The sequence below is a fragment of the Sminthopsis crassicaudata genome, chromosome 6, assembly GCF_048593235.1.
Source record: "Sminthopsis crassicaudata isolate SCR6 chromosome 6, ASM4859323v1, whole genome shotgun sequence".
Lineage (NCBI taxonomy): Eukaryota > Metazoa > Chordata > Mammalia > Dasyuromorphia > Dasyuridae > Sminthopsis > Sminthopsis crassicaudata.
Window position 1 is genome coordinate 146,950,433 of NC_133622.1, and position 144,179 is coordinate 147,094,611.

Consider the following 144,179-nt stretch of genomic DNA (forward strand, 5'->3'; position numbering starts at 1 on the left):
GGAACATGTGACTCAACATTGAGAACCACTTCATCCAATTAGTCCCATTCACTAAGTGATTAGATACTGGGAGAGACTGAATTTAGAGTGGTACTTATAGGTTAGAAATGAGGAGATAGATATGAAACATTTTAAAGGCCTTATAACTACAAGCAATTTTTAAAATGGGTTTTTAATGGGCCAGATATTAAGAAAACAAAGTTTTTGTATTGTTGATGACAAATGTGGATAGTGGATAGCTAGCCTGGCAACCAGGAACATATGTCTTCAAGTCCTGCCTTTGACATGCTGGCTGTATGATCTTGGGTATCTTGTGACTCGGTTATCTGAGTGACTACTCACCTGTTGTGCCTGATAAATCTTTAAGCCTATTAGACTAAAAAACATTCAGGACAGACAATTTCCTCAGCAGCAGGACTTAGAATAACACCTGGAACATAGTAGGTGCTTAATAAATGCTTATCAAAGAATAAAAAGACCAAGTGGGAAATGATAGATCCAACACAAAAAAACAAATATGATTGGTCTCCTTGTTGCTCCCTCTCTTCCAATTCTGGGCATTTTCTCTGACTAGAACCCTCTTCATTAGTCTCCCAGCTTTCAAGTCATGTCTAAAATACCACTTTCTACAAGATGTCTTTCCCAGTCCTAATCTTAGTGATTTCCCTCTAAAACGACTCCAAATTTGACTCCAAACTTGCTTACAGTTTTCTCCACTTGGGAGTGGCTTCTTTTAGACTCAAGGACTCTCTCCCCTAGCTTTCGCTATATCCCCAGGACTAGGATTTCTGCCTAAACAGAGAAGGTGCTTAAAGTTGTCTTCCCCCATTAGATTGTGAGCTTCACTTGAGCTGGGATTTTTTTTTCCCTTTGGCTTTTCTTAATATCACCAGCGCTTGGCACACAGTAGCAGCTTAATTAATGTGCATGCTCTCTCATTAGTGAGAGGTCCTGGAGAACGGGCCTTCTTTGTCCTTTGTCTTTTTCGGGATCCCCCGGCGCTGGGCATAGAGTAAGCGCTTGAAGACGCTAGGAGACCAGCCAGGTTGCTGCCCTTCTTCCCTCTCTCTCCCCCTCCCCCCAACATTTCCAAGAAAGAACCACACAAACACGTGCTTACGTGAGCCCGGCTGCTGGTGGGCAGCTCTTCCGGGGCGGGACAGATCCCTAGGCAGGTAGCCGAGGGCGGCCCGGGGTTCGCTGAGAAGGGGAGGGGGATACACGCAAGCCTGGTATGGGCGGGGCCTATAGGAGCTCGGACTCCTCCTCTTTCTCCGCTTCTACCCCTTGGGCCGCCAGAGCCTCCGACTCGGGCTCCATCCGCCGCTCACCGGCTTCTCCTCCCTCCTTCGATTCGAGCTCCTCCTTGTTCGCTATCCCTTTCCTACTTCCTCCGTCTCAGGCTCGGCTCCGCCCCTCCCCTCCCCTCCCCTTGCCGGTTTTTTTCTTCCCCTCCCTTCTCTGCTCGCCAGAAACTGCGGCTCGAGCTCCGCCCAGTCCCTCCCTGCTGGGCTCCTCCTTCTTTCTCCACCCCCTTCTACATTCTCCGCTCAGACAGAGGCTCCGGCTCCGCCCCACCCCTCGCCGGGCTCCTCCTCCGGCTCGACTGAGGCTCCAGCTCTGGCTCCACCTCGCCCCGCCCCGCCCCCCCCGCCGACCCCTCCTCCTCCTCCCTCCTCGAGCTCGGTAGAGGCTCGGCTCCGCGGCGGCCGGGGCGGCAGCGCGGAGCTCGTGTAGCCCTAGTGGGAGCAGCATGGCGGCCGTGGAAAGCCGGGTGTGCGAGACGGCGGGCTGCAGCAGCGAGGCTAAGCTGCAGTGCCCCACCTGTATCAAGCTGGGCATCCAGGGCTCCTACTTCTGTTCTCAGGTCAGCTCCGCGCGCGCCGGCCCCGGCCTCGCAGCCCCGCGCGCGAGCTCCCGGGTTCCGGCCCCAGAGAGGGCGGGCGGGCGGGCGGCCCAGGACCCTGGCCCGAGGAGGCGAGGGCAGGGAAGAGAGGGGCGTGTGGTAGGGAGCGCGCGCGTGTCACGGACGAGGGGGGCGTGCGCGCGCCGCAGCCTCAGACCATGTGGAATGGGGCCTTCTTTCCCCCCACTCCGCTGGGAAGGGGTTCGCGGAGCCGGGTCCTCTGGCGCCCCCGCCACCGCTTCGAGTCACGTGGCCGCCGGCTCCTGGGCAGGCGAGGGGCTGGAGCTTGAGCAGACGGGCCTGCTTGGGGTTCCTGGAGGGAGGGAAGGAGGAAGAAAGGGAAGCGAAGCAACCTTTCGCTATGGTAGCGGGGCTAACCTGACCGCTTGGGTCGAACGGGCGGGGGCGGGGCGGCACTCGGTCCCTGCTCCGGTTAAAGTTAGCGACGGGCCGCAGGCCGGGCGACCGGGAAGTGCGAATAGAAATTCCTGCCCCAGCTTTCTCCTCCAAGGCGAGAGCTCCAGACTCACCTTTCCCTCCCTTCCCCGACCCTCCGCGCACAGACCCACATACCACCGCTCGTACTTAGACACACACACATTTTACTGACAGGCATACTGAGTCGGCCAGGGGCTGGCAGATCCTGACAAAAAACCCAGCACTCTTTTCTTTTAAGGATTTGAACCTGGATCAACTTTTTAAAAAATGAGGTGGGGAGCACGGTGTGTAGCCTTGTCTTTAATGCAAAAGCTATGAATTTCAATGCAAGATCAATGTAAGAAAGAAGTGATTGAGTCACCTTGCTTTGTCATGAGTTTCCTGTAGCTTCTCTGACCGAGCATGGGCTGGTCAGGGGTTATATAATGGGTGCTGGTATATTTTAGTAAGTTGTGCCTCTGTGGAGATTCCAACACCCAGGGGTGTCATTCTGCCCGACTCCTTGCACTCGTGCGCCTGTTTTTTTCTGTCTAAGAATTCTGCACACTTTTTTTGAACTGGTCGAGTGATTTCACGAGCTCGGGGAATGCCTTGTGAGGAAATGCCGTCTACCTAATGCAGATAGAATACTGTTCAAGCTGGGAGGCTCGTGGTTAAATGTCCTTTGTTATACAATTAATGTCAGAGGAAAGACTTGAACCTAGCGCTTTTTGACTTCGAGGTTGGTTCTCAGCTGCCACACTATTTTTTTATTCTTGTGACCCAAAATCTTGACAGAATTTCTAACTTCCAATTTTGATTACAATTGAAGTTTAGCCAGGAGATAAGCTTCTGTCCTTATCAGCAATTAAACTGTAGAGTTGTGCCACTTAGGGTTCCCAAGATAGACATGCATAGTAATAGTAGAAAGTTCTGACAAAAAGTGATCCACTGGAGAAGGAAATGGCAAACCAGACACAGTATATTTGCCAGGAAAACCCCAGGTAGTCTCAGGGCCTGCTATGCTATGGTCCATGGGATCACCAGGAGTCAGACAGCTGAGCCACCAGGAAGCTCTAAAGGATTGGATCTGGAGCTTGGCAAATCTCGGTTTAATGCCAGAGCCTGACACTTGGCAGCTAGGACCATGAGCAACTCACTCATCCCCTTTGGGATTTCTTTTTCATATTTGTGAAATGACAGGATTTCATGATCCTTTCCAACTCTGAACCTATAAGACTCATCCACACAAACACACAACCTGGCACACTTTAAAAACATGGACGACCCCCCCCCCCCCCCAAGCTCTCTCAGGTTATATATACACGTGTGAATATATTACACAAACACACATGAATGTGGTGTACATATGTGAATAATCATAGTATAGATACTATGCATGTTGCCTGACATTCCTCAGAGCAGAATTGCCAAGGTGTATTTTCTAAGGTTCTTTCTAGCAGAATTTCCTAAACTTTTTCTACTCATGTCCTCTTTTTTGCCTGAGAAATTTTTATGTGGCTGTGGGTATGCGGGTACACAAAATATATACATACATATATATACATATATATATATATGTATATGTAAATCAAACATTTACTTTTAATAAGTCATAATTTTTTTATTCTCCACATTGAGTTATAACACCTCATGTGGATCATAAACCACAGTTTAGGTTAGGAAGCTGGGCCTTCCAGCTCTATGTTAGTGATTCTATGATATGAATATAACTAAGCAGTTAATAATTGAGGATTATGGAAATATATTTAAAGTGTTTGGGAAATTATTTAAATTTTTTTCTAAGATTGATTTGAAATTGGGGGGACTTTCACATTTGATTCTTTTAGTGCTTCTTTGATTCTGGTGTTGATACCAACTTCTAAATCATTTAGAGTCCACTGGTTAATAAGCGTTTATTGAATTAAGTTGAAACTATCCTTGTTTTCTGGTTTTTCTTCTCTCTGGTGGTCTGCACACAGCAACCAATTGAATCATCTTAAAGCTTAGAGAGCTCAGGAGTATCACTGCCCTCTTAAGTCTTTTGGTGTTTCCCTACTGCCACTGGATTAAAAAGTCTAAACATGTCTGTTATGCTTTTATTTATTCTCTTCCCTAAGACCCTCTTCCTCTCATAAAATCAGAACCCATTTATTTAGGTGTGATCATAGCTCTTGAATTGAAAGGGACTTTAGAGATCATTTAGTGCAGTTCTCAAAAGTGTAGTATGGGATGTTTGATGTTTTCTGGTTTTTTTTTTTTTTTTGTTTTGTTTTGTTTTGTTTTTTTGGTTTGTTTCATTAAAGCTTTTGATTTTTAAAATACATACATAGATAATTTTCAACATTTGCCCTTGCAAAATCTTGTGTTCCAAAATTTTTTCCCTACCTTACCCCACCCCTTTCCCTAAATGGCAAATATTTCAATATATATTAAATATGTGCACTTCTTCTATACATATTTACACAATTATCATACTGCACAAGAAAAATCAAATCAAAAAGGGGGGAAAATGAGAAAGAAAACAAAATGTAAGCAAACAATAAAAAAGTGAAAATACTATTGTGATCCACACTCAGTCCCCACAGTCCTCTCTCTGGGTGCAGATAACTTTCTCCATCACAAGTCTATTGGAACTTCCCTGAATCACCTTGCTGTTGAAAAGAGCGATATCCATAAGAATTGATCATCTTATAATCTTACTGTTAATGTGTACAATGTTTTCCTGATTGTACTCATTTCACTTAGCATAAATTCATGTAAGTCTCTCCAGTTCTCTCTGAAATCATCCTGCTGAACGTTTCTTATAGAACAATAATATTCTAAAACATTCATATACTATAGCTTATTCAGCCATTCTCTAATCGATGGGCATCCGTTCAGTTTCCAGTTCTTTGCCACTACAAAAAGGGCTGCTACAAACATTTTTGCACACAAAAATCTTTTTTCCTTTTTGATGATCTTTTTTAGGATACAGGCCCAGTAAAGACACTGCTGGATTACAGTTTGATACCCTTTTGGATATAGATCCAAATTGCTGAACGGAATGATTGGATTATTCACAACTCCATCAACAATGTATTCATGTCCCAGTTTTCCCACATATCCTCCAACATTCAGCATTATCTTTTCCTGTCATTTTAGCCAGTCTGAGAAGTGTGTAGTGAAACCTCAGTTGTCTTAATTTGCATTTCTTTGATGAATAATAATTTAGAGTATTTTTTCATATGACTAGAAATGGTTTTAATTTCTTCATCTGAAAATTGCCTCTTCATATCCTTTGACCATTTATCAATTGGAGAATGGCTTGAATTCTTATAAATTTGAGTCAGGTCTCTCTGTTTTAGAAATGAGGCCTTTATCAGAAATATTGCATATAAAAACATTTTCCCCAGCTTTCTGCTTCCCTCCTGATTTTGGCTGCATTGGTTTTGTTTGTACTAAAGCTTTTTAACTTAATATAATCAAAATTATCCATTTTGCATTCCCTAATGTACTCTAGTTCTTTGACTACAAATTCCTTCCTACAGATCTGAGAGGTAAACTATCCTTTGTTCCAATAATTTGCTTATAGTATCACTTTCCATTTCTAAATCATGAGCCTATTTTGATCTTATCTTGGCATAGGGTATTAGTTGTGGGACAATGCCTAGTTTCAGCATACTAATTTCTTTCTTTCTTTCTTTTTTTAAAAAAATTAATAGTTTTTATTTACCAGATATTTGCATGGGTAATTTTATAACATTGACAATTGCCAAACCATTTGTTCCAATTTCTCCCCTCCTTCCCCCTCTCCCCCCAGATGGCAGGTCGACCAGTACATGTTAAATATGTTAGAGTATAAATTAAATACAATATATCAGCATACTAATTTCTAATTTTTCCAACAATTTTTATCAAATAGTGAATTCTTATCCCAGAAGCTGGGATCTTTGGGTTTGTCAAACACTAGATTACTATAGTTATGGATTATTTATTGTGTCTTGTGAACATATCCTATTCCACTAATCAACTACTCTATTTCCTAGCCAGTACAAATGGTTTTGATGACCACTGCTTTATAATATAGTTTTAGGTCTAGTACAGCTAGGCCACTTTAATTTGCATTTTTCTTTTTCATTAATTTCCTTGAAATCTTGACTTTTTGTTTGTCCAGGTGAATTTTGTTATTATTTTTTCTAATTCTATAAAATAATTTCTTGGGAATTGGGCATGGTTTTGAATATAAGTAGATTAATTTAGGTAGTGTTGTCATTTTTATTATATTAGCTTGGCTACCCACAAGCACTTGATATTTTTTCAGTTGATTAAATCTGACTTTGTTTTGTAATTTGTTTTGAAAATGTTTCGTAATTGTGTTCATATAGTTCCTGATTTTGCCTTGGCAGGTAGACTTCCAAATACTTTATATTATCTAGGTATGGGAATTTCTAAGACCTAGGTATTCTTGAGATTAAGCTTTTCATAATATTCAGATAGTTTTTAATATGGTAACTTGGTAGAACTGATGACTTACCTAAGGTCATATTGAATAGTAAAGAGCACAGCCAAGATTAGAAGCCAGAGTTTGTGAATCAAAATCCAGCATTATATCCATTAAAGTACTCTGTATACAGAGCTTTCTTTAAGATGCCTCTTTTGATGATCCTAGATCAGTAGTCCTCAAACTTTTTAAATAGAGGGCCAGTTCACAGTCCCTCAGACTGTTGGAGGGCTGTACTATAGTAAAAACAAAAACTCACACTCTGTTTCCACCCCTCAGCCCATTTGCCGCATAAACATCCTCAGCGGGCCGCCCGAGGGCCAAAATTTGAGAACCCCTGTCCTAGATGATATGCAGTTATTTCTCACACCTCCCCTCTCTCCCCCTTCTCCTTTCTCCAATAGTACTTAATACAGTATCACTGTACTTATCTGGAATTCAACTATAGGGTAACCTCACTTATACTGAGTATAAATATATACCAGAAGCTAAGTGAAAAATTTCTTTGGATAGCCCAGAATAGATATTTCTCCCCTCTCCTTATCCTATCACTAGAGTGAGAATCTGGAGATAGGAGGAAGGCAAATTAAATGGGTAGTGGGATTCTTTAGTATGTTTTTAGAATGTCTTACAAAGTTAGTCTCTAAATCTGGTGAATTTCTCTTTGGCTGTGAATGAATGGGGATGGAAGTAGTTTATGCTGTTAAAATTGTTCTGAAAAAAATTTAACACCTTCAGGTCTAGGCCAGTTGTTTGTGTGAGTTGTTGTTGTTGGTTTTTTTTTTAAACATTATTCTGTAGTGCATTTAGATATTTTCATTGCCAGGGGGGCAGAGTAACTTCTATTTAGCTGAAACACTCAAGCCCAACTTTTAGGGGAAAGAAGATAGGAACATTCTGACAGTTCTGAATTTTTATTTATTAATGAGGCTTAACAAAAATTGTATCTATGATTTCATCAGTTTCAGGAACTTCTTTCTCTACCGATGTAGGTTGGTACCCTCTTTGCAATTTATTGTCATGAGCTGCCTGGTGAAATCAGTTATCAAACATTTATTAATCAACTACTAGGTATCAGACACTAGTTAAGCACTGAGGATTCAAAGAAAGGCAAAATATTGTTCTTACACTTTGAGGAATTCATAATCTACTGAAGGAGACAACATGCATAAAACTGTCCAAATGGCTATATGCAAGACAAATTGGAGATGATCAACAGCAAGACATTAGATTAGCATTAAAGGAGTAAGGAAAAGAGACTTAAGAAAGTGGGAATTTAGTTGAGGTTTGAAGAAAGAGATGAAGAGAGAGGGTGTTCCAGACATGAGGGACGGCTATTGAAAATAGCTGGAGCAAGGTACTAGATCACAGAGTAAATGGGGGTCTTAAGATACAAGAAAACTGAAAAGTCAAGAAGGGACAATATTAAACCAAAGGGAAGATTTTGTAAAAGTTGTTTCCTAGAGGTATTAGGGACCCATTAGATTAATTAAGTTGGTGTTGAAGAGCAATAATGTGATCTGACTTGGATTTTAGGAAGACTAGTTTGATAGTACAGTGAACGATAGATTAGAAAGGGAGAGTAAGAAGATCAATATCAGCAGCCTATTGCAATGATCCAGTTATGAGGTGATGGGGGCCTGCCACCAAGGTGTGAGAAAAGACAGGCCTTATTTAAGTGGTAGTGAGGTGTAAGAATCTTGAAGAGTAACTGGGAGTTTGGTGTACCTTCATCTAGCTAGCATATAACTGATAGGAGACTTGAACCCAAGTCTTCCTGATTCAGAGCAACTCTTATCCATACTGCTTCTCAGCGAGGAATTCTTGATAACAAATAGCACACCCCTTTATGATTCATTTAAATGCTAATAAGAATGCATTATTATTTTTTCTTAAACTTTAAAAAAATTTATTTATTTATTTACAAAGCATATGCATAGGTAATTTTTTCCAACACTGATCCTTGCAAAACCTTTTGTTCCAAATTTTCCCCACCTTCCCTCTCCCCCCTCCCCTAGTAGCTGGCAGATAGTCCAATACATGTTAAATATGTTGAAATACATGTTAAATCTAATATATGTATACATATTTATACGGTTATCTTGCTGCATAAGAAAAATAAGATCAAGAAGGAAGGTAAAAAAAAGCAGAGAGAAAACAAAATGCAAGCAAATAACAGAAAGAGTGAGAATGCTATGTTTGGTCTACACTCTGTTCCCATGATTCGCTCTCTGGTTGTAGATGGTGCTCTTCATCATTGAACAAGTGGAATTGGTTTGAATCCTCTCATTATTGAAGAGAGCTATGTCCATCAGAGTTGATCCTCATGTAGTCTTGTTGTTGCCGCCATGTATAATGATCTCCTGGTTCTGCTCATTTCACTCAGCATCAGTTCATGTAGGCCTTTCCAAGCCTCTCTGAAATCATCCTGCTGGTCGTTTCTTAGTATTCCATAGCATTATTGAGAATTCAGTTTCAGCCTCATATTCTTTTTTTAGAATTTTTTCCCACAGTATATGAGTAATTTTTTTATATAATATTATCCCTTGTATTCATTTTTCCAAATTATCTCCTCCCTCCCTCTACTCCCTCCCCCCGATGACAGGCAATCCCATACATTTTACATGTGTTACAATATAACCTAGATACAATATATGTGTGTAAATACCATTTTCTTGTTGCACATTAAGTATTAGATTCCGAAGGTATAAGTAACCTGGCTAGATAGACAGTAGTGCTACCAATTTACATTCACTTCCCAGTGTTCCTTCTCTGTAGTTGTTTCTGTCCATCATTGATCAACTGGAAGTGAGTTGGATCTTCTTTATGTTGAAAATATCCACTTCCATTAGAATACATCTTCATACAACATTGAAGTGTACAGTGATCTTATGGTTCTATTCATTTCACTCAGCATCAGTTCATGTAAGTCTCTGCAAGCCTCTCTGTATTCCTTCTGCTGCTCATTTCTTACAGAGCAATAATATTCCATAACCTTCATATACCATAATTTACCCAACCATTCTCCAATTGATGGACATCCATTCATCTTCCAGTTTCTAGCTACTATGAAAAGAGCTGCCACAAACATTTTGGCACATACAGGTCCCTTTCCGCTCTTTAGTATTTCTTTGGGATATAAGCCCAATAGCAGCATGCTGGGTCAAAGGGTATGCACAGTTTGATAACTTTTTGGGCATAGTTCCAAATTGCTCTCCAGAATGTCAGCCTCATATTCTTACAGATGAATAGTATTTATTATTCAGAAAGTTTTATTTTAGAATGGAATGTAAAGTAAATAAAAACAAAAAAAACTCACTCCTTTCTTATGAATCCTGTCTCTTTTCTCCTTTCTGGTTCTCCTGCATAATAAGGAGAACTATTCTTGTTCATCTTAGTAGATAGGGTCTCAGGCTATACAATTACTAATCTTTTTTATTCTCTCTCTCTTTTTTTTTTTTCTATAAAACCTGCTCTGTGTGTAAGAAGAATCATGCTATACTCCACTAAGCTAGACATTTCCCTCTAAGGTATTAATTTGGTAATACCACTTAAACCCTTCTCAGAACAACTTTTATTGAAAAGTTGTTTCCTTATTGTAAGTAATAAATGCATTCATACAGATCCTTGTTGTAAGTAATAAATGCATTCACATAGATCTCTCGTTCTTGGATAGGGGCAGGAGAAGATTGACAGCATTTAATAAGTACCTACCACAACAGCATATAGGTACTAGAGATACAGAAAGGTGTGAGAGATAGGGCTTGTTATTAAGTTTAGCAGAATGTATACATAATAACAAGTCAGGGTACACATATAATAGTAATAGTGTATATTTGTATATTTATGGTTTACAAAGTGCTTGCTTCTGTCCCCTGGTGTATACAATGCCATTATTATTGTTGTTATTATTCCCATTTTACAGATGAAGAGATTGAGGTCAAGTTAGGCAGGCACAAATGAGTTATCCTTTTTTGAGTTATACCTACTTTTGTGGTAAATTAAACACAAGATTTTGAATTTGTTGTTCAATTACTTTCATTGTGTTCAATTCTTTGTGACTCTACTTAGGGTTTTCTTGGCAAAGATACTGAAATGATTTGCCATTTCCTTTTCCAGCTTATTTTACAGATGAGAAAATTGAGCCAAACAGGGTTAAGTGACCTGCCAAAGGTCACATAGCTAGTAAGAGTCTGAGGCTGGATTTGAACTCAGGTATTCCTGATTCCAGGCCTGGCTCTATCCACTCCACCAGATGAGATTTGTAGGTGGCCTTGTTTGTCCTCATTCTCAAAGGGGACTGTGACATCAGGGGGGAGTGGTGCCTTGACATGCAAGTAAATCCGATTTAAGTGAGGGAGGGCTGGGCAAGTTCACCTGCTCTTTCTCCTCCAGAGCAATCCAGGTCCAGTGGTAAGGTATAGATGAGGAAAACTTTTATATATATATGTACGTATGTGTTAATGGAGAGAAGGGAAGAAGATATTTGCGTTGGAAGGATTGATATGTTCTAAGGCATGGAGATGGGAAACAACATGTATGTATTTCATCTGTGTAGGGAGATTCCCCATAGAGCAACAGCTATTTTGTAGAATAGCAATTCATGTGACTAATAAAATGCCTGGATTTGATAACAATGAGGCAAAGATCAGTAAAAAAAAAAAAAAAAAAAAAAAAAAAAAAAAAAAAACCAAAACTGTACCTGTTAGTGAATAGTTGATATATTTATATTTGATGTAATAGGCGGTGGTAGTGAACTGTTATTTCTTTAGGTAGGGAGAGGACATGGGGGGAAAAGAAAGATAACATGGAAGGAGATAAAGATTGGAACAGAAAGAGACTAATTAGAGACAAAAATGGCAAGATCCTAAAATCAGGCAGTGGCTAGTAAGAGAGATTTCCTTGGAGGACTTGAAAAGTCCAGGGGAGAATTAGAAGGAAGGAGAGAAGTGAATACAAGAAAATTAAACAAGGAAAAAAAAAAAAGCCTGATATCCTTATCAAAATTTCAGTATAAGAAGAGATGTTAGAGGACATCTAATCCAACCTGCCTCTTGAGGAAATCTTGGCTCATAATGTTCCTGATTGTGGATGGGACATCCAGCTTGAAGACTTTCCTCCTGAGGCAGCCTCTGCCATCTTGGACTAGTTTTCATTATTAAGTAAGTTTTTTTCTTGATATCAAAGGCTAAATTTGCCTATCTGTTATTATATAGGATCATAAAATCTTAGGTCTTATAATAATCCTAGATTGAAAACTAGAAGGGTCATCCATATTGGTATCAAAACTCAAATAGAAATGATTCCTTCTAGTTGCATATTGATCAGAACATCGCAAATGTATTAGGTTAATTTTGTTAAACATTCCAATTACATTTTAATCTGGTTGGAGTTGGAGACTATTAGTTTGAAAACCTCTGATTTAATCCAAGTGACATCATTTTTCAGATGAGGTAACTCATGTGGTGTGTAAAGTTTTTTTTTTTTTTTTAGAAAGATGAAGTGATCTAAGGGTCACACAGATAGTAAGTTCAAGAGCAAGTATTCAAACTTGATCTCCCCTATCCCAGGCCTACCACTATTCCTGCTAAATCATGCTGTTCTCTTGAACCAATTAAAAAAATTCTAACATCTCCTTGCACAGCCTTTCCAGTACTTGAAGGCAGTGATTTCTACCCTAAAAATGTTTCCAAGCCATTTACCTACCTTTGATTTCTATACCAGATCTTTCTAGAGCATGTCACATCCCTTTAGAGTACTTGTTATCCTTCTTTGAAATGTATGCCCATTCCTTGCTCATTCTACAAAAACTTAATAAGGTAGAAATCTATAATGAATGGAGAAAATAGTGAAGTAACTTGCTGGAAAATGATGGAACTAGATTTTTGCACTGAAAAGAGCTCACTTGAACAAAAGGTTAGTGTTAATTGGTTTTGTTTCTCTTACCTCAAAGATTTGGTTGAAAATTTTCTCGAAAAACCTAATGATGTTATTAAGCTGGTCTTATGATATTGGGACACTTCCTCCTCCTCTCAATGCTCACCACTTTATAAAGAGGCAACTTAGGGGCATAGTGAAGTTAGGGTTGAACTTGGAATCAGGAAAACCTGAATTCAAATTCTGCCCCCATCTGTGTGGACCTCTATTAGCCTTATTTTTTCTTATCTACAAAATGGACATGATAATTCCTACTTAACAGGACCAAATGAGATAATGTGTAAAATACTTTGCAAACCTTAAAAACTATATATATATTGCTATTATAAAAGTATTCCTTTGTCATCAGATATAATGAAATAACACATTCCTTAAAATCGATAAGTATAATAAATAAAAATCATAAATATTTACCAAAAGGTATTTCCCTTTGAATTGAACCTTTAGACAGGGATTTATGGCATTTCCATTTAGTCTGGCTGAATTCTATGAAGATAATTTACCCTTATCTCAGAAATGATGAGAATAAGTCCTTATTTTGCTGCTTGGATCCTGGAAACCAGAATTCAGTGCTATAAGATGAAGAAGGAATTTGCCTTTTGGATGAGATAATGAGATCTGGAACTCCAGCAGTGATTCTAGAACATTTGCATACTGCAAAAGACATGAAACATTATCCAGTCTGTCCAACTGATGGGTTATTGGCGTTACATTAGTTCTGCAAGAACTTTTAGGGGTTTTAATGAGCTGATTTAACATAATCAAGTTTTTGATATTGAGATATCTTCTAGGCTATTGAAAAGATGGCAGAAGAGAAATAATGAAGGGCAATGAGAACTTATTTTATGCCTATTATATGTGTATATATTCCATTATATATATTCTATAGAAGAATTTTCAAAAAGTGTAAAATCTTTTAATAAGTAACAATGATAAAAAACTTTTTCCTTTGAATACAAGATAGCCTTTATTTAGTTTCAAATCAGCCATCATTTATTTAGAGTCTGCTGTGTTAAGTGCTGGACATACAAAGAAAGGCAAAATACAGCTTCTTTTCTCAAGGAGCTCACAGTCTTAATTGGAGAGACAACACAATCATACACAAAAAAAGATATTAATCTTAAACATTTATTAAGGGCCTTATATGTGTTAGACACTGACTGCTGAGGATACCAAAACAAAGGATTTTGAAGAAATACATAACAAAGGGATGAAGAATTTTTGAAGTCAAACAGATGATTTTGTATAAGAAGCCAATAAAGTTTATTCACTATGAGAAAGTGGCATAGTCAGATCTGTGCTTTAGGAAGATCAGTAAGATTAGTGACATATAAAGCCTGTCACCTTTTCTAAGAATTTGGTTTGCTACATAAGCATCGCTTTGATTGTGAAATGAATTCTACTTTCTCACAGAGTTCAATGGAATTCCCCTTAATTTTAGAAGTCTAAACCTTCCTTGAGATTGTCAGCATATTTGGGTAGCCCTGAACAAATAGTTTTTTCACAGTGAACTTCCACTGTCTGAATAACAGTAATGGTAGGAAGTAGTAAGGTATAGATAGGGCATTTACCCCAACTAGGACTTGACCTTCTTCATCTACAGTGGTCAAGTGTTGATCCTCTTTCTTCTTTGATATTTTTTGCTTTTCAGTAGCCACTTCAAAAAACCTTTCCAGACCAAAAGAAGTTAAAATAATCTCCTCTTTTTGAATTTCTATAGCAAAAACTATTTAAAAATTCTAACCCCTCATTGTGTAGATGAGAAAATTGATACTTATAGAATTTAAATGACTTATCTATAGTTATACCAGGGGAAGATGAGAGAGCTAAGATTCAAAGAATGCAGGTTTTTTGATGACAAATTTTGTATTTTTCACACTGGATCCTTTTGCAAGGCATAGTGGGCCAAGTGGAACAAGAAATAGGCTTTTTTGGGAACTAAAAATTTTAAGTTTTTTTTTTTTTTATCACTATTTTAATGTTAACCAAAAATATAACCAAATCTCCAAATTTAAATAATGATTCTTTTAACCTTTTACCTTTTAGCCAATATTTATTGGCTGTCTGGAACACATGGTACCTATACTGTAGTTTTACACCAATTACATTTCTTTCTTAGTATTTATTTAAATTTAGGAGGCACCTCATGGTTTTGGAACCTGTTTTAACCTTAGAAATTCTCTGTGCTCACCTTCATATCAATTAAACTTAAATATAAAATTGTTTTCATTTTTCTGTCCCTACTCCAACCTATTCTTTCATAATTCATTCAGAAATCACCTTCTTTGTAAAGATAATTTACCCTTTTCTCTTGACTAAATATTTTACTAGATAAAGTTGCATTAGTTAAGGATTACTTATTGGGGCATCTAGATGGTTATATAAATAGAGCCCTGGACCTGGAGTCAGGAATACCAGAATTAAAATTCTACTGTAAACACAAAATAACATATGACCCTGGGCTAATCACTTAACCCTGTTTGTCTCAGTTTTCTCATCTGTAAAATAAGCTGGAAAAGGAAGTGGCAAATCATTTCACTGTCTTTGACGAGAAAACCTCAAATGGGATCACTAAGAGTCAGACATGATTGAACAACAACAATAATGGAACGTGGAACCATATTTTATTTTATGGTTTTTTTTTTTTTTTTTTTATTGAAGCTAAAACTTATGCATGGATAATTTTTCAACATTAATCCTTACAAAACCTTGTTGAACCAATTAACCCTCCCCTTCCCTTTGCTCTGTCCCCTCCCTTAAATGGCATGTTAAACATGTGCAATTCTTCTATACATATTTCCACAAATGTCATGCTGCACAAGAAAGATCAAAAAGGAAAAAAAATGAGAAAGAAAACAAAATGCAGGCAAACAATAACAATATATGGAACTATATTTTATAGAAGCACAAAAAAAAGATTCTTTTTCTTTTAATTAAGAGCAAAAATATATATATTCCCCTTGCTATGTTGACTGAATTATATGAAGGAAAAATTCAAGTGCCTAGTTGAAAACTAGGTTTTTAGGAAAAAAATTTTCCAAGTCACAAACATAAAGTTTGTCTCTCTTTACAGAAAATGTTTTCTTACATCCAGTCTACAAGCATTTATTAAGTGCCAATTGTGTGCTAAGGAAGTTGACTATAAAGTGAATTTATGTGTATTAAATTATATTTTCCCCATTGATGTCCATTTAAAAGTTAGAAATGTGTTCTCAAAGAAAAAAATGTTGATTTTCATGTCAACTAGTGGTCAAGTTTCAAAAATTCATCACTTCACATTTTTATGGTTTATTTCAGTAATATTTTTATAGATAGATTGTAAATTCCTTTATGTGATAGTATAGATAGTTCTTATGGGTTTCAGTGATTTAAAAAGTATTCCCAAATATTCGAAAATATTTTTAAAAACAAAGGTTCTGACAAAGGTCTCATTTCCAAAATATATAGAGAACTGACCCTAATTTATAAGAAACCGAACCATTCTCCAATTGATAAATGGTCAAAGGATATGAACAGACAATTCTCAGAGGAAGAAATTGAAACTATATCCACTCACATGAAAGAGTGTTCCAAATCACTACTGATCAGAGAAATGCAAATTAAGACAACTCTGAGATACCACTACACACCTGTCAGATTGGCTAAGATTACAGGAACAAATAATGATGAATGTTGGAGGGGATGTGGAGAAACTGGGACACTAATACATTGCTGGTGGAGTTGCGAAAGAATCCAGCCATTCTGGAGAGTAATCTGGAATTATGCCCAAAAAGTTATCAAACTGTGCATACCCTTTGACCCAGCAGCGCTACTACTGGGATTATATCCCAAAGAAATACTAAAGAGCGGAAAGAGACATATATGTGCCAAAATGTTTGTGGCAGCTCTTTTTGTTGTAGCTAGAAACTGGAAGATGAATGGATGTCCATCAGTTGGAGAATGGTTGGGTAAATTATGGTATATGAAGGTTATGGAATATTATTGCTCTGTAAGAAATGACCAGCAGGAGGAATACAGAGAGGCCTGGAGAGACTTAAATCAACTGATGCTGAGTGAAATGAGCAGAACCAGAAGATCGCTGTACACTTCAGCAACAATGCTGTATGAGGATGTATTCTGATGGAAGTGGAAATCTTCAACATAAAGAAAAACCAACTCACTTCCAGTTGATCAATGATGGACAGAAACAACTACACCCAGAGAAGGAACACTGGGAAGTGAATGTAAATTGTTAGCACTAATATCTGTCTGCCCAGGTTGCATGTACCTTCGGAATCTAATGTTTATTGTGCAACAAGAAAATGATATTCACACACATGTATTGTATCTAGACTATATTGTAACACATGTAAAATGTATGGGATTGCCTGTCATCGGGGGGAGGGAACAGAGGGAGGGGGGGATAATTTGGAAAAATGAATACAAGGGATAATATTATAAAAATATATATATATAATAAAAATTATTAAATAAAAAAAAAAAAAAAGTATTCCCAAATATTCCTTTTCCCCTATCATGTACCTATCCATTTGTTGCCTTATGGGTGATACTCATTTTCCATTCTCCAGAATTTTGAGTGTTCATATCTAACAGTCATCCAACTCTATTGAAAGAATATTGCTGTTATTAAACTAGACCTTTCTTTTTCTTTTTTTTTTTAATTTAATTTTATTTTTACAAATACATGTAAAGAGAGTTTTCAACATACATTTTCAGAAAACGTTAGTGTTCTAAATTTTTCTCTCTTCCTCTGTTACCTTCCCCTCCCCAAAGTAGCAAGTAATCTGATATAGGTTAAATATAGGCAATCCTTTTAAACATATTTCCTGTATTTGTCATGTTGGATATTAAAAAAAAATTAGACAAAAGAAAAAAATCATCATGAGAAAAAAAAAAGCAAACAAAAAGGAGAAGTAGTACTCTGCTTCCATTCAAATTGTTTCCATAGTTCTCTCTCTGTATGTGATTGGCATTTTTCATCCCAAATCTATTGGAATTGCCTTGAATCACTAAATTGTTGAGAAAGAGCCAAGTCCATCACAATTGATAATCACATAATCTTTTTTGTTATTGTGTGTGTACAATGTTCTCCTGGTTCTGCAAACTTCACTTGGCATCATCTAGATTTTTCTGAAATCAGCCTGCTTATCATTTCTTACAGAAAAATAATATTCCACCTTCAACAACAATACTATATGATGATCAATTCTGATGGACATGGCCATCTTCAACAATGAGATGAATCAAATCAGTTCCAATAGAGCAGTAATGAACTGAACCAGCTACACCAGAGAAAGAAATCTGGGAGATGACAATGAATCTCTACATAGAATTCCCAATCCCTCTATTTTTGTCCGCCTGCACTTTTGATTTCCTTCACAGGCTAATTGTACATTATTTCATAGTCCGATTCTTTTTGTACGGCAAAATAACTGTTTGGACATGTATACATATATTGTATTTAATTTATACTTTAACATATTTAACATGTATTGGTCAACCTGCCATCTGGGGGAGGGGGGAAGGAGGGGAAAGATTGGAACAAAAGGTTTGGCAATTGTCAATGCTATAAAATTACCCATGCATATATATTGTAAATAAAAAGCTACAATTAAAAATAAAAGAAAAAAGAAGAATAATATTCCATTACATTCTTATACTCTAACCTATTCAACCATTCCCCAATTGGTGGGCGTTTGCTCAGTTTCTTGTTGCCACAAAAAGGACAGCTACAAACATTTTTTGCACATGTGGGTCCTTTTCCCCTCTTTCATGATCTCTTTCGGATAGCGCCCCTTTTGTGTATGTGCAAAATTTTATAGCTCTCTCAGCAGAGCTGAACAAACTTTCTTATTTTCATTTAATACCTTCATTGAGGATACACTCCCATTTGTGTCTATATTATCATAAAACCATCATACAAATGAGGAAATAGGCATATAGATGAGTGATCTTTGGGTCACTTTTTTTGGTAGGTTTTTTTTCCATTATGCCTTTAATATTTTCTTCATTTATCTTGAGTTTTCCCTCAAGACAGTTATGTGGTCTGAAGCACAGATTTTATAAATTGTTGGTCTAGTCTAGCTATTGTTTTCTTTAGCACCATTAGACTGCCTCTTCAAAAACATCTGAAACTGATAAAAATGTAGATATGGTATCTCTACTGCCCTTTGATGGTGAAAAAGTTATAGAAATTTTTGCAGATCTTTTCTATCCTTTTTTATCTTTTTAGTTTTCTTCAAATTTAGAAGCTTCAGAGCTAAGCCTAAAGTATTCTCAAGAGTGATGACAACTTGTATAGATGTCTCCTCACACTTTATTTAGATTGCTGTATCTTCTACTACTATGGCAGACATTATGCTAAGTGCTTTACAAATATTTCATTTGATCCTTATAATAAATCACGTTGTAATTATTTCAGCCACAAGTCATTTATTTTAATTTTTTTCATAACTTTGTATTTTGAAATTTACCAAGTTGCTATGTACACTGTATATTAGCATACATTTCTTAAGTAATTGGTCATTTCCTGGCCATTAAAATATCAATTAAGTAATAAGTATTTATTATTGCATTTTGTGCTGGACTTTGTGTAGGACATTTTATTCATGACAAAAATGTCTTCCTTAGTGGGGAAAACTACTTGCTTTCCTAAAAGTAAAGAAATGTATACTAAGTAAATATTAGGGCAATTCAGTTATTGTAGTGAGATAGTAGTAGGTAGGAGGAGCAACCAAATGTTTATGTTAGTGGGTGAACTTAGCTTTAAAAAAAACCTCCAGATTCTTTGAGTTCCAGGTGAGGAAAGAGCTACTTCCATACTTCCAAAAGTACAGACAGGTATGAAAGAACAAATAAAACATTTATTAAGTGCTTTACTATGGGCAAAGCAGTGTGCTAACTCCAGAGTTGCTGCTCTCACAAAGCTTATTTTCTAATGGGGGAGACGACACATAGAGAAAGTTTCAAAGTCAAATGAAAAAGCCCCGTGTGTGCCTTCTGTCCCATGAGCAAAGATGTTAATGCTTCTTATATACCATTTCTATTAATAAAATGATATCAGCTTCTGATATTGAAGCATTTGATAGTGCCAAGGATCTTCACTAGATGTGACTATAGCACTTGGCAGGTGTTGTTGCCCAGTCTTAGGCACTGAGCTGGAAACATTGTTATTCTCCAGGCTCATGGAGATCTTAGGAGAGAGGGTGGTCAAGGGAGGTGCTAGTGGCTTGACTTAAGTGGTATATTCTGTCTTCTGTCTCTATCTCGTGGTGCCTAGTTTCCCATCTTACCTGGCTTGTGAGCTGGATTGCCATATTTTGAGGAACTCCGAAAGCATATCATTTTGGCTCTACAGTACAGTATGGGAAGGAGAGCAATACAATAATCCTGGAAAGTCAGGTTGGCATCAGATTGTGAAGTACATTAAATGCCAGAGAATATTTGATCCCTGAGGGAGCCACCGTAGAACGCTTTAGGAAAATTACTTGAGTAGCTGTAAGGGGTCAGGAAGATTTATTGGGAAATGTGAAATAATTCGTGAAAGAAATAATAATAGTGATAAAGTCCAGAACTAGGGTAGTAGTTATATGGAAATAAAGAAAACTTTATTCCTATAAATCCAGCCTGTATGATAGTTAAAATTTTTATTGTGAACATTATACCTCTGAAGTTGGCAAATATGACAAATCAGGGCTTAATTTAGACTTGAGAAAGTAATTGAGGTATTAATGCAGATTAAATCTAAAAATATGTTGATAGTTCTTTGGCCGCCTCCTCTTCTTCCTTCCTTCCCCGACCCAATTGTTAAACATTCACCTTTTACCCTTGGAAGTGATAGTGGTTGGTAGAGTTTGAATAATGTATATGATTTAGTAACTGATTGGTTTTGTGAAGAGTCTAGGATGATTTCTAGGTTGCAAATCTGAGTGATTGGAAGGCTGATGTATATGGGACATCCTGTCTGAAATGTCCAATAGTGAGATTGGACTGAAGCTCAAGAAAGATACTAGTGCTAGATATAAAAGTATGAGAATCATCACTTAGAAGTGATAGTCGAACCCATGAGAGTTGATGAGATCACTGAAAGTATGGAGAGAGAAAAGACCCTGGACAAAATTTTGGGGTATATCTACATATAAATGACATTTGTTCTTGCAATAAAATTTCTAGATATAGAAAGGAAAAGATGAGATAATTCCTGGTCATAAGAAATTTACATTCCATTAGGGGAAAGAAAATAGGGATGCAAAAAATGTATTTTATTTATCTTTTATTTTTTCTTTTTTGTTTTGTTTTGTTTTGTTTTTTTTGCTGAGGCAATTGGAGTTAAGTGATTTGCCCAGGGTCACACAGCTAGGAAGGTCATGTTTGAACTCAGGTCCTCCTGACTTCAGGGCTGGTGCTCTATCCACTGCGCCACCTAGCTACCCCTTTTTAAAAAAAAACACTTTTTAGTTTTTGTAGTATGCTTTCTGATTTTTTTCTTTTTTCCTCTCCATTCCTTCCAACATATGAACTTCCCCTTGTAATGGAAGAAAAGCAGTTAAGAAAAAACAACCAAACAGTAAATATGTGCCATTCTGCCCCTCCTTTCTTGCTTTTCTCTCCCAGGAGGGGTATGTGTTTCATTATCTTGAACAATATATTTGAGAAACATTCTTTTTTGTTTGTTTTTAATTAAATTTTTTTTTTCAAAATTTTAGGTAAAATTAAAATATTAAAAAAGTAAACTGGAGTTTAGAGGAATATTTTTGTCTCTATCAAGACATGGTGTTTGTTATAGTTGAAAGGATGAAGCATGTTTGACTTTTGTTGGGAACGTAATTTGAATGTTGTATTGAAGAGCCATTCATTCTTCAATTTTTGTTTTTTAAGGACTTAAGGACTGACAGTGAAAGGAGGTTTGGGATGATGTCTCGTATCAATTTCAAAAACCCCTCCCTGCTAGATTTCCAATGCTGGCTTCGATGGAATTTAGTTGTAGATCGTTACTACATTAAAGAAGCTTCATGGTCCTATCACTTAATTTAATCAGACATAGTTCTATTAACATTGTAATTATAGTTATATCAATCATTTCAAAGTATTAGTCATTACATGAGATGATTTAATTCTGGAAATCTTTAATCTCATACATACCCTTTTTTCATATGTGATAAATTTTTATTTGATAATACCTTACATGTAATTGGCATGCATTATGTTGATTTTATTTAATTTTCCTGGTTGGTGTCCATTTTCTGACAATTCTATTAAAAATCTAATAATGCCTAAAGTTAGGAAAATACCATGTGGTAATAATGATCTTTAGCAGCAGTTGTTTGGACAATTCAGGATGCAGGTAAATCTCCCAAACTTTTAATCAGATCCAATGAGTCCTTCCCCCATCTTTCAAAGAAGGACCCAGTATTAGATATGAATAAGACTGGATATCTAGAGTACAGAACTTGCAAGCCTAAAAGGAGATTTTAAAATTACTTTTTGTGATATTTTGACAATATTTGACCCTGATTATTGTTGTTTTCCTTTTTTTCCCCTTTATCCTACAAAGGGACAATTAATAGCATTGCCTCTATTTTTCTTTTCTTTTCTTTTCTTTTCTTTTCTTTCTTTCTTTCTTTTTTTTTTTTTTTTTTTTTTTTCTTTTTTGGTAGTTGCTATTGGATATATTAATATCTAACCCCTCAACTTCTTTGTTTATTAGAGAGTCTTAGAGATTTAGCTACGGATTTACAGGTAATATCAGAAGTGCTGTCTGTATCCAGATCCTCAGGAATTCAAGTCATTGTCTTTGGTCTCCATCCTCTGGAATTTGATCTCTTTCCCCAACTTCCGAGCTCTAATGGGGAACTTTCATCTTTATCTTGGCCTGAAGCAGGCATATCTTCAGCCTCCAAACATTTACAAACTATAGTTTATTAACCTCCCCCCCCCCTTTTTTTTTTTAAGTTTTTCCTTTGTTTTGTCTTCCCTTATTAGAATGTAACTTTTTAAAGGCAAAGACTATCTTGTTAGCTTTTGTTTGTGTCTTTAGAATGTATATAGCACCTGACACACAGAAAGTGTTTAATAAAGATGCTTTTTCTTCAGTTCTTTCATTCACTCAGGTTCAGCATACTCTACTGCACTGTTCTGTCCATCAAGTATAATGAACGGATATTATAATAATGTTTGAGTCTTTGTGAATCCTTTTCTCTCCTCATATAGACCTGTAATTTCATTAGTGCTCAATTGTAGTTTGGGCGATTAAATGGCACAGTGGATAGAGCACTGGGATTAGAATAAGGAAGACTCATTTCAAGAAAACCCCACGCAGAGTCATGAAGATTTGAACACAACTGAAAGAGGACTGAAATCAATATAGATTGTCAACACTTTTACAATTTTTGTTTTAGATTATTTCCTGCTATACAGCAGTGTGGACTTTTATCATCAAATGAAATAATTTACTTAAATAATACTTTGTAAAACTTTTTTTAATAGTTCTTTCACATAAAGTAAAATAAAAATAAACTCATAGACTAAAGGCAGGAAAGCAAGTCACTACTATGCAGTTCAATTAAACAACTTTAAAATTTAATTAAGAAATTAAAAAAGAAAAAAAATTTAAAAAGTATCTGCTATATGTAAAGGCTGTGCTGAGTGGTAGTCATTCAAAGAGAAAGTAGACAACTGTCTCTGCCCTCAGGGAGCTTATATTTCCCCAAGAAGTGGATATAGAAATAGCTTTAGGTATTCATATAGGTAAATGCAAGATAAAGGGAAGGGGGTAGAAGAATAACTATTGAGGACACCAAGAAAAACTTCTTTATGAGGAAGGGCCTGAGCTGAACTTTAAAAGTAAGAAATTTGACGTGTGTGTGTGTGTGTGTGTGTGTGTGTGTGTGTGTGTGTGTGTGTGTGTGTGTGTGTGTGTAAAAGCACTGGAGAAAAGGGCACAAGATAGTGACTGACTAGGAGAACCCCTTACAGTTGGGTTACACACAGAAACACATACACACACATTCTTATTGCCTGCCACACACATTAGAATGTAAGCTCACCAATAAAGTGGGAAGACATTTTTACAAACAAAGGCTCTGATAAAGGTCTGATTTTTAAAATATATAGAGAATTGACGAAATCAACCATTCTCCAATTGATAAATGGTCAAAGAATATGAACAGGCAATTTTCAGATGAAGAAATTGAAACTATTTCTAGTCATATGAAAAGGTGCTCTAAATTACTATTGATCAAGAGAAATGCAAATTAAGACAACACTGAGATACCACTACATACCTCTCAGATTGGCTAAAATGACAGGAAAAGATAATGATGACTGTTGGAGGGGATGTGGGAAAACTGGGACACTGATACATCGTTGGTGGACCTGTAAATAGATCTCACCATTCTGGAGAGCAATTTGGAATTATGCTCAAAAAGTAATCAAATTATACATACCCTTTCACCCAGCAGTGTTTCTACTGGGCTTATATCCCAAAGAGATCTTAAGGGAGGGATAGGGACCTACATGTGCAAAAATGTTTGGGCAGCACTTTTTATAGTGGCAAGAAATTGGAAACCAAATGGATATCCATTAATTGGAGAATGGCTGAATAAATTATGGTGCATGAATGTTAGAGAATATTATTTTTCTATAAGAAACAATCAGCAAAATGATTTTAGAGAGGCCTGGAAAGACTTACATGAACTGATACTAAGAGAAATGAGCAGAACCAGGAGAAACATGACAACAAGACTATACGATGATGAATTTTGATGGACATTGCTCTTGTCAGCAATGAGATGATTCAAACCAGTTCCAATTATTCAGTGATGAAGAGAACCATCTATACCCAGAGAGAAGACTGGAGGAACTGAGTATGGACCACAACATAGCATTTCCACTCTTTCTGTTGTTGTTCGCTTGAATTTTGTTTTCTTTCTCGTGTTTTTTATTTCTTTCTTCTTGATTTGATTTTTCTTGTGCAGCAAGATAACTCTATAAATATGTGTGTGTGTGTGTGTGTGTGTGTGTGTGTGTGTGTGTGTGTGTGTAACTTATTTAACATGTATTGGACTACCTGCCATCTATGGCATGGGGTGAGAGAAAGGAGGGGGAAATTTGGAATGGAACATTTTGCAAGGGTCAGTGTTGTAAAAAAGAATGTAAGCTCACTATAAGTGGGATAATTTCCTTACTTGAATTCCTAGTGTATACTTAATGAAGTTGTTGGTTGGTGATTGATCTAGTTCTCAGAAGTCAGTGGAAGATAAAACATCAGTTGCAGCATTGTACATTTAGTATTGCATAGGACTGAAAGGTGACAACTGCTTTCTGTCTTCAAAGAGTAACACTGGGAATGGGTAGCACAAAAAAAGATTGGCTTAAGAGAGGTGCTCACAATCGTGTTTTGTTTTGTTTTTAATAAACTTTTAACAGAGGACTTGTGGAACAAAAGAGCTGAGGAAAAGAGGGCAGCACTTGGTAGTGATGGGTGTCAGGTGTGGTAGTGGGTACACACCTGCAATAGAAGTATATTGGCAACTCTTCAATCTGGGATTTTTTTCCTTTTTTCTTTTCCATTTTATTAATTTCTGGAAATATGTCCATTTAGTGTTCATTTCTGTTTACTTTGAAGAAGTATTACATATTAGGAATTCCTTGAATTTGGAGTCCAGAGAGTCAGCTTCAGATTCCTGGCTCTGATAATAGCATCTTCACTTCTCCATTGTTTCATCAACAGTTAAATAGAAACAATAATATCCTACCTATTTTTATGATTTTTGAAGAAAAATATTGTAAATTGCAGTGATGAAGTCAGATATCTGTGTTAGAATCTTGGGCTTGTTTGATCTTGGAGAAAACACTTAATTCTGGGCTCCATTATTTGTCTGTAAAGTGAGGGAATTGGACCAGATGGCTTAAAACGATCTCTTCAACTCTAACTTATCCAGTGAGTCCCTCGGAGCAGGTAGGGGACTCACCTGTGTCATGTAAGCATTAAGTGGCAAGGCTGGACCTGAACAGCCAGAGCTTCTGACTTCTAGGTCTCCAGTTCTCCTTCTGTTGTGTTATACCACCTAAATTGTGCCCTGAAAGAGCAATTTTCATACTTATAAGAGGAATTACATTTAAGGATTGCTTATCTACTTTTTGTCAGTTATAAATTAATAATAATTCAATTATTACATAATAATCAGTTAATAGCTAGCATTTATATGGCATCTTAAAATTTGCAAAGTGCTTTAAATATGTTACCTCGTTTCATCCTTAAGATAATCTTGAGGGGTAGGAGCTATTATCCTTGTTTTATAAATGGGGAAATTAGGGGTCGGAGGAGTTAAGTGACTTCCCTAGAGTAATACAGTGTCTGAAACTATATTTGAATCTGGATTTTTTTGACTCCCAGGTGTAGTGTTCCATCCATTGTGCTACCTAACTAATAAACCTTAATTGATTGCCATCTATATGCTTGGCACTGGGTATGATGTGAAGACAAAAGCCAAATAGACTCTGCCCCAACCATGGAAGTTACATTTTATCGCTAAAGATGCTCAGTATAATCTGAGAAAGGCATTAGCAGTCTGAGAAACATGGTCTTATGTAAATGGAGCAGTTGGTGTTTGAGTTTATTATAATAGAATTTCATTATTCTTTGCTTTAGTTTGACTATGCTGTGGGTAAAGTTTTTTCTTTCTTTCTGTCTCTGTTATCTCACTGGTGTTTGGGAACCTTTTTCTATTGATAACTTGAGAGAGCTCCAGAGTTGCAAAGGGGAGGGGGAGGCACTGAGAGAATGAGTGGTAATTTATGTGGTCACATAGCTAGCCACTGTGGGAGGGAGGATTTGAACCTATGCCCAAATCATGTCCTGCCCTCATGGAACAAGATGTTTTAAACAAACAATATTTGACCATATACTTTCAAAATTAATTCAATTAGAGCTTGATTATCCTTTTTTTAAAAGGACAAATCCTGGGGCGGAAAAGGTACTGATTGTGTGTGTGTGCGTGTATGCGTGTGTGTCTACATATATATTATTTTATGTGTTTAACAAAATAAAAAATAAAACATTATAATAATGATTATTTTCCAGAAGATCTGTGTTACTTTTAAGTTAATTACTGTTCAACTACATACACATGCTACCATATAGTAATATAGAATGTTTTTTTCACTGAAGCCCAAGTTCTTTAATGATTGGGTTTTAGAGGAAAAAGCCAAACATCTTTATAGTAATTAGTTTTACATTATTCCATTTCATTGGAAACTCGAGAAGGTGAGTACTGTCATACAGATTTTACAGGTTTTTTACAGATGAGGAGGCTGAGGCAGACAGGTAAAATACCTTGTCCAAGGGCACACAACTAGTAGGTATATGAGTCCAGATTTGGACTTTGATCTTCTTTGCTCCAGGCCCTGTGGACCAAGTTTGTGCCTATTATCAGTGAGTGAATTGTTAATGAAGATTTATCTAGAATCATACTATCACTTCTCTAATGAGAAGTCACAAATCTACATTATAATCCCATATAGTTAATGATAGGTACACAGTTATTTCCAGCATAAGGCTGAAAGAACACCAGCCCCATGGTATTTTAAAACACAGAGTAGCAACAGTTTTGGAAATTTGTCTAGACCAAAAAGTGTTGCAATAACATAGAGTGAATTAATAACAACATCTGAGAGATGATTGAGTAAAAGCCATATTTATAGCATTAGATTTATTTATATTCTTGAAATATTCAAAGGTTTCTTTTTAAACAATATATTGATATCCAATAATAAATTGTTACAGAAATTATTCCTTGTTTTGAAAATATTATGATTTTGAGGTTTATCTGTTCATAATGAATACTTGCTTTGAATTGAAATCTCTTAACTATTGTTAGAATGAACCTTAAAACTCCAGTCCTGCCTTATCTATAAAGCCTTCTCTGATTCTAACCAAACTTTAATGCCCATCTCTTTTCTTTAGTTCCAGATGTTCTCATCCAATGGTTAATTTTGTGTTAAAAGAGTTAATTTAGGGTCATAGCACACTCCCCCTGGGTCCTTGAATGCACTCCATGTTCTTTACCCCCTTCCTCCTGTTTAGACTGTAAAAGTTATTTGAGCAGTTCCAGTGTTGTAACTTGACTTTTTATTTCCATTGAGCACATAGCATATTACCTCTGTCTACAACAGATAGAGAGATAGTAAATTGACATAGCCAGTGTGCATGCATTGCTTACTGATCTGGTTTTTCTACAAGTGAGATACCCTGTTTCTCCACTGCAGGCATTCTCTCTTTATCACTCATGCCTGGAATGCTCTCCCACCTCCATTTCAACTACTGGCATCAATTATAATCCTACTTCCTAAGAAGCCTTCTCAAACCCCTCTATTAATTCCCTCTGTTAATTATTTCCTATTTATCATGTATATAACTTGCTTTGTATGTGTTTGCATGTTTTCTCCTCTATGAAATAAGACCTCCATAAGAGTGCTGTCTTTTATATCTTTTTGTTCCTAATGTCACTTTTTGTTCCTAGTGATTAGCACAATGCCTAGCATGAAGTAGTAGGTACTTAATAAATGTTTGTTGAATTTAATTATTAAGTACTTGTGTGCTAGAGCACTGTGCTAAACGTGGGGATTCAAGTAATCCAACAAATCCCAGGGATGGAGCCCATAGTTCAGGTGGAAGGGAGATGATCCAAATATAGATAGTATGGTATGGAGTTATCTAGGAAGAGTTTAATAAATGTTTAATTTTGATCATTTGTAGGTAGAATAGCCTAAATTAGAAAACTATAGAGAACAGCTTATGATTTTTGAAAATGCATTTAATTTTCTCCAAAATAATTTAGTCTGCTCTCCTTTCTTTTCAGGTCTGGTCCTAGCTTGTTTATTTACTAATACTTAACTTGGCTATATATACTAATTCATCCATGTAACTTTTTATAATCTACGTAGCCTACCATCCTTTAATTCTTGTGGTTATTTTTTTTTTCTGCATTTATTAGCTCATCTCTTTTTAAATGGTTATCTTTTTGAGGAGACTTTAGAATGTTTCAGAGACCTTTTTTTCATGCACTCCATTTTATCCTTCTGTAGGACATTTTTCCATGTCATTGGGATATATATTTTTCACAAGTCTGGTTACAGTCTGTCTTCTTTGATAATTGGTAATCAAAGGACACTTGAACAAGGTAATCCCCATTGTTGTGTCTTTTAGGTAAATTGCATGATTATTTTTATACATGGAAGACACTTAGTTGTAGAAAAGCCTTTAAACCTGTATTTTGCTCTGGGGTGTGTGTGTGTGTGTGTGTGTGTAGACTACTTTCCTCATAATTTTGTAGAGATGTGAAAATAGGCATATGAAATGGTGTTTTAATGACAAATTTCTCACATTTGGGGGGGGAGAGGAGAAACGACATTAATATTTGGAAATAAAAATTGTCCCACCTTCAGTAAGAGAGACTTAGGCAGAGATCTGAGCCAATGGCACTTCATTAAAGGGTCTATGATCCCCTCTAATGAAGTGGACCTCACATCTTCCTCATGATCTGAGTTATTTCCTCCTTCCGAGGCCCTATTTTTATGGGGCTAGATGTCCCATGATTCCAGAACCGCTGTACCAAATACAGAGTAATTCTACTGAATAAGAAAAATGTCAGCAGGATCACAAGTTGGGTGAAGTAAGGAATATCCCCATGTAAGATGGACAGGCTTCTCCTTTCTTTGTGAGGCAATTGAGGGTAAGTAATTTGCTAAGTGTTTGACAGCTAGGAAATGTTAAATGTCTGAGGCCAGATTTGAATTCAGGTCTTCCTGACTCCAGGGCTTGTGCTCTATCCATTCCACCATCTAGCTGCCCATAAAATATTTTGGGGGACATTCTGTGTAACTGTCACCTGCCAAACTGGGCTTGGTCATCTTCATAAGGCAAAACAAGGTTAGAAGGTCTTTAGCTAACTTCTTTTAGCAAGTGAACTTGGAATCTGTACCTCATAGCTCTGGGGCCTTATATACAGAACTGTGATATGATGCTATCAAATTGATTAATACTGATTGAAATAGAGTAGGGGTCTAAAATGAATTATTTCTCTAAATGGTATCCAAGAATTTCACCATTTTTTGAAGTCCTTTTTAAGAAAAGCGATACCTGACTTTTATGATTTTATTAATTCCACTATAGATTTCTTTTTGTCCTCCTTTGTTAGGGCCACTGTCAGTCTTAATTTTCCCTTAAAAGCTATTTTCAATTAGGAAGTATGGTGTGGAGTTCAAATATAATTGTTGCACTACTATTGATCATTGCTACAAAAATGCTGGCAAATCATTTCCAACAACAATAAGCAACAACATTTGACAACTTTAATTTTTGCAAACTCTCAACTACCATGTAAGGTTGGTAGGACATATATTCCTCCATTTTATGAATGATCAAACTTGTTGCTCAAGTTTGAGTGCATCACCTATCTAAAAATATCGAACTCAAATCCAACCCTGAGCTGTTGCTCTGTCTCCTGGGTCACATTGCCTATCTTAGTGACTATTTAATTTTCATCTAGTTTCTCCCCCCTATATATTCTAGGCATGATTTGGTTTAGATTTAACAGCAGTCTCTTTGGCAGACCTTTTCACACTCCTGGTTTTTGCAGGACAAGGCTAAGGATAAGACCTGCAGTTTTGTTGTTAAGGAGGGAATCTCCCTGGTTACTATGTTAATGGTCAACAAATATGAATCTGCATGTTCTCAATAAATTTTTTTTCCCCCTGAGGCTGGGGTTAAATGACTTGCCCAGGGTCACACAGCTAGGAAGTGTTAAGTGTCTGGGACCAGATTGAACTTGGGTCCTCCTGAATTCAGAGCTGGTGCTCTATCCACTGCGCCACTTAGTAGTCCCCATAATTTTTTATTCTTGAGAGAGATACCTGGAGCACTGATTTGGTCAATCACATAGCCCATGTGTATCACAAGTGGGACCTGAATCTAGCTCTACCTAGTTATGAAGTCTGAAATGCCTCTAACAGGGAGCCACAGTAATAAGAAAAACCTAAGTGTTCAGAGCAGCTTTCAGCTCTGAACTGCACATCTTGCTTGATGTCTTTTGATCTCTTCAAAAATCATACATATGATGCAATGCCATTTCACTGCTTGCTGCCTTCCTTTGATTCTTTTCACTCTTCTCTTGGACAGATCTCTTATCTTGGATGAAACACTTTCTTTTACTTCACAATCACCCTTTACAGACTATATGTTGTTTCTTTAAGCCTGGGAACTGCAAAACTCCCTACTTTGTCAGATCACTTCTGTAAGACCTAATCTTACAGGCTAAACCAAACTTTAGCCAAACTCGAGGTTAGCCCCTTGGGCAGCATAAGCCAGCTCCTCACTCATCCGGATTCCAATGTAATCAGCTTCAAATCTGTTCAGAGACCCAGAACAGATGCCAAGCCTGGCTTTTTTCTGATTTCCTTTGAAACCAAAGAAGGATGCAGAGAACAGCTTTCAAGATGACTTTGGAAGTCTAGAACAGAAAAGAGCTCGTCCAGCCTTGCCCCAACCAGTGCCTAGGCTCTTCAACAAAGCAATTGAATCTAACATTCTTGGCTAATTCTCTGGATTGCTTCCTATTTCAGTTTCTTCACAACTGCAGTTTCTTTATTTTTTTTCCTCATCTTCCAGTGCCTTAAAGCAATCTCAGAGTCTGAGGCAAAATTCATTGAAATCTCCAAACACTTAATTTGATTTTCCAGTTTGTGAATTATAACCTCATAAATATGCAGCTGGGGGACGTAGTAAATTGAGCACTAGTTTGCCTATAATAAAGAAGATGTGAGTTCAAATGTGTCCTCAAATACTTGCTAATGTCTTGACCTTGGGCAAGTGTGGTGTAACTTGTGTCTGTGATATATAACTTCTCTCTGCTTCAGTTTCCTTATCTATAAAATAGGGGCTTATAATAGATTATGAAATAATATTTGTAAAGTGTGTCTCAATGTAAACTTGTTGTTAATTAGTTGAGGAACCACACTGCCCTGCAGCCATAGCCATTGCTTTGCACTCAAGAAATTTCCTCTCTATCCATTCATCAGACATTAAACAGTAAAATATAATCTTTAGACATGTGCTTTTTTCCTTTCTGCTTCCCAGTGACAATGACTGATGACTAACAGGTAGTGATGCTAAGAATCAGTTTGGAGATTATCAATAAATAACTATTAACTTTCATGAAGTTTAAAATAGTTAAGGACCATTAACATGTTGGAGGACCAGATCAAGATCCAAAATAATCTTAACATGCTAGAATATTGGACAATATGAAATAAGATAAAGACAACATAGGCATTAGCTGTGACCTGTGTATGCTCAGATTTCAGTTTTCCTGAAGATCTGTCTTTTAGTGGACTACTCAATATGACTTAGCTTATATTGTTATTGGGTTTTAAGACCAGAATAAAAAAGGAAGCAAAGCAATTATCAAGGAAGTTAATAGTCCTGAATTCTGCCTAGATCAAATCCAGTCTAGAGCATAGTATTTTATTTTGATTGGTCATTTTAGCAAGGATATTTATGTGCTGAAAGAGCATTAGAAAGGGATGGCAAAATGCTTCAAGATTATGTCAAATGTATCAGTACTTTCTGGTTTATTTTTCAAGAAATAGCTGAGAAAGTTGTTGACAAACGTTATAAATCAAAATTCCTTTTATGTACAGTGTGATTTTTGTGGATGTAATCAAGGCAACATATTCTATATAAATAACCTTTTAGGAAAAGTTTTACGTAAATGACAATCACAACTATGGACTATGTATTAAGCTTTTCCTGTAATGCTAATGCCTTCCCTCTTCCCAGTTTATCTGTATATGTTTTGTTTGTATATAGTTGTCTGCAGGTTATCTCCCCCCAGTAGACTGGGAGCTCCTGAAGCTCACACTATATAGATCTATATCATTTTTTCCTTTCTTGTTATCCTCAGCACTTGGCACATGTGGAACATGGTAGATATTTAATACATTCTTCTTGATTTGACTCTTAGGGCCAAATCTTTTTTTTTAATAGCTTTTTATTTACAAGATATATGCATGAGTAATTTTATAGCACTGAAAATTGCCAAGCCTTTTGTTCCAATTTTTTCCCCCTCCTACCCTCCACCCCCCTCCCCCAGATGGCAGGTTGACCAATACATGTTACATATATTAAAGTATAAATTAAATACCATATATGTATACATTTCCAAATAGTTATTTTGCTGTACAAAAAGAATCAGACTTTGAAATAGTGTACAATTAGCTTGTGAAGGAAATCAAAAATGCAGGCGGACAAAAATAGGGGTATTGGGAATTCTATGTAGTGGTTCATAGTCATCTCCCAGAGTTCTTTCTCTGAGTGTAACTGGTTCAGTTCATTACTGCTCTATTGGAACTGATTTGGTTCATCTCATTGTTGAAGATGGCCATGTCCATCAGAATTGATCTTCATATAGTATTGTTGCTGAAATATATAATGATCTTCTCGTCCTCATTTCACTCAGCATCAGTTCATCTAAGTCTCTCCAGGCCTTTCTGAAATCTTCCTGTTGGTCATTTCTTACAGAACAATAATATTCCATAATTATATACCACAATTTATTCAGCCACTCTCCAATTGATGGGCATCCACTCAGTTTCCAGTTTCTGGCCACTACAAAGAGGGCTGCCACAAACATTCTTGCACATACAGGTTCCTTTCCCTTCTTTAAGATCTCTTTGGGATATAAGCCCAGTCGTAACACTGCTGGATCAAAGGGTATGCACAGTTTGATAACTTTTTGAGCATAGTTCCAAATCGCTCTCCAGAATGGCTAGATGTATTCTCACAACTCCACCAACAATGTTTTAGTGTCCCAGTTTTTCCACATCCCCTCCAACATTCAGCATTATCTTTCCCTGTCATTCTACCCAATCTGATAGGTGTATTGTAGTATCTCAGTGTTGTCCTAATTTGCATTTCTCTGATTAATGATGACTTTTGGAGGATCTTTTCATATGGCTAGAAATAGTTTCAATTTCTTCATTTGAGAATTGTCTGTTCATATCCTTTGACCATTTATCAATAGGAGAATGGCTTGATTTCTTAAAAATTAGAGTCAATTCTCTATATATTTGGAAATGAGGCTTTTATCAGAACTTTTGCCTGTAAAAAATGTTTCCCCAATTTATTGCTTTCCTTCTAATCTTATCTGCATTAGTTTTGTTTGTACAAAAACTTTTCAATTTGATATAATCAAAAATTTCTATTTTGTGATCAACAGTGATCTCTAGTTCTTCTTTGGACATAAATTCCTTCCTCTTCCACAGGTCTGAGAGATAAACTATCCTATGTTCCTCTAATTTATTTATAATCTCATTCTTTATGCCTAGATCATGAACCCATTTGACCTTTCTTGGTGTATGGTGTTTGTTAAGTGTGGGTCAGTGTAGGGCCAAATCTTATGGCATTCCCAGAGGCCTATTATTAGAATATTCAGAAATATTAAAAATATATACAATCTTTTATGCAGGAACACTCTATTTCTGTTTTTAGTAGTGTACATGGAAGGAGACTTGTAAAATATATTTTGAATCATAAGAAAAGGAATTGGACCTGTGATTGCATTGGTGTAAGGAATTCCCAATTCCCTTTACCAAAGCCTTCTCTACAATTTCTAAGACAGTTGCCTGAGGTCCTGAGGTTTGAAAATTTTGCATGATCATAGTCTCTAGGTGGCATATATTGTGTGTGAACCCATATCTCCTCTTTTCATGGTCACTATGTAGAAACTGCCTCTGCCTAATTCATAGTAGCAAAATTTGAAGTATAAACTGAAAGAATGCACCCTTTTTATCCCCAGTTCATTCAATGTAAATTGTGAAGTTGAAAAGGCAGGGAAAACTTGATTTTCTTTCAAATTCATGAAGAACTAGAAAAAGGAAGATGAGAACTGAGAACTGCATAACTTCATTTTAACCTGCTTAAAATAGTATTTTCCATTTTTGTTAACAAATCCCTCACTTACAAAATGTTTATATAGACGTAAAAGAGAAAAGTAATTGGAAAGGGGGGAAAGAAAAGAGAATTTATTATAAATTTTAAAAATCCAGATTATATAGCTTTGTTTTGCTTAAATGCACTGGCTTAAGTATGTTGTTTTTGGTTTTGCATAAATGGTTTTGTTAATTACTTTTTAATATTTTATTTCCTGGGAATAGCAGTGGTTTTGGTCATATTAAAAATCTGCCAATATTTTTTAAAGTATCTTTATCAAAGTTATAGACTCAGAACTCGAAGGGTATCTAGATGTAAGTCATTGATCTAGCTCAACCTTCCTCCATATATAGGGGCTCTCTTCCACAAATATTTCTGAGAATGACCACTTCACAAAAATAGCCAATGTATTTGCCTATTTCATTTTTTCTTTTCTTGATTTTTGTTAAATTTGAAATTGTGGTGATGATAAAAGCAAATAAGAAATTTTTGCTATAAAAACTCCATGTAGGGAATGACATTCTTAAGTTTTGTATCTTCACTTGCCCAGGAAATAATATGGCATATTGGACAGAGGCTAGCCCTTAAAATATAAAGATTTGAATTCAGATTGATGATACAAATTGACTTTGTGAAGATGGGCTAGCCGTTTGACTTCTCACTGCCCCAGGCAGCTTTTTTTTTTTTTTTTTTAACACATTAAGTTTAAGTTGTGTTGCTAATAGCTAACCACATCACTGTTTCATACAGATGATCATAGTTGTGAAACTCCAGTGCCCAAAAGAAACTTATTTCCTAGCAGAATGCATTCCATATAGTAGGTGTTTAATAAATATTTGTTGAACTGTAATAACATTAAAATATCATGCTATAATTTTTGTAATTATTTTGAAAGTATATACATAGATTTATTTTTATTTTTTGTTTTAGGCATTTTGGGCTAAGTGACTTTCCCAGGGTTACACAGCTAGATAGTGTTAAGTGTCTGAGGCCAGATTTGAACTCAGATCCTGACTTCAGGACTGGTGCTCTATACACTACATAATTTTCGACATTAACCCTTATAAAACCGTAGTGCTGTAATTTTTTCCCTCTCCCTTTATCCATCCCCTCCCCCTAATCGGCAAATAATCCAATACATATGTTTAACATGTGCGATTCCTCTCTATATATTTCCAAAAATATCATGTTGTTTCAGAAAAATCAGTTCAAAAGGGGGGGGGAATGAGAAAAAAAAAAGCAAGCAAACAAGGAAAAGTGAAAAATACTATGGTGATCCACATTCAGTTCCCAATATCTTCTTGCTGTAGATAGCTTTCTTTATCACAAGACCATTGGAACTGGTCTGAATCACCTCATTCATGCTATAATTTTCAATTTGGTTTAGCTATATCATTCACATTACATAATTTGATTCTCCAAATAATACTGTGAGTTAGAGCAAGTGATATCTTAGCTTTACAGATAAGAAAGGAAACTTGAGACCCTGAGAAATCAAGGGACTTATCCTCCCTCACACAGCTAATTAGTGAGAGAGAAAGCCAGGTCTAGTAGAGTTCTTCTTAATTGCTTTTATGATATTTTGATACAGTTAGGTTGAGTGTTAACTAAATAATGTAATGATCATCTTATAGAGTTCATCTTCCCTGTTTCTCTCTCTTGTTTTCTGTTTATTTTGCATGTCTTTATGTCTCCTATAAGAGCCAGCCTCTTCTTGAGAGATCATTTTCATTTTTTACTTTGTATGCCCAGAACTGAGCATAGTGTTGCATATATAACAGGCATGTAGCAGGTGCTTACTAATGGCACATTTGGTGACTGACTGAGTTGCCTTTCCTTTCATCTTGCTACATACAATATGAGCTACTTGTATATTATCTTGAATTCATTGAAGAATATTCAAAAATATAGTGAAATAAACTGTTAACCATTTGTTTTTCATTTTAAATGCATATTTCACAACTCATCTATTTCTCTTTGGTGTTGCTTAAAATTGTTGTTATAATTTGAAAAATTACCATACTTAAAGAAATGTGAAAAGAATGAAACAATACTGACAATTATTCAATAAATGTGATCCAGAACTCTTTGAATTGTTATTACCAGCAGTTTAAGTTTATTTTATCTGCTTTTTGATGTGAATATTTGAACATAGATAATGAATTTTTGTTTTTTCCCTAAAATTTTACCAAGAGAAGCCACAAATATTCATGGTCTTTTAGGCCATGTAAGCAGAGTTCTCTTTCCTCAAAATATCAACATATTTCTACTAAGGAAGGCACAACACTAACTTGTATAATATTTGCAATTTTAGGAGTGTTTTAAGGGAAGCTGGGCCACTCACAAGTTACTACACAAGAAAGCAAGTAAGTAAAATCACATCTCTCTTCTACTATCATAAGCATTCCATTCCAATTTCACTCCCCTAGAGTGTAAGCTCCTTGAGGACAAATGCTTTTTATTTTCTTTTTGTCTTTGTATTTCCACTGCCTACCAGAATGACTGATGTAGGTGCTTTTGTGGTAGGGTGAATTGGGTTGGATTTTCACTCCATTGGAAAAAAATCTCTTGCTTTGCTAAAAGAAATATATTTGGTATTATTTTCATATTGTTTCTGAACTAAGATTTGTAGAATTTGTTGCTCTTTATTTAAATCACTTTATATGTGCACAGTACTTTGCAATTATCATAGTTCAGTATCAAGAATTCTTAAAACTTTGTGTTATAGACCCCTTTGGTAGTCCAAGGAATCACCTCAGTGGATCCCAATAGTTGCCCAGCCACATCACACAAGTGTCTCTATGGACAAGAAAACTGTGACCATTCACATTACCAATCTAATGACCTCAATAATTCCAAAGTGATGAACATAGACAATGTCTTAAGGTACCTATATCTGTATCTATGTAATATAATGTGATGTAAAACAATTTGTGATTTCTATTGGTGACAAAATCACAGGTCTTTTAATACTATTATGGCTTTTCACCTACATTTATAATCGAAGGACATGAACTATTTCAGTGAGTTTTCAGTCCTAATTCAGAGATTTTTGTGAAAATAAAAGTGTCATTTTTTCCCCCATCCAAGTAGTTGGACATTCTTTTTTAAATACTACTGTTTGTGTATACTTATATGTACAAATGAAGATGGATTGTTTTTCTCCTCCATTTTTTTCAGTCTTGCAGCTCATTTTTAAAAACAAATATCTTTTTCTAATTCTTGTTACTTCAGAACAGAAATATAGCTAAACAAAATACTGTTTGCCAGTGTCTGTCTCATTCCTCACCTATAATCTACTACTTCTGTGTAAGAGATATGTGTCCCATGTTAAGATCAGTCTTGTGAAGTCAAGATTTCATTGTCTTGGTATTTTTAGGATTGCTCTCCTCATGTTGTGATAGTTACTTTATACATTGTTCTGCTTCTTCTGTTTATTTGGCTATGGATCAGTCTATAAGTTTTCCTAGGTTTCTCTGAATTTTGTATATTTCTTTATATGCCATGAAGCAATTTGTTCAAACATTCCTCAAGCAGTGAATATCTACTTTGGATATCCACTCAACTTTGGTATAGTGGCCACATTTGTTATTCCTCCCCTGAATCGTAATGGCCTCTATACCAAAAGTGATCATGAGCTGAGCTCAATCTTCCCCCATTCCTTTTTAACTACATCTCCTTGGAACAACTTGACGTTGCACCTCAGATTGGAAAGCTAGAATAAGTCTAGTCTATACTGATGGCTGTGGAGTCAGCTTCTCTGTAACTTGGCATCACAGTGTCCTGCGAGGATGTTAAACAATATTAACAATGAATAAGTTCAGATGAAAAAACAAATGAAATGAGACTGCCTAATGACATCTAACGCTTTTTAGTACACTTTGGCTACAAGATATATGTTATTTCAGAAGAAAAGAAAAAAAAAAAGGTAATAAAAAGTGGGGGAAGATTGAGCTCAGCTCATGATCACTTTTGGAAAAACTTCATGGCATATAAAGAAATACACAAACTAGGTGGTACAGTAGATAGATAGATAGAATGCTGGTAGTCCAGCCTCTAGCGGTGTGACTGAGCAAATCATTTAACTATTGCTTGCCTTATTTATAATATAGTAATAGGACTCACCTATCTCCCTGGGTGGTTGTGAGGATAAAATGAGGTCGTATTTGTAAAGAATTTGCAAACCACGAAAGTGTTACATGAATATCAGCTTCATCATCATCATCATTCATTTCATTCCCTTTGTGTTAGTGTTGTACGGCAGCATCTCATTCTCAGTACACTAGAAGTAACACTCCAAATTTCAAAACCACAGTCTTTTTTTCTTTTTCTTTTCTTTTCTTTTTTTTTTTTTAAACAATGCAGTTAAGCCATTGACATATTTACTCTTAAAATTCAGAGAGGGAATACCGGATGAATTTTTTTTTAAGTATTCAGAACTGTCATTAAAAATGTAAAACATTTTTTAGTTCTTTAACAATCTTCTATACTTCCAACTATTTCTCCCTCCTCACACCATCCTGTATATGGGTAGCTCATCTTAGCAGTGTCTCTAACATCAGAGGATAACAGTAAAATCTCATCTCCCTCATTTACTACTTATGTAGCCTTGGGCAAGTCATTTAACTTCTGGTCCTCAGTTTACTTATCTGTAAAATTAAAGGCATTAGACCCAGATGATCTTTGCATGCTTTTTTTTTTTTTTTTTTTAATTTTTATTTTTACAAAAATTTTATGCATAGGTAATTTTCTAGCATTGACAATTACAAAACCTTTTGTTTCAACTTTTCCCCTCCTTCCCCCCACCCCTTCCCCCAGATGGCAGGTTAACCAATACATGTTAAATATGTGAAAGTATTAAGTTAAATACAACATATGTATACATGTCCTAACAGTTATTTTGCTGTACAAAAAGAATCAGACTTTGAAACAGTGTACATCTAACCTGTGAAGGAAGTAAAAAATGTAGGCAGACAAAAATAGAGGGATTGGGAATTCTATGTAGCCGTTCATAGACAACTCCCAGAGTTCTTTCGCTGGGTATAGCTTGTTCAGTTCATTACTGCTCTATTGAAACTGATTTGGCTCATCTCATTGTTGGAGAGGGCCACGCCCATCAGAATTGATCTTCATACAGTATTGTTGTTGAAGTATATAATGATCTCCTGGTCCTGCTCATTTCATTCAGCAGCATTTCATATAAGTCTCTGCAGGCCTTTCTGAAATCATCCTGTTGGTCATTTCTTATAGAACAATAATATTCCATAACATTCATATGCCACAATTTATTCAGCCATTCTCCATTTGATGGGCATCCACTCAGTTTCCAGTTTCTGGCTACTACAAAGAGGGCTGCCACAAGCATTCTTGCATATGCAGGTTCCTTTCCCTTCTTTAAAATCTCTTTGGGATATAAGCCCTATAGTAACACTGCTGGATCAAAGAGTATGCATGGTTTGATAACTCTTTGAGCATAGTTCCTTTTTTTTTTTTTTTTTTTTTTTTTTTTTTTTTTTTTTGATTTTTTAAAAAATTTATTTTATTTTATCTTATTTTTTTAAATTTTATTTATATTTTTTTGACATTATATATGCATGAATAATTTTTTAAATAACATTATCCCTTGTATTCATTTTTCCAAATTATCCCCTCCCTCCCTCTACTCCCTCCCCTTGATGACAGGCAATCCCATATATTTTACATGTGTTACAATATAATCTAGCTACAATATATGTGTGTAGATACCATTTTCTTGTTAAGTATTAGATTCCAAAGGTATAAGTAACCTGGGTAGATAGACAGTAGTGCTAACAGTTTACATTCACTTCCCAGTGTTCCTTCTCTGGGTGTAGTTGTTTCTGTCCATCATTGATCAACTGGAAGTCAGTTGGATCTTCTTTATGTTGAAGATTTCCACTTCCATCAGAATACATCTTCATACAACATTGAAGTGTACAGTGATCTTCTGGTTCTATTCATTTCACTCAGCATCAGTTGATGTAAGTCTCTCCAAGCCTCTCTGTATTCCTCCTGCTGGTCATTTCTTACAGAGCAATAATATTCCATAACCTTCATATACCACAATTTACCCAACCATTCTCCAATTGATGGACATCCATTCATCTTCCAGTTTCTGGCCACTATGAAAAGGACTGCCACAAATATTTTGGCACATACAGGTCCCTTTCCCCTTCTCAGTATTTCTTTGGGATATAAGCCCAATAGCAGCAATGCTGGATCAAAGGGTATGCACAGTTTGATAACTTTTTGGGCATAGTTCCAAAATGTTTGAGCATAGTTCCAAATCCTTTTCATGCTTTCTAACTCCATAGCTAGAATCTTGTGTTTCCCAACAATAAAAATATTTGATAGGATGAAGTCTTTCCCTGAAGGTTGATGCTTCATTTTGTTCCATTTTAATGTCAGGAAATGATTTCAAATATTATTAAGGAAAACCCAGGCTAACTGGGCTAAATCCATACAAACTTGTTAAAAGGGAAAATCAGAGTCTAGATTTTGATTGTGTTTTGGGTCCTTTTCTTTGCTAAAGACTCATGGATTTAGCCTATTGTTAGTAGCGTCATAAAATCTTTGATTCTTGATTTGGAGAAAGTCTAAGCTTGCACAATTTTTTGAGATAACCCATATACTTTTGGGATAATACTCCCTGTACGCCTATAATTGGTGGGTAGCCTCATCATTTGGTGACCCTGTACAGGGAGAGTCTGACTGTGTCCTGTAACCTCAACATAAGAAATGGCCAATTTTTGTGCCTCTCAATTAAATGTAAACCTCAGTGAGAATTCTTACCTAATATCATATTTGAAAAATACTTCTCAGTTATTTAGTAAGCTTTTAAGTGTCCTTTTAGTTAGTTGTTTCAGTTGTATCCAACTCTTAGTGACCCCATCTGGGGTTCTCTTGGCAGAGATACTGGCATGGTTTGCTGTTTCCTTAAGGAAACTGAGGCAAACAGGGTTAAGTGACTTGCCCAGGATCATACAATTAATGAAAGTCCTCATTAGATAAGATTTGAATTCAGGAAAATGAGGAGTTCTGACAATCTATCTACTGTACTATCTAGTGTCCATTAAAGAGCTCCTCTGTATAAAGACAAAAATATTGACTAGCATTTATATAGATAGTACTTTATGATTTGCAAAGTACTTGCATGCTCACAACTTGGGAGGTAGCATTACTACTCTTTTTTTTTTTTTTTTTTTTTTTTTTTTCCCAGAAGAGGAAACTGAGCCAGAGCAAGGTTAAGTAACTTGCCTAGATTCACATAGCCAGGCGCCTGAAGCTTTTTTTTTTTTTTTTTTTTTTTTGGGTAGGAGGTTTTCCTGACTCCAAGGCAAAAGCTTTATTCTGCTTTTTTGAACCCAGTGATTCATCTGGTTAATTTAGTTTCTCCCTCCTCTCCTCTTCACCGCCCATTCAATCCATTGAAGGATCTATTTTGGTGAGATTACTTAAGTCCACTGACTCCAATTTTTGTTTAGATTTAGCAGTACAGGACATTCGTTTTTATTATTTTGAGGGTGCCAAAATCTGTTTTGCTTGTCCTGGAATGCAAACACAAACCATATAACCAAACACATTTGAACCATTAATCTCTGAGTGTGAATAATGATCCAAAAAATTGAATAGAATCTGTTATTACCTTAGCCTTACCTTATACAGATTACTTATGATTACTTCATTTTTTTTTTTCATAAGCATGTTTATGATTCTTTGAAAATAGAGTTCAGGGGGACAGATTGTGGAAAATTCAGGACCAGCTGGGAGCCCAAGAATCTTTTACACTTTTAAGAAAAATTCAGTGATATATTAAAAGCAAAAAGTACATATCCTATTGTTTTTCTGCCCTTGTTTTCAGTTGAAAAAATTGCTTTTGAGGCTCATGTTTTAGAATAGAATTGTTTCCTGCCATTTCCTGCCAGCAGACATTCAGTTTATCTGCATTTTGATCTGTTTTTCCTCTCTGTTTTGGCCCTGATGGTAGTAGATATTGTTCAGAGCTCATGTTTTGGGGGGGGGAAATAACAATTTGTCACTTAATATATATTGGTACTGTCTTCAATACTTAGAAAGGAAAGAGAGTTCAGAAATTGAATAGTATAATGTTTCAATTCTACAATTCTGCCCTTTATGTTCTATACTAACTTATAGAGTATCAATTGATAGCAAAAGTGAACTTTTCTTGTGTAGCTTTGCAACTATTTTGTCTTTTAAAAAAATTAACAAGCATTTATTTTTTTTTGTTCCCCTTCAATTTAAAAGAAAATAAAAGCAAAACCTTTGTAACAAATAAGCATAGTCAAATAAAACAAATTTCTACATTGCCCATGTTTGAAAAAAAAAATTACACGTCTCATTCTGCATCTTGAAATCAGTTCTTAACTTTCTAAATATTCACTGACCTGAGTAGCTGGAGCATTACAGGAATAGAAAGCTGTTTCCCTAATGGGAGAGGAAAGAAGGTAGTTCTTTGGTCACTCTGAGGTGGGAGAAGGGATCTTGTGCTATTTTCTTAAGCATACTATCCAAATGACTCCCATATTCTCTTTGGTTAGACAATTTATTTTGACACTGCTATAGACAGTGCTGTAATTCCAAATATGTACTTCTTGAGAGATTGAGTGTTATGACATTGGTACCTACTAAATATTTAGAATTAATAGCTAACACCCATAATATTTAACTGTTAGGTGTTTGGGGGTGGGGATGTGGGGAGGAATATTCTTTGCTGTTGCCTGTTGGTTTCAGTCCATACTTCACTCAGTTGTTAAAGTTTCTGTCCATTAACTAAATTAATACTAGTGGCCCCCAATTAGTTCTAGGATCAAATATAACGTCTTCTGTTTAGATTTTTAAATGTCTTTATAACTTGAACACTTCCTACATTTCCTATATTATCTACCTTTCTTCCTACATTCTTTTATGACATGTTTCCTTTAGATTCTAAGTTCCTTGAGAGTAGGGACTATCTTTCTTTTTATTAATTGTATCACCAGTACTTAGCACTGTGCTTAACACATATAATCTGTTGTCCAATGAAATTGTCTTTTTGTCATAAAGTCACATATAAAATCTTACCTCCTTAAAAAAAATTCATTTTTATTTAATCTTCCATCCCACATTTTCTCCCTTCCTTTCTGCTTCCCTACCCATTAAAAAGAGAAGAAAAACAAAACCCATTTTATATATATATATATATTTGTGCAAAATAAATTTCCACATTAGACAAAAAACAAAGGCAAGAAAAAGAAAGGGAAGAAATATGCTTCCATCTATATGCTGAATACATCAACTTTCTGGAGGTGGTTGGCATGTTTCAGCATAAGCTCTTTGGAATTGTGGCAGGACATTGTGTTGATCAGAGTTAATAAGTCTTTCAGAGTTGATTACCTCTGCAAGATTGCTGTTACTTGTATCAGTTCTGATTCTGCTCACTTCAATTTGTATCAGTTCACATGAAGCTTCCCAGGTTTTTCTGAAACCATCCTCTTGATCATTTAAAAAATATAATATTCCATCACATTCATATACTATAACTTGTGCAACCATTCTCCATTTGATAATCAATCCTTTAGTTTCCAATTCTTTGCCACTATAAAAAGGTCTGCTATTTTTGTACAGAATTATTCCTGTGTGGTCTCTCCTTTGCCATTAAATTGTGTTCTCCTTGAGGGCAAGGACTCTTTTTTGGCTGCATTTAACAACATGTTTGTTACATAATAGCTATTTCCAAAATGCTTATTTGTGTGTGTGTTTTTCTATTTGTTCTGTGTGTACGAATTTGAACAGTCTATTCTGAAAGTAGGACCTAATAGTAATAGCTAGATGGTATTTTCAGTATTTCAGGTATACTGAAAGTCATTTGGATAAATCTAAGACAGATTTTCAGTTTTAGTTTTGTTTTTTGGAGAAATCTGCTCTTTTAATCAGTCCAGAATTCATAGTAAATAATTTCTACATAGAATATTTAGAAAAATTTTGCTTTATAATCTGAATCTTTAAAATAAGCTTGTATGTGTCTTTTATTTGGTACCTTTTGCTTTTACATCATTCATTTTCTACACCTACCCTTGAGGTTGAACTATTCCCATTACAACATGAAATATCCAATATAAAACTCATATCTATTAGTGAGCGAGTATATCAGTATTCTGCCCTACTGAAACCCTGACCTTTCTTCTGGGACAGAGAAGGTATGTTTTGATGTATTTCAAGCTTCGTTATACATTTTTCCATTACTTACACTTCAATTTCATCATTATAAAATGTTGGTCATTTCTGCTTACTTTGCCTTGCATTCTTACCCATCATTTCTTAGTACCCAATAATATTCTAAAATATGCTTACTATAAATTGAAATAAAAGAAGCAAATGTATGTGGTACTCATGCATGACAATAAAATACATTATTGTCATAATAATAATACTATATAATAATAAAACATTATATATATAAAACTATAATAATAAAACATTATTGGAAAGTGGTTACATTCAAACCATTAAGGAGAAAATATCATTTTCAGAAGTTTGACTTGAGATTAGAAGCTGTTACACTAGCTCAGGGGAAGAATACTGAAATCTAGCAATTTAGTAGACAGATTTGCTCTGTTTTTCTTTTTTGTTTCTATTGGTACATAGAAGTGTGTGGAATAGAGAGATAAGGTGTACATATGAAATAAATAGCATTTCATGTATTTTAAATATATAAATGTTACTTTTTCTTTAAAAAGTCTTTAAATATTTCTTTTTCTAGAAGATGAAAAAGCAAAACATGAAGTTTCTTCTTGGACTGTGGAAGGTGATATTAATACAGATCCTTGGGCAGGTTATCGATATACTGGTAAACTTAGACCACATTATCCGTTGGTGAGTAAATAAAGTAACAATTACCTATTTAAGTGAGAAATTTTAGAGCTGTATTTTAAAGATTGAAATCACTTCCTAAGTGGATATCTTCAACATAAAGAAGATCCAACTCACAACTCACCTCCAGCTGATCAATGATGGACAGAAACAACTACACCCAGAGAAGGAACACTGGGAATTGAATGTAAAATATTAGCACTACTGTCTATCTACCCAGGTTACTTTACCTTCGGAATCCAATACTTAACGTGCAACAAGAAAATTGGTATTACACACATATATTGTATCTAGGTTATACTGTAACACATGTAAAATGTATGAGATTGCCTGTCATCTAGGGGAGGGAGGGGAAAATCTGGAAAAATGAATACAAGGGATAATATTATAAAAAAAAATTACTCATGCATATGTACTGTCAAAAAAATGTATAATTATAAAATTAATTAAAAAAAAGAAAAAGAAAGAAATCACTTCCTATAGTTGTACTTCCCCTCCAGATTTTTTAAAGGGAACTTCAATTGTCTTAGCACTTTAAAATATCTCATATTTTTTTACATTATTTGGTTTTCCCTATGTATCCTTCTTTGTTTTGTTTTGTTTTAACCTTAAAAAGTTTGAAAGAAGAAGAGAAAAAATAAGTGGTTGACTTGTTATTTTCTTAAAATAACTTACTGATCTTTTTAACTTCTAATTCTTTCCTGCTACCCCTCCCTGAAAACCCATTCAATAATTCTAAGTTTTTAAATATTAAAAAAATTCAAAAAATTGGGTCATTTTAATAATTTTGTGTTCTTTTAAAATACTTTTTCTTCTAGATAATAATTAAATGTGCTATAGCTTTGAAATCAAATATTAACATTCCATTTTCTATTTTTTTTTTCAAGTGATTCCATTTTCTGATAGATTACATAATTATTGAAGGTTATTTTAAATGACTTGAGGATTTTATCTTTGGTCTTCTCATGTTTGTAATCATAGTAGAATAATAAGCAATTTAAAGGGCACAGAATAGCTAATTCCCAAAGAAAATGCATTTTTGGGGGCAGCTAGGTGGCACAATGAGTAGAGCACCACCCTGAAGTCAGGAGGACCTGAGTTCAAATTTGACCTCACATACTTAACACTTCCTAGCTGTGTGACCCTGGGCAAGTCACTTAATCCCAATTGCCTTAGCAAAAAAAGAAAAAAAAGAAAGAAAGTGGATTTTTCCCTTATCTTGAAGGGATAAAAGAATTTTTGCATCTGTTTCATTGAATAGTACTGTCTGTGATTTTGTATGTATTGATACTGCTTCTTGGCAGCATGGAGAACTGGACTTTTGAGTAGGGTACCAAGATCCTAATTCTGCCTCAGATTCTTGCCAGTGGTGTGAGCATGGGCAGGTCACTCAACCTTGAAGTCAGAGCCATATCAGCTTATTCATCTGTAAAATGGGAAGTGATAAGATGGATAAGTAGGACAATAGTGTATGGAATTTATTATTTGCTTTTTAAAAAAGGAAGCAATAAATAAAAAGAGTTTCACATAGAATCCTCTTTTGATCGTTTGGTATGTGTCTAGGTATCTTTTTCTTTTTTTGGTTATTCTGGGAAAAAAAATCTTTTTGTTTCCAAATTGTTTTGTGGCCTGTAAACGTAATATGAAGAATTATTATTGCTACTCTTATTTTATTATTATTACTAAATTCCCTTTTCCTCTACAATTTAAATTATTAGTATCATAACTAATGATGATGTGTTAAATAGAATTTTAGAATGAACAGGTTTATTTTTTCTTCAGTAATGACATTCAAATAATAAATACTCATTATACTTTAAATTTGTTTCTACTCTACACTTTGATGTTTTTTTAGATGCCAACAAGACCAGTGCCAAGTTATATTCAGAGACCTGATTATGCTGATCATCCTTTAGGTAATTTCAATTATTTACCTTACTATCTATTTAGTCTCTGTATTTGGTGACTGCCACTAAAAACAGAAGTTTATTTTGTTCATGGTTTCTTATGTACTAATTTAAAAATATACAAATTTCATTGCCTAATAAGTTCACTATTTCATTTTAAAAACTCTATTTCTCTATAGTGTGAACTTTTATTTTTGCTTTGCAAGTTGTGCTTGGGGGGGGGGGAGGATTAGATGTGTTTCTTGTAAGTTATAGATTTTAGGGTTTTGTTTCCTTAAGTCTGTTATTGTCTTTAATGGATTTGCTTAATTCATTTACATTTAAAGTTAATGTGTGTCAAGTTTAAATTTTCTTCCATTTGTGGTTTTTAAATTTTTTTTCCAAATTAGGAATTTTTTATGCCTTTTTTTTTTTTTCAGGCAATACTTTTTCCTTACAATTATTTTATTACTTTCTTTTAATATAATTCCATTTTCACAAGAGCATTTTAATTTAGAATTAGGAATTAAAAATCAGCATTTTCTGATTTCCTTGATCCACCTTGATCTCCATGCCCCCCTTAATAATTCCCATTACAGAATCTGGGAAAAATCTTTCTGTGTAAAAATTTGATTGTACAACTATTATATTTGTTCCTAGCATCATAGAGCAGGCTGTGGGATATAAATTAAAACACTGGGTTTTGTGTTTGGTGTTGGTGATTGAGTGATCTCTACATCAGGGGCTCTTAATCTGAAGCTGGCCTTTAAAAAAACTACATTTCAACATGTTTCCTTTGATATCCTATGTATTGTATTTTTAAAAGAACATTATAATGAGGAGTCCATAGTTTTTGCCAGTCTGTCAGAGGGGTCCATGTTGCCAAAAGAAAGAAAGAAAGAAAAGTTAAGAACATTCCCTTGAAAGTGACTTCAGTCTTTAAACCCTATAAACCTCAACTGTGTTTTGTATTATTTCAAATTCCAGATTATTGTCAGTCAGTATACAGTCAACAAATACTTGTTAAGCTCCTACATGTGTTAGGCACTGTGCTGAGTTCTAGAGATACAAAGAAAGCCCTTTCCCAAAAACAAACAAAAAAACCAATTCCTGCTTTCAAGGAGCTTATATTCTCGTTTAGCCTTTAAACTATAGTTATTCCATCCATGTTACGACTTTCCTCATCATGGTGTCAGTATGTTGTGGGTGTACATAAAAAATTAAATGGGGAGTTTTGTGGAAATTATGTTAACATGCAGATAGCACAGACTATGGCTTTAATTTAATCCAAAAAATTTGTTTTTTTTAATTATTAAAACTTTTTATTTACAAAACATAGGTGTGGGCAATTGACCCTTGCAAAAACCTTCTGTTCTAAATTTTCTCCTCCTAATCCCCACCCCTTCCTGTAGATGGCAGGTAGTCTAATACATGTTAAGTTTGAACTTAACCCAAATTTTACAATAAGGTACTATAAACACCCTATAAAAGAAAAAAAAATATTCAGAACACAAGGATACTCAGCCCTTAACTACCATAATATGGAAGGGATAACTGTTAACTATTTCCAGAGAATAAGGATCACATTGTAAAAAAAAAAGAGATGTAACTTTTTTTTTTTTTTAATGCTTTAAGAATGACTATCAAATAAATAGTTTGTTTTACTACACATAGTATGATCTTTTAATAAGACTCATACAACCAAGGAAAGGTCAGAACCAAGAGCTTGGTCTAAATAGGAATAAATAGCAATTCAACAGGGTTAAATTAAAGAAATTTGTGGCATTTTTTACACTGTGGCATAAGGGGGGGGTAGCAAAGTGACCACATCCGTGAGCCCAATTAGGTCAAATTGAGAATGTAAGGAAATCAGAAAAGTTAAACAGATCAGTGGTAGCAACTCTGATAAATGAGGGGGATAATAAATTCTGTTCGCAGGACAAGTATTGCTTTCATTAAAAGGCTTAGAAATTGTGCTTGTACTCAAAAGAAAATCAGAACCCTTTGTAATCTTAGGAAGTTCCAGTTAAAGTAGGAGAGACTATGTGGATAAGAGCACCAGCCCTGAAGTCAGGAGGGCCTGAGTTCAAATTTGACCTCAGATACTTATCTCTTCCTAGCTGTGTGACCCTGGGCAAGTCACTTAACCCCAATTGCCTCAGCAAAAAATAAAATAATAAAGTAGGAGTTTTTTTCATAGTTTCTAGGAGATTGAACCTAAATGTTTAATGACAATATTTTTTCTACACTTTTCAGTCTTTTGCAAACATGATGGATGGCATTTAAATTGGTTGGAGAATCTTTATAAATACATTTTGCTAAGAAAGAATAAGATTTTATTCTTTAATTTTCTAGGTAGAATACTAATTTTTTTTGTCTGGAAAAGTTAAAAAAATAATAATTTCACATTATTTTAATAGAATTGAATTTTTGCAAATGGATGAATGTGGAATATTATTGCTATCATGATAAGAATTAGAAATGTGATGTTGCATTAATTTTTACATTGTAGCCATATCATTTAAGACTTTCCTTACACATTGCCAAAGTAGTATATAAAAGAATGGTGAAATGTTGTTGGGTAGATTGTGTGCTTGAGTGCAAACTTAAAAAAAAAAAATTACTATGTACTGGTATGAGTATATGTCAAGAAGATTAGTTACATGAAGTCATCAGAGATGGCTTTAAAACAGCAAGATTTTACAAGTTATATTAATTAAAATACTGCTAAAGAGAGTTGTTTTATTTTTATGACAATAACTTGAACTAAAACTTGTGGGATGATAATTGGGGATAATCAATTCCTAAAAATGTATTGACTTATTAGTTATTTTTAGCTTTAATACCAATTAATTTGCTGAGAGCAGCTCACTTGTTCATAGTACAAAGATGAAAAATTTGGCTTCTCACAAAATTGTAGAATCTAAATGAATGAGATTTTATTGTCACCAGTGGCATTGCTGTGTCAATCACTACATGTCTCCTCTCCTTCCTGTACTGTATTGGTTTTATGTTTCTTTTTAGGAATGTCTGAATCTGAACAGGCTCTCAAAGGTACTTCTCAAATAAAAATACTTTCCTCTGAAGATTTAGAAGGCATGCGGTTAGTGTGTAGGGTAAGATTTTTTTTCCCTTTCTTTATTGGTTTTATTCTGTTGAAGCAATCATGTAGGAAGCCAGCTGTTTTGTAGTTTTTTGAAGATTCAAGTTGCATTGTAAGATTGTGGCTCCTTATGTAATAAGGCATAAGATCTTAATTGATAATATTATATAATGGTTTGATATATCTGTTAAGTATCCTAGTTTAGTTAGGTAGCTTGTTATTTTAAAACATAAGTAACAGGTAATCTGGCATGGTTCATTTTCCTCCAATTTTTCATATTTTGAAATAATGGATAAAATTTTAATGGTATCTCACTTTTTTAAGTGAGCATAACAAAAATAGCAAGGCTTTTTTGTTTGAAGGAACTTTTCTAATTTGATTTCAGATTTGCTCTTTCCAAAGTTATCAATGGTTTTTAAATTACTAAACCTGGGAGCTTTTTCTCAGTCCTTTTTGATTCTGTGTCTTTTGTACTATTTTGTACTATTGGCTGCCTTCTTTCTGAGTGTTCTCCATTTCTTTTTTACAATACTGCTCTTCTTTGACTGCTACTTCTACTGGACCTTCATCTCCTGTCTCCTAATCAGGGGTATCTCCCAAGGTCTTGGGTCTTTTTCACCTTTTATCTATTACTTCTCTTGTTGATCTCATTGATTTATACATTCAGATTTGATCTTGAACTCACTGAGTTCTAGTCTGACAAAATCATCTGGCTGCTGGCCTAAGACCTTACTGATATTCTAGATGTTTCAGAGCCAACATGTCCAAAATAAAATTTAGTTCTTTACTCTTACAACTTTCTCCTTCTTAGCTCCCTGTTACTTTTGAGGATTCAACTGTCCTTTCAATCACCCATATTTTCAGCTCTGAATCTTCTTTAACTTATACCACATATTTAATCAAATGCTATCTTTCAATTCTGCCTTCTCATCTCATTCTATTTGTCATTAATCAAAAAGCTGTCCACATAGTTTACCCTCGTTATGTCTCACCATCTATCCAAAGCCTAGATCTAATTATTTTACTCACTTCCCCAGCAATGTTGTGTGGGAGTAAAATATAAGTAAAATATGTTGCCTCTGGAGTAAAATATAAGCTCTTAACCCTGGCCTTAAAAGTCCTTCAGAGTTTGGTTATTTTTCTCTCTCTGAACTTATTTCATATTACTCTCTTTACATTCCATCCATAGTAGTCTGCTTCAGTTGTCCCCTCATACCTGGAGTGAACTCCTTCCTGACTTTAGCCTCTTAAAATTCTTAGCTAGCTATTAGGCTCATCTCTTATACTACTTTTCCCAAGAAGTCTTTCCTGGTTCTTCTAGTTATTATTAATCAATCTCTTCCTTCTCAAAGTAAATTTACATATTTATCTAAATGTAATATTCATCCTATTAGATTGTAAATTCCTTGAAGGCAGGGAAAATTTTTTCCCTTTTTCTTTGTATCTCTAGCACAGTGCTTTGTTGGTCATATGCACTTAATAAATATTTGTTGAATTTAATTGTTAAGGGACAAAAATCACATTTGGAGTTGAATATGTTGTATTATATCATCTATTCTCATAGCTAATGTGTTCAGAACTTCATGAGTAGAATATTGTATACTTAGTGTGCCATATTAAGAGAATTTTCACATATGGTATTCATGCTTTCTTAGATAATTGCTGTTTAGATTATGTATTTATCTTTCAAAGAATTTTGTAAAAATTTGATTACCCTCTTTGCAGTGATCTGTTAAGGTTTTGGGTGCACACAGACACACACAGACACACACACACACACACACACACACACACACACACGCCCTTCAGTAATTAAAATTTAAAATGTCATTTATCTTTTAAAAGGACTTTGATTAGCATTAGATAGTTTAATGAACTTGTTTAAAAATTAAATCTTAATACTTCCTTATGAAGATAAAAATTAGTTTTCCCTTTTCTTTACAAAATCTAAGGCAGAGTGAAGAAAATGTAATTTTTTTGTTTTGTTTTGTTTCTGCTGCATTATTTTAACTATGCTCTTACTGACTCTTTTACAGCTTGCGAGAGAAGTGTTGGATGTTGCTGCAATGATGATTAAACCAGGTGTAACTACTGAAGAAATAGACCATTCTGTCCATTTAGTAAGTTAGCTCTACTTTTATGCTTTGATGTTTATCTTCTCTTTTCTACATCCTAAATTAGGTATAGCATGAAAATTAAATGGTCTTTAAGAAACTGGGGAGCTGAACTATTTCAAAACAGATTTTGACCATGAATTAAATACCTGTGAGTCCTACTGTTCAGTAAGATGCTGATTTATTAGTCTTTCACTTTTGGAAGTTTTGGAGTCTTAAAAACCATCTCCTTATCACCATCTTAAATAAAGAATGTTATAACTAATTACAAAGAATGTAGGGTATTCTCAAATAAGAATATAGCTGCCCATAATATACATATATGGTAGAAGAGTTCTTTATTTTAAGGAACATTATAGAAACTGCTAAAATGCTGTAAATATAAAATGTAAAATGCTTCTATGTCATGGAAAAGAGAAGTTTGTTGTACTTTTTTTTTTTTTTTTTTTTTTTTAAAGATGTATGCTTAGTTCTAGTCTTGAAGTTTTTAGTTAAATAAAAGTTGGATGGGCAAATTAAATCCTCATAGGAAGATTTTTTGGGTTAAGCCCTGAGTTTGAATACCACTTTTGTCACTTAAATGACTCTGTGATCTTGGACCTCAGTTTCCTTATCTATACAATGAGGAAGTCAGACTTTGGCATCTCTAAGCTCATCCTTTCCAGATCTAGAGCTATGATGTTAAAATATTATAAATATGAGACTTAATATAATAATAACTATCATCTTCTGGTGCTTTAAGGTTTACAAAGTACTCTAGAAATATTATATCATTTGATTATTACCATAATTCTGTGAGGTAGGTATGTTATCCTTGCCCCCATTTTATAAATGAGGAAATTGAGGCTGAGAAGTTCACTGACTTGCCCAGAGTCATGTGGCTAACAATTGTATTTCTCTATAAATGAATATTTCAACACAGCTAATACTAATATTTATTTGAAGTGAAAAGATATATTTTCCATTTGTATATTTAATAACTTAACCCATTTCCACTTAGAGAGAAATTTAGTAAATACATGACAAGTGTGATCTGGTTGACATATACCATAAATATTACTCTAGCCTGAAAATTACCGTAGTTATCTTCTTCCCAATGACTTTGTCCGTTTTGATTCTGACATTCTGAATTGATGACATTTAGATAGGTAGATAGATAGCTATATAGATAGATTTTAATGTTTTAGTATTGCCTGTGTTTCCAATATATTCCCCTTCTGTTACCTCTCAGAGCCATCTTAACAGTTAACAGTTAAAAGAGAAGAAAAAAATAAAGTTCTATTGAATTAACCAATCATGTATAGTCTTTCTTTATAAGATAAGTCTTTTCTTTGGGACTCACAATTACATGGCATTAAGTTTTAGTTATATTGTTGTTTACAATTTAAGTTGTAGTCATTTTGATTGTTTCCCTGGCTTTGTTTTATGTTTAACATCAGGTTATAAAAGTCTTCTCAAGCTTTTCTGTCAAGTTTTAAAAATGTAAATTAGATTTTTGTTGTATTTTTGTTTTCAGAATAGGGGTTTGTTTTGGTTTGGTTATTCTGAACTTGACAAATGTTTTTCCTTATGTATTCCTCCTTGTCTTTGGCTTCCTTTAAATTCCAACTAAAATTCCATCTTTTTATTAGAAGCTTTCCTCAACATTTCTTAATTTTTAATGTCTTCTGTTAATTATTTTCTATTTATCCTGGATGCAGCTTGCTTTTTATGTTTGTCTCCCCCCATTACATAGTAAGTTACTTGAAGGCAGGATCTGTCTTTTGCCTCTTTTTGTGTGCCCAATGCTTGGTGTATAATAGGTACCTAATAAATATTCATTGATTTACAGATATCAGCAAACACTGGATGAAAGAGCAAATGACATTTTAGTCATTTCTGTAACATAATTTCAGATTATGGAATGGTTAGATTATGAATACATGGCATCATAAAGCTTTTTCTGTTTTCTATTAACCATGAGCAACTTTTCAAAAATAGAGAAATGCCACAACAAAAAGTATTGCATGTGGAGTCAGAGAATCTGGCTTCAAAACCCAGATTTTCTATTCTGCTTATGTGACATGGATAGGTGGCAGAACCTCTCTGGACCTCAATTTCCTAATTTGTGAATGAAAGGATTGAACTGTCTCTTCCAGTTTTAAACTTGGGATCTTATGAATTTGAGTGAGCTTAAGGCACAAAAGTATTGGAATAATGGCAGTTGCTTTGAATTCCTTCAGACAATATGGCTGAATAATTACTGATTATGTGTCTTGTCTTTTTTCACATTCTAAATTATTTTCCTTTCAATATTTTAAAAATGTTATAGGCATGCATTTCAAGGAATTGCTATCCTTCTCCATTGAATTATTATAATTTTCCTAAGTCATGTTGTACTTCAGTGAATGAAGTGATCTGCCATGGAATTCCAGACAGGAGACCCTTGCAAGATGGTGATATTGTTAATGGTAAGAAGTATGAAATTATGACTTCTCTACGGGGAAAAATCACTGACATAAAAGGAGTAGGAGAGAAGTGTGGGGTGTATGGTCAGTGTATAATATTACAGATGGAAGTTTTTCCCATGACTTTTTCGCTTTACTTTTAGTTTTTTTAATGCTGTTCCATTTTAAAAATTGGGGGGGGTTAGTAAAAGAACTCCTTTTAAAAATGATTTTGTGATGGCTTCTTATGTGTTGCTTGTTTGCTTAGCTTACCTTTAGGAAACCCTACTATTCAGTGAATTCATAATTTATGTTTTTAAATATTCTTGATATTTTGTTTTTTAGTTCCTAGTGGTACTTTTATATTACTTATTCTTAAACTGTAACCTTAGTTATGGCTACCCAAAGTAAAACAAGTAATCATGCAGTGCCAAAAAAGGGGGAAGGATTTCATTAAAGATGCAGGATAGGTAGCATTCTATATCTCTCTGTCAGCAGCTTTAGAACATGTTCTCTCATACATTGTAAAGAAGAGTGTCTGTGAGGGGGTAATCTCTGGATGAAAGGGGATAGATATTTTTAGTAACTTCCTTTATGTAATTCTTAATATACAGGGTGGTTGGATCATAGTACTTAAAAGCTTCTTATATTTTAGCTGGTGAGCATAGAAAGATAACTTTAATATTACAGTGTGGTTATTCTCTCTTAGTCTAGTGCTAACTTTTTAAGAATAAAATTTTGATACAATGAAAAATATTCTCCCCTTTTTGAAATGTGAACTAGTCAGTGTCATGGCCAAATAATTTGTTCAGCTAGCATGACGTTTTCTTTTTACATTTGATATTGTTGCCTTGGAACAGAAAATTTTATGTTAAATGGTAATTTTTTTATCTTCATCATTTGGAATTAGAGATTTTTCTTTTTTTAACTGTGGATTTTTTTCTTCCTAGTGGATATCACTATTTATCGAAATGGTTATCATGGAGACCTGAATGAGACATTTTTTGTTGGAGAAGTGGATGAGAGTGCAAGAAAACTTGTCCAGACAACTTACGAGTGTCTCATGCAAGCAATAGATGCAGGTGAGGCCCTGTTGCAGCAACAGCTGAGGAGAGGTGCCGTCTCCTAACTTCTTCCTTATTCCAACATTCTCAGCCTGTAATTTCTACTTTAATGCTTTTGTTGGGGAGCCCATCACCTTTTTGGACACAAGAACTCTGTCTCCCTCTGACTTAGGCCTCATTATGCTGTTCAGAAAAACACGTTCTCTTTCTGTTTCATAAAACAGCACTTGAAAAATTTGGAGTTGGTTGTCATGTCCAGTGAAACAGTCTTCATATTGAACAAGACTAGTTTTCTCAACAATTCTCATCCTTCTGTTCATCTTCTCTGAGGCATGCTGTGGTTTTAAGTATCCACCTTAAAGGTGCCCAGAATTAGGTAGAATATTCCAGGCATTTTCTGCTACTGCATAGACTCAGTAAGACTATTGATATTAATGCTCTGACTGTGATTTTTAAAATTTTAGATTTAGATTCTTGATTTCATTAAGCTAAAGAACTTTCATGGCAGATTCATATCTATTCTTCATTATGTATTCTTAAAGAGTTGTTTGAGGGCATTTAGGGCTACTTTGTAAAGTAGCCAATATATGTCAGAAACAGGATTCCAATCCAGGTCCTCTTTATTCTCTGAAATCTCTTATCTGTGCATATTGTCAATTGACATATGCACATTTACATGCTAAAACCTCCCTTACAATAAAGAGGAGCATTTAAAGAAATCCAACTGATGCGGCATTGTTTTCAGTCTTGTATACATTTATTAAGTGCCTATGGGGCACTTAGGTGGTACAGTAGATAGAACACTGGGCCAGAATTTAAAAAAAAAAAAAAAATCTCTCCAATCCAGATCTGGCCTGTCCCTGGGCAAGTCACTTAATCTTTTTGCCTCAGTTCCTCATCTGAAAATAAGCTGAAAAAGGAAATGGCAAACCACTCCCAATGTTTCTGCCAAAAAGATCCTTGTGGGGTCACCAAGAGTTAGATGTAATTGAAATAATTGAACAACAATAAAATAGCTATACTAGAATAAAGAATAATTATGAACAATTTAGAACAGCACAGGAAACTTTAAGAACTGATGCAAAGTATGTTGAACACAATATTATTCTCAGTAAGTATAATGTATAATGTAAATGAGAAGGGCACAAGAGAAGGCTATGTGATTTTTAGTGACTTAGCTTCCTGAAGACATAAGAGAATGCATCTCCTTTTCTTTACAAAAGTTGGGGACTACAACCAAAATATTTCACTGCATTGCTATGTTGATTAATTTTTTTTTTTTTTTTTTAATGACACTGGTTAGAAAATGGGAAGTCTGAGGAAAGTAGAAATAAAAGTAATGTAAAAACAAAATAGCAATATATTTTTTTAAAGGGGCTAGTGGATAGTTTGTTTATTATATTCCAACTTGTCCCAGATATCATCAAGGATACCACAATCAATGTCAGGAAATCTGGCTTCTGCCTTTTACATGTTAGAGTAGTAATTCTCAAAGTGTGACACTCCCCACATCCCCAATCATGCCTTTTAGGGGGTATTTGATGTCAAAACTATTTGCATAATATTAAGATGTTTTCTTTGCTAATATGGTTAGGCATAACCAACAAAGCAAGAGCTCTTTGCAGATATCCTGAATAATTTTTTAATCATGTAAGAATGTGAAGGGATCATGAGAAGAAAAAGCTAGAGTCATTGATGTAGCATATTTGCTGCTAATGAAAGGACTGAAAAAGATCCTCCTTCAGGATGCTTAGGAGTCTCACTTTAAATCCTTCAGTATGGGGAATAGGTGGGCTTTGATAGTTTACAATAGGGGTATCTGACAGCTTCTTGGACTTTCCTATAGACTTAGAGCTGAAGCATTTTGTTCTTACAAGATAACAAGTTTCTGCCTTTAATTCAAACAAAACTAATGCAGACAGCATTAGAAGGGAAGCAATAAATTGGAAAAACATTTTTACAAAGGTTCTGATAAAGGCCTCATTTCCAAAATATATAGAGAATTGACTCTAATTTATAAGAAATCAAGCCATTCTCCAATTGATAAATGGTCAAAGGATATGAACAGACAATTCTTAGACGAAGAAATTGAAACTATTTCTAGCTATGTGAAAAGATGCTCCAAATCATTATTAATTAGAGAAATGAAAATTAAGACAACTCTGAGATACCACTACACACCTGTCAGATTGGTTAGAATGACAGTGAAAGATAATGTGGAATGCGGGAGGGGATGTGGGAAAATAGGGACACTGATACATTGTTGGTGAAATTGTGAGCACATCCAGCCATTCTGGAGAGCGTTTTAGAACTCTACTCAAAAAGTTATCAAACTGGGCATAACTTTGATCCAGCAGTGTTACTACTGGGCTTATATCCCAAAGAGATCTTAAAGAAGGGAAAGGGACCTGGATGTGCAAGAATGTTTATGGCAGCCCTCTTTGTAGTGTCCAGAAACTGGAAACTGAGTGGGTGCCCCTCATTTGGAAAATGGCTGAATAAATTGTGGTATATGAATGTTATGGAATATTATTGTTCTGTAAGAAATGACCAGCAGGATGATTTCAGAAAGGCCTGGAGAGACTTATTATATAAGATCATTATATACTTCAACAATAATACTATATGAGGATCACTCCTGATGGACATGGCCCTCTTCAACACTGAGATGAAACAAATCAATTCCGATTGAACAGTAATGAATTGAATCACTTACACCCAGTGAAAGAACTCAAGGAAATGAGTGTGAACCACTACATAGAATTCCCAATCCCTCTATTTTTGTCTGCCTGCATTTTTTATTTCCTTCATAGGTTAATTATGCACTATTTTATTTTATTTTAAAGTCCGATTCTTTTTGTGCAGCAAAATAATTGTATGGACATGTATACATATGTTGTATTTAACTTATACTTTTAACATATTTAACATGTATTGGTCTACCTACCATCTAGGGAGGGGGTGGGAGGAAGGAGGGGAAAAATTGGAACACAAGGTTTTGCAGCTGTCAGTGATGAAAAATTACCCATGCATATATCTTATAAATAAAAAGCTATGATAAAAGAAAAAATAATAATAATTTTGACCCTATTGCATGCTGTTGTGAGTTTTTTCTTAGTAAAATGTCATTTCTTTTACAGTGAAACCTGGAGTTCGATACAGAGAGCTGGGAAACATCATTCAGAAGCATGCCCAAGCAAATGGTTTTTCTGTTGTCCGGAGCTACTGTGGACATGGAATCCATAAGCTTTTCCATACAGCCCCCAATGTACCACATTATGCCAGTGAGTACCATCTGTGATGGCTTTAAATGTTGGGTATTGGAGGATCAATGAATTTTGAGTGGCTTACCATGAATGAATTAATTTATTAATCACCTATTCTATACTAGGTTACAAATAAAAAAGCTCTTAAGGAATTTTCTGGTTCCTAATTGGTTGTTTGTTGTATACTGGGTGAAAATCACTAGTAGATTATAGATTGGAATTTAGGGAAAAAAAAACCACTTTATTGTTCTTACTTTCTACTGCCAGAGACAAAAAGTCAATGTATACAAGCTCCAATGTTTTTTGGTACTTATATTCTCCAAGCATCAGCATGAGTTGGTAGCACTTAGGGCATATTGAGCACAAACCACACACTTAATTCACCTATGGGGCTAGAACAATCCCTTTCTAGTTCAAGAGCTCAGTCATTTTGATTCATAGATAGTCTTTTTTAGCTATAAGGGGGTTGAACCTCTTGGAATTTAGCAAGGTGGCCCTTGAATGACAGAAATGCAAGGGCATTGCTGAGCCCAATCTCTCCAGCTTTTGCTACCCAACTTTTTTTTTTTGCTACTTTTTGCTACTGTGGTAGCCTTTAAGAACCAAACTTCTCCCTCACCCAGCCACCACTACATACATACTTACAAGAAGCAGATTTGACTTGGATCTCTTTCACCCTCATATAGTTCCCTGGCAATTAGTTGACTTAAGAGAATTTACATATTACATTAAAACAAACTTTTTAAAGTTCATCCTGTAAAAGCATAATTTTTCATGGGGGGGGGCACCCCTTTAATAAATTTATTGGATTCCTGTTGTTTGAATGCAAAAAACAAACAAGAAAGAATTCAGTTTGAACATGGATGTCCATGGTTGTTCCAGATGGTCTTCTTTTGCCTTCGGAGATGTGGAACAGAATGTTGCATGTATTGTCAGGCCCAACCATGGTGTACAGGTTTTTATAATCTCTTTTCTCTTTGTTTTAGGATTGGAAAATGATTAAAGCCAAAAAGTGGAACATAAACTTTAAATATACATATATATTTAAATATATATTAAATTATTTAAATTATTATTATATTAAATTAAATATATACATATTTATATTATTTATATTTATATATTTTTTTATGCTTATAAAAGAACTGGTAAAAGCGCTATGTAAAACTTATAACTGAACAGTATAATGTAAGCTATTAAAATGTAGCTGGGGATATACTCTAACAGGAGGAGAGGGTATATTGTTGGGTTACTTAAGTTCCCTAAGCCTCTTGTTCTGCATCTGTAAGAGGAGCAATTTGGGCAAGGGGAGCTTCATCTAAAGTCCCTACCATTTAGATTTCTGATTTTATTATTATCCTCTGTAAGAAGTTAGATAACAGATAAACCATCAGAATCAGAAAGTAGGCTGGGAAGTTTGAGTCCTGAAGGATATTAGGATTTGTGATGGCTGAGAGGATGGGGCAAATGGGAAAAAGCACATGCTCACACACTTAGAATTGGATAAGTCATGTTATGGACCTGTTTCCTTACTCATAAGGGTTTAGGGTTGGACTTGATAATCTGTAGTTTTTTGCAATTTTTTTTCCCAGTTTTTTTTATTAATTTTTATAATTATAACTTTTTTTTGACAGTATATATGCATAGGTAATTTTTTACAACATTATCCCTTGTACTCCCTTCTGTTCCGAATTTTTCCCCTCCTTCCCTCCATCCCCTCCCCTAGATATCAGGCATTCCCATACATACTAAATATGTTATAGTATATCCTAGGTACAATATATATGTGCAGAACCGAATTTTGTTGTTGTTATTGTTGCAAAGGAAGAATTGTATTCGGAAGGTAAAAATAATCTGGGAAGAAAAACAAAACAACAACAAAAAAATAATAATGCTCACAGTTTACACTCATTTCCCAGTGTTCTTTTCTGGGTGTAGCTGATTCTGTCCATCATTGATCAATTGGAATTGGATTAGCTCTTCTCTATGTTGAAGATATCCACTTCCATCAGAATACATCCTCATACAGTATCATTGTTGAAGTGTATAATGATCTCCTAGTTCTGCTCGTTTCACTCAGCATCAGTTGATGTAAGTCTCTCCAAGCTTCTCTGTATTCCTCCTGTTGGTCATTTCTTACAGAACAATAATATTCCATAACCTTCATATACCATAATTTACCCAACCATTCTCCAATTGATGGATATCCATTCATTTTCCAGTTTCTAGCCACTACAAAAAGGACTGCCACAAACATTTTGGCACATACAGGTCCCTTTCCCTTCTTTAGTATTTCCTTGGGATATAAGCCCAGTAGTAGTATGGCTGGGTCAAAGGGTATGGTATGCACATTTTGATAACATTTTGGGGCATAATTCCAGATTGCTCTCCAGAATGGTTGGATTCTTTCACAACTCCACCAACAATGCATCAGTGTCCCAGTTTTCCCACAGCCCCTCCAACATTCATAGTTATTTGTTCCTGTCATCTTAGCCAATGTGACAAGTGTGTAATGATATCTCAGAGTTTTCTTAATTTGCATTTCTCTGATCAGTAGTGATTTGGAACACTTTCATATGAGTGGAAATAGTTTTAATTTCATCATCTGAAAATTGTCTGTTCATATCCTTTGACCATTTATCAATTGGAGAATGGCTTGATTTCTTATAAATTAAAGTCAATTCTCTGTATATTTTGGAGATGAGGCCTTTATCAGAACCTTTACCTGTAAAAATGTTTTCCCAATTTGTTATTTCCCTTCTAATCTTTTTTGCATTAGTTTTGTTTGTACAGAAACTTTTTAATTTGATGTAATCAAAATTTTCTATTTTGTGATCAATAATGGTCTCTAGTTCTCCTTTGGCCACAAATTCCTTCCTCCTCCACAAGTCTGAGAGGTAAACTATCCTCTGTTCCTCTAATCTATTTATGATCTCGTTCTTTATGCCTAAATTATGGACCCATTTTTATCTTATCTTAGTATGTGGTGTTAAATGTGGGTACGTGCCTAGTTTCTACCATAGTTTTTTGCAATGCTTAAGAAAAATATAATCAAAGAGCATTTATTGAGTGCTTAACTGTGTTCATTGTGTCTAGCATCTGCTGGAAATACAAAGAAAAAGCAAAAACGGTCCCTACCCTTGAAAAAATTTATACTTGCTTATTGAAAACAATTTAGTATATACAAAATAATTACAGAGTAGATAGAAAGTAAGCTTAAAGGAGCTAAGAAAGTAATCTTAGAATTGTGCTTGCTGGCTCTCTTCTCGGGGCAAAGAATTGGAAATTGAGAGGATGCTAAATAATTGGCTAATGGCTGAATAAATTGTGGTATATGACTGTCATGGAAATACTGTTCTTCTACGGGAAGTGATAAGTAGAATGGTCTTGAAAGAAAAAAACCTGGAAGGTGTTCCATGAAGTCAAGCAAAGTAAAATGTACTGTATACAAAGTAATAACAATGTTCTAGTATGATCAGCTGTAAATGACTTTGCTATTCTCAGCAGTACAATGATCCACACCTATTTTAAAGGACTTATGATGAAAAATCTTATCCATACCCCAGAGAAGGAACTAATTGTGTCTACATATAGACTTAAGCATTCTCTCTCTTAAAATTTGTTTTTAAGTTTTTTTGTTTTTGTTTTTGTTTTTGTTTTTTATAATTATGATAGAAGATCTGTTTTCTTGCACAAAATAACTTTTATGGAAATGTTTTGCATTTAAAAAAAAAATTTGCTTGCTGGCAGCTGAGGGGCCAGAAAAGATTTCCTGGAAGATGTGTTGGATCTAGGGATTCTAAGAGTTGGAGGCTGGGAAAGAGAGTGTTCCAGGCTTGTGGTTGGATTGCAGAGTATTTGAAAGGAAGTATAATGTAAGAAAACTGAAGATGAAGGAAGTGGTTATGAAAAGCTTTAAATGCAAGTGATAGGTAAAGTTTATATGGAGTACCTTAATTGTGGATGTAACCCATGCTTTAGGAAAATGACTTTGCTGAGACTTGAGGAAGGAAGATCAAATAAGAGGCTATGAAGGCCTAAAAGAGGTGGTAGGGTTGTGGTTGTGTGAACAGAAAGAAGGGATACAGAACATGATAGAATACAATACAACTGACGAGATATGTTGGGTGAGTGAGAGAGAGAGGAGTATGACCTTGGTAATTGGAAAGATGGAAATGGCCTCTATCGTAATACAGAACTTTGAAAAGGGGAAAGTGAGGGGGAAAGAAAATGAGTTCTGTTTTGGACATAGTAATAACTAGGATTTACACAGCACCTACTGTGTGCTATGCACTGTACTTAATGGTTGCTATTATCTCTCCCATTTTACAGCTGAGGAAACCGAGACAAACAAGTTAAATGATTTGTCCATTCACACACCTAGGGAATATGTAAGGCTAGATTTGAAATAGGTCATCTTGCTGTACCCACTATACAGCCCAGCTGCCTTTGGGCTGAAATTGAGGTGCCTCTGCCTCCTCTCATTTAAAATGACCAAAGTCTGTTGGCAGTATGGAACTGGTAATGAGGAAAGAGACTAGTACAGGGTAAATAGATATGTGGTAATCAGTTGGAGAGTGGTGATAACTAAGCTCATGCCTGCCACTGAATCACTGAATGAGAGTATACAGAGAAAGAGAGAAACAGACCTAGGGTAGAGTTTTGGGGGTGACTGTGTGAAAGGGCATGAATCATGGATGAAAATCCAATAGAGGAAATTGAGAGAAATCTGACAGGAGAACAGAAGACTGTCACCCTCACAAAAAATCTCTGGAGGTGAGTGGCTAGGAAGAGAAAGGGAGGCTAGCAGTGTCAAGCTGAAAGGATCTAGAAGAAGCTTTTCTGTCAAGTCAGAGATGCTTTGTTGTCTCTAGAAATAGAAGTTTCAATTAAATAATTCAATCAGAAGCACATATGCAGATGATTATCAGAAGAGATGATAGAACTTCGGCAGTGAGGTCATTGAAGTCTGCAGTGGAAGATGGTGTAGGATGGCAAGGATGAGGGACTTCATGATCAGAGATGAGTGTGAAGGAGGAGGTGGATAGGGTATGTGAGATGAAGAGGCGGCCCAGTGAATAGAGTAAATCCTGAGACTTGAGAAAAGACTTGGAGCAGCTTCGGTTATGAGTAGGATAGGGGATTAATTAGGGAGGGGTCATAGGGTTATTTTGTGGCAGTGAGGGCTTAATTGAGACTAAGTAGAAGAAACGTGTAATGGAACATAATTCTGTGATTTCAATCACTTTCCTTTGGGTAGCAATAAGAGGGAAGGAGGGAAATGGTGAATATAACCCAGTATTGGGGATTTTGACAAGGTGTGATTGGTTTATTAAGGGAAGGGGAAAAGAGAATGAATTCAAGAGTAGAGTAGAGAATAGTGAGAGTTGAAATGGTTCACCAAGGGATAAATATTGAGAAGAGAGGAGAATGTAGCTATAGCAAGGGTTGTATGAGATATTGGGGGGAGGGGAATGCCCTTAAGGGGAATGAATAGATTTAAAAGAAGTAAAGTCTAGGGAGAGATGGAAAGATAAAATGTTATGAGAAGATAAAGGAATTTCTTGAATATGGCTTGATGGCAAAGTCAAGGATTTCATCATTCTGTCTAGCTGAGTTAAAGTAGAAAAGCAGGTCATGAGAGTTCAGTTGATTAAAGAACTGGGAATTTAGAATTTATGAAGTAACACCATCGCGTATTTGGAAGTCCCCTAGGAGAGATGAGTTGGGACAAAATGGAAGACTAAACCAGGCAAGGAATTCATTTAGAAAGAAGAGAGAATATCTAAGAGGTCAGAGTATTTCTGCCACCCAAGTCTGGATTGTGTGATAAAATTGGATTGAGGGACCCTCAGGGGAAGAGAGGTCTTGAATACTGATAGTAGGGGGAAGAGTCTGAAAGTTGAAATAGGGGGAGCAATATATTCTCCCACTAGGATGACTATTTTAAATAGAGGTGCTCCCAGGCTTTGAAAGGGTGGCCAGAGAAACAGTAATGTTAGAAGGGAGCCTGAATGTGGCTAGAACAAGAGATGAAGTGGTATTAGAAGGAAGTTGCAGAAGTCCTAAGATGATAATGCATTTCTAAACCAGGATTTTGTTGGATGAGGATTGAAAGAAATGGGAATAAGGAAGCAGACAGATTGGATTAAGGAGAAAGATTTGTCTTCTCTATGTTCAGTATTACAAGGGTTAGGTAAGTAGAAACTAATCATTGGGAACTGATACTAGACAGAGTAATAGGTGCACTGCCTAATCTTCCATATTGCTGGGATCTAGCAGCCAGCCATCTGGAAACCTATCTAATGGTAGGTGTGAACATTTAGCAAGGAGACTGGATATGACTTATCCTTCCTTTCTTCCTTAATCCCTACTCCCATCTCTAGCAGGATATGACTTTCATTTTGCTTTCTATCATGAAGCATGAAGCCTATCAGTAGCAAGATTCTTGATTCTTAAGTATTTGGTGAGACCTGTTTGTGTGTTTTATCACAACAAAACATCAGCCAACTTCTCACATTTCAAGGAGCAATTTTTATTGATGCAATAGGAATTTTCAGTAGTCTGTAGTGACTAATTTTTAAAGATACGGCCTTAAAAAGAAAATTGTATACTTAATAATAAGTGCTGCTCTATTAGTGGCTCATAGACAATTCCTTATCTAAGCAGAGAGAGGATATATGTAGTATGCATAATTTCCCCTCTGATGGTCTTGCTTCCTTTTCTTTTTTTCTTTTTTTCTCCTCCCTCCCTTCTCCCTCCCTCCCTCTCTTTCCTTTCCTCCCTCCTCCTTACTTCCTTACTTCCTTTCTTTTCTTCTTTCTTCCTCCTTTTCTCTTTCCTTCCCTCCTTTTTTCCTTCCCTCCCTTCCTCTCTCTATTTTTTCCTCCCTCCTAGACCTACTCTGGGTGAGGAATTCCCTCTCTACCATTGGAGATCAGCATGTGCTCTACAAACTTCATTTTCTTGAGATTTTCCTAGGACCCTGAAAAATTGTGACTTGCTTGGGGTTGCACAGCCAAGATGTATGAGAAGTTTCAACATCCTGCCTCCATTGGTCCCTCAGTTCTGCTTCTTCTAGTTCTTATCTTCCCAATCATAGTATTTCTGCAAAGCATAAATGAATGCTCCCTGTTTGAATGAAGTTAGGTATATATGTTTCCCTTTTTAGCCTTCCTGCTCAGATGAAGTCAGAGGTAGGAGGTAAGAATAATAATAGTATCTCATTTGCTTGACCACTTGACAGTTTTCAAAAGGCCTTTACAAAATACATACTTAAAGACTAGGGAAGCTGAAAAATAAAAGTCTGATAGCTTGTCCAAGGACAGAGCAAACCTGGAATCCAGGTTGCCTGATTTTTTTTTTTTTTTTTTAACTGCTCCCACATATTTGATCACTTCCCAGGCTGACTACTGAACAGTTTCTTTTTCTTTTTTTCCCCCCACTCCATGACTTTCAGAGTGTCCTGAAATTTCCTATATAGTCACATAACCAAGAGAAATTGTAAAAATCGAGAAAATCTAATCTTACTTAGAGGGCTATTAAGCAACTGAGAGAAAAAAAGCAATAGATTAAATCATTGCTTTATCTTTGGGAGTTTTGAATATATGAGCTGCTCTTCTGTTCCTATTCTTCAGCTGTCTTTTGGCAGTACTTTAGAAATTTTTTTTTTTTTAAATAATGTTTTATCTTTTTTTTTTTTTTTTTTACATTTTTTTTTTTATTATATATATATATATATATATATTATAATATTATCCCTTGTATTCATTTTTCCAAATTACCCCCCCTCCCTCTATTCCCTCCCCCCGACGACAGGCAATACCATACATTTTACATGTGTTACAATATAGTCTAGGTACAATACATGTGTGCGAATATCATTTTCTTGTTGCACAATAAACATTAGAATCCGAAGGTACATGCAACCTGGGCAGACAGATATTAGTGCTAACAATTTTCATTCCCCTCCCAGTGTTTCTTCTCTGGGTGCAGCTACCCCTGTCCATCATTGATCAACTGGAAGTGAGTTGGATCTTCTTTATGTTGAAGATTTCCACTTCCATCAGAATACATCCCCATACAGTATTGTTGTTGAAGTGTACAGTGATCTTCTGGTTCTGCTCATTTCACTCAGCATCAGTTGATCTAAGTCTCTCCAGGCCTCTCTGTATTCCTCCTGCTGGTCATTTCTTACCGAGCAATAATATTCCATAACCTTCATATACCACAATTTACCCAACCATTCTCCAACCGATGGACATCCATTCATCTTCCAGTTTCTAGCTACAACAAAAAGAGCTGCCACAAACATTTTGGCACATATATGTCTCTTTCCGCTCTTTAGTATTTCTTTGGGATATAATCCCAGTAGTAGCGCTGCTGGGTCAAAGGGTATGCACAGTTTGATAACTTTTTGGGCATAATTCCAGATTGCTCTCCAGAATGGCTGGATTCTTTCACAACTCCACCAGCAATGTATTAGTGTCCCATTTTCCCACATCCTCTCCAACATTCATCATTATTTGTTCCTGTCATCTTAGCCAATCTGACAGGTGTGTAGTGGTATCTCAGAGTGGTCTTAATTTGCATTTCTCTGATCAGTAGTGATTTGGAACACTCTTTCATGTGAGTGGATATAGTTTCAATTTCTTCCTCTGAGAATTGTCTGTTCATATCCTTTGACCATTTATCAATTGGAGAATGGTTCGGTTTCTTGTAAATTATGGTCAGTTCTCTATATATTTTGGAAATGAGACCTTTGTCAGAACCTTTGTTTTTAAAAATATTTTCCCAATTTGTTACTTCCCTTCTAATCTTGTTTGCATTAGTATTATTTGTACAGAAACTTTTTAGTTTGATGTAATCAAAATCTTCTATTTTGTGATCAATAATGATCTCTAGTTCTCCTCTGGTCATAAATTCCTTCCTCCTCCACAAGTCTGAGAGGTAGATTATCCTCTGTTCCTCTAATCTATTTATTATCTCCCTCTTTATGCCTAAATCATGGACCCATTTTGATCTTATCTTGGTATATGGTGTTAAGTGTGGATCCATATCTAATTTCTGCCATACTAATTTCCAGTTTTCCCAACAGTTTTTTCCGAATAATGAATTTTTATCCCTAATGTTGGAATCTTTGGGTTTGTCAAAGATTAGATTGCTATAGATGTACCCTTTTTTGTCCTTTGTATCTAATCTGTTCCACTGATCTACCGGTCTATTTCGTACCCAATACCAAATGGTTTTGGTGACTGCTGCTATATAATATAGCTTTAGATCAGGTACACTTAGACCACCTTCCTCTGAGTTTTTTTTCATTAGTTCCCTTGCAATTCTTGACCTTTTATTCTTCCATATGAATTTTGTTGTTATTTTTTCTAGGTCATTAAAATAGTTTCTTGGGAGTCTGATTGGTATAGCGCTAAATAAATAGATTAGTTTGGGGAGTATTGTCATCTTTATTATATTCGCTCGGCCTATCCAAGAGCACTGAATGTCTTTCCAATTATTTAAATCTGATTTTATTTTTGTGGCAAGTGTTTTGTAATTTTTCTCATATAATTCCTGATTTTTCTTTGGTAGATGGATTCCCAAATATTTTATACTCTCAACATTTGTTTGGAATGGAATTTCTCTTTGTATCTCTTGCTGTTGCATTTTGTTAGTGATATATAAAAATGCCGAGGATTTATGTGGATTTATTTTGTATCCTGCCACTTTGCTGAAATTTTGAATTATTTCTAGTAGCTTTTTAGCAGAGTCTTTGGGGTTCTCTAAGTATACCATCATGTCATCAATGTTTTATCTTTTAATTGAAATTTAAAATCAAGAAACACATGCACAATAAAATCATATGCCAGTAAGAGTAGTGTCCATTTCTTTTCTTCTTTCTCCCAGAGCAAACACCAAAAACCCAAGAATTACCCAAACAAAACCAGAAACAAAGGCTATTTACTCTCCCAAAGTGGAAGACAAGGATAATTTGTTTGGTATGAAATATTTGTTCCATTTCAAGCTTTTATAGCTGGAAGTTCTTTCCCATAATACACACTCAAGCTCTTGTTTCCCATAGATGAGCAGTAGTGCTATTTCTCCTCCCTTTCCTTCTCCCTTTCCCCTGAAGCTGTGCCATTTGAAAAGTGCAATTTTAAATAGTGAAATGTATTTGTAGAAAAACTTATGTCAAAGATGGAATGAGATATTAATTTAAGGATCATTGATGGAAACAAAAAGTGTTCATTTTAATTCTTTAATTTTTCTAATTATCTACTTCATAAGCTAAGACATGAAGATTTTGGGGGAATGGGGAGGGACAAGAAGATGGGAAATGCTACATTTTGAGATTCATTCATTTTTATTTCACATTTTTATTTCAGAAAATAAAGCTGTTGGAGTGATGAAACCTGGTCATGTATTTACAATTGAACCCATGATCTGTGAAGGTGAGAGAGCAAACAAACGTAATAGTTCTCAATTAGAGGACAACTCCTTAACTGGTAAATTACAAGCCAGTTTCCACTGGCCTCTTTGTTTTTATTTCCTGCCCTCCACTCTTATCTCACTCTTCAATTTTATTTAAATAAACAATAGAGAAGAAAGTCACTGCTTACATGTTAATGTCTAGGTGAGAGAATATATTCTTGTTGAAATCACCCCAAGAATTGCTAGAATTCAGACATGTGCAGATCCATTAAGAGATCACAGTAGGTAGGAAAACTCATATCAGAGTCTTGTGTGTAAATGATGTATCTTGAAGGACATCCAGCAAGAGTCGGCAACTTCTGTGATGTCTTGAGGGACTGGGGTCTTGGGAAGAAAAGCAGCTGCCCTCTAGGAGGTCAGTGGAGGCTTTGCCCTTTTTCTTGCTCCCTTCTGTTTGTAGATAGTAATAACAAGGTCAGCACTAGGTTGCTTGGTCTATCCATGAGGGAGTCAGAGCTGGCTTAGCTGCCTCCCTGTCATGATATCCTCCCCTTTCCTTCTATTTTGTGTTCTGAACTCCAGAGGGACTAGTTGATCCATTCCAGCATATCTGAAACCATCAGTTGTTTGGGAGAGATTGGGGAAGGAGAAGAGCAGTGAGCCATAGCCTAGAAAGCTAATTCCACTTGGGACTTTCAAAACTGTCCAACTTGTTTGTGATTCCTTCTGAACTTCACTCTTCTCTTCTACACTACATTTAACAAAAAGGTCAGCAGGCCCCAAAGGGAGCATTTATTTTGCAGTGTATTCTGGTTCACATCTCTGTTGTCTGGTCCCTCTTGGTGGGACCTATCTTGGAGGTAAATCAGTCCCTAAGTTCCCAACCTTATCAAGCCCAATGTGATTGGATCTGGCAATAAAGCTCTTAGTAGTTGCTTATTTGCTGCTTGCTTGGAAGATACCATCTCTATATTAAAATTAGAATTTCTGGAGCATCCTTCCAAAGATTGGTGGTATAGCACTGAAGCTATTCTATAGTTGGACTTAGTTGAAGGCCACTTGGGTTACATAAAAATAACAGCCTTTATCCAGGAAAGATTGCCTTTTTTTTCTTTTTTGACATCTTCAACATAATTCACTCAGGCAAGACTGGTTGACTGCATTATATAAAGAACTCTCACTACTTATTCTGGTTGTCTCATTTGATTGTTTTTGCTTTGTGATCTTAGGAACTGACAGGAGAGGCACATGTTGCAAATTTTTTTTTCAGCCTGCTGAAGACTGGACGGAAATTAGAAAATAGGCATTTTTTCCTCTTATTTAAAAGTGTTGGTATAGAACAAGAAGTCACTTGATTGACCTAAGACTTTTTTATTACTAGTTTTAAAATTAATTATCTGTTGTGATTATAGATTTCATTGGGAGACTTGACTTTTCTTATTACAGTAAAAGTTAAATATGTATATAGAACTGAGGGTAAATCACAAAGGTTTTAGGAAGTAAATACCTGGGGACTTTCACTAAAGCTTACTAAAAGCTATTTACCTATAAAAAGGAAAAAATAGTTTTTAAGAAACAATCATAAAATGCCTAGCCATATAAATGCAAGGTACAGTGCCAGGTACTTCCTGCTCTCAAGGAACTTCAGCCTAATGATATGATGCAAAGGCCTGTAGAAGTTATTTAGAGCAGACTTACAACTAAGAGTCAGATGCAAGGTTTTAAGCTGTTGTCTTTTGGAGGTTTTGAGTGGGAGTCTGGAGACCTTAGTTTCAGTGGCACCATTAGGCTTTTGCCTGACACCCCCGTCTTTTGCTCTATCTATATGATATCTAAGCATTGTGCCTTTGTCAAAAAGGTAATCGTTCATAAGAATAAGCAATCAATTTGCTAATCTTGGTTTGGGGGATTTAGATGATCACAAAATAAAAAAGTCTCTTGTGATATAGCATAACTTCTTTAAAACCCAAGTGTTCGGTATTAAAGGGCTTACAAGTAGTTAAATACTTATTTTTATTTTTTATATATTCTATTTTATCACACTATAGGTAAACAAAATAATCCCAGATTTTTCTGGGGAAAAATTCAAATGTTTATCAAAATATGAATTACTTTGTCTTTAGATCTCTCTGTATTTTCTTTTTCTAAATACTTATTTAAAACTAAATTCAAAAATAAAAAACAAATTTAAGAAAAAATAAAAGAAAAGGAAAATTCAAAACATTGTCATGTGCCCAGAAAAATATCAGGGAGGATTCAAAATATATAATATTTTTCCATTTAAAAATATATATAATAATAGAAAACATTCATGACTGCCCATCTTTTCTTTGCTTCCTTCTAAGTTATTCTTTTGTTTGCTGCTGTGTACTTTTTACTTCATTCTCCCCCCCCCCCCTTCATCCTCCCCACATCTTCAGAGAAGGCTACCATTAAGCATGGATATATTTATAAATACACACACATTCACCACTACCACCCCCAGATACATACATCTATATGCATACATACACAATCTATAAGTATTGTATGTATATACAATAAGTATAAGTATGTATATACACATATGTAAACATGCATCTAAAACAATATTAATATGACTGATTCTTGGTTGAATCTTTAAGTTTGACTTTGAGATAAGTGATTATTGACCCCCCCCCCACTCCCTCCCCCCCCCCTTTTTTTTTTTTAAATAAATTGTACTCCTGATTCTTGTTATTGTGTTTGTGTGTATCTCTCCTATTCCTATTCCTGATACTTTAATTTTACTCCTTAATTTACCTTGCTATTACTTAACCTCCTTCCACCCATGAATTCCTCCTTTATCTTCTCTCCCCATCTTTTCCCTCTCTCATTACCCCATTCCCATTAATCTGTATACCTTATCCCATTTCCAGTTCTCTGTACACCCCATATTATCCTATTCCCTCCTCATTTTTTATGGATTTTGGGAGGGTACTATACCCTTCAAAGTATGTGTGTTATTTCCTGTTTAACCCATTCCCAATGTGAGTAGGTTTTCAGCACTACCAGTCATCCTCTCCCATCTAATGCTTTTGTGTCAGTTCTTCCTCTGCACCTCATTTATGTAGCATTATTACTGTTTTGCCTTTTCCTAGACAGTTTTGCTTTTTAGAGTCAAGTCATACTGAGCTCTGCCCCAATTTTCTTTTGAACTACCCAGTGATGTCAATTTTAAACCTATAGTTTACATTTCCACCTGTAAAACATAAGCAGTTTATTTTTGTGGAATTCCTTAAAATGAGTCTTTCATGTTGAACTTTCTTCTATGTTAAATTTTCTATTGGGTTCAGTTTTGGTTGAGATAAAATCCTGAACATCTATCTGCAAGTCGGTTGAATGTCCTTTTTTTGTTGTTGTTTATTTGTTTGTTTAATATTCTCTTAGTTTTGATGGATATGGTATTTTTGGCTGCAGATCTAGTTCTTTTGATTGTAGATATATTATATTCTAGTACTTGCAGTTTCTTATTGTAGCTGCTGATAACTGATAAATCTTGTAAAATTATAATTGTGTCTCTATATTTGAATTTTTTTGTTTGTGTCTTATAAAATTTTCTCTTTGATCTGGGACAGCTACAATGTTCCTGCATGTTTTCCATGTAAGATCTTTTTTTGTTTTGTTATTTATTGATTTTTTATAGCTTCATTGCCTTCCCTTTGCCCAGTTCCTATTTTCAAAGAATTATTTTCTTTAAATATTGTTATCTCCCCTTTTTAGTTGGTTGACTTTCTTTTCATAATCTTGTTTTTCTAGAATGTTTTTTTTCTCTTTCTTTTTTTTTAAAGTTTTTTTTTTTTTTCTCAACCTCTCTCTTTTGATTTTTAAAAGTTATTTGAGTTCTACAAATTCTCTCTGGGCAGGTAGCCATTTAACATTTCTCTTTGGGGTAGGAAAGGCTTTTTTCACTTTACTATCTTCTTCTGAAGATGAATCCTGGTTATTCCTATATAGTAAGTTTCTGAGGCAAAGTTCTTTGTACTTTGCTCATTTTTTAATGAGACTTTATTAGTGTAAGCACCTCTAATTTTGAGATAGAGGGTATGGTGCCTTTTGCTTTTCTCTCTAATCTAGAACCCCAAACCAAGAACTCTACCCTTCTGTAAGTCCCTACAGCCAGCAGTTTCCCTGCCCCACTGCTTCTGCGCTCAATGGACACATGCTAGTTTCTTCTTGCTCAGGGTTATATCTCAGCAGCATAGCTGGGCCTGTTATTCTTTATCAGCAGAGGTTCCCTCAGTGTTCCAGGATTCCTCAGACTGTTCATGAGGTAAAAGATCCTGTAGTTCTGGCTGAAGCTCTCATCAAATATTCTATGGTCTCCTACCATTTTCTGAATAATTTAAAATATCTAGTAGCAATTCTTAATTGTCTTTCCTAAACATTTAATAATAAATCTTGCTCTACTTGACTTAGGGAATTACATGCCCTATGTAATTTAGTTAAAGGGAAGGCAGAAGGCTTGAAAACTCCCCCTCATCCCCTTCATCCTTTAAGAAATGGCAGAGATGATTCTGCCCAGTCACATGAAGCTGACTAGCAGGTACAGCTACTATTAAAGTATTTCATGTGCTGGAAACTGGATATAAATGGTAGATGCAACCAATCTGAGAAGCCTATAGCTGTATTCCTCAGCATAAGTAGGCTAAAGTAGCCTTGCAACCTTATTGGGAGACCTACTTAACTAGTAAAAGTTAGTGACAAGGAATATCAAATAGGTCTGAAATATCAAATATATCAATAGAAAAAGCCACAAGGTAAAACTAGACAAATCAGGGAAAATCCTGACATTACAAGAAAGAAAAGTTTTAAAATCCCCAAAGAATATAAAAGCTCTGTAACAAATATAATAAAAAGGAAAATGAACCAATAATATATGATTAGAGAATCCTATAAATTCTAAAAATACATGGTACAGTCTGAAACTGTGGAGTAATTCAAAAGAACAAGTAAAATCCATTTTAAATGAATGTCAGAAATCTAGAATTCCCACACAGAATTAAAAAAAAAATTTGAATTGGCTGATTTAGAAAAGTGAATAAGAGTAACAAATTTGGAATGCGCAAATTCTGGGGGGGAAAGCTTAGCAAAAGAAAATAAAAAGGCAACAGTGTTTTTTAAAAGAGAAGGGATTAGAAAATGAGGGAGCACAAATTCTATTCAGGCCAAAGTAACTGACTTTGAAGACATAATGTGCAGTGATAACTTCAGGATCATCAGTCTTCCAAAAGAACATGATTAGCTAAGTAACCTAAATAAGAAAACTGTCCAGATACACTGTCAGAAAAGTATAATTTGAGAGCTTATACATATTATAAACAGGAAAGAAAAAGGAGCCTACACTAAACTCAGGTGAAAGTTCAGCAAATGTTTCATTTTATCCAACACTATAAAACCATTTAATTTCTCTTGGGATAATTCCTGTAAGAATTATACTATCCAGTAATCAAAGGTGAACTGAAGAGGTACTTCCATAAACGGAATTGATCATTCTGATCATTTCCCTAATCCAGTGAACAGCAAAGGAAAAAGAAGACTTACTGCTATTAAAAAAGATCTATTTAGGGCTCCTTCTGGCCACTTTCTGGTTCTATCAAAAGGAAGAACAGTTCCCTCTAGGCTTTTTCAAGTGTCCCTTGAATTATGTGGTTAACCAACCCTTTCCTTTGTTAAAGGGGGGAAAACTCAATGGAGAGCACTACTTTGGAATTGATAGTTGCATAAGATTGATGAGGATTTCTCATTCAGAAGACACTATAGATCTTATAAGTATTGTTCTAATATTTTGTAACTTGTAAAGGTATTGCTCTAATATTTTGTAACTTATATTGTAAAGAGAGGCAAGATCTCAACATATATATTCCACATAAACATATTGATCTAGATTACAGGGGTTCTCAAACTACGGTCTGCAGGCCAGATGCAGCCTGCTGAAGATGTTTATGCGGCCCCCTGGGTTATGGCAAATGGGCTGAGGGGCGGAGACAGTGTGAGGTTTTGTTTTTACTATAGTCCTGCCCTCCAGCAGTTTGAGGGGCAGTGAACTGGCCCCCTATTTAAAAAGTTTAAGACCCACTGATCTAGAAGATTTATGCATGCCAAGTTACAAATACTTCTTATTTGTTTTTCAACCTGTACTATATTTTTTTACTTTTTAAGGTGGATGGCAAGATGAGACCTGGCCTGATGGTTGGACAGCAGTGACAAGAGATGGGAAACGATCTGCTCAATTTGAGCACACCTTGTTGGTCACAGACACTGGCTGTGAAATCTTAACCCGGCCACTGGATGGTGTGCGTCCTCACTTCATGTCCCAGTTTTAAGTTCTCCTAAGATAACATCTAAATAATATCTTTTGACTGTGCTATGCATTTTCTTGAGAGTACAGGATAGAGGAGGGTATTTTATCATTTGTTTTGTTTTCATGTCTATAGCTAAAAGATGAATACAGCATTGGAAGTGTGTACTTCAAGAACTTGTTGTGGGTCTGAAAAAGCAATGAAGAATAAAAAAACCATTTTCTTTACTCCTTTCTTCTCTCCCAATACCCTTCATTTCCTGCTTCCCCATTTGTCTTTTATTCATCTTACCCTCAACAAGCTTATAGTTAACTTCTGTCACTGCTGTGACAGGCCACTCAGTGCCAGCTGTTTTTCAACTGAATGTTGTTTGTAAATGAGAATTCTTGACACCTCAGCCAGATTTTTTGCACCAGATTTTTAAAAAAGATACACCACACACAGACACACGTGTATGTACAGGCATGCATGTATGTATATAGACACATGCACCCACATGAACATACATGAACAGATATGTGTGTATGTGTTTTTAAATTTCCAGAGACCCACATACTTGCTTGCTAAGACTTTGGACTGTGACTGACTTTGATTCTGATCTAAGGGTTATGAAAGAAAGGATGATATAAGAAATAGGCCCATTGTCTATATGATACATGATATAATTCTCAATTACGTAATTTTTTCTTCTTTCCCCCCATTTTTCCTAATGCTTTACAGCTTCGTTTGAGGAAACTTTCAATCCATGAGACTTATTTCCAGCCTAGATTCTAAGACATCCGAGGGGGGGCAACAAGTCTATTTAGAGAAGTCACTATCTTTTTCCTTGCTTAAGACAGAACTTCATTAATAGTAGCTAACTCTGTTGGACCTAATGGATGAATGCAATATACTGCTATTTCAGACCTTCCTTATATTGAAATTTAAGCCAAAAAAGGATTTACAGACACCTGTCTCCTCCCTTTTATTTTATTTCTTTTGTCTGTTAAGGGGGATTATCATAGGGTACAGATTGCCCTAAGAGAGATGTGAAAAGGCAGGTCTTTTACACATATCTAGCTTGTATGAGGAGGAAAAATAAAATGCCTTTTGGATGTCTGATGTAAAATTGAATAGACTTAGTATTGGTATGAAACAAACCACTGTAACCCACCAGGACATTGAGATTGCCCTTAGTAGGGGAAGAAGCTTTCCCCCTATCTCTAGTATTGCACTTCAATTGGGAAACATTCCCTTTGGGTTAAATAGGTTACTAGATTGGAACCTTGGGTAGGCAGTAATAGTAACGATAATAAACTACTATTGCTCCTTAAACTGTGAGAGTAATCTCAGCTACCACTTTAGGTTTTGATATCTATTCTTCCAAATTCTTGAGGTTAACCCCCAATAAATAAAGTTGAACATAAATAAAGCAAAACATAAAATCATATCACTGATGGGCACATTTCTTGAGGGTCTGAAGCCAACTTGTGTTGTAATTGGTATCACTAGAAGCATTAGCCTTACAACAAAATGTCTTCTTTTCCAGAGTGCCTCAGACCTTTTCACAAAAATTGTGATTGCAGTTTCTTGTCTTTCATTGTTTTTATGATTTAGCAAAATGACCTGTTGATACTAGATGGGTTTTGGGAGGATTGAGGATAGAACATGTATGAAGATTTTCATTATGCAGAAGGCAATACTTGTGTAATCATACAGTGTTTGCTGGGAATTAAAAAAAGAAAAACTGAATGCTCCTACTACATGATTGCTCATCTGCTTCATTATGGTTGTTTGGGGAAGGGGGAAACTACTTTTCAATCTAAATAAAGTCAGTAGTACTGTTTAATGACAAGGCATTTCTTGGGGTCTGTAGATTACAATTCAGACAACGTTTGGGTGTTATTAACTTTAAATGAAAATTATCAGTTTTGGGGAGATTGTCTAGATTAAAAGGCAGGCCAGCTACCTTATTTTCATCACCAAAGAGCAAGCCCAAAAAATGCAGAATCTTGGAGGAAGGAGCATCTGGTGGCTGTCTTAAAACTAATTTTTATTGAGAAGTTTAATTTTTATATTACCTTCATTTTTCATTTTTCCCTCAACAAGAAATAGGACTCTTTCTTTTAATGACCTTTTTTTCCTAATCTTTGGATAATTTTTTTTTCTTAATGTGTCAAACTATAAATACTGCATGGATTATATCTTAAGTTTTTACCTCTTATTAAGATTTGGAAAAGGCGTAACTTTGGGATAAGGAAAATTACTAGCAATTTCCAAAACAGATCTTCCATGTTAAATTTGCAAGAATCTCACATCTATTTTGATGAGCTCATGTGCCTCTGGTGAAAGACTTGGGCCCTTGATTATCTATCCCTATTAATAACGGTGTAGGCATGATTTTTTCTTACTCTTTTTAATGTCTCTCTGTAAGGGCTTATATATAACAAATCATCACTATTTGCTACTGTCACAATGATTTACCAAACAAGATTTCATCTAGTGATCTCATTTAATTTTTTCTGTAATTATTTTTTTTTAAATGTATCTTATTAAATGGCTGGGCAATCAAAAATGAGTCTTTAGTTTTGACTGACTTTGTCTAAATTGAAGAAATGTTCTAGAATTTGAAGAAAACGTACCTTTTTAGGAGTCAAGTATCTGGCTGCTCAAAAAATTCCTTAATTGAATATTGAAGCCACAATATCCTTTGAAAAGTATGTGTTGTGGGTGGTAGACTCTTTTAGAGTAGGGGTTCTTAACCTTTTTGTTTATTTTATGTCTTGACTTTCTGTTAAAACTATGGAACCTTACTCATTGTTCCCTACATTCATAATTGGAAGAAATTGTAAATTTTGGTTAAAGGTTAATGAAAATAAAATTGCAGTTTCTTCTTCATCTTGGACGCCTTCCCTATCCCCAGCCCCATCCCTCCAAAAAAATGTTCATAGGGCCCAGGTTAAGAACCCTTGCTTTAGAGATTTAGGAGAAAATTTGACATCTTTTGAGAAAGAATGTCATGTTATGTGTCATAATTTACCTGTAATGGGTCACTGACCATATTTGACTTTTCTTTGAAAGGAGCCTACCAAGTTTGCTCCATGAATGGACTGAGATGAAATGCCACTAAGAAAAATACTTGACCAATCTAGATTTGCTGCCTCCTTTTTCTTTCTACAACAGTGAAAGGAAACATCTGGACTTTAAACACTTGGAGCAACAGGACTAATGTGCCAGTATTAATATTAACAGTTGTGTATGCTTTCAAAAGCATACCCCCTTCAATTCTCTGAGGAAAGCATATCTTTTTATACATAGAACTTGTGCTGTTAATTCTGGCTGAATTGTGTTTGAGCTCTTTGAGGGCAAGGAACTCTTGGCTGCTGTGGCTTTAGTTGCTCAATCTGTGTGACCTCCCCACTTCACCTTTCAAGAGGGGCAATCAAGATTTTTCGAGAAGAAAACTGGAATACCTTGTTAAGGGTCTCTACTCTCCCCTGAATCCTTGTGATAAACTTGTTGGTCTATTGCCTTTCAAAAGTGTCCTACCAAACTCTTCTGATATACTATTGACTTGGGGGACTGCGGGTGAGCAATAGAACTATTTATATGTGGTAATATTATGAGTATAAATGTGCGTACTAACATAATTATTATGTTGTTTTTCTGAAACGTGCCAAAAACCATCCCAAAGTGGACTTCCTAATGACATTTTCTCCTATCACTGTAGGTCTTTGTGATTTCATAACAGTTTAACAATGTGGTGATTGCAAATTGGCTTCAAAACGGATCTTTAAAAGCTTTAGTTGGAGGAAAAGTCAACATTTCAGAAATGATCAAGAGGTATCAGTAAGCCTAAAAAGCAAGGAAGAGCCCATTTAGCTTCCAGGTTTTTTTGTTTTCTTAGAATAGTTCCCCAGTTTTTCTTTTTTAGTTTGTTTTTGGGCAACTTGAGATCTTTTTTTGCTGTAACTATTAAAAAAAAATACAAATTATTCCAAAGTTTCTTTTAAAAACAACATTGCATAGTAATGGAATTAGTCACCAAATATGTGACTGAATCACACAGGCTTCTGTGCCTGTTTCGTAGGACTAGATCAGAGGTGTCAAATGGATAGTCCAGAAGTAGGTTAAAATGTAATTTGTAAATAACTAATTAAAAAGACAATAGACCACACATAGTGTTAATGTGTGGTTTTCTAAGTCAAGGGGACATCAGTATGGATCATTCCATATGATTTATTGACCCCATTTCTTTTGGGGTCACTTGTCTAGATGATCTCCAAATATCCAAATCTTTAGATTTCTTTAAGGTTAACAGTGACTTAGTTTTAGTTTAGTTAGATGTACTTAATATGAAATTTTTATCATGGTCTGTACATCTGTTAAGATGTCAAAATCACCTTTTATGTTTTCCTGTCTCTCACTTTGCTATATAAAATGTCTCCTTCACTGGAAGAGTGTGTGCTGATTGTTTGAAATTCATTTCACTTAATTATCTGGCTTCAGTGGTATTTTTTTTTTTTCTGAGGACTTTTTCCTGCAAGAAATTTTTAGTCTTGTGCACATTGAGAACCACTCTTTCAGATAACACAACCAAGACATAAACTCAGTGCTCCATTATGAGCACATAGCAAATAATGACTGCGGCTATTTTTGCATAACAAATTTAAATTTTGTTTTTTATTCCTAGAAGATTTTATATGTTACAACTGTTTACATAAATGGTCATGAAAATGCTTCCATAAGCATCTAAAACCGGGAATTTTTGGTTTTTTTCCTACTATGTTGAACTAAGTGGCTCTGACTAAAATCAAGAGTCCATTATAGAATTAAGAAACCTCTTTGGATATGAAATGGCTTTTCAGTCCTGAGACTTATTTGAAATGCAAAAGTGATATGTTTGTATCACAAGAAGGCCTTGCAACCTTGCTGGTCAGTTGGCTTAGTCTGTTCCAACTATACACTTAACTTCCTTAATAAGTAGCATCTATTACTGTAAAATCAAAACAGCCGAGAAATTGTTTTTCAACTTAATTTTGTGATGTTAACCTGGTTTAATTCATTTATATGCTCATCTATGCATAAGGTTTTTCACTAGACTTGGTTTCTTCTTTTTATAAAATGAAATCAGATGAAAAATAAATGCATTAGTTGGACTCCTTGTAACTAGAGGGAAAAGAGGCTAAATGCATATAAAAAAGAAAACTTTCTCAATTGTAGAGAATTGAGGATTGACAGGTTTGTTCTTTTTTTAAGCAAGATTTTGCCTTAATATCTTGTGCAACAAATCTTAATACTGTTATGGTTGAGGATTGAACAGTATGCTTGACATAAATTGGAGGTGGTCTACCAATTTATACCAGTCCTGCATAAACAGCTTTTTATATGTACAGATACATGTATATATTGTGTGTATATGTATATATGCACAGATACATGTAGATTCTTTTTTCAACAAATATCATCAGTTTTTATTAAAAAATGAGCATTTCCGTGTCCATCCTGACAGATGGCCCATAAAAACAAATCTTTGCTGATAGTTGTAGCAAATTCCATTGGACATGAAATCCTATGTGACAGATGTCACTTGTTCAGGTAGCCAAAATTATTCGACTGGCATGAACATTCTGATATTTGTGTATGTTGCTTATCAATGTTCTGTACATTGTTAAATAATAAAATTTGATGTGTTTTTCAAAATGTGTTTGGTGATTGGGATTGTTGTGCAAAATAATAGCTTTGAAGAGATTTCAGAGACTCTGTAGTCTGTTTCCCACCCCTTTTCCTCCTTGAAGATGAAACAACTTAGGTCAGTGAGGTTTCATTGCCCAAGACAGTTTTTGAAGCCAGATTCACATATGTATATATTTCCTTATATTGTCAAATTACTCGTAATGATTTGCTTTGATGGAATTAACATTTGGTGATGGGAAATTAACATCTTACTTTGACCAAGATTATCAGCTAAACAAGTGAAAATTGACTCAAAGGAGGATCCCCTTTTGCCATAAATATTCTCTATTACAAGGTATTTGGGATTTCAGGAGAGTAGTGAGTACCTTCTTGGGAGAAGAATGGGTTTAGAGATTTAAGGCAAGATCACTTATTTTGCAGACTACCTTAATTATCAACTGAGTTTGAAATATAGTAAATAAAAAATCAAAATATGGCATTTTTCAACTTTTACATTTTAGAAGCCAGGACTTGGGCATCTCTTATCAACACTCTCATGATATATAATGTGTGTTGGTATATGTATACACTTATTCCCTTCCCAAATCAAATTGTTTTGAAAAGCATATCAATCTGAGGATTTAAAGATCATTATAGAAAAATGGAGATAGCATGGCATTTTGGAAAGCTACATCATATATATGAAATGTTGGCAAATTTATGAACAGTATATATAACCTGTTGATTTTAGTAATAGACTTTAGGGCTAGTAGGATTAAAGTTAGTGATGCAGTGGGTTTCCCTCCTACCTAAAATAGGATAATGTATACTGTATGGTAGCAACCTATTCACAGAAAGACACCAGTCTTCAACTATAACAGCCATTTCCCTTCTTGCAAAGATAGGGAACTGGGTATACAGTGTTATGTATGCTATCAGGCTGTTGATTAGTTTTTCAGAATTGGTATTTTCCCCCTTTTTTTATTACAAATACAAATATTTTTTACAATAAATATTACTTGTATTTGTTGCTATTATATGGAACAGTTGATGAGGTGAGGAAAAGATGTATTCAGAAGTGAAAATAATAGAGGATTATGGAAAAGATTATAGTGTGCTAGAACCCAGAAATATCTCCATTTCATCAGACTTAGACCCCACTCTACTAGGCCATAGAAAGAATTATCTAGATGTCCCTACCCAACCCAATAATCTACAGAGGTACATCTAGAGTCCCGTAGGAATCCTGGGATAGATAAGCCAGAGCAGGTCGAGAACAAAACACTGATTATAGGCTGCTTCTGAATTCCATAGTCCTTAAACCCAGCATATCTAAACCTTTCTCCAAGGTCTGTAGCAGCAGGAAATCTATTTTGGGACATTTTGTTCAGTCCAGGGAGCCCTCTCCAATCAAATCCAAATCACAGGAGTTCAGGGAAAGTCTTTCCCAAATCTATGGCTGGCTGGCTAGCTGAGGAAGGATCGGAGTTCAGTTGTTCTGGGAGGATTTATCACTTCTGCAAAGAGCCTGAGGTTAATCTTGTCCTTTCCGGGCTACCTCCTAGTATAGCAGTAAACAGCCACAGGCCATTTCTGCTAGCTCCTGGAGAGCCCCAATAAAATCTGCTAATTACAAGAATAGCTAACATTTACAAACCATGTGCTGTGTTAAGTACTTTATAATTATTTCATATTGTTCTTACTTCAGCCCCAGGAGTTAAGTGCTATTATTATTATCCTTTTACAGATGGGGAAACCAAATCAAGTTTTTGCCTAACTTGTCTAGTTCACATAGCTAGTGTTTGAGGTCAACTTTGAACTTGGGGTCACCTAGACTCCAGGCCAGCATTCTGTCTACTCAATACCTTGGTCCCCAAGGTCTGGGCCAAATCTAGCCTGAGCAGTGCCTGAAGCCTGTAATGAGAGCAGCACAGGAACAATCTCTGTGTCCAGCAGCAGAGAGAATGGACCTGAGGCAAAGTTTAAAGCAAGGAGAAGTCCAAGGGTCCAGTAACAAGCAGGAGCTTGTAGAAAGAGGAGCTGGTTAAAGAGGAAACCTACTCAGACTTATTGTTCTCAGTATTCATCAGGCAATGAGAATACACCAAACCCATACCATGCAATTATGGAATTTGACATCCTTTCTCCATGAGCAAAACCAGAAGAACTATGACCACTACAATGAAATGCTATGATTTTGAGAGATGCTCCAAATAAGACAGGAATCCCACAGTAAGTCCAGGTAGATCTTCAAAGGGGAAAAAAAAAAAAAAAAAAAAAAACTGGTCAAGAACTGCAGGAATACTTGGAGAAAATCAAATAAGCGATTTCAGAATAAAAAAGCTAGGTGGGAAAGAATTGCAAGGAAAATCGACACCTTAGAACATTTGATAAAAAGCTTTACTTAAGAACTGAATGCTCTAAAATTAGAAGAGGCTGGTGAGAAACAATCAACAATATAAGAAACATCAAAACAAGATCAAAGCTTTGAAAATAAAAAGAAAATCTGAAAAAATAAGTGACTTGGAAAACTAGTCATGTACTCTTTAAAATTATGATCAGTAAAATGTCTGGATATTTCCTCATTTCAGGAAATTATAAGAGAATTTTCCAGAACTCCTAGAAAAATAGAACCTACAGGTCACCTCTAGAAGGAAATACCATAATGAAAACTCCCAGAAGCAGCAGAACCTCCAGGTAAAAGAAAAAACACTATGCAGACAAAAAAAAGAGATCAAATATGGAAGAACCACAGTAAAAGTTACACAAGACTTAGCAGCTGCTACTAAAAAAAAAGAGATGAATTTGGAATATGCTATCCTAATGATGAAGTCTAGATTTCAGGGTTCCTGGTCAGGGAATCAAATCAGCTTTAGATTTTGGGGTTCCCTGTTAGGGAACCAAATGATGAGATTAACCTTCCTGGTGTTCAGGGAGTTAAATGATGAGGTTAGTGGCAGGGTTCAGGGAACCAAATGAGGTTTAGCTCCCTAAATCCCCTTAGGATTTAAACGCAGGGTAGGGAGTTGTGGGAATCCCCTTCTGGTGGTGCAGAGGTCCTTCGTAAAGGAATTTATGAACCCAAAAAGCTAGACTGGTAAAAGAAGTTTATTATTGGCATTGGGAAGTCAGCCTTTGCTATGCATGAATAGAAAGTCTGAATTCCTTGGTGGCAAGGTAAAGTTTCTAGTGGAGGAGTCCTGGCAGAGAGATAAAGAATTTCTAGCAGAGTAATCCTAACAGAGAGGTATAAAGTCTTGTTAGGGAAATAGGTGAGGAAGATAAAGAGAGGGTAATGCTGAAAGAGAGTATCACTTCAGCGGGCAGAGGTTGCTGCTATGCTAGGGATAGAGGTTCCTTGCATGTTAAGTCCTCTGCAAGGACTGAGCCTCAAGTTGGCTCATTTTATCTACAAGCTGGGGTTTGCTCTTGATGGGGGTTGGTCAGCACAGCTTGAGCTGGAATTAGAATAGAGAATCTTAGAATTGAATGAGTGTCTTTAGGCTGATCTTTAATTCAATAGGAAGCTTAATCAGTAGTGAGTGTTATCAGGGGGGGTAGTGTCCATCTCTCAGGGTAACAGAATGAGGCTATTTATCCTGTTTCCCTCCAGCAAGGTCTTTTGCAGTCAGAGTTCAAGGAGAATCTCTCCTTCAAAGAGTTTCCCAAGTGCTTTACCTCATGGCTTACCCAGAAGTCAGAGAGAGAGAAAGAAAAAGAGTTTCAGGGATCCCCTCATCATTAAAAAGTTAACCATAAAGGTGTATAACTTTGGAATCAAAGATAATCTATCTGGCAAAAATAGTTATAAATCCTATGGAAGGAAACTGGACCTTTAATGAAATAGAGAATTTCCAAGTAATCCTGATGAAAAGAGCATAAGTGAGTAAACAATTGGAAATGAAAACACAGGCATCAAGAGAAACATAGAAAAGTGCACATATTTATATAACTGAAAAGAATATATGAGGATGAATTGTAGACCTTTTAATAGAAGGATAAGAACTATATCCTCAGGAAACTGATATATTTAAGGAACATAAATTAAAATGATAGAGAATCTGTGAGTTTGTTTCATTTTAATGGCTTCAGGACAAGGTAAGGGAGTATATTGGGGAGGAAAGTAGGAAGAAGGGGAAGGAAATCAATTTTGATTGAGATGAGTATATAGGCTTGGAGAAAAGAATTGGGGATGTGTGAGAAGAAGCAAAGTGGCAAAGAGGGTAGAGTTCCAGGCCTGAAGTCAGACTCGCCTTCATAATGAATATGGCTTCCATCTATACCCTAATTGTGACTTGAGATTTTGCAATAACAAGTTGAGCTATAGCTAAAAGCTCAGGTATTCAATTATGTTATAGGCCAGAACTCTGTACTTGAAAAAGGATTCTTTTTTTTTTTTTAAATAATTTTTTCACAGTATATATGCATGAGTAATTTTTTTTTATAGTATTATCCCTTGTATTCATTTTTCCAAATTATCTCCTCCCTCCCTCTACTCCCTCCCCTTGATGACAGGCAATCCCATACATTTTACATATGTTACAATATAACCTAAATATAATATAGGTGTGTAAATACCATTTTCTTGTTGTACATTAAGTATTAGATTCCAAAGGTATAAGTAACCTGGGTAGATAGACAGTAGTGCTAACAATTAACATTCACTATCCAGTGTTCCTTCTCTGGGTGTAGTTGTTTCTGTCCATCATTGATCAACTGGAAGTGAGTTAGATCTTCTTTATGTTGAAGATCTCCACTTCCATCAGCATACATCCTCATACAGTATTGTTGTTGAAGTGTATAGTGATCTTCTGGTTCTGCTCATTTCACTCAGCAACAGTTGATTTAAGTCTCTCCAAGCCTCTCTGTATTCCTCCTGTTGGTCATTTCTTACAGAACAATAATATTCCATAACCTTCCTATACCATAATTTATCCAACCATTCTCCAATTGATGGACATCCATTCATCTTCCAGTTTCTAGTTACTACAAAAAGAGCTACCACAAACATTTTGGCATATACAGGTCTCTTTCCCTTTCTCAGTATTTCTTTGGGATATAAGCCCAATAGCAGCAATGCTGGATCAAAGGGTATGCACAGTTTGATAACTTTTTGGGCCTAGTTCCAAATTGCTCTCCAGAATGGCTGGATTCTTTCACAACTCCACCAACAATGCATCAGTGTCCCAGTTTTCCCACATCCCCTCCAACATTCATCATTATTTGTTCCTGTCATCTTAGCCAATCTGACAGGTGTGTAGTGGTATCTCAGAGTTGTCTTAATTTGCATTTCTCTGATCAGTAGTGATTTGGAACACTCTGAAAAAGGATTCTTAAAATGTGTTAAATCAGTGGAATTGATAAGATAATGGTTATCTAGTTTAGCATGGTGATTAATAATTCTCTAGTTCAGTATGATTGATTTAATCTTACAACAAATAATGGTTCCCTAATGATATAATGATTGCTTTATACTTAGTATACTGCATATAAGCTGGGACAAACTCAGCTAGAGGCTGACTCGGAGAAACTCAGAAAAGGACTGGAACAGACAGTGACTGGAGGCTAGAGTACAAGCTCTCGGACTGAGACTTCAAGACAGAGACCGTTGTGGTGGTCCTCCTGCCTCCCCCACAGAAACCAAGACACATTCCGGAGGACTTCTCGAAAGCTGGTCTGGACCCCAGGTAATGAAACTAAACTCCGAAGGAGATAATAAAGAATTTGGACTTTATCCCTGGCTATTCTCATGGTGATTACTCTGCTGAAATGAAGGCTAGTCCAGAGACCTCCAGAAAACCAACAAGAACACTACATTTTGGCATCCAAATGTGGGACTAAGGACCTACATCTGTGACCCAGAAATTAAGGTGAGTACAAAAATAGACCAGAAGGAAACTTTGTTAAAGGCTAACCTAGTATTTCAGCTGAAATGAGACAAATGTTTAGAAAACAGCCTTCTTCACCACAAGGAAAGTGTGTAGAAAGCATGACTGATAGAAAACCAAAGTTTGAGCAGATCATTGAACTTTTAGCAACATTACATTACTCATCTCCTTGGTTCTCAAAGGAAGAAAAATTAGAGCCAGATAAGTGGAAACTAGTAGGAGAGCAATTAAGTGAATATTTTAATGATAATGATCCTGATTCAATTCCTAAAGAAACAATCTATACATATAACAATACAATTGGCTTTAAGGAATTACATAAGTATGAAGCAGCTTTGTCTATCCCCATGACAAGATTACAAAAGGCATGGGGCAGCTAGGTGGCGCAGTGGTTAGAGCACCAGCCTTGAATTCAGGAGGACCCGAGTTCAAATTTGGTCTCAGACACTTAACACTTCCTAGCTGTGTGATCCTGGGCAAGTCATTTAACCCCAGCCTTAGGGGAAAAAAAAAAAAAAAAGATTACAAAGGCACTAGTTAAAGCTTAAAAAGAAGAACAGAATATATCTGATTTAAAAATAAAATCATACTCTGTTATTCAAGGATTTGACTCTTCAGATCAAAAAAGAAGAAGATACACTCCTTTTGATCTGGGAAATTATCAAAGATCTGAAAAAGGGTTACACTCTTTATGGGGCTACATTGTCTTATGTTAAGATGATATTAGAGAATTTGGATTTTAAAATTTTAATCCCTAGTGATTGGACATCTATAGCAAGGACATATTTAGAACCTGGACAAAACTTGTTTTGGATTTCTGAGTATAGTGAACTCTGTAGAATACAAGACCAATGAAATAGGCAAACTGGAGTTAATATACAAATCACCTTTTACCAACTACAAAAAAAAATCAGTAGCTTTTGATTATCCTTTAATAGTATATAAACAAATTGCTGCTGCTGCTATCAAAGCATGGGGTATCCTCCCAGGAAAACAAGATAGAGGGGAAGCCTTCATAAAAATACAGCAAGGTCCAAATGAACCCTTGGCTGATGTTGTGGGACATATGCAGACAGCGGTCATATTGGTGAAAATATAGCAACAGAAATAATGGAAAGACAACTTGCTAGAGAAAATGCGAATGAGGTTTGTACTACACAAAGATGCTCCTTTAGAGGAGATCATAAGACGCTGTGCCACAGTGGGCACTTATGCCTTTTATACCCAGGCTATGATGCAGAACAGGGGAAGACAGGGTCCCTCTTGGCAAGGGACTTCAAGAGAGACTCGACAATGTTTTCAATGTGGTAAAGTAGGGCATTTGAAAGCTCAATGTTGGCATAGAGACAGAGTGAGAAAACAGAATGGGAGAACAAGACCCCAAACCCCATGTCCAAAATGCAATAGAGGCTTCCATTGGGCCTCAGAATATAGATTGACCCAGGGAAATGAGAGGCAGGGCCCAGCTCCAAGACCTCAAACAAAAAACAGGTGGGCCAGAACTCTGTATTTGAAACAAGGATTCTTACAAAGTATTAAGTCAGTGGAATTGATAAGACAATGGTTATCTAATTTAGCATGGTGATTAAAGTTCTCTAAGTTCAATATGATTGATTTAATCTTACAACAATGATATAATGACTGGTTTATACTCAGTATACTGCATATAAACTGGGACAAACTCAGCCAGAGAGATTCATTTCATCTCCCACCTTTGTGGTGGCTGGAGGCTGGAGCACAAGCTTTCAGACTGAGACAGACAAAGACCGTTGTGGTGGTCCTCCTGCCTCCCCCACAGAAACCAAGACACATTCTGGAGGACTTCAAGAAAGCTAGCCTGGGCCCCAGGCAAGGAAACTAGATTGTGAAGAAGATAATAAAGAATTTGGACTTTATTCCTGGCTATTCTCATAGTAATTACTGTGCTGAAAGGAAAGCTGGTCCAGAGACCTCCAGAAAACCAACCAGAACACTACACAATTATTTTAGAGAAATTTATATTCCTCTTCTGTCCCCTCTCCCTAACCTTTTCATTGGCATTAAGAGTGTGTCATTAGCTAATATGCTTTGTTTTTGGAGTAAATTTTAATCTCTGGGTAGATGTAAGCCTGGTCTCTTCTGGCCTCAGATGGAGGGGTGAAGGCTTCCAAGATAAGATCTATATAATCCTGTGTTTTGCAGCTTGCACTTTGCACTCCTCTACTGACTTCACTTTGTCTGTTGGGAGTTGACCTTTCTCTCAAGATTTCAATAAATTCTTTTTTGCTTTTTATCTTGAGACTTTCTGATTTTAATTTAGATAAAGGTCGGTGTCCCACACAGTAAGTTCAAATCTAGCCTCATATACTTATTAGCTGTGTGACCCTGGGCAAGTTACTTTAACTTATTTGTCTCAGTATTCTCATATGTAAAATAAGCGGCAGCAGGAACTGGTGAACCACTCTATTATCTTTGTCAAGAAAACCTCAAAAGAGTTGGACAAGACTGAAATAACTGAGCAACAACAGGCATTTATTGAAGATTTATTATGTGTCAGGTACTTATGATATGATGTGTATCATTGTCCATTCTGGAAAATTTAATCCAACTATTCATAATAATAGTCAAATGTTTTCTTTAATGGAGTTATTAAAAAAATCTTTAAAAATTTAAGCAGCTTATATTCTTTGGAATCCAAATTGATTTATTGTTCAACTTTAGATTTATCTTTCAAGCCTTTATTTATTGTTTTTTTCTGAATTCTTTGACAACCTGGATTTTGACTTTATTCTCATTGTCTGATAGATTTTTTTAAGGGGAGTCAGTCAGGGTTATGTGACTTGCCCAGGATCATATAGTAAATGTCTGATACCAAATTTGAACTCAGGTCCTCCTAACTCCAGGGCCAGTACTAGATTCACTCTATCCTCTATCCAATAATTTTTTTGTTTGACTTCATTTATTCTTTGTGACTTTTTCATTGACATTTAAATTTTTTTTTGTTACTTTTCATTTTTGTAAATTATCTCCTTTATTTCTTGAGTTTGCTTAAATTATAGTAATTCTTTAATGAATGTTATATAATTCATTTTATCTTCAGGTGTTTCTTCCATTTCTTTTGTTAATTATCTTATTTATTTTATATAAAATTACTTTTAATAATTGATCAATAATTTTGCATATTAATTTTGTCTCAGTTCTTTGTTTCAGGATTTTTTAATTGACTTGGGAGTTTTTCTTTGACTTGTTCATAATCTATTAGATGAGTCCCATTTTCCTCTTTGCTGTTTTTATGTTGTTCTTTTTCTTTTTTTTTAACATCTGGAGGCAAGTGATTTTGGATTTAAGAGGAGATTTCTTCCTTCCATAGTAGATTAATTTGGTCTTTTTCTATCTTCCCAATCTTCTGACTTTTTATTCTTCTTCAAATAATCTGTGGTCCCATGACACAGGCCTTCTTGCTGTTCCTTACATAGGTTACTCCATCTATTTACTCAGTATTTTCACCAGCTGCGCCCCATGCCTGGACCTCTTTCCCCTCTTTATTTGGGCTTTCTAGTTTCCCTGGTTTCTTTTAAGTCTCAAATAAAATCTCCCCGCTTGCAAGAAATCTTTCTCTATTGGTTATCTCCAAGTGACCTTGAATGTATCTTGTTTGTTCATATACTTCCTCCTAGCCTGTGAGGTCCTCAAGAATTGCTTTTGCCTTTTTTTGTATCCCCAGTACTGGCATATTTGCTTGTTGACTGAATTTTCTGACCTATTCTAGTTGTGGTTGGGGGTGAAAGCACAAAAGGAAAGTTACTGCCATTTAGGAGAAAACATAGTAATAGTGACTCCATTCTCTTTTCCTATTGATCCCTCTCTTACCTAGCTCCCAAGGGATATTAAGATGATTACTCTTGTAACAATGACAGCTTCAGGTTCTTTCTTTGCCACTCTTGCCAGGGGACCATGGTGGAGAAGAGAAGCATGAAGGAAAAAGTAATGCAGAGGTGAGGTGCTTTCTTCTCTCTCTTTGACCAGTCTTAGGAAGAAAAAACTGCAACTTTTGCTGTCTGATTCTGGTTAACTATTATAATTCTTTGGTTTTTCTTTGCAGGATATTTATTGGCATATTCAGGAAAGCCACCATAATGGCCCTGAGTATTATGTCTCACTATTGAATTGGCTCCAGGTGATTATAAAAGAAAAAGCCATTTCTTGTCAGAACTTCTCTGAAGAACTGGTTTAATACATGTATACATTAATAGCTCTAGACTTAGTTCAAATATTAACCAGGGACAAAAGAAATTAGATCTAAAAAAACTATGGAACTTGGCAATACACAATCTACTATATGTCTCCACAAAGACATTCATCCCCTTTCAGCAGAACTTTTTTTTTTAATTGTTTAGTATGTATTAATTTGTAAATAGTATTTTTTTCCAATCATACATAAAGGTAGGTTTTATAAGGTTTTAGGTTCCAAATTTTTCTCCGTCCCTTTCTCTACTCTTCCACCCCCCTCCCAAAGACAGCAAGCAATTGTGTTAAACATATTCCCACAAATAGTCATGTTTGTTGTGAAGGAAAAAAAACAAAAGGAAAAAATCACAAGGCAAAAAAAAAACCCAAAATAAAACAATGGTTCAATCTGCATTCAGACTTCATAGTTCTTTCACTACAAGTGGATAGCATTTTCCATTATAAATCTTCTGGAATTATCTTGGATTATTTTATTGCTGAGAAGAGCTAAGTCAGTCATAGTTGCTTATTGCATAATGTTCAGCAGAAAATTATTATTGGTCCTTGAAGAATACATGTAACTAAACTATGGGAGAATTTGCATGATGTGATGCAGAGTGAAATGAGCAGAACCAGAACAATTTATGTAAAGACAATATTGTAAAGTCAAATGACTTTGAAAGACTTAGGCTCTCTGATTAAAATGACTAACCATCTTCATTCAAGATGAAATAAGTTACCTATCTTTGGACAGAGAAGTGATGGATTTAGAATAGAGAATGAGACATTTTTTGGATATGACCAATATGGAAATTTGTTGAGCAGGGTTGGGAGGAAGTAAGAGGGAAAGAAGGTAGACTTTTGAAGAAAAGATTCATTATAAAGATAAAAAGACATTTAATGGCATTATATTAGAGAGTAACATATTTGTAGGGACAAAACACAAATTATGCTTCTACTTTAATATTGGAAAATGGTGGTAACATCAACCAGTCAATAAACATTTATTAAGAATCAACTATTTGCCAGGCACTGCCCTGAGCACTATAATAAATGAGAAGTCCAAGAGACATAATTTCTGGGTAATTAATAAATTTATTAATTATGGCTAGTAAATAATTAATAGACTGAGATCAGTGATTTTCTTTCATAAACCAGATAACCCTGAGGGGGAGGAGAAGACACTGAAGATTTAAATATCCTTGAAGACTGAGTGTTCCTGACAGCAATAAATTCTGGTTAACAATTAATGAGAGAATGAATATTATAATGAAATGGGATTATTGTATTGAGGGGTAGGAGGGATTTTGATATTAGGTTAAAGTGTAAGAAGACTGGAAAGGGTGTTCCGAAGAGCACCTCATAAAAGACTTTGTCAAATATCAGGATTTTATATTTTATTCCTGAAGGTGATAGGATACTGCTTGGGTTGTGTGTTTGTGTGTGAGCATGAAGTGAGGAGAGAGTTGAGGCAGGTTGACATACTAGCATCCTATTGCAGTGGTTCAGGTGATGGGGATCAAGGTAGAAGAAAGATACTTTTGAGAAATGTTAATAAAGTATAAATTGACAGCCCTTGGTATGGGGGCCGAGAGTGAGGATCCAGGATCACATCTAAATTGTGAGCCTGGATGACTGGGAAGTTGGTGGTATATCTGAAGTTTGGAAAAAAAAAAATATAAAACTGAAACAGAAGACAATTTGGAGGAGCAAATAATATAATAAAGCAGTCTATGATTGCTTCTTATTTAGGGATAATTTTGTGAGTGTATGGATTTTTCTATCTTGAAGAGCTCCATGGCCACTTGTAACCTTATTTTTCTCAACACTTTCTTTGTGTTCCTCACATAAACCAGTCAATTTCCCATCTCCATACTTTTATACTAGTCATTCCCAAATGCACAATGCATTCCCTGGAATGCATCTCCTTGTTATCTCTGACTGGCAGAATCTCTTCCAAAGTACATTTCTAGTACTAACTTGTACCTAATGCAATCCTGATCCCTCAGCTATTAGCATTCTCTAGCCCTCAAATTTATTCCATATTTACTTATATATGTATGCTTTCTCCCCAATAGAACAAAAACTTCTTAAGAATAGGAATTATTTATCTTTGTATCTTCAGTATATAGGAAAGTCTGACATATACAAAGTACTTTTTTCATTGCTTGATCTTGAAACTTGGGCTAGCCAGGGGACTTAGATTCTTATAACTCTCTGCTCAACCAGGAGATTCAATTCTAGCCAAACTGGTCTAACAGGACTTTGGGAAATGTATTTTTAAAAAAAATTATTGGTCCATCCTGTGTTCATTTTAGCCTTCTCATAAACTTTAGTCCTGGTTATACCTGGAAAGACTTCCACGAGCTAATGCAAAGTGAAATGTACTATGTACAAAGTAATAGCAATGTTGTAAGATGATCAGCTGTGAGTGACTTAGCTATTCTCAGAAAGACAGTTATCCAAGACAACTTTGAGGGACTTAAAATGAAAAATATATCTATCCCCTAAGAAAGAACTGATGGTATCTGAATACAGACTGAAGCATACTCTTTTTTACTTTATTTTTCTTGAGCTTTCCTTTTTGGTTGTCTGTGTTTCCTTTCACAACAGTATTATTCTGGAAATATTTTGCATGACTACACATGTATAATCTATACTGAATTGCTTTCTTTCTCAATGAGGAGGATGGTGAGGAGGAAGGGAGAGAATTTGGAACTCAGTTTTAAAAACACATATTAAAAATTGTTTTTTGCTTGTAACTGGGGAAAAATAAAATACCAAATAAAATTTTTAAAACCCCACAAAATCTTCATACTTTTTGACTATTCATTGGGGAAGAGCTCTAGTTTTATAGATTTATATCAAACATTGAAATATGTATCTTGGATGTAAACTTTTATTACAAATGTTTCCTGGAAAAAATGTTTTTCTGGTGAACTGTTTTTCTCCTATTTCTGACTGCATTGATTATGTTTTTAATTTACTATTGATGAAAGAATTGCAAATAAGAACAATTCTGAGATATTACCTCATACCTATTAGATTGCTTAATAGGACAGAAAAGGAAAATGACAAATGGTAATGGGGAAAATGAAACATTAACACACTGTTGGTAGAATTGTGAACTGATTCAACTTCTAGAACTAGATTAGATAATAGTGGTGATAACAGAGCTTAATGAAAATGCTTTTATCATTTCTTCTTTACAGACTGTTCTGATTCTTGGTTTATATAGTTTACATACTGTTTACCATATTAAGGAAAAGCCCATTTATTGATATGCTTTTTAATGTTTTAAAAATAAAAATGGTATATTTTGTTAAATTTTTCCTGTATAATATAATCATGTGATTTTTATTAGTTTTGTTATTCATATACTTGATTATGTTTATAGTTTTTTCCAATATTGGATCAGCTCTGCACTCCTGGTATGAATCCAGCTTGCTCAGAATGTATACTTTTAAAAATATGTTGCTGAGGTTTATTTGCTAAAATTTTGCATCAATATTCATTAAAAATATTACTCTATAAAAAAAAAAAACTTTAGTCCTGGTTATATATAAATATAGTAATTTAAAAATTTATTATCTTTTATTTTTGTCAGAAGTTGTTGAATCTAAGTTCTTAGTAAAATATAATGATTTGATTGAGTTAATTTTTATTTTCATGAATGATTTGCATATTTGCCTTTGAATTAACACTCCTCCCTTAGAACCAATATTTGTTTTAATTCAGCATAACTGAAAAAAATTCTTCTATTTTGAGAGGATGGCTTGCAAGTATAGCAGCTATTGAGTACCATCTGCATACTTACAAATTAAAAAAAAAAAAAAAAAGCAAAATCAAATTTGTAAGCCTTGGGAAACATATATCAAAGGAACACAGTCACCAGGAATATTTTTAATGAGTCTAATAGAAAATGCCTTCACATATTTTTAAAGAAGAGTCTTGCTAAGGACTTGAGAAGGCCCTTTTCCACCAATCTTAGGAAAGTCAGACTAAGAATAGAAGTTCTCTGCCATTGATGATGGGGGACCATATCTCGAAAGCTGGTGTGGTACCATGTTGGTAGTGGTTAGGTCACTTGGATACCTTCAGTAACTTAAGTGGTAACTTTAGTCCCTGCTAACTTTAACTTGAAAGTTAAAAATGCCTGGATTCAAACGTCATTTCAGATCCTTAACAGTGATGAGAATATTAATCTCACTGTGTCTTAGTTTCCTCACATATAAAATTGATGGCCTTCAAGGTCCCTTTCTGCTCTTTTATTTTTATTGGGGCAGGCTTGGTCACTTTGCTCCCTTGACTTCACCCTATTTAAAAATTAAACTCATCAAAAGATCATATAATTATAAAGGATCCTTAGAGGTTATCTAGTCCAGCCCTGCCATGACTTATCCAAGGTTAATAGCTAATACATTGGCAGAGGTGGGATTTGAACCCAGAATCTCCAACTCTATTGTGCTACTTTTGTTTCTTCATTTGTTAAGGGATCATAATTGGGCTAGATAATTTCTATGGCCCTTTTTAAATAAGCAGGTGGTTCCATAGTGCATAGGATACCAGATTTGGAATCAGGAGGACCAGAGTTCAATTACTGCCATAGACATTTACTAAGCTGTATAGCCCTGGTAAGTCACTTAACCTGTCTGCCTTAGTTTCCTAACCTACCTCTCAGGTTGTTGTGAGGATCAAATAAGACTATTTGTAAAGTGCCCTGTAAATCTTAAAACTGCTACATAAATGCTAATTATTGCCACCATCATTAATATTATTTGTAATTTATAATCAAAGAATTGCTAGAAACACTGAAGCTAGTATATGTCAGCAGCAAAACGTCCAACTTTTAAGACTGTCTCTCTCTATACACTAAACTACAATGTCTTCTTCAGAAGAATATGAGAATAAAAACAAAGCTTTTACAAAAACAGCACTGGAAAAATCATTTTATCTCAAGGCAACCTATAATTATATCAGTAAAAATCCCTGTAGAGATTAGAAAATAGATCTGTGATCCTACTGACATTCAACAGTTATATCATGAATTATATAAAATTATTATTCACAAGATCACATAACTAAAGCAGGAGGAAGTGCTGGTCAGTCTTCAGCTTTATGTCTGTTAACATAGAGAGGCTCAAGTAGCTTAAAGATGATCACATTCTGCTCTCAGCATTTACATCTTCAACACACTTCGAATGCTAGAGAAAAAGAAACAATTCAGCATTACTGACCATAATTAAAAAACCTATTTCTCCTCCCACACACTGAGCTATTGAAATTGTCTTTAAAAGTGTTTGATATTATAATTCATAAACTACTGATGATGAGAAATGTTATTTCCCTCCCCCAAATAAGGAAGAGAAAGGTATGGAATAGAAGGCATTTTTGTTGTAAAGAGAAAAGAAGTAGCTGATGTAGAAATTTTGTCAGGTCAGCAATCTCTACAGGCCAAAGCATCATCAATTTGGCCAAGGGATATCTGCGGGTGCTTAGTGGGGAGGAGAGGAGAGGGCAGATAGAAGGTGACAAAATTTTTAAAGGAATAGGAGAGCAAAGCTCTTTGATTAGGGGTCACCTGGGGGTAGGTATTCACGCTTAGTTTATCTATTCCTGTTTTATGCTCTTTCCATGTGGAGGATAAAAGATAGCAAGTTGTGATTTTCTTAGCTTATAGAAATGCCAATAAAATATGACCCTCAAATTCTTGATCAATTATTGTATTTTTTTAATGTAGGAAATATTTATTTTACATTATTGCAAAAACGAGTGCCTAAGCTAGGCATTTTTGAAACTTCAAAGACATTATTTTATTTCCTATCCTGAAGCTCAAGTCCCTCCCCTGACTCCCCATTAATTACTATATTTTGAAACCCAGACATAGGGAACATTTACCTCTTTCCTGTGTGCATCAACTCAAAGGCTTCATTAATTTGTTCAAAAGGCAGGTTGTGAGTCACAAATTCATCAACTTTAATCTTCTTTGACATATATTCAGACACCAATTTTGGAACACTTTCTACACTTTTCCATCCTAATAGTAACCAAAAGAAAAGTGAAATGATTGTGACCTCTGGATAGGGAAAAATGGTTTGTGTACACAGGTAGTAGGAAATAGACCATTTGGCTAGCAGAACAAATCTTTTCCTTTAATGGACTTCAAGATTTACCAAAATGTCTTAACATTTCAAAGAATCCTAAAACCTCAAAGGCATCTAGACAAACCCACATCTGAACAAAACCTCTCTGTAACACCAAGTGGTCAGCCATTCTCCACTTTAAGACTTTTCTGGTTTTAAAACACTGTCTCCTGAGACACAGTTCTAATTTTCTTATTGACCCAAAATCTGCCTCTCTCTCTTTTTGGAACTAGCAAAATAAGAGGATTCCCCATTCACTCAGGGTCTTCAAAGACCACTCTAGGAGATTATGAAAAGAGCATTGTTTTCTGAGAATGGGTTTGATTAGTTTGACCATTTTTTTTTTCTTTTTTTCTATTTAAGTCTTTCTACTTCTGAATTTCAGCTAGATAGTGCAGTGAACAGAGTGCTGGGCGTGGAGTCAGTTAATATTCATCTTCCTGAGTGCAAATCTGGCCTCAGACACTGTGACTCAGTTTCCTGATCTGTAAAATTAGCTGAAGAAGGAATTGGCAAACCATTCCATTATCTTTGCCAAGAAAAGCCCAAATGGAGTCCTAAAGAGCTGGATACACTAAAAGACGTATGGTCACAGAAGTTAGAAATGGCATGTAAATCTAATTACTGTGTAAGAGAGGTAGGTAGTCTCCTTTTGCAAGGGAACAAACTTTGCTTACAGAAGAAACTTGACCAAAGTCTCACAGGTAGTAAGTGTCAAATCAAAACCAGCAACTTGACAAAAGAAACATTTTGTAACAAAACTATCTTCATAACAATATCAAAAAATTATAAATTTAAATATGGTAAATATATAACCAACCCAACCAAGGTGGGCCCTAAATAATTGTGAGCGTGAAGGAGTCCAGAGACCAAAAAGTTGGAAACCAATAATCTAGACAACCTAATGTTATAAATTGGAAAGAAGGTACCGATCGCTATTGGCATAGGGAGTTTCTTCAACCAATGAATTCAGAGCTCTAGTCCCTAAACCCTATTCTTCTAGTTTTTGAAATTATATATAATACAATTATGAAAATCTTCGAACTGACTTATGGCAACATTTTCAGAGTATATTCCCACAATAGAAGTAGTTGTTCAAAGAGTAGGATTATCTTGGCAATTTTTACTACTACTGCCATATTACTTTGTAAAAAGATTTAACAAGTTTGCAATTCCACCAAAATGATGGGTAAATCTGTTCCTCTACAACCCCCTTAGCACTGAGTTTCACTACATTTAAGTATTTTTTGCTGGTACATTTCAAGACGGTTTTAATATGTAACTCCTGATTATTGGGGATGTTGAGAATTTTTCAAGTGACTATTAACAATTTATTTTTTTTCTTTTTAAGTTGTTCATACCTTTTGACCATTTATTCAATGAGGCTTGGGAATTTCCTTTTTTTTTTTTTTTTTTTTGCTGAGGCAATTGGGGTTAAGTGACTTGCCCGGGGTCACAAAGCTAGAAAGTGTTAAGTGTCTGAGACTACATTTGAACTCAGGTCCTCTTGACTTCAGGGCTGGCGCTCTATCCATTGTGTCACCTAGCTGCCCCCTATTTTCCTATTTTAAAAAAATTATTTGTTTTTATTCTGAAGTAGTCAAATATTTCTTTTTTCCTTAATAAGGCTCCCTATTTTTGAATCAAAAAAAGTTCCCTTATGACTGAGATACTGTAGCAGTCTATTTTCTTCTACATTTTTAATAATTTTTGTTTAAATCTATCATCAAGTTGGTAATAATAATAAGGCAACCTATTCTCAACAATCCTTTCCCAGATTTTATTTTCTAAAGGGTTATCTACAGGCACTGTTTATGATACATTTGTTTGGATGCTGGCTTTACCTATTCTCATCAGCTGAATTTCTGGCCCAGAACCATATAGTTTTGAGGTTTATAATTCTATAATATGCTTTAAGTGAGGTATTCAAGACCATTTTTAACAGCTTTTCCTTCAATGTTTCTTTTTTCTTTTTTTTTAAAGGGTATATATTTTTAAAAATTCATTGGATACAAGTATTTCCATAACATAGCATAATAAAAAAGATGACTGCACATGAAAATGCAAATCTGTTATATGTACAACTCTTTTTAATATAATCATATATATTATGTATGAAATTCCTTTTAAATATATAGCAATTATCATATAAATTTATTTTTTTCATTCTCCCTCTTCCTTCTCCTCCCCACCTTAGAAATAGTTACCATTAGACACAAATAAGTATACGTGTATACATATACATATGTATGTATGTATGTATGCATGCATGCAAGTACATATAAATATGAATATGATTATTCTACATGCTTCTATTTACCAGTTCTTTCTCTGGATACAAATAGCATCTTTTGCTATATATCTTTTACAGTTAATTTGGGTATTTATAATGGTCAAAATGTCTTATTTGGTCAAAGTCATTCATAAAAAATATTTTTGCCTGATTTTCCATATAAATTTCATTATGCTTTTGTGTAGTTTTACAAAGTGAATGTTTAGTATTTTCACTGACATTGCATAAAATTAAAAAAAAAAAAAAAGATTTAGTATGCTTAGGTTGGTGTTAAATTTGTACATACCAAGTGACAGTAGGGAAAGGTGACCTCTAAAGCATGCCTTTTGATGGATATAAACATTCTGGGATTAAATTTTGATATCGCAATGCTCAAATTGGGTTCATAGATATGAATTACCTCCAAAGGCTGTCCCTTTCCATGTACGGCCTGTTACCAGCTGAAATGGACGAGTGGAGATCTCCTGACCTGAAGCAGCTACGCCAACTACCACACTGACTCCCCATCCTTTGTGGCAAGCTTCCAGGGCTGCTCGCTGGAGACCCAGAAGTGCAAAGTAGAGTAGGAAATGAAATGATGTACACAGTGAGAAATTTCAGAAACTTGCAGGAGTTATATGTTATGGGGTGGGGTAAGGAGGACTTCCATTGAAAAAGATAAATCTTTTAAAAAAAAAAAACAAAACCCTTAAAACATGTTTAAAAAAACAAACAACCCTTCAAAACCCATTAGATATTCATTACTTTAAAATATAATTTCTTAATTCAAATGAAGAAGTCTAGCACTGATTCACAATCTATAACACTGAAGTTTTACTGCAAATGTTAAAAATGGTTTTAAAAAGACAAAAAACAGCAAAAAAGCCACCCTGAAAAACTCAACCTCACTTCTCTTCTGCCTTTCTTATTTAAAAATTTTACCTTGAATCTTTAAAAGCTTGTCGCTTATTTAACAAGTAAATTGGAGCACTGAGTTAAGCAAGGATCAATTGACTACTGCTAGTTATTTTGGGTTAGTTTTTTTTTTTTTGTTTGTTTCAATCTTGGCCTACCATATACATATATAAAAATATGTGCACATATTTCTATGTACTTTATACACATGTGCAATACTTAATATTTATATATATATTATATACTGTTATCTTAATAAAGTTGTTTGAGTCATTTTAGGTACAAGGAAACATTTTCTTTAACTATTCTTTCCTATTTCTTTATCATTTAGCTACTGTGGACCAAATCATTAAAAGTCTATTTAATTGTAATAAGGGATTATCTTCTTATAAATCAGAGAATTTTAATATATAAATTTTTAACATATCAATATAATCCAAGCACCTACCAGCATGTCAGGCACATAGTAGATATTTATATTTATTGAGAAATAGATCAGTAACAACTAGCATTTAAATAACATCTTAAATTATGCAAAATGTTTTATAAAAATTGTTTCAATTGAGCCTGAGAGACAGGTATCATAGGTATGTATGTCTCATTTTATCAATGAAAGTTAAAAAATTAAATGACTTGCCCAAGATTTATGAAAAATATTGGGGGTGGGATGTAGCTTATTTGAAGTCTGACACTATTATCTCACTATCTGAATTATTAAGGAAGCAATATAAAAACAAAACAAAATTTCACTACCATATAAGAGAAAAATGAAGATAAACACACTTACCATGACTCCAACATTACCAATACATTCAAAAGAAAAGTCAACTCCACCATCAGTCATTTCTACCAGCACTTCCTGGATTGGCTTCTTGAAATCTTGAGGGTTAATACATTCGGTGGCTCCAAACTCCTTAGCCTTTGCAAATTTGTCTTTGTTGACATCTATCCCAATGATGCGGGAAGCCCCTGCCACCTTGCAGCCCATGATCACAGCCAAGCCAACACCTCCCAGGCCAAAGATGGCACAAGTAGAGCCAGGCTCCACCTAGATGAACAAGAGATTCTGTGAGAGCCCAAATAAATTTAAACCACCAGCTTTCAAAACAAGCCAAGCCAGCTTTATCTTTATTCATAGGCATAGTGAATGTCCCCAGTATCTCTTTTAAAATGCTGGGCATGGCACAAAATTGACCAGGCTAAAAGGCAACTTTTCTTTTTTAATGAGAAATTAAGATGGACCATCCTCTTACCTTGGCAGTGTTGATAGCAGCACCATAACCAGTTGAAATGCCACAACCCAGCAGGCAAACTTTATCCAGAGGTGCCAAAGGATCAATTTTAGCCACAGAAATATCAGCCACAACTGTGTATTCAGAAAATGTGCTGGTCCCCATGAAATGAAAAATTTGCTTCCCTTTACAGGTAAACCGGCTTGTATTATCAGGCATCAATCCTTTCCCTTGGGTAACTCTAAAGAAAAGAAAAAGAAAAATAAAGGATAAAGCAGAGTTTTATAAAATCCTTGAGAGATCAGGGAAAACGTTTTTTTTTCCTTCCTGAGGCTAGGGTTAAGTGACTTGCCCAGGGTCACACAGCTAGGAAGTGTTAAGTGTCTGAGATCAGATTTGAACTTGGGTCCTCCTGAATTCAGGGCTGGTGCTCTATCCACTGCGCCACCTAGCTGCCCTCAGGGAAAACATTTTAAAGAAAAATTTGTGAAACCATAAAATCATTAATCTAGAAGAAAACTTGTCATCTGGTCTATTGTCCTCATTTTAAAAAGAAAAAAACGGGTCAAAAAAGTAAAAGTGACTGTAGGATCTCAGAACTACTTAGTGACTGAACTGGGACTAGAATCTAAGTTTTTGACTTGTTGAATCTGGACTTGTCCCAAGAACAACATGACAGGCCAATTTTCCAAAATATTACCAAATCTCAACTTACTATACAGGGAATCATAATCATGCAATGTACCATGCACTAAAGAAAACCTAGGAAAAAAATACAGAATTCTACAATTCAACATTTACTGAGCACCTATTATGTACTGGGCATTGTTCTAATTGCTGGGCAAACAAAGATTAAAAAAAGACAATCCCTATCCCTTGCTCTCAAGGTGGGAGATGATATAATGATTTTTTTTTTAATTAAAGCTTTTTATTTTCAAAATATATACATGGGTAATTTTCAACATTCATCCTTACAAAACCTTGTGTTCTAATTTTTTTCCTTCCCTTCTCCTCATCCCTCCCCCTAGACCACAAGTGATCCAATATATATTAAACACATGCAATTCTTCCTTACATAGAGATAAAATAACATGTATGATGAATAACAGTGTTATTCAGTTTGGCTGGAATGCAGAGTGTATAAATGGCAGCCATTGTTACTATTAAACAAGGATCGAACCCCAAGGAATCCATGAATAGATTTAAGAGAGTCAACTTGGATGGGAAAAAAATTACTATTTTTATTTCAATATACTTGATTTGCTTTTATAATTTTATGTATCTTTTTTTTGGGGGGGGGGAATTAAGTGACTTGCTTAAGGTCACGCAATTAGTATGTGTTTAATCTGAATTTGAACTCAAGTCCTCATGACTCCAGGGCTGATGGTCTATTTATTGTACTACCTAGTCATTTATGTATCTTATTTTACGCATACAAATAATTATTTTGAGAAAGGGTCCATAGGGCTTCCTGAAGTTCCAGAAGGCTTATGACATAAAAAAAGTTAAGAACCTGTAAGTAGCTCAATGCAGGTGCTGATCGGCACTGGTAGTAGCTTTCTCATGTTTCCTATGCTGATGAAATGATAGCTTTTGAACATAAAAGGTAATAAATAAAATCAATCTAGCTAAATTTCTAAAATTTTTCAATGGACAAAAAGCCTAATAAGAGACAAATTTCAGTTCAAATAAATCTTAGAACAAAATTATCATAATACATTAAACAGTCATAAGAGTTGAACAGGAAATTAATTTTATTACAACCAAATTTAAAGCAACCAAACGGTTTCTTGTTGGGGATTTTTTGTGTGCATTCATTAAAAATATACATAAACTGTAATGATACCAACCTTATCTTCTGGCAAAGGTTTGTTTTTGGATTCCTGCAAAATTTGCATTCTCCACACTGTGGGATGTAAAGTGGGATGACAGTATCACCTGGGAAACAAATGGAAAAAATAAGCATTTTTAGTGGAGAGATTCTATTTCCTAATAAAAAAAATCTTGCAGCTCTTATTAAATTTTAAAGAAAAAAAGCATTACTGTCTCAACATTTCATTTAATTTTGGCTGGACTGAAAAAAAGAAAAGGAGTTGAGAAAAAAAGCCAAAGTCAACAATGTTAAGTGCTTGATATGCATCATAACCTTCCTCTTCTTTTTCCTTTTCCTCCCATGTACTAAATGTGCTGTTTTTTATCTCCGTAATAATCTCAGGACAGAGACTTCAGAAAACTGACGATAAAAAAGTTAACTTTGGTGAAGTATCTTTTAAAAAATCAGCTATTAATAAGTTTTTAAACAAGAACAATTTGGAACAAAGCTGGTTTAGGGTCTTCAAACAATTTCAGAGAAGCAGTGGTCTATGAAATCAGAGAACAAAAAGCCTTGTATTTGCCAAATGAAGAGTAAGATCAATCTTGACAAGTCACTGAGCAGGCAATCTCCTGCGCAACGAATGGTGTAGGCAGCTGATTGTAGAAGTGATTTTCTTATAGCAACAAGCCAAGGAATTCAAGTATCTAATCACGAGTCTACCTGCTTGAAGCTTAGTTACTCCTTCACCAACACTCTCCACGATTCCAGCTCCTTCGTGTCCCAAAATCACTGGAAAACATCCTTCTGGATCTGCCCCACTCAAAGTATAGGCATCAGTATGGCAAACGGCAGTGGCAAGAATCTATCAGAGTATTCAGAGAAACAGAATGTGGATAAGTCTATGCATGTATGTAAGCAACTCAGAATATATAGAAGGACAGATGTTGCCTTGATTTTTATCATATTCTTAGGGCTGAAGAGGCCTTTAAAGGCTATTAAATCTAACATTTTCATTTTACAGATGAGAAAATGAAGATGTGGAGTTGTCAAAGTTTCACAAATATTAAGTAGCTAGTTCCTCTGGAATCATTGCTCCACTTTCTTTTTCTTTTTTCTTTTTTTTTTTTTTGACAGAATATAAGTCCCTTCAGAGCAGGAATTATTTCATTTTTTCCCTTTGTACCTCCAGCTCTATCCACTGCTCCACCCCGCTGCCCCAACCAATGCTCTTTTAAAATGAAAGAAAAATCTTTTATTTGGCAATTCTCATGAGAAAAAAGTGGTTTCTCATGAGAAACACTGGTGAGACACCCACAGAATACTGAAGTGGGAATAAGCTTTATACATTAATTCTGTTCCTTACCCCTCCCTTCAAGGTGCGAAGGGTCCTTAGGTGCTTTGGAACTGTTTAGGCTGAACCTCTCTCTCAAGAATTGTGTTGTGGAGGCAGCTAGATGGCACAGTAGATAGAGCACCAGCCTTGAATTCAGGAGGACCTGAGTTCAAATCTGGTCTCAGACACTTAACACTTCCTAGCTGTGTGACCCTGGGCAAGTCACTTAAAAAAAAAAAAAAAAGTGTGTTGTTTAGCCAATTCCTTGACTTACATACTTACATGGTGATTGGCTGGAGATACCTTAATAAGATATTTCAATCTTCATTCAGTTTTGATTATATCTGTGGAAACCTAACTTTTCACACTCCCCACATACACTGTAAGATTAAGAGAAGTGATTATTTTTCTATTTTAATAACCAATTATTAAATCAGGATTAAGAAAAATCTTTCTATTTCCTCATTGAAGGACTAGTAGATCATTCAGATAGTATCAGAAGAAGATGAGATTGGTCTAGTTTTCAGGGCGTATGTTCCATGATCTTGGGTCCTTATTTTTGTTTATAGTGTAAACAGAATCTAATCTAGGTACCTTCCAGTCCCAAAGCATTGACCCTATGGCCTTGTGTCTTTCCACAGCAATCTAGAAGAACTCAGTTTACAAAAGAGAAACCAATTAGAGTGGCCTGGATAGAGATGCATTCTCCTGTCCAGATTTTTGGAGGCAGCCCAGGCTCATGATCAAGCCATATTTTCAGCAGGAGGAGCTGAAGGTGGGAGCTTTTAGCTCACATCCTCATTTGGAAGTCCATCCTTCATTAATTGTTCACCAATTAGGGTTTACTTGTCAGGGTAACAGAAAATAAAGCCTCCCCTTCTAAAAGTAGTTCAGCATTCAGGGATCTCTATGGTTTTGTCTTTGATTACTGAGAGAGACCACTAGCCTACTTAGTAAATTGATTATTTATTACCCAGAAACTTTGCCTGGGGCTTTTAAATCACTCAACATGTATGTTATGTTATATATATATTATATATGTTACATATGTATGTATGTATGTATGTATATACCAAGGGCAGCAGATTGGGCCAGTGATAGCACAGAAGATAATTTTGAATATTGTAGTAAAAGATAAAGGCACTTGTGCCCTGGACAGGGTCTAGCTTGTTCCCTCTTCTGGCTGTCTGCTCTGACTCCAGAGAGTAAATTTTTCTTACAAACACAAGAAATAAGTAAGCTGTAGGAAGCCATTACTCCATGTGGGCAGATCTAACTAGCTGCCCTATGGGAAGAGAAAAGGGAAAAAACTGTGTTTTGTTGATCCCTAAGAAAAATTACTTTCCTTGTTTTATTTCTCAATTCTGTCCTCTGAAGAGCTCCCAACTCAATCACTTATCCAGAAAACTTGGGCCAAAGACCAAACTTTGCCAGTGACTAAGATATGTAATTACCTTAATTCGAACTTCATGAGCTTTTGGTGGTGCAACTTCGATTTCCTCTATGGAAAGAGGTTTGCCAGCTTCCCAGGCCACAGCAGCCTTGCATTTTATAACCTAGAATAAGGAAGAAAGGGAAAGCTTTTACTCTCTTGAATAAATCATCTTACAGGAAAGAACAATGGAGGTCCTAGAGAAGACCAAAAAAAAAAATTTCACCTGCCTTACAGAGAAGTGAAAGACCACTAAGATAGAATTGTTGTTTGTCCTTCGTTCTGGAAGAGAACCCGTGACATCAGGAAGGTGGATTTAAGTGAAACAAGGCTAGACAAAGTTACCAGCCAAATATCTCCTCTGGAGGCAAGATATAGAAAAAGATGACTAGGGATGGCCCTGATGCAATGAGACCATCATCTTCATAAGCTAAGGTCTTTCCCAGGTTTCAGTTTTTCTGAGGCAATACCCAGTTAAGGCTAGGTAAAAGTAAGGCAAAAGAGAACTGCTTTTGCTATATATGGCCTCAGAAAAGATTTATTTATTGATGTTTTTCTTTACAAAAGAGGACTTAATCTGGTAGGAAATTATTTTGATGTAAAGACAAAAGACCTTAATAAAATGCAAATCAAAACTGTGATGAAGATTACTGATAATTGTCTATGAACGCTAATCCTTAGAAAATAAACCACAGATTCACAAGTAACTTGGATATCACTGAATAAAGAAATAAAGTAAATAATAAATAAAGAATAAAGAAGAAGGAAGTAAGCATGTGGTCAGCTTATTAGCAAACAGAAAAATATTTTAATGAAATTTTCATTAAAAAATAAAATTTAAGTATTAAATCTGACAGGTTTTGAATATCTATGTTAGGGTTCTTTGTCATTTCAGAAGAATGTATGCTCCACAGCAAAATCCCAGAGGAGGATTCCTGAATGCCTGCCTAAAAACAACTGTGTCTGGGGATAAGTATAATGGCACAGGCAAACATGCTTCTGAAACATAACACATATTATTTACTGCAAAAACAATGCCCAAAACTGGAAACTCAAAGCTACAAAGTCTACAAGGTATTTACGCTCTACTCCCTTCCCAACCAAATTTTCTACATTTTTCTTTGGAAGTAGTTGTCCATCGAATTCCCTAAGGTTGCACTCACTTCTCAATGATTTCCCAGATTTAAAGTCCTTTTTCTGGTTACCATTACTTAATATGTAAGTTGTTTCCTTCTACTTAATAAACATAAACTCCTAGGGGGGCGGGGAATGCAATTTGTATCCCTGGCACTTAACACAGCGGTCAGCATGTAGTACATGATAGGATGAATGGACCCCAGGAAATACTATGTCTCTGGCTGAGTGTAACCCAGTATCTAAGTGGGCCCCAGTGAGGAGCAAGCTGACCCAGTAGAATTATCTTATACTGACATTATTATGTACAGAAAGAGCTATTCTGTACTGAGGTCCACCATTATCTCATACAATTTGGAGATCAAGCTAGAGTTGTCAGATTCCCTGAGGCTATTTTGAATAAATAGGAAGACCACAACCACTAGTGGATTTACTAACATACACAATTAGCATAGTTAGCATTCTTTCCTAATATAAGGACCCACAACTAGCTCTTGATTAATTCTGAGTTCATTAGGAGCTTTACCTGCCTTATGGTATCATAATAAAGCTTTGCCCCTTAACCTAGAAATGGCCTGAATTCATGTGAATTCATCAAGGATGACTCCCCACTTTCATTACTTGTACTTTTGTGACCGATTGGACCTCACTAGTGATTATCCGTATGGTTGAATAAAAGTATAAGGCTTTCCCTTGACTAACAGTGCATCATAAAATAATTAATTGGTAGAAACCCAATCTTAGGAAGATGGTGAATTCTCCTCCATTGTCCAGGAGTTTCCAAAACTTTAGAAAAATTAATAACAGCAGCAAGAAAATGTGTATTTCAAAGTCAGGTACTTTTGGGTGTTTTCCCTCCTAGAGGATAGTCATTGCCTTACATGGCTTAGGAATTCACTCATAGAAACCTAAAAAGCATAGAATTTAGATTTTACTTGTCACCTTTGCCTAGAATTTAAGTTTCTTTGAGAAATTGAGTTATTTCAAAAAGGCTTCACTTTCCCCCTCTCAATGATGATAGTTTTAGGAAAATAAACATATTGTCTTAAGTCTGCAAGGTCTGTTAAGAATGTTGAACCCTTCAAAAATTCGTACCACACTCAGCTACAAGTCAAGTTAGTACATCCTCCCTCCCTAGTCTTGATTCTAGAGTTAGTCAATCCACTTAAAAAAATGTCCTTTCCCATTGATTCATTTGCCCCTTTGTCTTAGCCTGGCTCATATTCTGTTATATTTGATCTCTGAATTATCCCTATAATGTGCTTTCTTGGTACCTTATAGCTGAACATAATTGGAAGTCACATGATCTGAGTGGATCACCCTACAAATTTATCACTACATACATTGGTAATGTACAAATATTTTGTACTTATTTATATCCATTGTATATTGCTTCAGTAGAATGTAAATTTATCCATTAAAGATTACTTTTATATCCTCATATCTGGCACATGGTAGGTATTTTATAAACTTTCGCAGAATGAATTAAAAGAGGAATGGATGCCAGCTTATAAAGTTAAAAAAAAATTTTTTTAGTGACTTTATTTCAAAACAGAACTCATCTATCTGTCCCTCCAAATCTACCCCCCTTTTAAATTTCCCTATTTCTTTTTTCTAGCTTTAATTCTTCTTCTTTTTTTTTGTTTGTTTATTTTTTCCCAATTACATGTAGAGATAGTTTTAGATATTAATTTTTAAAAAAGATTTTGAAAACTTTCTTTTTTCTGAAGAAATCACTTTTCACCTGCCAAGTTCATGACCTTGATTCCTCACTCTCACTGACCTCACACAACCAGTGTGTTGTGACATCCTGCTGTACCTGACCATCATAAAATAGATAGGTTTATGGCTATCTAGATAAACTCTTTGTTTGAATGCAAAATCAATGAACTAAATGAATGAATGAGAAAGCATTTAATAAATGCTCACTAATGAGGTCCAATTGGTCACAAAAGCCTACACAATAGGCTTGTTCCAAAATTAAGTCACTGGTGCCACCATTTGAAATGAATTCAATTTAGCATTTAAAGATACTGTTAGGTACAAATTGAACAAAGGTCCAAAAAATAAACAATTTAAATTGGCCCTACTCTAAAGGAGCATCTGATGAGATGAATCCCAAGTTTGACGCATATATACCAATTCTCCTAGTATTAGTCTTTAGAGTCATAAAATTTCTGGCCCATTCGGGACTATGGGAACAGAATATCTCTCATTTTATGGAAAATGAAGTCCTAAAATAGGATGATCTATCCAAAATCACAGAACTGATTAATGACAGATTTTAACTAAAGTCCACTTATGCTTACTTCTAATCTAGACCATGAAACTTTTAAGTCATCTGAGACCACACCAGGGTTGGGGCAAAAGTTCTTTCCCTAAGGATGCTTAGCACCATGCTTGGATGCTATTAATTTGAGTTCAAGTCCCATCCAGTGCTGTGTGGTAAGCAAAATCACTTAACCAGTTTCCTCCTTTGCTATATGGCTCAAAGGCTCATTAAGATCTGAGGCTGTAGAGCACCAGCCCTGAATTCAGGAGGACCGGAGTTCAAATCTGGTCTCAGACACTTAACACTTCCTAGCTGTGTGACCCTGGGCAAGTCACCTAACCCCAGCTGGGGGGGGGGGAGATCTGAGGCTGTCTAGTCCAATCTCATTTACCTAGAAGAGATTGGAAAACATGCCCAAGGTAGGCTTTGATGATCTTTGGATCTGCTGATTTTTTAAACAAACTATTCACAGGACCATAATTTTGGAGTTGAAAAACTAGAGATTTATAACATCTTAGAGGATAGTAAGATATACACCAGGGCTTCTTAAACTTTTTCCACTCCCAACCCCTTTTCACCAGAGAAATTTTTATCTGACCCTCAACATATAGGTATATAAAATAGGTATACAAATCAAACATATACTGATAATTTCAGGACTCCCACATTCAGTTAAGAGATGGGGTCGGGACCCACAGTTTAAACAGCTTTGCTATATGTTACCTGCCCCACAAGAGTTATTGTGAGAAGTCTTTATAAATTATAAAGTCCTATAGAAATCCCAGCTATTACTATTAGTGATAAACTCTTAAAAAGTCCTTCGGAATTTAAAGCCCTACTCCACCTGGCAACACAGATTTAGAGCTGGAAGCAACCTTCTACCTCACCTAGTTGTGGGCCCCCCGTTTCAGAGGAAGAAACTTGAGGTTCAGAGGACAGGCTAAATTACTTGCCCAAGGCACACAGACAGATTTTGAATCTGGGTCCGAGGACTCCAAAATCTGGGCCATTTCTACTAGGCAATGCAATGTATTATACATGATTCCCTTTCTGACAACGCGGGAGGCTAGCTTGTTTTCTTCAAATACTTTATTCCTACTTTCGAGCCTTTGTTACAGGTTATCCCATGCATGGGAAACTCTTTCTTTTCACAACTGCCCCTCGGTCATTAGGCCTTTTCAAAGCTCCCGGATATTTTCTTACATGTCTATTTGCTATTTTTGCTTCCCTGCAAAAGCTCTTAGAAAACAGAGTGCCTGTGCCGTATCGCCAAAGCTTGCGGACTGACACACACGAAACACTTAGTGAATGCTCGATCTCTCTAGTTACTGTTCCATCTTGTTTCTCGGAAAGGCTGAAACTATGTAGCAGCTGCTCCAGAACGTCTCAGGCGCCCCGAGAGCATGGCTCCTTAAAATCGGGGGCTGGAAGCCTTAGTCGGGAAAACGATCCCGCCTCTCGCCGCAGCCTCTTCCCTTCAGCCCCGCGGCCTCCTCCTCCTCCACGCACCGCGAGCATCCAGGCCAAAGGAAAGAGGACGCTTGCGGCCGCTTCGCCTACAGCCCCGCTAGCTCGCGCACGCGACGGCCTCTCGGGAACCTTGCACAGGTCCTGGGCCCTAGCAGCACCGCGCACCTGTCGAACAAGTTACCTGGCCAGCCATGTCCCCCAGCCTTCCACGCTGCAGAACCGAGAGGTGCTTAGAGTAGCGGCCGAATTTAGCTAGGCAGAGGCCGTGCGTACCCTGCCGCAGCACCGCCCCTTGCGCAGCGTGGAGGCCGCCTCTCTCCTCCCCTTCCTACAGTCCCTGGGAGGGGGTGAGTCGAGGTTGTTTCCTCTGCCTCTTCTGGGAGGAGGAAGAGGAACGTGAAATCTGACCTACAGGATTGGGGACACCCGTTTGATTATTTTATAATTGTGCAACGAGGACCGGGTGAAATGCGTAACATTTCCATCAGTTTTGGGCCGCGGCCAGTAAATCATCCAATGAGTGCCCCGAGTTCTTTTCTGCAAAAGCCAGCCTGTTTCCGGGGTTTCCGGGGGGAGGGACTTACTCACTTATGGCTTGTAGAGTTTTGATTGGTTTTGGGGTAATTTCGCCAAATTCCAAAGGTGATGGCTTTTGTCCTCTGGTCCAAATGTTCATGCAATAGGGTAATTGTCCACCAGCTCCTCAACTTTCTCCTAACGGACCAACCTTAGGAGAAAGTATTTATTGTAGGAGAAAGTTTCCAAACTTTCTGAAGCGAAACGTTACCAAAAAAAAAAAAATTTTTTTTAAGAGCCACTCTCCTTTTTATAAACGTTTATGGAAATAATTTTATTTATTCCAAGGAAATTATAAATTTTTTACATTTTATGATATAAAAGAATGGGGAGACACTAAATATATTCCCCCAGAGCTACATAGCCCTTTCAGGGTTTTTTGTTTTTTTTTCTTTCTGATGTGCTGTCCCCAGTAATTAGTGCTCCGGTTCCATTTAAACAATTAACATAAATTAGCTTTTATGAATGGATATTACAGAAGTACGAATTAATAAAAATGCTATCTGTCAGGAGCAAGAGGTTTATAGATTCTCTCTTTTACATTTGAAGAAACTGAGACACTGAGAGGCTGAGAATTTTGCCCCAGGTCACCTGCTTAATATGACAGAGCCAAGATTAAACACCAACCCTTATGACTCTAAAGCCAGCCCAGTTTGTTAGACTGGCTCTACCACAGAGTACACACAGGCACAGTCTATATGAACGTTTGGAGTGGAGATGTCTGTAAGTTTATGCATCTCATATTTCTTTTGAGCTACTACAGTTCTGTTCCATTCAAAAAGCATTGGGCCCGCTCTCTTTGATGCAGGCATGCTATGCTGAGTGATCCTGTGCTATTGTCTCCCATGTTATGTAGTGGGCCTTCAGAGAGACCCAGAGAGTATCCTAATATCACTCCTGACCAGTACGTGAGTTTTCCTTGTGTGAGTTTTTTGGACTGGCCCTGGTGTACTATCCATGCATACAACAATGAGGACAGCACAATGGTTTTGTCAGCCTTCACTTTGGTAGGCAATCTTATACCTCTTCTTCTGTAAAGGCCTAGAACTGAGCGGATGTACTCTAGCCCTTAGGACTAATTACCAATTGAACAATTCTCTATTAACATGTTTGGAGGATGACCCTACTCAACTTTATGCTGACTTGATCTGTGGGTGAAGAAGAGAGATCAGCAAGTAGAGTAGGAGTAGGAGGATCATTCTTTTGGTGGTGGAGAGAGAGAGAGGAGGTGTGGAGATTCCTATATCTAATCCCCTGACAGCCACCCCAAAAAACTAAGAATAAAGACTTTTGCTTATCCTGACTCTGGCTGATTCTAAGATATCCAGGGTCACAACATCTTCCTTTCCTTTGGAGCTGCCCAAACACTGAGATAGCTCTGGCAATGTGTTTATCAACCTCATTATCAATGTGTATATCCCTGGGAAGTACACTTATCCACAGAACTTCTCCATTTGCTCTAACTCATGTTTCCATGTATGGATTGTATGATTTTGGCAGGTGGAGAACCTGGGTTTTCTTGCTATTAATTGTTAGGCCAAAATTAGCACAGGCATCAGATTCACACTGTGTTGCATCACAGCTTCATAGTATGAATTGAGATGATTATGTGTGAACAAAAAAATCCATGCACCAATTCTTCTTCCACTTTAGTCTTGGCTTGTAGTTTTGTGCAGTAGCTGACCTTGAAGCTGTGTTCATCTTCACTAAAAGTATCTGACAACATTGCTGAAAACATCATGTTCAAAAGCATGGAAGCTAAAGTTAGATCCAAACAATAGGAAAAATATTAAGTGCTCCTGGATAGGTCTAGCGAATATAATAAAGATGATAACACTACTTAAATTTATTTATTTAGTGCTATATCAATCAGACTCCCAAGAAACTATTTTAATGACCTAGAAAAAATAACAACAAAGTTCATATGGAAAAATAAAAGGTCAAGAATTTCAAGGGAACTAATGAAAAAAAAAATCAAATGAAGGTGGCCTAGCTGTATCTGATCTAAAACTATATTATAAAGCAGCAATCACCAAAACCATTTGGTATTGGCTAAGAAATAGACTAGTTGATTAGTAGAGTAGGTTAGGTTCCCAGGACAAAATAGTCAATAACTATAGCAATATAGTGCTTGACAAACCCAAAGACCCCAGCTTTTGGGATAAGAATTCATTATTTGACAAAAATTGCTGGGAAAATTGGAAATTAGTATGGCAGAAACTAGGCATGGACCCACACTTAACAATATACACCAAGATAAGATCAAAATGGGTCCATGATCTAGTCATAAAGAATGAGATTATAAATAAATTAGAAGAACATAGGATAGTTTACCTCTCAGACTTGTGGAGGAGAAGGAATTTGGGACCAAAGAAGAACTAGAGATCATTATTGATCACAAAATAGAAAACTTAGACTACATTAAGTTAAAAAGCTTTTGTACAAATAAAACTAATGCAGACAGGATTAGAAGGGAAGCAATAAACTGGGAAAACATTTTTACAGCTAAAGGTTCTGATAAAGGCCTCATCTCCAAAATATATAGAGAATTGACTCTAATTTATAAGAAATCAAGCCATTCTCCAATTGATAAATGATCAAAGGATATGAACAGACAATTTTTAGATGAAGAAATTGAAACTATTTCTAATCATATGATCTCCAAATTATTATTGATCAGAGAAATGCAAATTAAGACAACTCTGAGGTCTCATTACACACCTCTCAGATAGGCTAAGATGACAGGAAATAATGATGAATATTGGAGGGGATGTGGGAAAACTGGGTTTTGGGTTTTGGGTTTTGGGAATGGCTGAATAAATTGTGGTATTATGAATGTTATGGAATATTATTGTTCTATAAGAAATGACCAGCAGGATGAATACAGAGAGGCTTGGAGAGACTTACATTAATTGATGCTGAGTGAAATGAGCAGAACCAAGAGAAATGTTGAAAAATTACCCATGCACAAATCACTATTGATCAGAGAAATGCAAATTAAGACAACTCTGAGGTATCATTACACACCTGTCAGATTGGCTAAGATGACAGGAACAAATAACGATGAATGTTGGAGGGGCTGTGGGAAAACTGGGACACTGATGCATTGTTGGTGGAGTTGTGAAAGAATCCAACCATTCTGGAGAGCAATCTGGAATTATGCCCAAAAAGTTATCAAAATGTGCATACCCTTTGACCCAGCCATACTACTACTGGGCTTATACCCCAAGGAACTACTAAAGAAGGGAAAGGGTCCTGTATGTGCCAAAATGTTTGTGGCAGCCCTTTTCATAGTGGCTAGAAGCTGGAAGATGAATGGATGTCCATCAATTGGAGAATGGTTGGGTAAACTATGGTATATGAATGTTATGGAATATTATTGTTCTATAAGAAATGACCAACAGGAGAAATATAGAGAGGCTTGGAGAGACTTACATCAACTGATGCTGAGTGAAACGAGCAGAACCAGAAGATCATTATACACTTCAACAATGATACTGTACGAGGATGTATGCTGATGGAAGTGGATTTCTTCAACATAGAGAAGAGCTAATCCAATTCCAATTGATTAATGATGGAAAGAACCAGCTACATCCAGAAAAGGAACAATGGGAAATGAATGTAAACTGTTATTTTTACCTTCTGAATCCAATTCTTCCTGTGCAACAAAAAATTCGGTTCTACACACATATATTGTATCTAAATTATACTGTAATATATTTAACATATATAAGACTGCTTGCCATCTGGGGGAGGGGTTTGGGGGAGGAAGGGAAAAAATCTGAATAGAAGTAAGTGCAAGGGATAATGTTGTAAAAAATTACCCATGCATATGTACTGTCAAAAAATGTTATAATTATAAAATAAAATAAAAATAAATATAAAAAAAAAAAAAAAAAAGAAAAATTACCCATGCATATGCTTTGTATGTAAAAAGCTATAATAAAAAAATAAAAAATAAAAACCATGGAAGCAAGGACACTCTTGCTTCATTCTATCCATATAGTGACTGGAAAAGTGCCAGAACATCCTCCATTATGCAAAATTGGGGCAAGCATTCCTTCACAAAACAGATGTTCAATTCTGATAAACTTCTCTGGGCAACTAAATTTTGGCATAATTTTCCCTAACTTTGCCTGACTGATAGTTATCAAAGACCTTAGATTGATCAACATTTGGTGACTTTATTATAAATGAATAAGTTTAGAAAAAATGTTTTAGATATCTAAAATAATGTAGACTCCTTTTTGACAGTACATATGCATGGGTAATTTTTTTTTTTTACAACATTATCCCTTGTATTCACTTTTCCAAATTTTCCCCTCCCTCCTTCTACTCCCTCCCCTAGATGACAGGCAATCCCATATATATTAAATGTGTTACAGTATAACCTAGATACAATATATGTGTGTAAAACCAAATTTCTTGTTGCACGGTAAGAATTGGATTTCGAAGGTATAAGTAACCTGGGTAGAAAGACAATAATGCAAACATTTTACAGTCCTTTCCCAGTGTTCCTTCTCTGGGTGTAGCTGTTTCTGTCCATCATTGATCAACTGAACTGAATTATATCTTCTTTATGTTGAAGATATCCATTTCCATCAGAATATATCTTCATACAGTATCGGTGTTGAAGTGTATAGTGATCTCCTGGCTCTGCTCATTTCACTCAGCATCAGTTCATGTAAATCTCTCCAGGCCTCTCTAAAATCATCCTGCTGATCGTTTCTTATAGAACAATAATATTCCATAACCTTCATATACCATAATTTACCCAACCATTCTCCAATTGATGGGCATCCATTCATTTTCCAGTTTCTAGCCATTACAAAAAGGGCTGCCACAAACATTTTGGCACATATAGGTCCCTTTCCCATCTTTAGTATTTCTTTGGGATATAAGCCCAATAGTAGCACTGCTGGATCAAAGACTATGTACAGTTTGATAACTTTTTGGGCATAATTCCAAAATGCTCTCCAGAATGGCTGGATTCTTTCACAACTCCACCAACAATGCACCAGTGTCCCAGTTTTCCCACATCCCCTCCAACATTCATCATTATCTTTTCCTGTCATCTTAGCCAATCTGACAGATGTGTAGTGGTATCTCAAAGTTGTCTTAATTTGCATTTCTCTGATCAGTAGTGATTTGGAACACTCTTTCATGAGTGGATATAGTTTCAATTCCATCATCTGAAAATTGTCTGTTCACATCCTTTGACCATTTATGAATTGGAGAATGGTTTGATTTCTTATAAATTAGAGTCAGTTCTCTATATATTTTGGAAATGAGGCCTTTATCAGAACCTTTAACTGTAAAAATTTTTTCCCAATTTGTTACTTCCCTTCTAATCTTGTTTGCATTAGTTTTGTTTATACAAAAGCCTTTTAATTTGATGTAATCAAAATCTTCTATTTTGTGATCAATAATGATCTCTAGCTCTCCTTTGGTCATAAATTCCTTCCTCCTCCACAGATCTGAGAGGTAGACTATCCTCTGTTCCTCTAATCTATTTATGATCTCATTCTTTATGCCTAAATCATGGATCCATTTTGATCTTGGTGTTAAAAGTGGGTCCATATCTAATTTCTGGCATACTAATTTCCAGTTTTCCCAACAGTTTTTGTCAAATAATGAATTCTTATCCCAAAAGTTGGTATCTTTGGGTTTGTCAAACACTAGATTGCTATAGTTGTACCCTATTTTGTCCTGTGTACCTAATCTGTTCCACTGATCAACTAGTCTATTTCTTAGCCAATACCAAGTGGTTTTGGTGACTGCTGTTTTATAATATAGCTTTAGATCAGATACAGTTAGACCACTTCATCTGACTTTTTTTTCATTAATTCCCTTGAAATTCTTGACCTTTTGTTCTTCCATATGAATTTTGTTATTATTTTTTCTAGATCACTAAAATAGTTTCTTGGGAATCTGATTGGTATAGCACTAAATAAATAGATTAGTTTGAGGAGTATTGTCATCTTTATTATATTCGTTTGGCCTATCCAAGAGCACTTAATGTCTTTCCAATTATTTACATCTGACTTTATTTTTGTGGCAAGTGTTTTGTAATTTTGCTCATATAATTCCTGACTCTCCTTTGGTAGATGGATTCCCAAATATTTTATACTCTCGACAGTTGTTTTGAATGGAATTTCTCTTTGTATCTCTTGCTGTTGCATTTTGTTGGTGATGTATAAAAATGCTGAGGATTTATGTGGATCTATTTTGTATCCAGCAACTATGCTAAAGTTGTGAATTATTTCTAATAGTTTTTTATTAGAATCTCTGGGGTTCTCTAAGTATACCATCATATCATCTGCAAAGAGTGATAGTTTGATTTCCTCATTTCCTACACTTATTCCTTTAATCTCTTTCTTGACTCTTATTGCCAAGGCTAGAGTTTCTAATACAATATTGAACAACCTTGTTTCACTCCTGATCTTACTGGGAAAGGCTCCAGTTTATCTCCATTACATATTATGCTTATTGATGGTCTTAAATATATGCTCCTGACTATTTTAAGGAATAGTCCATTTATTCTTATACTCTCAAGTGTTTTTAGTAGGAATGGATGTTGTATTTTATCAAATGCTTTTTCTGCATCTATTGAGATGATCATATGATTTTTATTAATTTGATTATTAATATGGTCAATTATACTAATAGTTTTCCTAATATTAAACCAGCCCTGCATTCCTGGTGTAAATCCTACTTGATCATAGTGTATTATGCTGGGGATGATTTTCTGAAGTCTTTTTGCTTATATCTTATTTAAGATTTTAACATCAATATTCATTAAGGAGATTGGTCTATAGTTTTCTTTCTCAGTTTTCAACCTACCTGGTTTAGGTATCAGTACCATGTCTGTGTCCTAAAAGGAGTTTGGTAGGACTCCTTCATCCCCTATTTTTTCAAAAAGTTTAAATAACATTGGGCCTAATTGTTCTTTAAATGTTTGGTAGAATTCACATGTAAATCCATTTGGTCCTGGGGATTTTTTTCCTGGGGAGTTGATTAATAGTTTGTTCTATTTCTTTTTCTGAAATGGGACTTTTTAAGCAGTTTACCTCTTCTTCTGTTAATCTAGGAAGCCTATATTTTTGGAGGTAGTCATCCATTTCACTTAAGTTATAAAATTTATTGACATAAAGTTGGGCAAAGTAATTGCTTATTATTGCTATAATTTCCTTTTCATTGGTGGAAAGATCCCCTTTTTCATTTTTAAGACTAACAATTTGATTTTCCTCTTTCCTTTTTTTGATCAGATTTACCAGGTTTATCTATTTTATTGGCTTTTTCATAAAGCCAACTCTTAGTTTTATTTATTAATTCAATAGTTTTTGTCCTTTCAGTATTATTGATTTCTCCTTTTAATTTTAGGATTTCAAGTTTAGTTTTTGGTTGGGGGTTTTTAATTTGGTCTTTTTCTAGCTTTTTAAGTTGGAGGCCCAATTCATTGATCTTCTCTTTCTCTATTTTATTCAAGTAAGCCTCTAAAGATATAAATTTTTCCCTTATTACCGCTTTAGCTGCATCCCACAAATTTTGGTATGATGTCTCATCGTTGTCATTATCTTGGGTGAAATTATTAATTGTTTCTATAATTTGCTGTTTCACCCTGTCATTCTTTAAGATGAGATTATTTAGTTTCCAATTACTTTTTGGTCTATTTACCCCTAACTTCTTGTTGAATATAGTTTTTATTGCATTGTGATCTGAGAAGAAAGCATTTACTATTTCTGCCCAATATATGGTCAATTTTTGTATAGGTTCCATGAACTGTTGAGAAGAAAGTATACTCCTTTCTATCACCATTCAGTTTTCTCCAAAGATCTATCATACCTAATTTTTCTAATGTTCTATTTACCTCTTTAATTTCTTTCTTATTTGTTTTGTGGTTTGATTTATCTAATTCTGAGAGTGCAAGGTTGAGATCTCCCACTATTATAGTTTTGCTGTTTATTTCTTCTTGCAACTCTCTTAACTTCTCCTTTAGGAAGTTAGATGCTATACCACTTGGTGCATATATGTTTAATATTGATATGACTTCATTGTCTATGCTACCTTTTAGCAGGATATAGTTTCCTTCCTTATCTCTTTTAATTAGATCAATTTCTGCTTTTGCTTGATCTGAAATAAGGATGGCTACCCCTGCTTTTTTGACTTCACCTGAACATAATAGATTCTGCTCCAGCCTTTTACCTTTACTCCGTATGTTTCTCCTTGCTTTAAATGTGTTTCCTGTAAACAACATATTGTAGGGTTCTGACTTTTGATCCAATCTGCTATCTGCCTCTGCTTAATGGGAGAGTTCATACCATTCACATTTACAGTTAAGTTATTAATTTTGTATTTCCTGCCATCTTATTATCCCCTGATTATGCTTTTTTCCCCCTTGTCCCCCCTGAACCCCTTCCCCAGTATCAAATTTATGGACCCCCACTTGTGATGCGCAGCCCTCCCTTTTTAGTATCCCTCCCCCCTCCTTTTAAGTCCCTTCCTCTTTCTTGTACCCTTCCCTTATTCCTCTTTTCCTTTTCCCTTTTCCTCTCCCTACTTTTAGTGAGGTGAGAGAGAATTCTGTGAAAAACAAATATGTCAATTATTTACTCTTTGAGTCTACTCTGATGAGAGTAAGATTCACACAATGTTCCTCCCTCTCTCTAAATTCCCTCAGATGTGGTAAATTTTCTTTGCCTCTTTCTGGGATGTAGTTTCCCTCTTTTTATCTCTCCTTTCCTGTTTTCTGATACTACTCCCTTTCCCTTACTACTTCCCCTTTTTAAAAATGTTTTATCAGTAAAATCAAATTATACATGTGGACTTTCTGTATATCCATGATAGAAATACAGTTCTCAAGAGTTCTTCTTACTTTTTTCTGCTTCTCTTGAGTCTTGTGGATGCAGATCAAATTTTTTGTTTAAGTCTGGTTTTTTTCTTAGAAAGAAACGGAATTCCTCTGTTTCATTAAATGTCCATCTTCTTCTTTGGAAGAAAATGCTAAACGTAACTGGGTAGTTTATTCTTGGCTGCATTCCAAGTTCTTTTGCCCTTCAGAATATCAGATTCCAGGCCCTTCCATCCTTTAATGTGGAGGCAACCAGATCTTGAGTGACCCTTATTGTGGCACCTTGATATTTGAATTGTTTTTCCCTAGCTGCTTGCAATATTTTTTCCTTAGTCTGGTAGTTCTGCAGCTTAGCCACAATGTTCTGTGGAGTTCTTTTTTTTAGGGTCTTTTTCAGAAGGTGTTTGATGAATTCTTTCAACGCCTATTTCCCCTTCTATTTCTATTATCTCTGGACAGTTCTCTTTGATGATTTCCTGTAAAATAGAATCTAGGCTCTTTTTTTCCATTTCCATTTTCCATTCCATTTTCCATTCCAATGATCCTCAGATTATCTCTCCTAGATCTATTTTCCAGGTCTACAGATTTTCCCAGTAAATAATTGACATTATTATCCAGCTTTTCATTTTTTTTTTGTTTTGTTTTGTTTTGTTTTGTTTGACTGATTCTTGGCTTCTCAATGAATCATTCATTTCTATTTGTTCAGTCCTGATTTTTAATGAGTTATTTTCTTCACATTTTTTAGTTCTTTTTGTAGATGTCCAATTGAGTTTTAAAATGAATTATTTTGTTCTGTGGAATTTTTTTCCATTTCACTATTTTTTTTTTAGTGAGTTATTTTCTTTTTCCAATTCACATATCCTACTTTCTTGGGAATTTTTTACCTTTTCCAATTCAGAAATCCTACTTTCCTGTGACTTTTTTTTAACCTTTTCTAATTCACAAATTTTGTTTCCCTGCACTTCCTGTGAATTCTTTATTTTTTCCAACCCACATTTCAAGATGTTGTTACTCTCTAGCATAGCTTCTCTTTCCTTTCCCCATTTTTCTTCAAACTGTCTTAATTTTTTAATAGTCTCTTCTAGGAGAGAGTTATGTGATGGGGGGGCAGGTATCATTCCCATTTAGGGTGTTATTTGGGTATCTGCTGTTAGCCTCCTTGGGGTTGTATATCCGTTCTTTCTCTGTATAGAAGGTGTCAATCGTTCTCTTCAGTTTCTTACTTATTGTTAAAACTCTGTAGGGTCTACCCTTGGGTAGGAAATTTACCAGCTTCCTCCCATACCGATAGGATGCAGTGCTTTTGTAAAAGGGCTAAGAGAAAGCTCTTGGAGAGAGTTCCCTTCCCCCGCCCCCAGAAATGACTCAGAGGTGGTTAACATGGCTGTGCTGCAGGGAGTGCCCAGTGAGGCACCCCCCCCCCCCCATGTGGCCTTAGCGATTGCCCTGAAGCTAGTGGCTGAACAGTGAAAGCGTCACAACCCCACCACAGCCCCCCGTGGGGCCGTGGATATCAGCAGCTGACCTGTGAAAAGCCCCTGCACTGGAACCAGAAGCACAGTCTCTGCTGCGGGAGTTTCACTGCTGGGGTAGTTCCACTGCCTCAGGCTGAGCCCCGCACTTTGTGGATTAGAGGCTGCCTGGGCTGTGTCCCTTGCTGTTCAGATTCTTAACTGCCCCAAGGAAAAGCCCCAGACAGAAGAAGGTGGCTACACAGCCGTGCTAAGATCCGTGTTAGGTCACTTCTGGATTAGGGTTGTTATAGGATCTGGCTTTTTTTTTTTTTTTTTTAAACGGCTTTGATTTCTCTTCTGATCTGCTGTTTTACAAGCAGAGTAGAGCTCTCAGTCTATGACAGATTTCTCTATCTCAGTAGCTTCTCTGATCCCAGAGTTCTCCCCAGCCCGTTTGGCACAATGTGCTAGCCCCTAGTCCAACCCTGTCTGTGCTGGTCTTTTTTTCCTCCCCTCAGACCTGACCTTTTCTTATGAAATTCCAGATTCTCTTTGGCTGGTAAGTTGTGCTTCTAATCCTTGTGGTTTTTATCTGTCCATCGTTATTTTTGAGGCTGATTTAACTAATTGGTATTGAGGGTAGAAGGGAGCTTATAAATTCGCGTGTATCTTCTCCGCCATCTTGGCTCCACCCCCTCGATATATTTTCATTAAAATTTTCTTAAAAAGCATTTATATTCCAAAGAATGTTACATTGGTTACATATAAAAATAGATATAAATTATATGCAGAATAATACAAAGTAATTTGTAGGGGTGTGGGAGGAGGAAACAATAGCATGGAAAAGGGAGGGAAGGCTTTTAGCCACTGTGGGAACCAGAAAAGAATTCCATAGCATTGAACTATTGAGCATTGAAGAAAGCTAGGGAATGAGATAAAGAAGAAAGGTTCCTTAAGGCTATTTATCCCACATCCTATTCTAGTTCTGTATGCTCTTTTCTAGAATTCTCTGCATGCTTTCCTTCGCTTTGTACTTCTTCACATCATTTCCTCCCTTATCTTCCAACTCTCACAGATAACTGCCTTCCCCTAGAAGATATTGACTGCATTTCTGACTATCTCCAGTACTGGCTGCATCTTCTCCCATGCACTGTCAAAATCACGCTCTGGTCCTAGATATTCATTTGGAATATTTTGTGCTACCCAATACCATTTCTACACTCTCCCACTGCCACCTTTGCCTTTAGGGCATTGTGGCCTATTCACTATTTTTCACATGCAGGTGCCATCTTGTTGCCTTTGAACTCCATGTGTAAAATACTCTTTCTCTGACTCAGAATTCCTTAAGTGTCACTTTCTTCCAGAGGGTTGTTCCCAGTCCTCTTCAGCTGCCATTTTCTCTTCCAAAGTTATCTTGTTATATTAATTAATATGAATATCAATAATATTTAACATTAATATAATTGATAATATTAATATATATCTACCTGTTTGTACATGTTTTCTCCCCTATCCCTAGTATACCTGACACCCTTTATAAATACTTACTATTTGACTAACTGGTTGATTCTCATATTGCTCTAGTCTTCTGTTCTGATGTTATTTTCTTCCTTGCACAATCTTGACTCTTTGGGTAATGAGTCATATACTATGTCACCCTCCACTCTGAATTTCTTGTTTTCTGCTCCTATCACTGCTTATATCTTGCCAAACTCCAATTCTGCATCATTCCTATCATTTGCTGCCTCCACTCCTCTTCATATGCTGTTGAACAAAGATGGAAGAAGTCTCATTTGTCCTTTCCTGGACACACTACATAGTCGTGGTATCTAATTTCAAATGGACCCTAATTGTAACATGAAATTCCCTTTTCTTTTCCATAAACCATTATCACTTACATCCCTCACAGTTCTACATTTTCTCTCCTAACCTTGCCTCCCAAACTATATCTCTACCTCCATCTTCTCAGTTGAGAACCTTGCCTCATAATTGATAGAGAAAATAAAGGCCATTTATAGTGAACTTTTGCTTCTGTTCTTTTCTTACTCACAAAAAAGATAAACTGCTGGATTTGGACTCAGGAAAGATTTGATTCCTGTGTTTGAATTCTATCTTACCATAGGTGATGCTGGACAAATAATGTAACTTCTGCCTGCCTCAATGTCCTTATTTATAAAAATGGGAACAATAATTACTGCTCTATTAGAAGGTTGTTGTGAAGATCAAATAAGATAACATGTAAAGCACTTTTCTAACCGCAGCATTATATAAATGCTAATTATTGTTATTAAAATCCCTTGTCACCATTTCCCATTCTTTCTTCCTTTACTCCAACCTTTAGTGAAGAAATGGCCCCTCTCTTTACCAAGATTACTCTATAGTTGATTCTACTTTCTGATATTTCCTCCAATACATCTCCCACCACTCATTTTCTTTTTCATTTCAATATTCAGTCTAAACTTTCCTAAATTATTTCCCACTTACAAATATATATTTCCAGGTGTGCTCTATCTTTTTATATTATTATTAAAGCTTTTTATTTTCAAACCATATACATGGATAATTTTTCAACATTGACCCTTGCAAAACCATGTGTTCCAAGTTTTTCCCACCTTCTCCTCACCCGCTCCCTAAGATGACAAATAATCCAGTATACGTTAAACATGTTAAAATATAGGAAAATCAGATCAAAAAGGAAAAAAAAACTGAGAAAGAAAACAAAATGCAAACAAACAACAACAAAAAGAGTGAAAAAGCTATGTTGTGATCCACACTCAATTCCTACAGTACTCTTTCTGGGTGTAAATAGCTCTTTTTATCACAAGATCATTGGAACTGGCCTCAATAATCTCATTGTTGGAAATAGTCATGTCCATCAGAATTGATCATTGTGTAATCTTGTTGCTGCTGTGTATTGAACTCCTGGTTCTGCTCATTTGTATTAGTTCATGTAAATCTCTCCAGGCCTCTCTAAAATCATCCTGCTGATCGTTTCTTATAGAACAATAATATTCCGTAACATTCATATACAATAACTTATTCAGCCATTCTCCAACTGATGGGCATCTACTTAGTTTCCAGTTTCTTACCACTACAAAAAGAGCTGCCACAAACATTTTGGCACATACAGGTCCTTTCTTTCCTTTAAGATCTCTTTGGGATATAAGCCCAGTAGAAGCACTGCTGGATCAAAGGGTATGCACAGTGTGATAACTTTTTGAGCATAGTTCCAAATTGCTCTACAGAATGGCTGGATTCTTTCATAACTCCACCAAAAATGTATCAGTGTCCCAGTTTTCCCACATCCCCTCTAACATTCATCATTATCTTTTCCTATCATCTTAGCCAATCTGACAGGTGTGTAGTGATATCTCAGAGTTGTCTTAATTTGCATTTCTCTGATCAATAGTGATTTAGAGCACCTTTTCATGGAACTGGAAATGGTTTTAATTTCTTCATCTGAAAATTATCTGTTCACATCCTTTGACTATATATCAATTGGAGAATGGCCTGGATTCTTACAAATTTGAGCCAATTCTTTATATATTTTAGAAATGAGGCCTTTCTCAGAACCTTTAAATTGTGCTCCATTCTTAATGTAGGTGACAGAGGCCTTTTGCTGGGCAAAATATAGTCCCAGGACCAGCAGAGCAATATACCCAATAGCAATGCCTTTTAAAATTAGGAACAAGGCTACCAACCAGCATAATATCTCTAGAAGTAATCCTGTAACATTGAAGTGTTTTCCTTTCAACATATATTCCATATTTGGCCTCTTCACATAGGACTCTTACACTTGCTTACTCTCACCACTATAATGGGTATATTTATCGGGAAAATATGGTGGGCATTTTTTTATTTAAAATTTTTTTATTGATTATATTATTGTATTATTATATATTATTATAATTTTATTTTATATAATTGTTTCCAATATATGTATTCTCTTTCCTCCTCATATAACAAAGGATAAAAAAGGAAAATTCTAAAAATCAAAGAAAGGATAACTTTAAAAAATCTCATTGAATTGATAAAATTGGGAGTTAGTGTTTTTGGGAACAATTACATGAATAATTGGAGAGTTTGTTTCTGGTTGGATCATGCCAATACAATAAAAATGACAATATTAAGTTAATCTACAGATTTGGTGCCATGCTAATCAATCTAGGAAAGGGTTATTTTATAGAAATAAAAAATGATAATAAAACGCATCTAGAGAAATAAAAAATCAAGAAGCAAAAGGAAAATAATGAAAAAAAAGTGTAAAATGAATACCAGATTTCAAACTATATTACAAAGAAGTGATCATAGAATCTATCTGGTTCTGATTAAAAAAGAGAAATGGAACAGATTAGGTGCACAAGTCTCAAGACTCAGAAATTGAATATAATAATCCAGCATTTTACAAACCCAAGTCAACTCCTGGGGAGGAGTATGCCACAAAAATTATTGGGAAACCTAGAAAGATTTATGTAACAGAAAATATATTTAGACTAAGATCTTATATTATAACACAATTAGTCCCAAATGAATATGACTTGTTGGGTTGGGATGACATAAGCCATCTCAGGAGTGAATAACCAGAGAAATCTTCGGTCATATTCTCTTAGCACTATATACTATTATATAACACTCATATGATCAAGGTTTAAATTACACTAGTTCTATTATTGTATGCTGAAACTCACCCACAAGCTTGCTAAAAAGACATAGTTATAATTCCATCGTTCTTATTTTGAGTAAAGCTTTCCTGTTTATTTTTTTAGAAATAATCTTTTTACTTGACCCTGCTACTTGACCTATTGCCCCATCAGTAATGTGACAAATGCCAAAGCAGACTTAGTCTTTGTCTGAAAACTTCATGTAAATCCCAGGATCTCTGGGCTTTCAACATGAAGATTGCAGCTGATCATTTATCTGAGCTAAGACCCATGTTGCCTTTAGTGATGATTGGGGAAAGGAAGGCCTTTCATGTCCCACTTTATTTTTAATTGAATTATTATATCCTTCAATGCTGCACTTGCCTGGAGAAATCATTAAGACCTCCTAGCCCATTTCAGTATAGTTATGTATCCTTTATCCAAATACTGCCCTAAATTTGCATGACAAATATTCTACAAACATTGCTTGGAAATCTGGAAAGCAGTGTGACAGAAATTAGGTTTAGACTAACTCCTTATGCCAGACATCTGAATAAACATCAGACCTGTGTCATAGTCTAGGGCTGATCCAAGTGGTTCCCTGGTATTTAACTTTGATAGAACAAAATGAAACAATTATAAGTCATTCAGAAGTTAGCAAAAGGAAGTTTACTTAGCTATTAAAATAGAAAAAAGACTCCATGAGGATATAGCACTGATGGGGCTTCTTGCTGAAGTAGATGTGGTAACTTGAGGGAGTTGTGTTGGTATATCTGTTAAGCATGAATGACCTTACAAGTCTTTTAGGTCTTTAGGTGGCAAAGCCAGATTAACATGGCATGAAGCTACTAGGAAACTTTCCACATTTAGTTTTTTTGGCCTCTCAAATCTTGGAAATCTTTTTTGTTTTGTAGGGAATTAACTAGTCTAACCTATATGAGGAAGAGGGAGACGGTGGTAGATAATGAGTCTATCAAAACTAAGATATAAAAGAGCGTATCATAAATAAGTCAGAGGAAAAGAGGCAGAGGTATCATATATGGTTATGGATATGGGATAATTCTTGTTAAGGGGTAGAAAGCATCATAAAAGATAAAATATGCAATTTTGATTATGTAAAATTATGCAAAATAGAATTTTTTTTCTGAAACAAAAGTAACATAGCTAGCATTAGAAGAGAAACAACTAGGGGAAAGCTTTGCAGTAAATAGCTCTGATAAAGGATTGTTATTCAAAATATATAAGGAGTTGTCATTTTCTCAATTTGCATTCCAGGACAGGTTGTCCTGAAAACAAGGCTTGCCATCTCTCCTCAGGGTTTTGGGGGTAACCATGAGAGGCTGAGGAGTATCTTCCCAATAGAATGTACCCAGTTAACATTAATTCCAAAGTATGATAATATCCCTAACCAGGAGCATGTTCTTCTCTATTATCTCAGCCCTTTGGAATGAAGGATCCAAGCAAAGTGGTTGCTTCAAAATATTTTTTCTACCAATTAATTTCTCTTTTGATTGTGACTTAGTTAATGGATAAATTTTTCTCTCAGTTGTAGGACATGATTTCTGTAAGATTGACTGCTGGATTGGGATTAAACATGTCACTTTTCAAGACTGGTATTTCCATCACTTAATACAGTAGCTGTCATGTAATAGATGCTCATTAAATGTTTGTTGATTGATTGACTGAGTCATCCTCACTGAGATGTCATCTTCACTTTCATACATCTTTAGTCAGATATCAAGCTTTGTCAGTTTCATTTCCATAGTATCTCTCTGAATATTTCCCCTTTTCCCTATTAAAAAAACTATTATTATAGTTAAAAACTATTACAAAAAAGACTATTGCAGAATGGCATGGTGTTACTTAGATTTCTGGGGACCCCATACCATATGGGTGTGATATAGGCATTAGAGTGTGCTGTAGCCATAAACAACTATCTTTTGCTCTCCAGAATGTAGCGATCCATTCACAACTCCACCAACAATATAACAGTGTCCCAGTTTTCCCACATCCCCTCCAACATTTATCATTACCTTTTCCTGTCACCTTAGCCAATCTGAGAGGGGGTATCTTAGAGTTATCTTAATTTGCATTTCTCTGATTAATAATGATTTAGAGCACCTTTTCATATATGACTAGAAATAGTTTTAAATTCTTCATCTGAAAATTGTTCATCCTTTGACCATTTATCAACTGGAAAATGGCTTGAATTCTTATAAATTTGAATCAATTCAAAGAAGGTAGTCTATTCCACTTATGGATTGCTCATATTGTTATGCATGAATTGACTTCTTTGAAACTTTTACCTGTTATCCTAGTTATTGTTCTGTGGGATGATGGCAAACAAGTCTGATTTCTTTGCTCTAGGACAGCTATCTAGTGGCCTCTAAACTCTAGCTGTCTGTCTAGGCCAAACAACTCCAGTTCCTTCAGCTGATTTTGATGTCATTACAAATTGAGCATGTTACATTAATTTTGAGTATAGATTCCATAATCCTGCACTATATCCTTTTTCAAAATCTCAAGTGTTCTCGTTTGTGAAATGATGTGGATGAATTAAATGACACTCAAGCTAATTTCTACCTTTAAAATCCCATGAGCTATGATCCTAGCTAGAGACTAAAGATAATCTGAGCCTTAGTTTTCTGACTTGTGAAATGGGGAGAGTAACACATGCCCTGTTTACTTTGTAGGCCTTTTGTGAGGGTCAAATGGGGCAATTTATGTGAAAACATTGAAAATAAAAGTCAGCATATAAGTATAAACGTGTTTTCTCCCATGGAATTATTTTTTTTCTTTAGGATAAACTTAAACATTAAAAATATTAAAAGAACACTAGAGGGCACTGCAGTCACATAGGAAAAGGAACTTAATTCACCATAGGCACAGTGATATTTTTCCTCATTATTCAGTATTAAATTCAGTGTTAAAGTGTATTTAACACTGATTGACTCTAAATTATTTCATCACTCTTTATAAAATTGAAAATTTGTATGGTCTCGCCGTGTTTTAGAAACTGCTCTCAAAGAAAGAGCATCATTTAAATTGTTCTCTTCCCTCCCCCCCCCCCTTTTTTGCAATAGCATCATTTTTTTTCTCAGGTTCTAGTTGGAGGGACTTTCAACAACATCCATTGTTCTTTTTCTCTTTTTTCCCTTTTATTCTTCTACTATTTTTCTCCATCTCTTTTTCTCCTCTTTTTTCCTCTTTCCCTTTTCTTTTCTTCCTATTTATTAAAGCTTAACACTTGTGTAAAGTAATATACTAGGTTCTGAGAATTCAAAGATAAGTAACAATGTAGTTCTTCTCCCTAAAGACCTTATGATCTAGAGAAGAATATCTAAACACACAGATGGCTTTGTGATCTCATGGAGTTAGATATTTCCTTCAGTGATGCAAATTTCTACAAATTTCCATCCATCCATCTTGGGTAATGCTTGTCTATATCCTTCCATAAATCTACCATAAGGAATCCAGTTAGCCTGCTGATGGGGCTTCCTTCATTTCTCCTAACATTTGGAGAATGCCAGCAGAGCTTGGGACTGTTACCATGTTACTTCTTGCTCTGAACATGTGATCAGCTCATCTTCTTTATCATTTATATATTTTCCTAATAATATTCTTTACTCCAGGTTAACATTCTGTAACCGTTATTTGCTGCAGCTTGCTAAACCCTGATTCTCCCATATCCCTCTTCACTGCCTTCTGAAATACTCATTTTTAATTCTTCAGAAATTTGTTTTCCATGAGCAACAGATTGTTAGTATTAAAAAGCTGGAATTTTGTTTCAGGGACAAGTTTGGGGTCATTAATATATGTTTTCTACCTGTATTATTGCCCCTAATACACATGAAGTGATGGGTGATGATATTTTTGTTTAGACATTCATTAAATATAGATAAGCAACTCATCTTTTAGTCATGGGGGTTATCTGTGGCACTGAGAGTTTGGATGACATGCCTGTGATCCTAATATCCTGATACTGTGTCAGTTCTTCCTGATTTTAACTTTGGTTCAATAGTTACTATTCCATGCTGCTTCTTAATAATGCCTAATAATAAAAGTATAGCACTTTATGATTACAGAGTGCTCTCAAACACATCATTTTATTTTATCCTCATAACAATCATTTGATGTAAAGACTGTAAGGTATTATTCTCCTTATTGCATACACCTAGAATTAGAGAAGGACCTTAATCAGCTATAAGGATCAGATGCTATTAAGTGCTCATCCCTTCTGCTTTATGCACTATTGACTAAGAGAGGGCACTCTCTGATAATTGCTACAGTCTCTGTGACTTGGAGATATGTCTCCCTTTTCCCTTTAGCACTACCATTTTATGAGTAATATATTCTCTTTTTGATCTCGGGTTTAGATGCATGGATTAGCAAATCAGATCTTGGTGCAAATGGTCCTCATTCTACTGCTTCTGTTATAATATTTGTTAAAATCTTACTATATTAATACATTTAAAAGCCTTAAGTAAAAAAAGAAGAAACTAATTCTATGCAGCAAAAGAATTTCAGGAATAATGACTAATTTAATTATCTTTATGCCTGAGTTAGGTTGGAGCTTTCTTCTTGTGGTGTTTGAGTTTAAAAGAAACATAGTTTAAAACTGCTGATATAAGGAGGGAACAGCCATCAGACATTTATGAAATCCTGAGGCTAGATGGTGAATATTCTTTCTGGCTTTTATCCTTCCCTGAAATGCCTCCCAATTTTCTTCTTTGAGGATCTATCTCACCAACATGTAGGGAGGTTGGTCCTGCCTATCCATCTTCCCTAGATTCTTCTACTACTTCTAACAGAATTCATTTCAATATAGATATAGAATATAGATATAGAATCTTCATTGCTTCTTTAAAATTGCAGGTTCAGGTATGGAGAGAAACTCTTTCTGTACCATTCATTCTCCATCTCTCTTTTGAAAATTCCAGGTATATCATTATCTCTGTGTTGCACACTTTCCTTATGTCTGTGTAACCACCTTCTGTCATCTGCTTGGGGAAGCATAAGTATATCTAAACATCATAAGCTGAGAAAGAAGCTAGTATGAAGTTTAAAAGACTTTAAGATCCCACAACAAGATCAGAGATCAGCTTGATAGGGTTCAGCTTCTAGGGGAAATGTTGCAATAATACTGAGGCTCCCTGACTCTAAGGTCAGTGCTGTTGTTCTAACATTATGTTTGTCAACAATCTTAAGATCTCCTGGCTTTAGGAATAATATAGTAATATAGTTATATATTTCTTCCCCTAAAGAAGGGAAGATTTAGCTTTAGAGATATAGCAGTAATCCTGAGGTCCCCTGAATTTAGAAATGCTATTCTAACAATCTGTCAATAATCCTAAAGTATCCTGGCCTTAGGAATACTATAATATAGTCCTACAGACATTGCTGACTGCCAGATAAACAATCTGTTGGTCAGTGATAACAAAGTACCCGAAATAACAGTGCATAGACCACCTCTCATAAAACTAACAAATAAATAACATGAAACTCCTAGTCTCTTTAACTTTTTTCTATAAATTTATCTTCTTGTGTCTGGTTCTTTGCTAAATTCTTTTGGAACTTAGCTCGCTTCACTTGGTGTTACAAGTACAATAAATTTTGTCTCTTGACTTTTCAGGATTCAAGCCTGAAAATTCTTTTGAGACACCTTGCAATTCGGTCTGAACTTTTTGGGGTGTCTTTTGAACCTTAATAAGCCCACTAATGTTCTTATTACTTATTAATGTTTTTACTACTACACAGAGATAATCCCTTATAAAAATTTTTTGGCATCTCAATTTTTTTTTTCCTTTGCTTTTTCCACTTTAATTACAGAGTTACTGAATTCCAGATTTTTTTCATGTCTTAAAAGAATCAATTTTCACATAGTCAAACTTCTTTGTAGTGCCAATTTGAACATCCACAACTTCAAAGTAATTTTTTGTCAGTTATGCCAGTTTTTAGTCCAAAAACAGTTTTGTTGAAGTTCAGGTTCCCAAGAACTAAGAAGAGAATGTCAACTTTTAATGCCTGTTCTTTGGCTTGGTAAAGTTTCTATTTGTTCATTTTCTTTTTTCCATTTTCCTCCCAGGTGGGACAAGAACTTCCTCTTTTTCCTCTTCCTCCTCCTTCTTCTCCCCTGATTGCTTATTTTTAGCAAGGACAGCTTTTAAAGAAGCTATTTTTCCTTTGGTAGGTGTACTATACATGGTTTCTTTTGTTCTCTTCCTCTTTATTCTCTTCCTCAGAATTTTGTTTGGCTAGAATGGATCCCATTTTCATCACTTTGGATGATTCAAATTCTCCATCTCCTCATCTTCAATATTACTCTCTGTCACATTTCTCTACCTTCTTTGTTTGGCATTCTATTCCCCTTGTCTGGGGAGACTGCTATTGCTTTAGCTGGGGTGTCTCCCTCTTCCCTTGTTCAACAATCCTCTGACAGGAATATCCACTTTCTTGGCAAAGGAGGCTGCTGTCTTCTCACTTTATCGATTGAATATCTCTACCCTGAGGTCACTAGCAGCCACCACAATAAAACTAAAGAAGGCTGTTAAAAAGCAAAATGAACAAAATAAAATGGTTTCTCTTTCAAAGAGGATGGAACAAAGTGAAGACAAAGACCTACCAAGTTTTCAGAAGAGCAGGACTGTCCCAATGATATAAATAACAAGAATAATAGTAAGTCAACTCAAGTGCATGAAGATTTTCTTTTTTTCATTTGTTAAATTATTTGAACACGACAGGCTTAGTTTTTCCTTTCTCTTCATCTTCTTTTGTGTATGGCTTAATACCCTACATGTATTATAGGATCATGGGTTCTGCTGATGATTTAGGGGGTCCCAAAGGTCTTAATGTTCTTTAAAGCTTTAATTTGCTTAAATTGTAGAATATAATTCTTGACCCCAAAAGGATCCAAGTGTCTTTTTAGATTATTCCCTAATGAAGTATTACAGTAGAAAAAATATTGGATTTGGTATCAAAGGGTTTAAATCTCACTCACCCAATACCTTTGTGATTTTGGGCAAACTACTTAACCTTGAATGAAGTTGAGGCTTCAGTTTCTTCATTTGTAAAGTGAGAGGCTTGAACAATCTGATTATTATGTCTCAAGGAAAATGCATTGAGGAGAGGGAGAAAAGGAGGGGGAGAGCTAAAAGGAAATTAAGAGAGGGAGAGGGACACTGAGAAGTACTAATGCCCTTTGGAAAATAGGCCTTACAGAGAAGAGAAGCAATGAGAGGGAAGGGTGAACATTCAGTGTCATTATAAGTAATTCATTCGAATGTCCATTATCAGTACAATATATCTCATGGCTCAGATGTCTCCTGAAATCATCTGATTTTATGTTGTTATATTTAGGAAATTCAAATAATTACTGAGAAATCAGAACCTAAACATTTGAAAATGCCCAGTTTTTGTATGAACTGAATCTATAAAATTCTGAATTTAATTTTTAGAACTTATCAGAACATGTTCAAGGCCTGTGTATCCTATTAGAATAATTTATATTTGACATATATAATCATCTGTTCTTGTTGCTTTATCAAAAAAAAAAAGTAATTCACTGTTAGTTAACCAGTCTTTCTAAACATTTTCTTTAGGATGATATGAGAATTAACCAAATGTAACATAGAGACATGATGTGAGCACAAACTGTTGGGAAAATGATGCCAGTAGACTTGCTCAATACAAGGTTGTCATAAACTTTCAATTTGTTTTAAAAAAATATTACAATATTTGTAAAACATAATAAAATGAGTTAGTCCTGTGACCTGAATCAAAAAAGCATATATCTGCTAAGAGAAGTGGCTCTGAAAATAGGCCCATTTGAGAATACTCAAAGGAAGAGGCCTTCAGAAACTAGATGATTGTTTCAAGAGATCTCTATTGAAATGAGATGAAACCCTAAATATAAAACCCTAAAATATAACAACATGACAATTTGCTAACATATTAAAAAGCAGTTATAGGTAATAAAGTGGAAGTTTTCCCCTCTGTGGGGCTTGTGTCTGAGGTGAAGAATGGAATAAAGGGACTCCAGTATTAGCAAGTTAAATGATAGTCAATACCAATTTAAAAACCCCCAAGAAACCAACCTCCTACCCATAGCTTACATGCCTCTTTGATAAGAAAGAAATCCTTAACTAGAAGGGCTCTAGTTAACTACAAGTCATATCCTAATTGTTTCTTTTTCAAAAAATAGTTCCTTCAATCTGTGGTTTGATGCAGGCGTAGCCCCCTTTAAGATTCCTTGTACCTTTGATCTTCCTTGTTTAATCTCCAACTTCCTTTGGGCTAGTTTTGGTTTTCAGCCCCCATTCTAATGATCTGAAATTCCTTTTGGGGGAGAGACAGAAGGAGATAACAACAGAGAATTCCTGTCTTGCTTACAACAACAGAGAATTCTTGCCTTATTGACAAATGTCTCCAGAACCTCTTGGATAACATCTCTGTGCAAACATTGTTTTGATGACTTTAGTTATGTATATAAGGAAGGTTGAAAAATGGAATCTTTGCATTTGGTGTATACCAGCCAATGCATGTCAACTGATGTCCCTTGCAGGCAGTTTGGTCTTCCTGAAGGCCAAATGCCAGTCTATCCCTTTACTATCAATAAAGACTTTGTTTCCATACAGCATTGAGTAGCAAATTCATTTTGCTACCAACCCTGCCCTTGGTTACTTTGGGAAGGAGAAAAGGAACTGACCCATCTCGGTTTAGAACTTCAGTTTACTCCTCATCATTGTTGACAGTGTCTAAATCAAGTACAGAGTTTAGATAAAGATATAAATAGCAAGAAGAATGTAAACTTTAAATTCTCCAAAGTTTCAAGTGAACTATGGGCTAATAGGGTTAAAGCCAGAAGGTTTGAGCTAGTTGTTACTGTATAACATAATTGTTGACAAAACAGAAATTTAATGATTATATCAAATTATATCGAAATATGTTTTGCAAAGGATTCTAACAGAAACATCTAAGACTCTACAAGTATAGGTATACCTGTAACTTTGGTTCCAGATGATCAGAAAGTGAATATTGCATAAAAATAGTCACATAAACTTTTTGGTTTCCCAGTGCACATTAAAGTTATGTTTATACAATACAGTAGTCTATAAAGTGTGCACTAGTATTATGTTTAAAAAACAATATATACATTTTAATTAAAATAATGCTAAACATCATCTAAGCCAGGGGTTCTCAAATTACGGCCTGCCAGCCAGATGCAGTCCGCTGAGGATTTTTATGCAGCAGGGTTATGGGAAATGGGCTGAGGGGAGGAGACAGAGTATGAGTTTTTGTTTTTACTATCGTCTGGCCCTCCAACAGTCTGAGGGACAGTGAACTGGCCCCCTATTTAAAAAGTTTGAGGACCACTGGGACTCAGCCTTCAAGAAGTTATAATTTTTTTCTGGTGAGGGTTATAACATGATTGCTCCTTTTTATCTCTCCCTACACAGTTAAATTTTTTTTGAATCACTTAAACTAATGAAATGATGACAATCACCTCTAGTTTTGGGGTATATGGTGCCTTTGGCCTCAGGACTTCTTCAGTTCTCTCCTCTGGCCTGGAACTTACATTAAGGACTCCAGCCTCCTGTAAGTGCCCACAGCCAGCAGCTTTCCTGCCCCACTGCTTCTGCACTCATGGAGATATGCTGGTTTCTTCTCACATAGAATGTATTTTGGTGTCCCTTATCAACAGAGTTTCCCCCAATCTTCTTGGACTTAGACACCAACACTCCACACGGTCCTGGATATAACAATTCCTGTGGCTCATACTTTGTTGTTTTAATGGAACTAGTCTGCAGGTGTTTACACTTCACACAGGTCAAACCTCCATTCTGAGATCTTTAGATCCTCTCCAGTTCCAGGAGGATCACTGTTCTGCCCTAACTCTTGTTTATTTTCACTGCTTTAGTTTGCTCTGAGGCTTTATTTTGTCTTGTTTGTGAAGGCAATATGGAGAGCTTGGAGTTTTCTTATTTAAATACTTTGCCATCTTCTCAGAATGCGCTTTGGAAATTTTTAACAAAATAAATAAAAATGTAATACAACATATAATGTTAATTTGTGGTTTTCTAAGTCAATGTTCAGGTTTCAGGGATCCATTTGTATTTGACTTTGATACCACCTTGATACACACCAAGAATGTCCACTTTTACTGCATGATGTTTTATCTTTACCTTCAGCAAGGAATATAACATTTATAAGTTTTACCTGATTTACATTTTTGTAAATATTTTATTCCATGGCCCCATTTTCTCACCCTCATTCCTGTTTTCTCTCTCATTCTCATTTTCCTTCTGTTCCTCTCTATTCTCTCTCTCCTTTGTTTTTTCTGTTTCTTTGTTCCTTTCTTCCTCTGTCTCTGACTTTTCTTTTCTTTCTTTCTTCTCTCACTCTGTTTTTATCTGCTCCCTTTGCCACACTTTTCTGTTTCTCTTTTTTCTGTCTTTCTCTGTCTCCTCTCATCTTTGTCTCTCTTCTTTCTTTTTTCTTAAAGTCTCTCTTTTCTTTGTCTCTGTCTCTCATTCTCTGACTATTTTTTTCTCCTTATATACACAGAACCAAAAATGAACTGAAAAGCCTTCCCTCATTAAAAAAAACCTCGTTATCTTATACTTAGTGAAACTGAGGAATAGGATGTTTGAGTTATTTGTTCTAGGTTCCGCAGCCAGTAACTATGGAGACAGATTTTCTGACTCCAAAACAGGGTTTTTTTTCCTATGATAAATACTACCTCTTTGGACTTTACTTCCTTTGTCCTTCTTAAAACTATTATCACATTTTATTGTTATCATTCACACAAAGCATATATACAACTGCCATTTAAATTAAGTTTAAGAAAGACAAAACAGAGGTCAGAGAGCAAATTCTGAGAGAGAGAGAGAAAGAGAGAGAGAGAAAAAGAGAGAGAGAGAGAGAGAGAGAGAGAGAGAGAGAGAGAGAGAGAGAGAGAGAGAGAGAGAGAGAGAGAGAGGAGAGAGAGAGAGAGAAATTTTGGAGCAAAGGCAGGCTAGAAGCCAAGTGAGAAAGCCTGCCATATTTCTAGTCTATAATTTAGTGCCACTGATCTCTTAGATAGGGAAAACTTTGGTTGCTGACATTACTTTTCCTTTTTTTGGGGGAATCTCTAGATTTGAATAATTTTTGATACTGGTTGGTGTTAAAATTTTTTTTCCCTTTTTTTTTTTTTAAAGTTTCTGAATCTTCCCCCACTGAGTTTTTCCATGGGGTGTTCAGCCCTTAGTCTCAGGCTGGGTCACCTGTGTTCTTGGACTGACCTCTGTGAATTTTTGACTAGACTCATTGTCTTATCTCCCTTCCCCCAAATAATAACAACAACAGCAATAATAATAACAAAACCAAAAATTCTTCTCTTCTGAACTTCCCTATTTTTGTTGGGAGCACTGTAATCTTCCTGGTCACCCAAACTCATAATCTAGGTGTTAGTCTTAACACTTCACTCTCACCCCATGTATTCAACCTGTTGATGTTTTGTATTTTCTGCCTTCATAGCCTTCCTCATATATTCTCTTTACTCATATGGTTGTCACTCTGTTACAGACCCTCACCACTCATGCCTGGACTATTGCAATAGCATTCTGGTCAGCCTCCTTGTCTCAAGTATCTTTCTATATTAGTCCATCTTCCACTCAGCTAATCATGCCCTTCTCTTGCCCCTTCTCCCAATAAACTCCAATGGCTTCCTTTTCCCTTTAGGATTAAATATAAAATCCTGTTTTTTTTTTTTTTTTTTTTTTTTTTTTTTTTTTTTCTTTTTATGAGGCTGGGGTTAAGTGACTTGCCCAGGGTCACACAGCTAGGCAGTGTTAAGTGTCTGAGACCACATTTGAACTCGGGTCCTCCTGAGGTCAAGGCTGGTGCTCTATCCACTGTGCCACCTAGCTGTCCCCTGTTTGTTTTTTTAAGTCCCTTCATAACCTGGACCCTTTCTACCTTACCAGATTCTAATATTTTATTTCTTTCTATGTAACGTATGACATAAGAACACTGGTTTAATTCTGTTCCTCCAACATACCACTCCAGTTCCCAGCTTTCATTGTCTATTTCCCAGGCTGCACTTGTTTTTCTTCTTCTCTGCCTTTTCCTTGCCTTCCTGACTTCAAATCTCAATTCAAATCTTACCTTCTACAAGAAGCTTCCTCAATGCCAGTACCTTTCTTTTGAGATTATCCTCTAATTTAATGTTTATGTCTTGCTTATATATAATTTTTGCATATTTTCTTTTTTAATCATACTTTACAATAGACCTAACTTATTTTATATTGTGTTTCTATTTTTAATGTTTTATTTCCCCCCAAATACATGTAAAAACAATTTTTGACATTAGTTTGTCAAAGTTTTAAGTTCTAAATTCTATTCACCTATTTCTCTTTCTCCCCCTTCCCTTCCTTCCCTCCCCTACTCCCTGAGATATTAAGTAATTTGTTATAGGTTATACATGTACAAGGATGTGAAACATTTTTATATTAGTCATTTTGTGGAAGAAAACTTGAATGAGAGAGAGACGGGGGAGAGAGAAAGAATGCTTCAGAATTTATTCAGATGTCATCATGTCTTTCTTTGAAGGTGGATAGCATTTTTCATCATGAGTCTTTTGGGATTATCTTGGATCATTGCAGTAGTAAGAATAGCTAAGTCATTCAGAGTTATTCATTGTACAAAATTGCTGTTATTACGTGTTGGAGTCCAGTTCCAGTGAATATCGAGAGTGTGAGGGTGAATATGCACGAGCTAGGAGGAAAAATGTCTTGGCAATTTTTTGTTTATTAATCTGAGAGCTAGAGTTTATATACTCTTTAAGCTACTGTTGCATTAATACCAGCTCCCTCCAGGTGGCACTACATACCTTCCAGGGTTAGTGTATAGCCCACACTTAGACATTTCAGTTTGACTTTAACTAGCAATAACAAAATATCTATCATAAAAGTGTCGTAAATAACAGTAACTATTAATAACAAGTTATTTCTCAAGAAAGAGTCTTAAATACCATAGTTGTGCTATCTTGTTCCTGTCATACACATTCTTCATCAAGAATAAATTTATCTAGGGGCGGAGCCAAGATGGCGGAGAAGAAACACACGACTCAGTGAACGTCCTCACTCCCTCACAACCAATTAGATAAATTAAGTCTCAAAATTAGCTCAGGACTGATAGATACCACAAGGACTGGAAGCACGACTTACCAGCTGAAGAGAATCTGGAGTTTCAACAGGAAAGGTCAGTTCTCAGGGGAGGAATAAGAAAGACCAGCACAGACGGTGGGGTAGGGGCACACTGCGCCCATTGCGCTGGGAAGGGCTCTGGGATCAGAGAAGCCACTGAGGTAAAGGAATCTGGCACAGGCTGTTAGCTCTTCTCTGCTAATTATTTAGCAGTTCAGAAGAGAAAGCCAAAATATTTTAAAACTCAGATTAGATTTCCCCCCCCCCCCCCACCCTGGGGCAGACTCGGCACCAGGGGGTGTGGCCTCAGCTACCTCCTGAGAATAGTTAAGAGACTGACAAGTGGGTGGATACGGCCCAAGGCAACACACATGGCCTAGCTTAGCTGGAGGGAGTGGAACTCAGCTCCAGGAAGTCCCAGAGAAGCGGAACCTTTGAACTAGGGACCGCGGTTTCTGGCAGACACTTCCAGTTTGAGCGCAGGGGCTTCTCACGTCACCTGCTGCAGACATCCACTCCCCACCCGGACACATAGGCTGAGCTTCTTGCTGTCTTCACTATTCTACGCCCTCGAAGCACAGTAGTGCTAATCACCTCTGAGGCGCTTCCAGGGAGGGGGTGGGGAACTCTCTCCCAGAGCTCTCTCTTAGCGCGGGCGCAGGGGCCGCTGCATCCATCCGGTCTGGGAGGAAGCTGGTAAAGAAGTAAATAATTTCCTACCCCAGGGACAGACCCCAAAACATTTTTTAAGTATGAGCAAAAAAGCTAGAAAAACTATAGATTCCTTCTATACAGAGAAAGAGCGGGTATCCAACCCCGAGGAAGTTAACAGCAAAGATTCAGAAGATAACAACCTAAAGGGGAACGATTCCTGCCCCCCATCACATAACTCTCTCCTAGAAGAAGCTCTTAAGAAATTGAGGGAGACTGAAGAAAAATGGGGCAAGGAAAGGGAAGTTATGATAGAGAATAACAACGTCCTGAAATTGGAGTTGGAAAAAATAAAGAATTCACAGGAGATGCAGGGAAACAAAATTAGTGAATTAGAAAAGGTTAAAAAAACACAGGAAAGTAGGATTTCTGAATTGGAAAAGATAAAAAAGTCTCAAGAAAATAGAATTTCTGAATTGGAAAAAGAAAATAATTCTCAAAAAAAAAAAAATTAGGGAAATGGAAAAAAATTCAATAGAGCAAAATAATTCATTTAAAAACGAAATTGGGCATTTACAAAAAGAACTAAAAACTGTGAAAGAAGAAAATAACTCCTTAAAAGTCAGGATGGAACAAATAGAAATGAATGATTCACAGAGAACCCAAGAATCAGTCAAACAAAACAAAAAAAATGAGAAGCTGGAGAACAACGTCAAATACTTACTGGGAAAATCTATAGACCTGGAAAATAGATCTAGGAGAGATAATCTGCGGATTATTGGACTTCCAGAAAACTATGACCAAAAAAAGAGCCTAGATTCTATTTTACAGGAAATTATCAAAGAGAACTGTCCAGAGATAATAGAAACAGAAGGGAAAGTAGATGTGGAAAGAATTCATCGAACTCCTTCTGAAATAGACCCTAAAAAAAGAACACCACGGAATATTGTGGCTAAGCTGCAGAATTACCACACAAAGGAGAAAATCCTGCAAGCAGCTAGAAAAAAACAATTTAAATACCAAGATGCCACAATAAGGGTCACCCAAGATCTGGCTGCCTCCACATTAAAAGATAGAAGGGCCTGGAACCTGATATTCCGTAAGGCAAAAGATCAAGGACTGCAACCAAGAATGAACTACCCAGCTAAGTTTAGCATCTTTTTCCACGGAAGAAGATGGTCATTCAATGAAACAGAGGAATTCTATATGTTTCTAAGAAAAAAACCAGACTTAAACAAAAAATTTGATCTACATCCACAAGACTGAAGAGAAACAGAAAAAGGTACACAGAACCCTTGAGAACTGTAACTCTGTTGTGGGTATATAAAAAATACTCAAGGATAATTTGATTTTACTGATATAAAAGAAAAAAAGGGGGGTGTAGTAAAGGGAAGGAGGTCGGTTCAGAAAAAGGGGAAGGAGTGATAAAAAGAGGGAAACTACATCCCAGGAAGAGACATAGAAAATACACCATATCTGAGGGAACTTAGTGAGGGGGAGAATCATTGTGTGAATCTTACTCTCATCAGAAGAGGCTCAAAGAGTAAATAATTAACATATTTGTTTTTCAGAGAATTTTCTCTCACCTCATTAAAAGGGGGGAGAGGAAAAGGGAAAAGGAAAAGGGGAATAAGTGAAGGGACTTGGAGGGAGGGGGGAGGGATCCTAAAAAAAAAAAAAAAAAAAAAAAGAGGGAGGGTTGCGCGTCACAAGGGGGGTCTGTAAATTAAATATCGGGGAGGGGGATCAGGGGGGTCAAGGGAAAAAAGCATAATCTGGGGATAATACGATGGCAGGAAATACAGAATTAGTAATTTTAACTGTAAATGTAAATGGGATGAACGATCCCATCAAACGGAGACGGATAGTAGATTGGATCAAAAAGCAGAACCCTACAATATGTTGCCTACAGGAAACACACTTAAAGCAGGGAGATACATACAGAGTAAAGGTAAAAGGTTGGAACAGAGCCTATTATGCTTCAGGTAAAGCCAAAAAAGCAGGGGTAGCTATCCTTATCTCAGATCAAGCAAAAGCAGAAGTAGATCTCGTTAAAAAAGATAAGGAAGGAAACTATATCCTGCTGAAAGGTAGCATAAATAATGAAGCCATATCAATACTAAACATATATGCACCAAGTGGTATAGCATCTAACTTTCTAAAGGAAAAGTTAAGAGAACTGCAAGAAGAAATAGACAGTAAAACTATAATAGTGGGAGATCTCAACCTTGCACTCTCAGATTTAGACAAATCAAACCACAAAACAAACAAGAAAGAAATTAAAAAAGTAAATAGAACATTAGAAAAACTAGGTATGATAGACCTTTGGAGAAAACTGAATGGCAATAGGAAGGAATATACTTTCTTCTCAGCAGTTCATGGATCCTATACAAAAATTGACCATATACTAGGACATAAAGATCTCAAAATTAAATGTAGGAAGGCAGAAATAATAAATGCCTTCTTCTCAGATCACAATGCAATAAAAGCTACATTCAGTAAAAAGTTAGGGGTAAATAGACCAAAAAGTAATTGGAAACTGAATAATCTCATCTTAAAGAATGACTGGGTGAAAGAGCAAATTATAGAAACAATTAACAATTTCACCCAAGATAATGATAATGATGAGACATCATATCAAAATCTTTGGGATGCAGCTAAAGAATAAATTTATCTAAATTTCTAAATTTCCTAAATTTATCTGAAGTATGTCTTTCATTCATTGTTAGGAGCCAATACTTTGAATTGATCACCCTTACAGAGAGCAGGTTTCAAGTAATACCTGGACCGAACTCTTTCTGTACATGGACTTATTCAATACCGGATATCT

At 35.6% G+C, this 144,179-nt stretch overlaps 2 protein-coding genes across 2 annotated transcripts; one reads left to right on the forward strand and one right to left on the reverse strand.

Annotated features, from left to right (window-relative positions):
* The first annotated feature begins 1,664 nt into the window (after window positions 1-1,664).
* On the forward strand, window positions 1,665-81,904 carry METAP1 (methionyl aminopeptidase 1). Its single transcript, XM_074275424.1, has 11 exons — window positions 1,665-1,867; window positions 37,046-37,097; window positions 45,509-45,621; window positions 47,474-47,534; window positions 50,529-50,620; window positions 52,644-52,727; window positions 55,033-55,171; window positions 56,098-56,229; window positions 59,352-59,495; window positions 69,857-69,922; window positions 76,083-81,904. The coding sequence occupies exons 1-11, from the start codon at window positions 1,754-1,756 to the stop codon at window positions 76,244-76,246; spliced, it is 1,161 nt and encodes a 386-aa protein (XP_074131525.1). The 5' UTR covers window positions 1,665-1,753; the 3' UTR covers window positions 76,247-81,904.
* Window positions 81,905-95,859: 13,955 nt separating this feature from the next.
* On the reverse strand, window positions 95,860-112,444 carry LOC141546623 (alcohol dehydrogenase class-3). Its single transcript, XM_074274583.1, has 9 exons — window positions 112,172-112,444; window positions 107,137-107,238; window positions 105,070-105,211; window positions 104,384-104,471; window positions 102,555-102,774; window positions 102,089-102,349; window positions 100,808-100,943; window positions 97,870-98,008; window positions 95,860-97,175 (listed from the first exon to the last, which is right to left on the reverse strand). The coding sequence occupies exons 1-9, from the start codon at window positions 112,181-112,183 to the stop codon at window positions 97,151-97,153; spliced, it is 1,125 nt and encodes a 374-aa protein (XP_074130684.1). The 5' UTR covers window positions 112,184-112,444; the 3' UTR covers window positions 95,860-97,150.
* Window positions 112,445-144,179: the final 31,735 nt, after the last annotated feature.

What these genes read in the sequence shown, in the direction of transcription:
- METAP1 (XM_074275424.1), top strand. Translation starts at nt 1,754, where the DNA reads ATGGCGGCCGTGGAAAGCCGGGTGTGCGAGACGGCGGGCTGCAGCAGC. An exon ending in GCTCCTACTTCTGTTCTCAG is followed by an intron (nt 1,868 to 37,045) that starts GTCAGCTCCGCG and finishes TTGCAATTTTAG; the next exon opens with GAGTGTTTTAAGGGAAGCTG. An exon ending in TAGACCATTCTGTCCATTTA is followed by an intron (nt 52,728 to 55,032) that starts GTAAGTTAGCTC and finishes AAAATGTTATAG; the next exon opens with GCATGCATTTCAAGGAATTG.
- LOC141546623 (XM_074274583.1), bottom strand. An exon ending in CTCATGAAGTTCGAATTAAG is followed by an intron (nt 105,212 to 107,136) that starts GTAATTACATAT and finishes ATACTCTGATAG; the next exon opens with ATTCTTGCCACTGCCGTTTG. An exon ending in AACCTTTGCCAGAAGATAAG is followed by an intron (nt 102,775 to 104,383) that starts GTTGGTATCATT and finishes TCTTTTCTTTAG; the next exon opens with AGTTACCCAAGGGAAAGGAT.